Source organism: Canis lupus, chromosome 3, assembly GCF_011100685.1.
Source record: "Canis lupus familiaris isolate Mischka breed German Shepherd chromosome 3, alternate assembly UU_Cfam_GSD_1.0, whole genome shotgun sequence".
NCBI classification, from domain to species: Eukaryota; Metazoa; Chordata; class Mammalia; order Carnivora; family Canidae; genus Canis; species Canis lupus.
Window position 1 is genome coordinate 57,930,206 of NC_049224.1, and position 142,315 is coordinate 58,072,520.

The 142,315-nt window shown below is 48.3% G+C and overlaps 2 protein-coding genes and 2 long non-coding RNA genes across 12 annotated transcripts; 3 read left to right on the forward strand and 1 right to left on the reverse strand.

The window, feature by feature from the left end:
* The first annotated feature begins 7,763 nt into the window (after positions 1-7,763).
* BCL2A1 (BCL2 related protein A1) lies at positions 7,764-19,662 on the forward strand. Of its 2 annotated transcripts, XR_005357125.1 has the most exons (4): positions 7,764-7,879; positions 9,732-10,325; positions 18,369-18,450; positions 19,376-19,513. XR_005357125.1 is itself a non-coding variant. In XM_038533023.1 (3 exons), exons 1-3 carry the CDS (start codon positions 7,793-7,795, stop codon positions 19,481-19,483), a joined length of 789 nt encoding a protein of 262 aa, XP_038388951.1. In that variant the 5' UTR covers positions 7,765-7,792; the 3' UTR covers positions 19,484-19,662. The 2 variants fall into 2 exon arrangements, 1 of the variants encoding a protein (XP_038388951.1); XM_038533023.1 differs by lacking the exon at positions 18,369-18,450 and having other exon boundaries at positions 7,765-7,879; positions 19,376-19,662.
* A 4,019-nt stretch (positions 19,663-23,681) lies between these two features.
* On the forward strand, positions 23,682-36,609 carry LOC119871221. Its single transcript, XR_005357131.1, has 5 exons — positions 23,682-23,821; positions 25,925-26,216; positions 26,749-26,895; positions 28,607-28,791; positions 36,101-36,609. It is a non-coding gene; the product is annotated as an uncharacterized LOC119871221 (long non-coding RNA).
* Positions 28,788-37,157, reverse strand: LOC102156091. 4 transcript variants are annotated; one of them, XR_005357130.1, is made up of 4 exons: positions 36,960-37,157; positions 36,137-36,381; positions 30,539-30,825; positions 28,788-29,448 (listed from the first exon to the last, which is right to left on the reverse strand). It is a non-coding gene; the product is annotated as an uncharacterized LOC102156091 (long non-coding RNA). The 4 variants fall into 4 exon arrangements; XR_005357129.1 differs by having other exon boundaries at positions 36,876-37,157; XR_005357128.1 differs by lacking the exon at positions 36,960-37,157 and adding an exon at positions 36,756-36,815.
* Positions 36,868-73,043, forward strand: MTHFS (methenyltetrahydrofolate synthetase). 5 transcript variants are annotated; one of them, XR_005357126.1, is made up of 4 exons: positions 36,868-37,094; positions 41,238-41,499; positions 42,384-43,306; positions 70,360-70,487. XR_005357126.1 is itself a non-coding variant. In XM_038533024.1 (3 exons), the coding sequence occupies exons 1-3, from the start codon at positions 36,975-36,977 to the stop codon at positions 70,587-70,589; spliced, it is 612 nt and encodes a 203-aa protein (XP_038388952.1). In that variant the 5' UTR covers positions 36,888-36,974; the 3' UTR covers positions 70,590-73,043. The 5 variants fall into 5 exon arrangements, 4 of the variants coding, with proteins under 4 accessions (XP_038388952.1, XP_038388955.1, XP_038388953.1 ...); XM_038533024.1 differs by lacking the exon at positions 42,384-43,306 and having other exon boundaries at positions 36,888-37,094; positions 70,360-73,043; XM_038533027.1 differs by lacking the exons at positions 36,868-37,094; positions 42,384-43,306 and adding an exon at positions 37,388-37,408 and having other exon boundaries at positions 70,360-73,043.
* Positions 73,044-142,315: the final 69,272 nt, after the last annotated feature.

Consider the following 142,315-nt stretch of genomic DNA (forward strand, 5'->3'; position numbering starts at 1 on the left):
ATCTCTTCCCCGGTGTAGATGACAGAGGCAGAGCATTCCAGAAACCTGTGGGCAGGAAGGGCCTATAGGCTTGATGGGAATGAGTCTTGGCTGCCACTGCTGCCTAGGTTGCCTCTTGAGGGGCATGAGAGGTATCAAGTCGAGTGAGGACTCCTTCTGGGGCCTGAGCCAGCTGAGCCAGCCCTGCTCATGTATCCTGCAAAATACCGTATCTGCATGTGCTCCTGGTCCCAACTGTGTGGCTTTCCAAGGACCTTGGGATGCAAGCACAGCCAGCGGGGAAGACGCACGCTCCAGCCTCGGTGTGAATGGGGTATGTGCAGAGCCTGGCCTGGACAGGTGAGTATCTTCTGAGTCGGGCAAGGTCTGCCATGAGGTCATCAAGAACCTCATCCTCAGTGTGAGGGGCAAGCAGACCAGCTGGGGGTCTTCCCTCCTACAGCCAAGCGTACAGGAAAGTCACCAAAAGTCGGGGAGCTGCAAGAGCCCAACAGTGTCAACACTTCCATCCCCAGAGCTTCCTGACAGTTGGGCATTGGCCTGTGGGGCGGCCCTGTCCTAGAGGATCCAACTCCAGCAGCAGCATGAGATGGCTCGGGGCCATGTCAGGGGTGCCCATCAGGGGTGTCCTTCCTGTCACTGTGAGTGCGTGCTCCAGCTTCCAGCTGGTTTACCGTAGCTGTGGGTGAGTGAGGGTGTGTGAGTGAGTGTGAGTGAATGAGGGTGTGTGAGCAAGGGTGTGTGAGCGAGGGTGGATGAACACACTCTATGGGTGCCTATGTGTTTGAGAGCATATGAGTGTGTGTGCCAGGGAGTTATGAGTGTGCATGGGAGTGAGTGTGCATGTGGGTGCGGGTGGGGGAGTCAGCACAATGCAAGCTCGTCTTCAGTTATTTTAGGAGGTAGAATTATCACGGGGCTTGGCATCATTTTTATCCACTGTCATTCCTCTGCTCTCCAGAAAGTCATCCCTTGTAGCCACAACATGGAATAGGTGTGATCTAGCAGCTCCACTCATGGGTGCGGATCCAGAAGAATGAAAGCGGGGACTTGAACAGATATTTGCACACCCGTGTTCCTGGCAGTGCTATTCACAGCAGCCGGCATGAAAAGGAAATGGGGTCTGCGCTCATGATGATGTCTTGTTTACCCTGTGTTCGACTGGGGACCGAGGCTGTAGGCGGAGCTGCCAAGACAGTCCTGTTCACACTATGCGCGGTTCTGCCCCCAGAAGGTGCAGAAGAACAGGGGTCGGGAGATGACCACCCCATGCTGGGGAGAGAAACACCTGCTGCCGGCCGCGTGTCCTGCTCAGGCCAGCACCTCGCTCTACTGCAAACAGTGTTTCTTTCTCAGAGAACGTGACTTCTTTCAAGAACATTCTCAGTAAAGCCAATGCCTGCGTTCTCCTGATGGCATCTCGATGGAGAGACACCGCAATGGAGTTCCCGCTAGTCAGGAGTGACGAGTTGTAACTTTGACAAAGAGGAGAACGTATTGGAAAGCCTCTGTGATTTCTCAGGCACCTGCACACGGGACGGGGTGGGTGGGCCCAAGGACGTGGGGAGAGCGAGGACCCCCTCTCTCTGCATGCAGGTTTCCTTCGTTCCCACCAATGTCCCATCCAGAGCAACACAGCCCCTGTGGACCCGGGGCCCCATCTCCAGACCCCACGCTGGTGAGGCCGTGTTATCCTCACTGTGTCTTGAGGGAGGCCCTGGTTGGCTCTGTTAAGGTCAGATGCCAACCCCTAGCCCCGCCCACGGTTTTCAGGGCTCTGGAGGTTCACTGCAGACCAGGTGCCTCTAGTTGGAGCCATGTGACGGGGCTGCAGGTGGAAGATTCCTCAGAAAGGGGAAGTGCTGGCAGGTGGAAGCACACGTGTTCCTACAACACCGGGTCAGTAAAGATCCAACTTTTCTTTTTTCAGGGGCACTTCCTGGGTAGCGGGCAGGACAGTTTGGATTATTTGGCAAGTATGCACTCCCCTCCTGCTAGAGGACTGGCCGTGAGAGTCACGTTGTCCCGGGTGGGTGTTGACAGATGTGCCTCATGCAGGGGCTTGCAGCGCATTTCTGTGTTGGCCTCACACCCTTGTGCTTCAGCCTCCTCCAGGACGAGGGTCACCCAGGCTGCTGCCTCCCAAGAATGAGAGCCGTCCCCGCTGACTGCAGACCTGACGTGGAGGCAGGACTAGCTCAGCAGCCGCCCCATGTGCCCTAACCAGCTCTGATTATCAGAGCAGCACACTGGGTTTGGGGGAGTCTGTTACACAGCAAGAGTCTGCTGGGGCAGCTGGGACGGCTTCTTGTCCTGGCCTCACCTTCACAGGCTCTTGAATGGTGGCACCTGTGCCCTTCTACTCTCTCCCATCGCTGGTTCTGAGCCACCAATGGGGCCCTGACCTCTCCTGGATCCTGCAAGTCTGCCCTGCCAGTCGCTCTGTGACCCAGCTCAGACAGTATCACCTGCACCTGAAATTCCCTTAAATATGCTGCAGGGAGTACCCAGAACCCATAAAGAACTGTTAAACTTGGTAAAAAGGACAATTTGAGTTTTTAGGAAATGGGCACAAGCTTAGAATAGATGCTTCATGGAAAGAAGATACACGGATGGCCAAGGAACACACAAAAAGGTGTTAACAGTCATGAAAACACACGTGAGGGACACCTGGGTGGCTCAGCGGTTGAGCATCTGCCTTTGGCCCAGGGCATGATCCTGGAGTCCCAGGATTGATTCTGACGTCGGGCTCCCTGCATAGAGCCTGCTTCTTCCTCTGCCTGTGTCTCTGCCTCTCTCTCTCTCTCTCTCTCATAAATAAATAAAATCTTAAAAAAAAAAAAGAAGACACATGTGAAGCCACAACAAGATGCCAGAATGGAGACATTGACAAGATGGACCACGCCAAATGCTGGCAAGGAGGGAGAGCGCCCGGGCCTCCTGGACTGCAGCGCCATTGCTTCAGAAAACATGGTAGTGGTTTCTGATGAAACCGCTTATCCTCACAAAAAACCCAAACCAAAATGAACCACTTAGCACTCGACCCCTCAGTCCTAGCCCTAGAGGTGTTCCTGGGAGAAGTGAACACAGGTTCACTAAAGAAATCTGCACGTGAAAGTTTATGGCAGCTTTATTCATGGCAGCTGAAAACCGTCGGGAGGGATCAGATACACACGTTGAGGGACGTCCAAGCGTGGACGTGTTGCTCGGTAACAAAAGCGAATACCCCATCTACTCAGCAGCACGAGTGCATCTCGAAACCACTAAGCTAAGCAAACCAAGGGAGGCTCCGAAGAGCATGCACGGCTGATTTCACGTTCATGAGATTGGAGGAAAAACGAGTCCATTGTGACATCCAGCAGAGGGGTGGTGGCCTGTGGCCAGGAGGGCATGAGGGACCGAGTGGATGGGGGCACCAAGAGATGTTCTGCTCCAAACGCTTTGTAGGTTGATGGAACGTTCGGACACTTGTCTGAATGCACTGAGAGTGCACCTGATGCAGATGGATTTTAATTTTTGGAAATTATGTCTCCATAACGTCAGTACAGAGTCTCTGTTACCCCTGTGTCCTTGGTGTCAGGCCTGTGGGGGAGTCCTGTCCAGCCCACCTTCCCAGAGTGCGGTGCTGCCCTCATCACACCCCTACTTAAACCTCCCTAGGGTCCCTCCTGTTTTTCAGGCCGTCTCTGCTCTCCAGCTGCTGTGACCAGTCTTCCCTCCATGAGGCTTTGGGTCTGCATTCGGCTTCGTCAGAAAGCATCTCTGTACCCCTGTGTGGGTGTGTTCAGCAGCTGTGGGTGGGGCCGGCGGTGTTTCCCTTGTCCCCAGGAGCCAGCCTGAGTCTCCAGGCCGGCCTCCTCCGGCCTCCTCCCTGTCGTGCTGTGCAGAGGCCCTTAGCATCCGGCAGCAGAGTGTCCAGTGGTTCGTGAGATCCGTTCCACCACGAGGACGATGCTAACGGCACTGGGCACTGGACACAGCACGGGGCCCACCTGGGGCAGGTGTGCAGTGAGCCCTGCGGAGCCGCCAGCTGGTTGTGCTTTGCTCCTCGGGGTGTCCTGAGTCCTCACTCTCCACGGAGAACCACGCTCGGGGGTGGGGGAGGGGAGAGGGGGCCCGTTTCACGTGTCACCGAACACACTTCTGGTTCCTCCATTTCTGTTCTAGATCTGCCATTCCGTTTAGGGCAGGGGAAAGTCCGAGGCCTCCTGCTAAGATCACTGGAAGGGCCCATTCAAATGGGCTTGTGTCTTGTACTTCCCCTGACATTTGGGGAAGAAAGAAGTGAACGTCGTACTTTTGTTTTGCTGAGTAAAACTTTGCAGAATGAATGTAGCTTCAGCCACGATAGCCGCCTGATTGCGAGGTTGGCCGTTTGTCAGGCACTCGGCGGTGCTGGCAGAGGTAGGACTGGCACCCGGGCAGCATCTGTGGTGTGTCCACATGCACCAGGCACTACACGGGGTCTCTGGGGGAATCCAGGTGAGCGGGCCGCCCTTCTCCTGGGAGAGCCTGGCTCAGGTGCACAGGGCATGGGAGCTGCTGCAGGAGACGTGCCAGCAGACCTGTGCACGGCTTAGATGCCGGGTGGGGGCGGGGGGGGGGGGCTCACAAGCTCAGGGATGTTTCCTGGCTGGAGCATAGGGCCCTGAAGATGGGGATGTGGAGACACAGGCACGGAGTCGGGACCTCTCCCCAGGGTCAAGGCCAGGGCTGGAGTGCAGTGGAGTTGGGTTGACCAAGGAGGTCAAGCCAGAGCATGAGGTCCTTTTAGGAAGTTGGGCTCCTCATCTTAGGCCACAGGAAGCCCTTGGTGGACCCTGAGCTGGGGAGCAGAATGGGATCCAGGTAAGATATCCAGGGTATCTGGATAAGGTAAGATAGAGAGATGGTCGGGAGGGGCTGGTTGGAGTGCACACCTCCGCACACATGTATAAATGACAAACTAGCACAGTCTTCCAGGTTTGTCCTCAGGTCTCCTGTCTTCTGTGGGACCACTCATACTTCTGACCTCCCCTTGGCGCTCCCTGCTCTCATTCCTCCTCCACCCCGCACCTCCCCCAGGCCACCTTAGTTACAAATCCAACCCTACTCGCCACATGTGGCCACACCCCCTCCTACCCTTGCTTCTTCAGCACCCCCTTAGGCCTCACTGCCAAGTACAGCAGGAGACTTGGGGGAAATGCCACCTCCTTGTTTTGCTCATAGGATTTCCTGGAAATTAGCTTCCTCAGATGGAAACCAAACTCCCATCAGGAGCCTCATCACACTGGACGCCGGCTTCTCCTGACGAGGAGCAGACTTGCCTACATTCTCTCCTGATTGTTGAGGCAAGGCCCCTGTGGACCGAGGGGATGACAGTGGGACACGCAGGGTCTGTCCTCTTGTGCACATCCCACTCACCGTTGTGTCCTGCTGGAGTCACTGTTCAAGGCCACTCCCCTCCGCAGACAATCTGCCCTGGCCATGGCTGTGGGAAGGGGGAAGCCAAGGCTGGGGGTTCCCCTAAGCCTCCTCCTCTGAAGCAGCAAAAATTCCAGCAGCTTCCTTCCCAAGTTCTTTCTTTGGAGAAAACAGAAGTTGACCTCAGCAGCTTTTCCCTGAGGTCACACATCTGGGACCCTTGTCCCGGAGCTGGGATTCGCCGGGCCACTCACAGTTAGGTAGACTCAGGTTTCTTCTCTCCACTCCTTGTTGCACTCTGCCGGTGCAGGAGAGGGAGGAAGGACACACGGTGGTCCCCACAGTCAGGAGGGAGGAGAGAGGACATCCTCTCCAGGTGATCCTGTCTCGGGGTGGGGGGGCGGGGGGGTTCTGACCCAGGGCATTCTCAGCCCCGCCATCACCTACTGGGCACACAGGTGGGCAGATTGGCTCCCAGGCTCATCTCCGCCGTACCAGCCCGCAGGTGCTCTGAGGACCCCACCGACTACATCGTACGAGTGTGCGTGTGAGCTTGCACATGCGTGGTCCACTGTGGCAGCCTTACGATATGGCTACAGGTTCTTTGACACCCTTCTCATCAGTAAAAGTAGTCTGTGCTTCTTCTTCTTGAACTGCTATGGGCTTGTGGCTACCTCTACCAGTACGGGATGATAGAAATGGTGCCCTCAGAGCTCACAATGGTTAGGAAGGGCCATTCATATCCTGCCTTTGTCGCTGGGACACTTGCTCTTGGGACCTGGAGCCACCACGTGAGAAGTATGAACTGAGCTGGGGACCCCACAGAAAATGGTCCTGAGACTGCAGCCCAGGCATCATGGAGCAGAGACCGGTGCCCGCTCCCGAGCCCTGCCCACATTCCACATATATGGGCGAGTATGTCGTTCAGCCCACCAAGATCTGGGGGCTGCTTTGGTGCAAAGCAGTAGATAAGTGGAATGTATGTGGATACACGTGATGACTCATGTAAACACAAGGAGTAGGTGTGAGGTTGTCCACGCACAGTAAGTTGGACTTCATCAAAATTAAAGACATTAGTACATTAAAGGGCACCATCAAGAGAATGAAAAAACAAGCTATAGAATGGGAGGAATATTAACAAATCATGTCTTCATTAGATATTTATCTGGAATTGAATCCAGGATATATAAAAAACTCTTACAACTCAGCAATAAAAAAGGATAATTTGATTTTAAATCGGCAGAAGACTAAAATATAGACATGTCTCCACATAATGCAGCCTAATGCACTTTACAGGTGGAAGGGGCGGGTCATTATTCAGATGACTCACTCTCCCCTGGTCATTATTCTCAAACATGTGTTCTTCCCTCAGCCCTACCCAGACTCCACACTTCTTCAGTAGAAGCTTCTGGACAGATGTGTATAGAGAAAACCTGGGTCAGGCCCCGGGTGTTGGCTCAGTGTGGACAGATTTAAGGAATCATCTGTCATTTCCTACCATCCATCTGCCCCGAGGCCCACAGTAGATGAGCATGATACAGGTGCATTTCCAGAACCTTGGCATTGTGATGTGTCCACACACCTGCCTCTGTGGCCTCAGGACAGGCTCTAGGAGGGACCCCCCATACTGGGAGGGGTGCTGCAGAGACCACCTCTAATTATTCCCCCTCCAGCTCCTCGGCTGCCTCTAACATGGCTTGGCTTCTCCTGGATGGAATATTCTCCAGGGGCAGACATTTCTATCCCGAGCACCTGACAGTCCATGTATGGTTTCCAGACTCTATCCCCCACCCCCATTCTGGATGACACCCTCAGTGTGTGCTGGGAGTAGAGACCTAATTTCTTTCAGAATTCCCCCTGTGGACAGAGCTCAGGAGATAGGAAAATGTGCTGACACTGGCCTCTGGTGAATGTAGACCCGGGCTGTGGTGGCACAAGACAGGACACCTTCCTTTGTGTTCACAGCCAGGCCGTGGGTAGCTGCGTATTCCCGTCCCACATCCCCCTTCAGTCACTGCACTTTCCATAAAAAGGAAATCATTCTTTTTGGTAAAGACTTTATCTTTCTCTCTGCCAGCTATTCTTGAGAAATGATTCTTTGGATACTCTTAAATGAAGTAAATTAGCAGCTACACTATTTTAGAGTTTTTACGGCAACACCTTTGTGAATCCAGAAGGTCAGGACGATAGAGCCCTAAGTGGGGTTGGCCCAAGTTGTGAGAGAAGTGCATCTCCTTTACTCAACAGATCATTGAGCTGCCTTCCCAGCTGCAGGCTTGAGCAGAGCGAAAGAGAAAGTGTGAACCTGACCCCGGAAAGCCTGCAGCTCTGAGACCATGTGCTTATACTGCTTGTGCAGGAATGTGCATCACTGCTGGGGAGAAATAAAATGTCCCATCTCTTTGGTGGTTCTTATGATGCCCAACGATGTTCTGGGGAGAGAAGGCTGCCTGCTGTTGGCTTCATGTTCCTGTGGGTGAGTGGACATAGCACGGGTGGGCACGGGAGGACTGTCCCCAGGGACGTCATGGAGAAAAGGCTCTAGTGCATGTCTGCAGGCTTCTTGGTTCTGTTCAGACCCCATCAGTTCAGGACTCCAGGACCAGGGGGTTGGGTGTTCCAGAGACCCACTGGGGAAATGCCAGAGCCCCAGCCGGGTGAGGCAGGGGGCGAGGCTGAGAGCTCTGAGGACCCCAGTGAGCAGCGGAGGGGAGGCTGAGGGAAGCGCCTTAACCCATAGTCCAGCATCAGAAAGTGTCCCCAGTGCTGCTGGCAAGTCACTGAAACCAAGTTGTGCTCCAGAGGAGGCTGACCCATGGGCTGGTGTCTGTGCAGTCCCTGCCTTGCTCAGTCGTGGACAGGGGGTGGCTTGTGAGAGTGTGGCCTCGCTGGCGGTGGGGGGATTTGGGGTGCAGCCATGGGGCCTCTTTGACTGCATTCCTGAAGCAGGAGGCCTGACAAGTGTGCCTTCACGGCCACCTCAAGCCCTGGGACCCTCCCCTGCCTGTTAGTCCTGGCTTGTGGGTTTAGACACATACCTGGTACATGAGTGATTGTTCTGTGGTCGTTCTGGACACTGGATGTGACATCACCATCACTCCATATGTGGCTGGAGAGTGTCCAGCTCTCTCCTGCTGGCAAGGCTGGCTCTGCAGAGTGGCCGTGGCCATGGCTAGGGACCTGGGCCTCCCTGCACCCCTGTCATTTACCCACCCTTTCCCAATGCTCCTCTCTGCTGCCAGTCCTGCACTGTGTCCATGTCTGGCAGTGGCTCAGGCTTGAACAAAGACTTGTCCTTACATCACACTGTGCTCACCAAGTGACACCCTGACCAGGGAGGTGGCCACTCACGAGGCCTGGAGTAGAGGCAGCCCCAGACCTGTTCCAGGCACCCACTCACCCTCCCTCAGGCCCTGAGCTGTCTTCATGGTCTCCTCACACATGTGGGGCACTCAACAAGTGGGGGCTGAGGGGACCTGAGCGTGAGTCTAGGGCCCTTCCCAGGGCCACTGTGTCTGATTCAGTCGTGGGACAGACTCAAGACCATGAACAAGGGGCTTGTTTTCTGCATGTCAGATGTTCTGGAGTCTGTGGGATATGGAGGCTGGAGGCTGCACTGTTCCCGCCCCCCCCCCCCCCCCCCCCCCCCCCCCGCTCAAGGACACAGTGGCTAGATGCTTCCCTGCAGATGCTCAGGTTCAGATCTTCCCCAGGTGGCCGCCTCTGACACTTCTCTGCAGTGACCTTCCAGACTTAAAGGTGGCCATTTCGACATGCACAACTCAGTGGAGCCCTGTCAAACCATGTCCCCGGCACAGCCACAGGCTCTCCCAACCCCTCTCCCCGTCACCGGCTGCAATGGGCTCTGGGAGTGTGGGTTCACCTCCCCACCCAGGAGGAGCGGCAGCATGTGGGACCACTCTGGCCTCTACCCTGGCCTCCAGGCCTGGGGCCCCTGTCCGTAGAGGCCTGGGGCTGTGCCTCGTGCCCTCTGTGGCAGAGGGACCGTTTGTGACTTGGGCAGCCAGAGACCTGCTGCGAACGCTGATGTGTGAGGGTTTGAGAACCTGCTTCCAGGTCTTCAGGGCAGGACTGCAGGTTGGATGGCAATTCTCCACGCGGCATCTTGGGGACCTGCCAGTTTGCACAAAGGCTGCCTTGCTGCCTCCTCACCTCCCCGGGTGTGGACGGGGGCGAGGGGCCCTGGTTTCTCTCCGCCCTGGCTTCAGACCTTAAGTCCCTGAATGAATCACCAACACTTTAAGGAAGTAGCCTCTCATTGAACCGGTTTCCTCTTACACGTTTTCAACTTTCTCTTTCGCACACAGCCCACGCCCGAGAGTGACGAGGAGGAAGGAGCCGGCCCAGTGGTGCACACAGAAATTCCACCAGCTTCCACGTGCCGCCCTGAGTCACATCCCGAGCCCCGCCAGCCCCGGCCTCACAGGGCCTCAGGCAGCTCACGGGGGACCAGGCTCCCATCCCGGCGGGCGGGCGGGCCAAGGATGACGGACTGCGAGTTTGGCTACACGCTGGCGCTGGCCCAGGACTACGTGAGGCACGTCCTGCAGATCCCGCAGCCCGGCCCGGCCCCCAGCAGAGCGTCCAGGGTGCTCCAGGACGTGGCCTTCTCCGTCCAGGGGCAGGTGGAAAAGAACCTGAAGCCGTGCTTGGACAGTTTTGACGTGGTGTCCGTCGACACGGCCAGAACCATATTCAATCAGGTGATGGAGAAGGAATTTGAAGACGGCGTCATTAACTGGGGAAGGATCGTGACCGTTTTTGCCTTTGAAGGAATTCTCACCAAGAAACTCCTCGAGCAGCGAATTTCCTCGGATGTGGATGCCGAGAAGGTTTCCTACTTCGTGGCAGAGTTCATCACGAGAAACATGAGAGACTGGATAAGACAAAACGGAGGCTGGGTACGTACGATGGGCACCTTCTTCGCCATCCTTACCTGTGACGTGGGCATTGAAGGCTTCTCCCTAGTTTTTAAAAATCTACCATTTTCTTTGGGTGGCTTATTTTAAAAGTTTCACATTTTCAAAATGAGAAGGAACTTGGGACTCTATAATTGGAAGGTAACAGGAGCTTGCAGTTTTTATTCCTGGTGTGTGAGCTACGGGGGTAGGACCTGGGGAGCCCCACGTGAGCAGTCCGCATCTGCAGCGAGGTCTTCTGGGGGCGCAGTTCTGGCCAGGCTGTCAGGACCACGCAGCATTATGAGAGCTGCTGTGAGATGCTGTTGTACTGGGTAGCTGTTATGTTGCAAAACACAGGTATATTTTTGCAAGTTCATCATTTACAAATTGATTTTTTCCCGTAGCTTTCTAATAGAACAGATTCTGGCTGTTAAAGCCTACTGATAAAAAAAAAAATATATATCACATGCTGTACCTCTAGCAAGAATCTTTATTTGAGAGTTTTCAAACAACAATTCACTTTATTATCAAAGCCTCCAAAAGCCCAGACTGGGAGGCAGAGAGGGCAGTGTCAAAAGTCACTGATAAGAGGCTTTTCGTAGCTGGATAGTAGCACCTGTCTTTAAACCTGAAATACTTAACACTGACTTTTTCAGCACTCGTGTCTCATGGATCCTCTTTCCATCCCCCAAATCTAGCCCTCTCCTCCTCGTAGAGAGGGGTTCCCCACTGTTATAAGTTATGTTGCATGCAAATCTTGCCTCTTGGTTACATCCAGAGAAAATACACAAAGTTCTTTTTTGGGGCACCTGGGTGGCTCAGTGGGTGAAGCAGCTGACTCTTGATTTCGGCTCAGGCTGTGATCTCAGGGTTGTGGGATGGAGCCCCACGTCCGGATTCTCTCCCTCTTCCTCTGCCCCTCCCCCCCGTCTCTCTTTCTCTTTCTCTTTCCCTCTCTTATTTTTCTTTTAAAGATTTTATTTATTTATTCATGAGAGACACACACAGAGAGGGAGGCAGAGACACAGGCAGAGGGAGAAGCAGGCTCCTTGCAGGGACTCCAATGTGGGACTCGATCCCAGGACTCTGGAATCATGCTCTGGGCTGAAGGCAGATGCTCAACCGCTGAGCCACCCAGCTGTCCCTCTCTTAAAAAGAGAAGAAAAAAGAAAAAGAAAATAAACATAGTATTTTTTTTGTAGAATTTTTTTATGTATATAAATAGTACACGGTACTTATTCTGTTGCTTTTTTTTTTATCCGAGGGTCTTTAAAATATGATTTTATTTTTTATTTTTAAAATGTTATTTAGGGATCCCTGGGTGGCGCAGCGGTTTGGCGCCTGCCTTTGGCCCAGGGCGCGATCCGGGAGACCCTGGATCAAATCCCACGTCGGGCTCCCGGTGCATGGAGCCTGCTTCTCCCTCTGCCTGTGTCTCTGCCAATCTCTCTCTCTCTCTCTCTGTGACTATCATAAATAAAATAAAAAAAATTATTTAAAAAATATTATTTAAAAATAATTATTAAAGATAAAATAATTATTTTAAAGAGTCCTAGATAAAAAAAAGAGTCCTGTGTATGTGCTGTTGAGGGTCTGGCCATCTCTGGCAGGTGGAAAGCTCTATTATGTTCAGTTTGCCACCACAGACAGTACCTCACCAAGCACCCCCATTCATGCACCCCTTTCGTGGGTCATCGCCTTCCAGAGAGGCCTGAATGCCCGCTGACCTGCCCTGCGTTAGGAAAATACATCAAAGTTGTTCTCTCACTTCAGTGCCTGCTCCCTTGGTCGCCAGTGAGACTGAGATCCTTTCCAGACGCTCACTGACCACACCTAACTCTTACTCAGGGAGTTGTTTGCTACATTCTTTGCCCATTTTCCTACTTTTTGTCTTTTCCTCATCGATTTATAGCAATTCTTTCTTGTATGTTTTTATTTTCAAATCTTTTTATATATGAAAAAAATATTTTTATGTATTATTTTTATATATGTGGCAGACAATTCTAATATGTTGTCGTTTAAAACTATAGCTGTCTTCAGTTATTATAAATGTTTTATTTTTATTTTTTGAAGATTTTATTTTTAAAGATTTTACTTATTTATTCATGAGAGACATAGATAGAGAGGCAGAGACACAGAGGGAAAAGCAACCTCCATGCAGGGAGCCTGATATGGGACTGGATCCCAGGACCCGGGATCATGCCCTGAGCCAAAGGCAGATGCTCAACTACCAAGCCACCCAGGTGTCCCAAAGATTTTATTTTTAAGTAAACTCCATACCTAACTTGGGGCTTGAACTCATGACCCTGAACTGAGGTCAAGAGTCGCAGGCTCCTCCCACTGAGCCACCCCGGTGCCCCTGGTTATTGTAAATGTTCTAAAACTTGATGCAGTTGCATTTTATGTGACGTCCCTTGCATCACCCCTTCTTGTGTTCTCCTGACCTGATATACCTGGGGCTGGGTGAAGCCTGAGGGTGGTGGGTCCCGCTCCCATCTGGTTGGCTGTGGGAAGTTCTACTAGCGGTGGGTGGAGGTTCCACTGAAGAAGACACTCGTCTAGGGCAGGGGCCCCCATGTGAGCCTGCAGATTACTGTGCCCAGTGCCTCACGTGGCACCTGGAACACATACACAGTGATAAATGTGACTTAAAAATGTAACACCTCAATGATATATTCTGTGAGGTCATGGACCTCATCTTCAGTGGGGGTGTGGGATGATCTCTGAGAATTTCTAGAAGTGGACCTGCCTTTTGGGGGTAGCCCAGGTGTGAGTGTGAGTGTGGCAGGATGGAGCCGTCTTCAGTAGACACACACGTGTGCCCGTGTGCACGCTCAGTCTTCACAGGGTCCCCCAGTTTGGGTGGACTTGGAGCACCTTTCACACCTATGCTTAGATGTGGGATGTGGCGGAGGCAGTCTTGACCCGAAACGTAGTGATCTGAGTCAGCACACGCTATCACGGCCACATGAATCCATCTTCCCAGAGATGCTGACACATCTGCTCAGGTGCGTGAACTTAACACATGAAGGGTTCATCTCAGGGCACGGGCCACAATCACACACCTGCTCTCTTGGAGTCTAAACATACAGATCGGTGAAAACCGGTCAAAGATGACAGATCCAGAAGCACAGGGTCCACTGTCTTGTCTGCTGTCACCCAGATTTGTGGTCACTGGCTCCAAATTTTGAAATGCTTGTGTATAATGAAAGGTGAGAAGAGCATTTAGCACCGACTGAAGAATATCCACAGTTTAATTCAGTTTCAAGCATGAGAACTCTTGGGTCAAGAAGGCGGAGAATGAGGCAGCACAGATATCACAAGTACCGGCTGAGAATCAGAGGGATCTGAGCGGGATGCTGGCTGCCGGCTCCTGGTGCGGGGGTCCTGATGGGTTAGCCAACTTCTCTGAGCCTCAATGCCTCGTCTGTAAATTGGGGGGAATGGGGCCACCTGCACCCAGGACCTGTCTAAGGGTGAATCAGTCACCACTGTAGGTAAAGCACCTAGAACAGCTTCCCAGATGTATGCAACACAAATTTAGGATTACGGTTTTTCGTAGCAGTTGTACTGCTGACTTCCTGGTTCACCACACCTAGTCTTCCTAAGTTATACACCCAACAATTATGTGGTTGTCACCACCGAAACCAGAGGCCCTGCTGGGAAGAAAGACCAGTGCACCACTCATGCTCTTTCTCACGCTGATCAGTTTGAGTTCCTTTCTTTCCCTCCCTTCTGGGCCCCACCGTCAGGGCACACACAGCCCACCCCAAAAAAACGAAGAAAGCAGGCGAAGGCGAGATACGGACAGCAAGAGCAAGGATTCCCCTCCCTTACTCCCCTGTACCCCCTTCCTCCCTCCTTCTCTCTCTCTCTACCCCCCTCCCCCTTCCCTACACTCCATAACCCCACCCTCCCCCATACCCCCCTCTCTCTTCCCTTCCCTTTACCCCCTCCTCTCTCCCCCCTCCTCTGCCCCATACCCTCTCCCTCCGTCCTTACCTCCCTTCTCTCCTTCTGTTGGCTGTTTCTCATCTCCGCTTCCTCCTTCACATGCACTGTTCACTCCTCTGGCCCCTCTGCCCCTGGGAAGTGCTGAGAGTGGACGAGCTCCCTACCTGAGAGGAGCTCTTATCAGAGAGGAGCCTGTGGCCTCACCCCCACCTCCCTGTCCTGTGGAGCGGGGTGGCTCTTGCTCTTGTCTGCTCCCACAAAGCACTCTCCTGGGCCTGTGCTGGTGGAGCAGCACTTGGCACAGCCCAAGACCGGGATGAATCACGTCTGCTCAGTGCTCCATCGTCCTCCCCATGCTTGGCAGAGGCCTTTTACACAGAGGGCAGCCCACAAATACTGGCCAATGGAACGACTGCATGAAAACATCGAAATTGAGACTTAATTTTGGTTTTGCTAATCACCAGAGTTGTGATCCTGAGGGAGTCATGAAGCAACCCAAGACTCAGAACCTTCTATAATGAATATAATGTCGCATAGATTATATATGTAGCATATAAGGAAGACAAGAACGCCAGCCTTAGCAGGGAAGTTAAAAGATGAAAGATATTTCTGTCTTTGTCTTAGTAAAATGTCAAATATGATGCGACTATGAAGGTTATAAGGGAAATTTCAAGAGGTTTAAATGCGTAATTCTGAAAACTACCCAAATGCCAAAAGAAAGCCCCTTTGAAAGCAGGGATGTATGGGCAGCGCGGGTGCTTTCCAAATGAGAGTTAGGTCGTTTTGGCTGGTATTGGTGTTTGATGACCCCTGGTGTGTTGGAGCCACACAAAAAGATGCTGGAGACCCAGTGTCCTGTTGGCAGAGGCATTTTCTATGGGCGTAAAGAGATAGTCGTGAGGTGATGGAATTTCTAGGAGTCTCTCACAGCCTTGGATTAGATTTGGGGGCCAGATTCTTCCTATACTTCTCTTGAATTTTAGCTTGAGATTTATGATCATTTCATGCAAAGTGAGGTGAGACAGAGCTCAAGCCTCCCCGTGGGTCTTTCCAGAATACTCTCTGACCTTGGGTCACCCTAAACTCCTCGCTCCCACACCCGATGTCAGGTTCATCAGCAAGTCCTGTTGGTGGCACCTTTGAAACCATATCCCCAGGACATCTAGGCCCCGTCTCCCCCCATGGGTCTGTAGCCTGTCCCGTTTCTCTGCTTCCATCCTTACCCTGCCATGGGCTGCTCCCCACGCAGCAGCCAGTGAGCAGCGTGGATCCCACCATGTCCTGGTCTGGTCAGAACCCTGCTAAGCACCCCTTAACCCTGGGGGCAAGCATAAAATACAAAGTCCTGACTGCTGTACTCAAGTCCGTATTGGATCTCATTTTCTACGAGTCCCTCCTGTGCTCTCATAGTTGCATCCTCCCTGGATAAGCTAAGTACACTTCCCACCACCCCACCCCATCCCCTCGCCTTGCTCTTTCCAAAGCCAGAGGCTTGCATAGGCCCAGTGGAGCCTCTCAGGGTTGCGTGCCAAAGCTGCCCTCCTTGGGGGACTCTTCCTTAGCCATCCTGTCTCTGATGGCACCACCACCACTCTATCCCTGTGCCCTGCTTGATGTCTTGGCAACCGCTTCAGGACTACTTGTCTGTTCTGTCTTTCTCAGTGACAAGCCCAGTGAGGCCAGGAGTCCTGCATGTTTAGTTCACCAGTGTGTTTCCAGTCCTTACAACACTACCTGCATGTGGCCGATGCTCAATAAATATTTGTCAAATGAATAAATGAGTGAATAATCTCTAGAGAAGTGTGAGAATAGCACCACGGTATTTCCCTAGATCTAAACAATACTGAGGGTCTGATTTTCTTTGAGTTATTGATGCAGGATATTATTGTATGCTTCGGGCTTCCTTGAAGCCAAGGTAACCGTATTTAATAAAAGCTATTCACAGAAAGAACCAGATCTGGGCACTCCCTGCATATTACTGCATTTCTGACAGGATATTGAATCCTTAGTTCTGTATCTCTTCTCATATAATTTCTTTTCTTTGATAGAATGAGAGAGCATGAGCTGCGTGGGAAGGGGCAGAGGAAGTGCGAGAGAGACAATCTTGAGTAGGATCCACACTCAGTGTAGGGAGCCCGATGAGTGGCTTTATCTCATGACTCTGAGATCATGACCTGAGCCCAAACTAAGAGTCAGATGCTCAACCTACTGAGCCACTCAGGTGCCCCCATGTAATGGTTTTAAGATACAAATAGTTATCATTGAAAATATATGTTTGAAAGTAGAAAAATCACTCCCCTGCCTTAATGTGTCCCTGCGCACACATCATATGTAATTACGATGAAGGTGCACAAAGAGTTTCTCATGTGATATCACAAATGTTTTCAGCACTGCCTCATAGGCCCCATGTCAACATTCCTAATGTCTGCAGAATATCCCACCAACTTTATGCATCTTAATTACTTGACTGATTCCCAATCGTTAGACATTTGGGTTGCCTTTCTTCTTAGAAATAACACTTCCAGACTGGCCCCATGATCCATCTCTAACAAGAGATGGACTGGTTCATAGGTGTGAGGATTGTCGCGCTGCTCACGCATACTGGACTATCTACTGCTTCCTGAAAGGGCCTTAGCAATGGAATGATGTCCTAGCAGCTCCACCAGCATGGGGCAGGACCATTCAGGATACTCTGGGGGGCTCCATAGACTCAAAATAACAAGGTCAATGTAGTAGGTCTAAAAAAGCATTAAGATTGTGTTAAAACATGGATTTCTTTAACGGCTAGTAATGTTGAATTTTTCCTATACACTTGTTTGTGATTATATTTCTCTTTTCAACAGCCTTTGTCTGTTCCACTCTTTTTTTTTAAAGATTTTATTTATTTATTCACGAGAGACCCATAGAGAGAGGTAGAGACACAGGCAGAGGGAGAAGCAGGCTCCCTGTGGGAAGCCCGATGCGAGACTCAATCCCAGACCCTGGAATCACGCCCTGAGTCAAAGGCAGATGCTCAACCACTGAGTCACCCAGGCATCCCTGTCTGTTTAACTCTTAAGGGCTTGATGATGACTCTCTTACATCTGAATGAAGTATTTCATATAAATGTACATATTCTCCTAGTTGGTTCTTTTTATACTATTATTCTGTTAAAATGCACATAACATAAACCCTACAGCTCAGCCACATGAAAGTGCACACATGAGCAGTGTTCAATACAGTTGTGCCATTGTGCATTATCACCAGCATCCACCCCCAGGATTCTGTGCCCCCAAACACTTGCTCCTCATCCCCTGCACCCCAGATCACACAAACCACCATCCTACCTTGTCTTGATGATGCTGACTATTCTGAATATTTAATATAAATGGGATTATGCAGTATTTGTCTTCTTGTGATGGGCTTAGTTCAATGAGCGTCACATCCTCGAGGCTTGTCCACAATGTGGCAGGTGTCAGAGTGTCTTTCCTTTCAGGCTGACCAGTATTCCACTGTATGCAGATGCCATTTTTGGGTAATCTGTTCATCAATGGATGGATGCTTGCATTGCTTTCATGTTTTAGCTACTGTGAATTCTTGCCTTTTAATTTTAGCTTCATATAGTTAAAAAAAAAGCTCTAATCTTCATATAGCTGAATTTGTCAGTTTTTCCCTTTGTTGAGAAGCTGAATGTATGGAAGATGACATGTTAACTGCCCAATCGTAATAGACTGTGATCACTGTTGTAATAAAAGAAGTCATCTGACAGTGCCTCATTACTATGGGGTTCCTGAAATCCTGGAAAGGGAAGCAGCTAGGTACACACATACCTAGAATGAGAAACATGTGCATGTAAGTCTGGAGGGAGGAGGGAGGACAGAGAGGGAGCAGACTGTTCCCTCTGTTAGGCCATGACATCATGTGTCTCAGAGTATGACTACAACCTGACTCGTACGTGGGCAGAAGCTGGCATTCCTGGGCAACCCTTCACATGGACGATCCCCCTGACTCGTGTCAGTGTGCCCTGGCCATGCTCAGGCAGGTGCTGGCAGGGCGCTGGGCCACAAGTCTCTTCTAGCTATCCAGAGATGTGCTTGGTTTACTTTTTAGAGCCACCTGCACTAGGACCTGCTTGAAGGCATTGTCACCTCAGAATCTGGAGCCTGCTGGAGGCAGATCAAACATTTACTAGGTGAACATTTACAAAAATTATTCTAACAATGTCCTAATCCTTTGGGTGGTTGTTTGGAAGCTCATGGAATGGAAAGAACAGTGTTTGCATCCCCTTCCAGGCCCAGGTGCTAAAAAGCTAGGTAAGAGGCCACTGGCTCTCTCCGGGGCCTTGGCATAATGGGCCTATATCACCATTAGGCTGGGGGATCTCAGAGGTACTCTGCAGTAAGGATGCTCTATGATTATAGTCATAAATTACAGTGTACAGTTCACACTCTATTGTTTTAAAACAATGACCAAAAAGAGAATGAATCATAGTAGAAACAACCACCTCCTCATAGGCTCAGAGGCACTGTTTAATTTAGCTTTATCATGAGCCTCACGACCCTGCATGATTCTGTTTACAAACATCAATGAGTATTTCAATGCCAGACAATTGAAAAAGAGCCAGAAAAGGAGGTTTCTGTCCTCTAGAGCTGTGATGTCCAGCACAGTAGTTGGTGGGCACCGGCACCTGCTCAGCACTTGAAATGTGGCGAGTCTGATTTCAGTTGGGCCAGTCAGTGCAGCACATACCTTGGATTGCAAGGATTGGGTACAGAAGAGGTAAAATATCGCAATAATTTTCATGTTGATTATATATTGAAATCATAATATTTTAGATAAATATATTTTTAAAATTAATTTTACCTATTTCCCCTTACTTTTCAAGAATGTGGCTACTGGAAACCTAATGGTCCATCTGTGGCTTACACTGTGTTTCTGTGGGACGGTGCTGCCCCGCAGCCATGGTGTGGATGGACGGACGGACAGTCGGATGGGCGGAGACCAGTGCAGGCACAGATGGGACCAACTGCCAGCAGCAGTGGGGTGGGACTGTTTGCTTTTTGTCCCACAAAACTGTCTCCCCTGATTTTTAAAATGTGAAATTTGTTCTCTAACAGGAAAACGGCTTTGTGAAGAAGTTCGAACCCAAGTCTGGATGGCTGACTTTTCTGGAAGTTCTGGGAACAGTGTGTGAAATGTGGTCACACCTAAAGCAATACTACTGACTGGCCCAGAGGGACTCTCCTGATTGTGAAACCTGCCAACTTCTCTTGACTGTTTTGCAAAAAGTGTTGCCAGCACTTATTTCTATTTCCAAACAAGTGACCGTGCTGCTGTAACTCCATAGTCAGTGTCATGGGATTTTTTTCCCTGTTTAAACAAATAAATCATATTTGTCTCTGTATGTAATTTGTGTGCTTCCTGGGAGCTGAGCGAAAGGGTGCAGCTCAGACGGGGGACAGGTGTGGAAGTGGAAGGACGCCTTCTCTGCCCTGTGGCTGAGCTTCCTGAGGGTGCGCCCATCCCCCAGAAGTCCGTTTCCATGTCACTCAAGGACACGGCATGGGAGTGAGGTCCTGACTCCCGTGGCCCCCATGACCCTGGAAGGTTAGGGGTTTCTACTGATGCCCGCCCCACGAACCCCGCTCCCCGGCCCACTGTGGGGAGTTGACAAAAGGACAGCGACAGACACCCAGGGATACTATGGGGTAGTCAGAACAAAGACACATATGCCAGTGACTCAGCATTGAGCCATAGTTAAACTTTCCCCTTTAAAAAGTTCATAAATTAGGGGGCTCCTGGGTGGCTCCCTTGGTTGTGTATCTCGCTTTTGGTTTCAGCTCATGATATCGGGGTGATGGGATTGAGACCTGGGTCGGGCTCTGTGCTCAGTGAGGAGTCAGCTTGAGGATTCTCTTGCCCTCTCTCCCTCCCCCTGATCTCAAATAAATACATTTTTAAAAGAGATTTTATTTACTTATTCATGAGAGACACACAGAGAGAAGTAGAGACACAGGCAGAGGGAGAAGCAGGCTCCATGTGGGGAGCCGGATGCAGGACTGGATCCCAGGACCCCAGGATCACGCCCTGAGCCAAAGGTAGACACTCAACCACTGAGCCACCCAGGCACCCCTAAATAAATTTTTTTAATAGTTCATAAATAGAAAATTGTGTCTTCTGTTACATCCTGAGTTCCAATTTCAGATCAGTAGAATTAACTGCAAGACAGGAGTTAACACCATACATACTCTTTTCCAGACCTTCCCATACTTCCCCACCCTGGAGACAGGGTCTCTGCCCCCTGAGGCTTGTGTCACCTTCCTGAGGAAGTAGTTGATCTAAAGAAACTGAGCCCCTTGCTCTCAGACTCTGCATTCTCACAGGGGATTTCAGCTGATTCAAGCTTCACTTCCTCTGTGATTCTTTTTTTAAAAAGTTGCTCTGAAGAAACCTCTTCAGGAATCAGTCTTCCTGAGGCAGTGTCTACGCAGCACAGATCTCCCATGCATGCGCCCTGTGGCCTTCTAGTGCTCCCCACAGAGCAGACCTCGGACAACCAGACAACCAACGGGTTCTGTATCTTATTGTATTTTATTCCATCAGGACAAGTGTGCTCCTAATGCCCACCTCCCTTCGGTGACCACGTGTGGCCTCCGTAGTTAAATGTCCCCCGTGATTCTTGACAGTGTGGATTAGGACTCGGGGGCAAGTCGGTAGGGAAACGTCTTTTGCAGAAGTAACTTTGGCTGATTTATCAAATCATGTCTGAGAGCCGACCACCTGGGGCACCGGGGGCTTGAGTCTGAAACAGGGGGCACTCCTACCCCATTGTTCTAGCTCAGTGCTTCCCTGCTAAAGTGTGATGTCCTGCTTCCTGTTCCCACGGATCAGAACTAAGTGTCCAGCACAAAGAGTCATGAATGGACAGAACAGGAAGTGCATGTATGGGTGCTGCTACCTGGAATACGTTTGCACAAGAAACCACAAACCTTGGCTTTTTTTTTTTTTTTTTTTTTTTTAAGAGAGAGCTAGAGAGTATGAGTGAGGCGGGGGCAGAGAGATGGGGAGGGAGAGAGAGTCTACAGCAGCTCCCAGCTGAGCACGGAGCCCTACTTCGGGCTCGACCTCTCTCACAACCCTGGGATCATGACCTGAGCTGACATCAAGAGTCAGACTCAGACACTGAACCTACTGAACTATCCAGGCCCCCCCAACCCCCCCCCCCCCAAACCCTGGCTTCTATGCCACAATGATCTTGTTAACAGAGTAACTCCCAGGAAACCAGTGACACTTCTGGCTTGGTTTGTGACCTGGTCTTTCAAACTGCAGCTCCCATGTGTTTTATTACAGAAAAAGAGGAGGGTTTATGATCCCCAATGCTTAGCTCAAGCCACACACAGAGATGAAGTGAAACAGATCATAGACCTACATGTAAGTTAAAACTATAAAAATCCCACAAGAAACATAGGAGAAAATCTTCACAACTTTGGAGTAGAGATTCTTAGCTATAGCATAAAAACCTGTACCAGAAAAGAAAAAAAAAACCCTAAAAATTATACTCTTATAAAAACAATTTAGAATTATATCTCAATAAAGTTGTTAAACTCAAAAAAGCCAGTCATGGAATGGCAGGTAACATATGCCACAGTGATATCTGACAAAGGACTTGCATCCAGAATGTATGTAACACTCACAATCCAGTAGCACCACAACCCTCAGCCAAATTGAAAAATGGGCAGAAGTTTGGAACATATGCTTCATGAGAGCAGATGGGAAATTTTCACAGAAGAGATGCTGGAAGCCACCAATCACCAGGAAAATGCACATGTGCACCAGCATGAGACCAGCGTATGGCCCCCTTGAAAGGTCTGACGGCACCGAGCTTTGGGGACGACGTGGAGAGCCTAGAACTCTCTCGTGCATGACTGGTGACCGTGTAAAATGGTATGTCTGTGGAAAAGTGTGACAGTTTCTTGTAAAGTGACACACACACTGACCCTAGGGCTCCTAGGTATCCACTCAAAAGAAATAAAACACATCCATGCTCTTCACAGAAGCTTTATTCATAATGGCAGGAAGGCCCAGAAACAACCCAAATGTTTAACAAATTGTAGCCCAACCACAAGACGACTATTACTCAGCAATAATCAGGGGATGGCTTACGAAATCGGATGGACAAACCTCACGCACGCTGAGTGAAGGAGCTGGTGAGCAATGAGTACAGAGTGTGCTGGGTCTTTCCCAGCCAGGGAAGACAAATCTACTGGTTGGTGCAGAAAACCAATGAGTGGTGCCTGGGGTGGGGGCTGGGGCACTGTGGGACAGATCTTTCTGGGCTGTTGACAGTGTTCTGCATCTGCACTGTGGTGGATAAAATCGTTGGAATTCATAGTGGTGCTCACTTGAAACAGGTGCATTTTATTATAGATAACATCTCCACGTAGTGGATTTTTAGAAAGCTCTTGTTTTTGAAGAAAAAAATGATAGATACTCATTATAAACCATGCAAATTAAGGAAAAGTATAAAAGGAAAGAAATAACATCACCCCAAATACTAAGTTATTTTTATTTATTTATTTTTAAAGATTTTATTTATTTATTCATGAGAGAGACACAGAGAGGAGCAGAGACACAGGCAGAGGGAGAAGCAGGCTCCTCACGGGGAACCTGATACAAGACTCGATCCCAGGACTCTGGAATCATGCCCTGAGCCGAAGGCAGATGCTCAACCATTGAGCCACCCAGGTGTCCTCCAAATATTAATTTAAAGTAGAATGTTATTGGGGAGCTTGGGTGGCTCAGTTGGTGAGGTGTGGGGATTCTTGGTTTGGTCTCAGGTCCTGGACAGCTGGGCTCTGTGCTCAGCACAGAGTCAGCTTGTCCCTCTACCTCTACCCCTCCCACCCAGCTCACACACACACATACTCTCTCTCTTTCTAAAATAAATAAATAACTCTTAAAAAAAAATAAAGTGGAGGGGTGTCTGGATGACTCAGTGGTTGAGCATCCACCTTGGGCTCAGGTCATGATTCCAGGGTCCCAGCATCAAGCACCACGTTGGGCTCCCTGATGATCAGGGAGCCAGCTTCTCCCTCTCCCTCCCCACGGCTCATGGGTGCGTGATCTTTCTCTCAGATAAATAAATAAAATTATTTTTAAAAAAAGGATGTGTCGCCCATGAGGCTGGAATGAGGCTGAACATCATATTGGCTGAAACTGCATGGCAGGGTAATGGCTGCTTACTGGTTATTCCCCACACACTAGAAACCCCAGCTAAGTCATCACCTTTAATTTTCATGTACTCCTCTGAAGTAGGTATTATCCCCATCTTAGAAACAGGCTTAGAAGCAGGAAGAAACTTGCCCATGCTCATGGGGTTGGGTAGGTGGGTCACGTTGGCCATGAAGCCACTGGGCACTCACTGCCCTGAGCCTCCTCTCCTTACCACTTCCTCCTGATCCCATGGGCCTCCCAGATTGCCATCCCATTCACACTGGGACTGTGTGTGGGCCAGCTGGCTGGAACTGGTTTCCCCACCAAGGGCATGCATCCTCAACAGCCAGGTGGGTGTCCTCATCTCCCTCGTCTCCACCCTTCACCCATTTATGTGTGTCCTTCTTATAGAACTGCCCTAACTTAAACTGATCATCACTGTCATGGATTTGGGAACTTTCTGCAGAGGGTGCAAAGCTGCTGACAGGGAGATATTGCTTTGAGTACCTCCATGGAGCATGAACATAAACCCTGTCTTTACAGTTAGTTGGTGGCCGTGTGTGGCTATTTGTGCTGGAAGATGCTATTTGGGACACAGCATCAGGGTGGACATGGCTGGATCATTTTTCCATGGTGTTGGTGGGTTTTCTCTGGTTCGTCTGTTTTCGAAATGAAGGCAGGACTTTCGAGACAGCTGACTGAGCCTAGGGCTATGTTTTGCTGCTTTAACGGAGTAGACCTAACTGGCTCCCCGAGAACCAAACCCACACCCAGTGTTTGCTGAAACTGTTCTGAAGCTCCAGGCTGATGACTCTGCTGTTTGAGCAATCGAAAAATGTATATACAGAAAGTGTGTATTACAGACACTTGCAACACAAGTACTCTGACACAATCTAATTCCCACTGACTTAGCTCCTAGTGCCCCGAGAACTCCCACATCCCTACCCACCACAGTCAGCTGCCTACTTGCACTTGTATTGGTATATTTTCTCCCCTCCTATTACGATTGCAGGGCCAGGTGTTAGGAGGCCAAGCCCTATACTTGTGGGTGACACCTTGCTCCTGACTCTGCAGGAACCTCTCTTCAGCCTCCCTTATCATAAAACCAAATAGAACCAGACACACAATCTCTCGGTGACTACCCCACTCCTCTGCTCTCATTCTCAGAAAACCTCCTCATAAGAGAGTCCGTATTTGGTCTCCAGACTCTCTCCTCTTTCATTATCTCTTGGACCCTAATGCCCCCTCTACCGATGTCAAGGATGGATTCCCAGTCTTCAGGTTTCCTGGCATGATGATGTTGGACATAGCAGACGACTCTCTCTATGTGCTGTTAGCTGACTTCAGGGACGCCGGTCTCTCCATTCTCCCATCTCATAGGCCACTCTTCTCATTTCCTGTGCTGGGTTTTCCTCATCTCCTCAAGCCAGCTGCCCAGTCCTGAATCCGGGGCACCGCTGGCTGGTCCTTGGCTTCCCTCACTCCCACACCTACACTGAACTTCAGGTGTCTCCTTCAGCGAGGTGGCTTTACAGGGCCACCACATGCTGGCCCCACACCACAGCCCAGACTTCTCCCTTGAACTCCAGACTCAGATCAGGTGTTCAACTACTCATTTGACATCTTTCTACTTGGATGTTTAACAAGTGTATCAAATGCCATCATGTAAAATCTGAGCACCTGACTGTCTCCACTCCCTGAACCTGCCTCCTTCGCCATCTTGGTTAACGGCACCTCCCCCTCTCCATCTGCTAGGGGAAAACCTTTAGATTCGTTGACTCCTTTACTCTCAAACCCCAAGTGCAATCCATCAGGAAATACTATTTGTTTCCATCATCAACACACACCCAGTAGTCAGCAACCTGTTATTATCCTCATCACCACTACCTGGTGCAAGCCATCTCAAATCTCTTGATGGATTTTGCAGTGGCTGCTAACTGGTCGTCTTGCTTCTGTCCTTGCCTGTCCACAGCATATGCCTGACATGCAGCTAGAGGGATCCTTTAAAATGTAAGAGGACTTGAATGAGTATGTCACAGGGATGAAAGCTATGGCTTGGAAAATATAGTCTGTAGTATTGTGACAGCACTGTGTGGCGACGGGTGGGAGCTACACCTGTGGGGAGCACAGCAGAACATATAGGGAAGTTCAATCACTATGTCATGCATCTGAAACTATGTAACACTGTGTGGCAGCTATACTTCAATAAAAAGGGAAAAAAGTAAGATAACATATGGTACCTCTCTACTCAAAACTCTCCAGTACTTTTCACCTCCCTCCAAATAAAAGCCAAAAGCTTCTAACATCCTTACAAGGATTCTCATTCTGCTGTTTCTATAATGAGACTTTCCCTGCCCTGTGAAGAGCCCGAGCTCATCCCTGCTGTGTCAGGCACATGGTGAGCCCTTGGGTGAGTCTTATGTGTTCCTTCCAGCCTCCCCATTTCTTTCCAGCTGGGGATACTGTATGGCTTCTGAGGATAACAGTCCTGGGGAGACTCGGATGGTGATGACTCTATCGTGAGGCCCACCCCCAAGCCCACAGAGCTGTCTGGGGACTCGGACATCAGAGCAACATCACCTCTGGTGTCACGTGGGCATGCCAGGATAGGGCTACTGCTTCCAGAAGCATAGTCCTTGGTGGAGGTGCGGTGTACAGCTGCTGCATTGTTGCCATGTTCTCAAAGACTTGGAGTAAACAAGGAAGACTGTCGTCCCCAAGAGAGGCAAAGCATTACTTAACCAGGTAAGTCTCTTGTTACAGGGTTCTACTCAGCTTACAGAGCCATCCAGAGTAGCCATGGACACCCAGGGAAACAATGCCTCCAAAGTTCAGCAGAGACATTTGACCATTAGCAGGACCCCTGAGCTCTGGGAGTCCCCGGACGGCTCCGCTTACCTACTTATCTGTGTCCTTGCCTTCAATCTTATTGATGGTCAACCAGATGCTCAAACCATGAACTAGGTTTCTGGGAGTCATCCTCAAACCTTCCTGTCCTCTATTCCTGTTCTTCAACCATAAATTAACCCAATCCTGGCAACTTTACTTCTTAAATATCTCTTATTCCATCCATATCTCTTCTTCTAGCTCCTTAACCCCTACACTAAACCAAGGTACTGTTACTTCCACCCAGACTACTTCTGGAAGGGATGTGTACCCTGACCCATTGCCAGCCCCCATGGTGTATATTCAGTACAGCTAGCATCCTTGTCTGAAAATGTAAATCCAGTGTCACCCCTTTGCTTAAATTCATTCAATGTTTTTTTATTCTTCTTAGGAACTCAAATTCTCCCACAAAACTCTGTGTCATTCTCCCTCCCTACTTGAGTGTGGGTTGGACCTAGAGACTTGCTTCCAAAGAAGAGTGTGGAAAGGGGAAACAAAGCTGTGATGGAGAAGCCTGGCGGATACTACTTTTACCCAGGTGATCACAGTTAACAGATGTTGATAGCATGTGTGTGATGAAAAGGCATTTAATCTCTGTGTTATTCTTCTGCAAACCCATAATGCCCAAATCGAGGGACATTTCACAAAATACCTGACTAATAATCCTCAAAACCATCAAGGTCATCAAATAAATAAGGAAACTCTGAGAAACGAGCAGTCTAGATGAGTCTGTGAAGACACAGCAACTAAAAACAACAGGACGTCCAGGATGGGACCCTGGCACAGGACAAGTGTGTCAGTGGGAGAACTAGAAAAATCCCTGTAAAGTCTGAAGTTGAGTTAGCAGCAATGTACCAACTCCTAACTCTGGGAAACGAACTAGGGGTGGTGGAAGGGGAGGAGGGCAGGGGGTGGGAGTGAGTGGGTGACGGGCACTGAGGGGGACACTTGACAGGATGAGCACTGGGTGTTATTCTGTATGTTGGTAAATTGAACACCAATAAAAAATTAATTTATTAAAAAAAAAGAAAAAAAATTGTACCAACGCTGGCTTCTTAGCTTGGACGTGTGCACCACAGTAACACCAGGTGCCAATGCTGTGGGCTGGGGGAGGAGCATACAGAAAATGCATATTTCCTATGGAAACTTTATGTAAATTTAGGGTTTAAAAACGTTAATTAAGACGCAAAGAGATGAATCAAATCCACCCCACGTTGTCTGGACCCAGCCCTTCAGCCTTATCTCCTGCCTTTCTGCTGATGAGCATTCCCAGCTATTTTTGATTCCTCCGGAGCATCACACTGTTGTTCCCTTTAGGCCCTTTGCACATACAGCTGTTTTTTCATAGAAGACTCTCTCACCTCCCTTCTCTGTTCTCACCCACCCTAACGCCTGGTTAGTGCTTACTCAACCGTGGGGTTTCAGCTGAGATGCCACTTCCTCGTGATGGGGGTGCTGAGGCGGAGGTGTAGTCATCAGACACCTCCAGGCCTGTGTAGACGGTAGGAATGCTCTGTGCAGGCTGACTATATTGAGGGTTTACATGATAGCTCTATTTCCTCCTGCAAGCTGGCACTTGCTTTATTTTTTATTTTATTTTTAAAGATTGTATTTATTTATTTATTCATGAGAGACACACACCCACAGAGGCAGAGACAGAGGCAGAGAGAGAAGCAGGCTCCTTGCGGGGACCCTGATGTGGGACTCGATCCCGGGACTCCAGGATCACAACCTGGGCTGAAGGCAGTCGCTCAACCGCTGAGCCACCCAGGCGTCCCTGGCACTTGGTTTATTAACACCAATCTGTGGTAGTGCTGCCTGAACTTTAATATGAATACAAATCCCTTGGGGGACCTATTAAGATAAAAATACAGATTCTGGGGAGGGCCTGAGACCCTGGCTACCTTACAAGGTGCCAGATGGTGCTGATGGGTCACGGACCAAGGTCAAAGTCAAAGATATTGGTAAGTGGATCACATTTTGGCATGCTAATGAAAATTAAGGCTTGGGCGGAAACATGTAAGAAAGACACCCTGCATATAAATGAATTCAGTGCTTGTTTCACTTTTGAGGATGGAAACTCTGCTCATTTCTGCTGCTCCCTCTTCAAACCTGCGCGTCCCCACCCACATGCTCAATTTCCACACCATTTGTTGAACGGAAGGTGTGCTATCAGCACAGTGTCATGGACGGACGTGAGTCAGTGGGATTCCCTGGTGACATTATTACTTTTCTTTTTACATTTCTAGAATGGGTGCTTACCACTTAGAGTGGAGGGAGCCACCCTTTCCTGAGTGTTACCTCGCTTGTCAAATTATGCTTCCACGTGGTTCAGTACTCCAGCTACCGTTTGACCAGTGAAGAACGATGAAGTTTTGGAATATAAGTGAGGTTTGAAGCCAACAACCAAGAAAGAATCCTTGAGACCTCTTTGGTACAAAATGGTTGTTTTATTAAAACACAGGGACAGGACCCATGGGCAGGAAGAGCAGCTGCCCTGGGCTCATGAGGGCTGGCTGATTCTATACCTGCAGAGTTGGGGGAGGTAAGGAAAAGAGAGATTTTGAAAGAATTTTCATATGCTAAGAAGGACATGTGAGATACCGGAGGCCTTGCCATTGTCAAGGTAAAGATTGCTTTTCCCTGGACTAAGGTATTAAGACTTTTGGAAGTGTCCTGAGGAATGACACACATATCCCGTCCTGGGTGTGGGTTGTTTGCGGGTTATCAGCTGGGTTTTGTCCTCAGCTAGCCCTACTCCTCTGTTAAAGAATATGAGGGGTCTCCTGACCTGGACTTCCTCCGCATCTTGGGATTTTATTAGCTTCAGCCAACTGCTCTCCCACTGAGTTTGCTCATGACCCAGCCTTTACTCGCTGACTTAACAGATATCCACCCAGCACCCACGCCATATGCGGTCCAGTGCTGAGCACGAGGATACAGGCATCTGTCCCACATGGTCCCAGGCTGAGAGCACACGGCTGGTCACAAGAGCAGGCGGTTGAGATTTGGTTTTGGAGATCCTGATTTCTTTCACGTACTAGCCTTCCACATTCGTGAGCTTGGGCAATCTCCAGGCCTGTTTCCTGTTCTGTGAAGATAACACAGTAATAATATCTATGTCACAATTTCTGTGTTGAGAACTTAGCATGGCATGTGGCAGAGCAAGCTCAAGAAATGCTAGTCCTTGTCAATGGCATTGCTCCAGCTCAGAGGGCAACGCTCCCCTCACACTCCCCTTGCCCATCCCATCGTAAGCAGTCCTATGTTAACAGAGCCCTGCAATAAGGACCACGGGATAGTCTGTCAGGGAGACAGGTGGGAGGGTTTACGTCAGCCATCCAAGAGCATACAACCAAGAAAACCCTTCCTGGACATTTCCCAAAATTCCTCTTCCTGGCTGTTGCTTCCAGGGACCTTTTCCCCCTTTTCTTCCCTCAAACACAACGGAACTGATTGTGTTAGCTCCGCCACCGCCTTCCTATGTGACTCATCCGCCTCCATCCCCCCTCCTCCCCCTTTGGGAAGTAACTGAAACTCCTCTGACCATTTTAGGCACAACAGGTCAGGGACCAGCTTTCTATCATTTTGGCTTTTGGTCTATCACCCAAGTGCCTTATCAAAGGATTTTTTCAATCAATCAATCAATCAATCAATCAATCAATCAAGTCAGTCATATAGATGGTGCCTTCCTAGGAAGCACTTTAGGATGGCTCTGCAATCAGCCTGCCCAGGGGTCCGGGGAAGCATAGCGCACTGGGCTAGGGAGTGGCGAGCAACCAGGCAGCCCAGGTAGTTGAGAGGAGCGGCGCCAACGACAGGTTTTCACTAGAGGAATTTTGGGGAGACAGTGATAGAGGGAGGATGCTGAGTCTGGCAGTGCTGGGACCAGGCTGTAGGAGAGCTTGATTGCTGGGAGATGAGTTAGGGGCCTGATGTAACAGGTGGTCGGTCTATGTTTATTCATGTACACTTGGGTCAACTTAAACTCCTGTTTTCTCACAGGATCATCTCTCCCATTTCATGTTTCTACAGACTTTATTTACTTAACAGTTTTTTACCTTTTCTTCTGAACTAATTCTAATCTTACAGAAAAGGTTGCAAAAATAGACTTTCCGTACATGCTTCATCTAACTTCCAATAACGTCAGCATCTCACATAATCATAGTGCAGACAGATACCTGAAGAAACTGAGGTCGATACTCCGCCGTGAACTAATGTCCAAGCCTTCTCTAAATCCACCAGTTTTCCCTCTAATGTCCTTCCTCTGGCCATCAAGGATAGTGAAGTGTATTTAACTGTCCTGTTGTGTCTCCTTAGTCTCCAATTCCTGAGTTTCTTGGTCTCTCATTGTCTTTCATGACCTTGAGAATTCTGAAGAATGCTGGTCAGGTGTTTGTAGATGGTCTCTCAATTTGGGTTTGATGTATTGTTCACGATTGAGGTTTTCATGCTATCCTTGATTTCTCTGGCAGGAAGGAATACCACACAAACGAATTTGTGTCCGTTTCCATGCATCATATTAGGGGGCATGTGTGTCTTATCACATGTGAAGACCTATTGTCTTGTGGGGAGACACTTTGAGACCATAAAAACATTCTTTTTGTTCCTTATTCTTTTGCCCGCTGATTTTAGCGCCCATCCACGGTCCCTGCCTGCACTGATTATAAGTGCAATATTTGCTTAATGGTGATTCTCGATTTCCATCATTCCTTCCACATTTACTAACTAGAATTATAGGATAAGGAGTTATACCTACTTGTTTTTGTCATTTATTTATTATTACTCATTTATCAATCACTATGGACTTACTGATATTTATTTCATGGGTTATAGAGTAAAATTATTATTTTGCTGCTCAATTTGTCCTAGCTTCAGCCACTAGGAACTCATCTGGGTCCTGGCGCCCCTTTTGCCATGCTCCCTCCCACTGTGATCACCTCCTTAACTTGTTGCACCACAGGATTTCCCAGGCCCATCTTGCTCCTGCCTCAACTCTGGAAACCTATTTTTTTTTTTTTTTTGTGGGAGAATGACATTTGGAAACCAACATCTGGATGCCAGATATCACTGCTATGGAGGGTCCTTGTTTCTAGATCCTCTGATGAACAGAACTAGGAAACCTAAGTGTATGTAATCTAACACACATACCTCTACTTATTTCTGTATGTATCCATTTGTATATGTATTTAAAATCACAAATTCATATCAATACTTCCAATTCCAAGCCAACACAGTGAGGTCATTCCCACCTGTACTCCTTCCTTATCTGTAACTAATTTTTCCTGACAAGGAGAGGCTGGGATTCTCAGTGTATTCACTTATTTGCTCAATTCTAGAACACAGATAAAAGTAGTTTCACAATTACTAATTTATAACCCTACTAAAAAATATCTTCACTAGAGCATCATATTAGTGTAATGCTACTTCAGCCTTTAATATTACCGTAGTACACAGTCAAAATGCTGGTTTCCAAAGTAACTTAAGTTTTTTTTCTCCACCATTCATGGTGATTGTCAATCATGTAGTTGTGTCCCTGCTTGCTGTGTTATGGTTTCCCTCCACACCCTGGCTATATGTACTTGTGCACCTGTGTATGCAGTTGTCTGCATGGTTCTGAGGGTTAGAGCTACCCAGACAGGTGTCATCAAAGAAACATCATTTTCCTCTCGTCATATGGCTACCCCCTTCCCACTCTCTTACCCTGTCCTCACAGATTCCCTACAGGGACTCAAGGATCATTTCGTTTATTGCATTTTTTTTTAAAGAAATGAGCAAATACATGTATATTTTATTTTTTACTCTTCTTAATTTTATAGAGATGTGGTGGACAATAAATTCACCTTTTAAAAATGTATTAATTTGTAGTTTTTAGTACATTTACAGTGTTTTGCAGCTATCACTTCTAACTTTAGAATGTTTTCATTACCCCAAAAAGAAACCCTGTACTCTATGCCCCTTCCTTCCAGCCCCAGGCAACCACTCATCTACTTGCTGTCTCTATGAATTTGTCTGTTCTGGATATTTCAAATAATGGGATCTTACAATATGTGGCCTTCATGTCTGGCCGGTCACTGAGACCTATCCGCGCTGTATCATCTCATATTCCCACAAGTATGAGAATTCATTTCTTCACACCCTCACCAACTCATCTTCTGTATTTTATTTTTTTAAAGATTTTATTTCTTAATTTGAGAGAGAGAGAGAGAGAGAGAGGGAGAGGGGGGGAGAGAGAGAGAGAGAGAGAGAATGAGCAGTGGGGAGGGACAGAGGGAGAGAGGGAGAAGCAGGATCTCTGCTGAGTAGGGAGCCTGATGTGAGCCTCGATCCCAGGATCCTGGGATCATGACCTGAGCTGAAGGCAGATGCTTTGACTGAGCCCCGCAGGTACCCCTGTATTTTTAAAAATATTTTATTAATGAGAGGCACAGAGGGAGAGGCAGAGACATAGGCAGAGGGAGAAGCAGGCTCCCTGTGGGGAGCATGATTTGGGACTCCATCCTGGGACCCCAGGATCACGCCCTGAGTCAAAGGCAGATGCTCAACTGCTGAGCCACCCAGGCGTCCCTGTATTTTTTATTATAGCCACGTTAGTGTGTGTGAAGTGGTATTCCTTCATGGTTTTGGTTTGCATTTCTCTAATGACTAATGATGCTGAAATCTCTTCATGTGGTTATTAGCCATTTGTGTATCTTATGTGGAGACATGTCTATATTTAAGTCTTCTGCCATTTAAAATTAGATTATCCTTTTTTATTGCTGAGTTGTTAGAGTTCTTTATATATTCTGGATTCCAAATTCAGATAAATAAATATCTGATGAAGACATATGATTTGTTGATATTCCTCCCATTCTATAGCTTGTCTTTTCATTTTCTTGATGGTGCCCTTTAATGTACTAATGTTTTTAATTCTTTTATTTTTTTAAGATTTTATTTATTTATTCATGAGAGACAGAGAGAGAGAGGCAGAGACACAGGTGGAGGGAGAAGCATAATGTTTTAAATTCTGATAAAATCCAACTCACTTTTGTTACTTGTGTGTTTGGTGTACAGCTAAGAAATCATTGCCTGATCCAAGGTAATAAGGATTTATGCCTGTTTTCTTCTTAGAGTTTTGTTTCAGCACTTGTGTTTAGCCCTTTGATCTATTTTGAGTTACATTTTGAATATGGTGTTAGTTAAGGGTTCAACTTCCTTGTTTGCATATCCCAGGACTGTTTGTTAGAAAAGACTGTTCTTTCCCTATAGAATCATGTTGGCACTTTTTTTTTCAGGAAAATCAATTGACCATGAATGTGAAGGCTTATTTCTGAGCTCTCAATTCTATGCCAAGTACCCATATTTTTATCCTTATGCCAGGACCACACTGTCTTATTGCAGCTCTGTAGTAACTTGTTAGGTTTGGTAGTGTGAGTTTTCCAACTTTGTTCTCTTTTATCAAGACTGTTTTGGTTATTCTGCATTCCTTGCATTTCCATGAGAATTTTAGGATCAGTTTATTGATTTTTGCAAAAAAGCCAAATTTGATAGGTATTATGTTGATTCTACAGAATCAGTTCAGTTCAGGGAGTAGTGCTATCTTAACAATATCAAGTCCTCCAATCCATGAACATGGGACATCCTTTACCTTATACAGATCTTCTTTCTTTCAACAATGCCGTGTAGTTTTTGGAACTCTAACACTTGTTAAATTTATTAAGTACTTTTTTGGATGCTATTGCAAATGAAATTATTTTTTAAATTTGAGACTATTTACTTTATTATAAAAATCTGTGTTAGGGTTCTCTAGAGAAAGTGAATCAACAGGAGATCCATATGTACAGGCTTATTACATATACCTTATATATTATATGTACCTACTATCATATATACTCAATAATATACACATATCAGATATACATGTAAATCTCATTTATAATATATATTTCCTGATATATATCACAAATATATATATAAAATGAAATACCAGTCATGAACTGTGTGGGTCTGCTTACACAGGTCTTTTTTTTATTTTTTAAAAAGACTTTTTTTTTTAAAGATTTTATTTATTTATTCATGAGAGACACACAGAGAAAGAGGCAGAGACACAGGCAGAGGGAGAAGCAGGCTTCATGCAGGGAGCCTGACATGGGACTTGACCCTGGGTCTCCAGGATCAGGCCCTGGGCCAAAGGCGGCACTAAACTGCTGAGCCACCCAGGCTGCCCCAGATCTTTTTTTTTTTTTTTTTTTTTTTTTTAATAAGGAATCCAGTACTGTATTTGCTCTTATGAGTTTACTAAAATCCTTTTTTTTTCTCTAGCTTACTTTATTGGAAGAATTTAGTCTATACTAACACCTGGGTGGTTCAGTAGTTGAGCGTCTGCCTTCGGCTCAGGTCGTGATCCCAGGGTCCTGGGACTGAGTTCTGCATTGGGCTCCTGCAGGGATCCTGCCTCTCCCTCTGCCTATGTCTGTCTGTCTGTCTGTCTGTCTCTCTCTCATGAATAAAGTCTTAAAAAAAGTCTATAACACATATACAAAATAGCTGTTCATCAACTGTGTGTGTTATCTGTAAAGCTTCTGTTAATGGTAGGCTATTAGTAGCCAACTGTGTGTGTTATCTGTAAACCTTCTGTTAATGGTAGGCTATTAGTTAAATTTTTGGAGAGCTGTGTGGGGGTCAATGTCCCTACTCCCCATGTTGTCTGAGGGCCAGCTGTATATGTTGCACAACAGAGCCAATAGGAGGTGTCTGTTGATAACAAGACTTATGTAAAGAGCTGACTCATATGATTATGGAGGTCAGCAAAATCTTCAGAGCCATGGTCCCAATTTGAATCCAAAGGCCAAGAACTGCTGTAGAACCAGAACCAGAAATATGTTCCATATGTAGAGTGCTGGGCTGGAAGAGGTATATTTGTATACTGGTCTTGTATCCTGCAACTTTGTTGAGTCCCAGCTTATTAATTCTGGAATTTTTTTATTTTTTTAATTTTTTATGGATTTCCCCAGGATGTCCTACATGTAAGATCATGTCATCTGAAGAGATAGTTTTACTTCTTTCTTTCCAGTCTGGATGCCTGTAACCCCATTTTTTAATAGTTTCTTTATTAAAAGGAATTAGCCCTTTGTGGTTTATGTTGCAAGTATCTTGTCTCGGTTTGTCAGTTGTCATTACTTATGCATATGGCTTTTTATACTATGCAAAAATTACAAAAAGCTTTCACTACGTGAAAAAGACAGCTCTTTTAGTCTAATATATCAAGCTTTTTTCTTACCACCTTGCCTTATACTGCGGTTAAAGGGGAACTGCTGTCTCTCCCACTACTGCCTAGTCTCTGCTTTTACACTAGATCCTTAATCCATTTGGAGGTTTTTATGTATGGTGTTAGATATGCACATTTTATTTAAAAAAATGGCTGTCCAGCTCTCCTTGGACCATTTATTAAAAGATGATGCTGGCCCCAGTGATTTGAAATATCATCTCTGTCGTATACTAAATTTCCATAAGGCTTCTGGTCTATTTCTGTGCTTTCTGTGCTATTTAATGCTGTACTGTGTGTTCAAGTGGCAGTGCCAAGGTGTTCTAATACTAGAGGCTTGATAGTTTGTTTCAAGGTTTGGAAGGGCCAGTTCCCGGGGGGTGGGGGGCTCTCATTTTCAGTGTTTTTCTATTCTTGAATGCTTGCTTTCCAATAGGAACTTCGGTAAAATCGACGTTAAACTTACGAAATTTTCTCCAAACTTCTAATTGTTTTACAGCTCATTCTCTATCTGTGAAATAATGAGCCCTCTCACCTTTGTGTCACTGATGTAAACTGAGTTTAAGAGCCTTTCTCCACATGGAGTTACTCCTTGGAACTATGGTTTCCCCTCCTCCTGGTCCAGGTAAGCTCCGGCAAGCGCGGGAAGCCCGGTGTCCACCTCGGAGGCCCTGGAGGCACAGAGCTTGCACAGGAGGCGCACGCAGCCCGCCCTGCACGGCGAGCACACGGCGGGCCCCGAACTGGTCACAGGGCCGGGTGGCCTGCGTCCCGGGTTCTCTGCAGGTGAACAGGAAAGCTCTGTCGGTCCCTTGCTAATAAGCCAGCTCCGTCCTGCCCACGGAAGAGAAGAGTGGGGAAGCGTTTTTGCCAAAACCCCACATCATTTCCCCTTTGACCAGCAGGTCTGCGTCGGCCTGCCTCGGGCTCGCGCAGGCCCAGGCTACGGCCCCGGCCCCGGCCCCGGCCCCCCAGGCCCCGAGTCCGGACCGGCCACAGCCGCTCGGAGCGGGGCAGGCGGTCACTAGGTCCCTGCCCGGAAGGGGAGGGAACGCCCCTGGGCCCGCACCAGGCTGGAGCCTCCCTACCTCGCACCGCCCCGGGGCCTCCCCCGGACCCTCCCCCTGGAGCCCCGCCCCAGGGCCCTCCCCTACCTCGGACCCTTGCCCCTGCCCCTGGGGCGCCGCCTCCCCGGCCCTCCCCTTGCCCGAGGCCGCCCTCCCCCCACCCCGTCTCCCTCCGACTCTCCCCCAGTCCCCGCCCCGACCGCGGACCCTCCCCCGACGCCCGCATCGCGGTCCCGCAGGAGGCGAGCCGGGGGCGGGGCGGGGCGGCCGCGAGCCGGAGGCGGGACGGACACGGGCGCCCGAGAGATGGCGGCGGTGGCGGCAGTGAGCAGCGCCAAGCGGAGCCTGAGGGCAGAGCTGAAGCAGCGTCTGCGGGCGATGAGCGCCGAGGAGCGGCTGCGCCAGTCCCGCCTCTTGGCCCAGAAGGTGCGACACCGAGGGGACCCCGCGCTCGGGGACGGCTGGCGACTCTAGGCTGGCAGACTGCGCAGGCGCAGCTCCCGGGCGCGCACGGCGTCCACGGGCGCGCGCACGTCCTTCCGGGGGCGGCCCCGGGGGCGCGCACGTCCCCCCGTCGGGCTCCAGGGCGCGCGCACGTCCCTCCATCGGTGCCCCGGGGGCGCGCACGTCCCTCCGTCGGGGGCCCGCGGCTAAGGAGGGCGAGGGTGGCGGGGAAGGCCAGCCGGCGGGGGGCGAGCAGGGTGGGGGCAGGAAGCTCCGGCCGGCTGAGCCGAGGCCCCGTGAGTTCCCGGGAGCGTGTGGACGCGCTGCCAGAGTCCAGCGGCCTCGGGGACACGAGCCGAGAGCGCGGCCGGGAGGGTGGGACGCCCGAGGGCGGGGCGGGGCGGGGCGAGCCGTCCGGCGGCTTCCCCCGGGCGCCGGGGCCCTGGGTGCGGAGCCTGCGGAGTTCGCTGGAGGCGCTTCAGGGAGCTGAGCCCGCAGAACCCCTTCCTCGCTTTTCCCTGCTCCGTCGTCCCCCCACTTCCCAAGCGCACGGTCCCCAGGGGTCCCAGCGGCCCGGAGAGCCTCCGTCTCGCCCCACGCAGGGGTGCAGGGCTGCTGTGTGCATTTGCACCGAGTTCCTGGAGCAGCCGCCAGAGGCATGGCGGGGGGCCTCGGGGGTGTAGACGGTACCGGAGCCTGGCCCGGCCCGCAGGTGCTCGGATCCTGGCGGGTTCTCTCCCGCCCTGGGAGCGCCCGTCCCGGTCCACACTGGCTGTGTGCGGGTTGCAGGGACGAAGCAGATTTGGCGGTTGCTCTGAAGTAGAGTCTGCAGGAGGAAATGGGCTTGAGAATAAGGAATCGCAGTGCCCAGGTGTACGATGAACACCAAAGCTCCAGAAACCACCAGTGGAAGATGTTCGAGATGCAGTTTGTAGTCGAAGACGGGATTTGTCAGGTGGAGGCAGGATGGCGTGGGTGAGCCCCTGCAGCCGTGTCCTGGCGAGAGGTGGAAGGACACCGGTGAGCAGGCCCTTTGGAGCCACACAGATCTGCGTTTTAGCGGTGTATGGTGGTGGCCCGGGCTCCTAATCTTTCCCAGTGTCTGATTCCTTATCCATTAAAAGGATCACGTCATCCTTGTAGGCCTACTGTGAGGGTTTAAACACGTGTGTAGATGGATGCATTCAGTGCTTCACCTTGTTTTGTTTTTGTTTTTGTTTTTTTACAGATTAAAAAAAAATTTATTTACTCGTGAGAGAGAAAGAGAGAGGCTCCCTGCAGGGAGCCCTATGCAGGACTCAGGACCCCGGGGGGATCATGACCTGAGTCCAAGGTAGATGCTCAACCACTGAGCCACCCAGGTGCCCCTACAGATTTTTTTAAAAGTAATCTCTACACACAAGGTGCGGCTTGAATTCACAACCGCGAGATCAAGAGTTGCATGCTTCACTGACTGAGCCAGTCAGGCGCCCCTACACGTGTTTTTGATATATCTTTTAGGAAAAGCATTTTGGAAAGTAGGAGTCGGTGCAGTGAAAATCAGCAAGACCTGCCAACTGGTTGGATAAAGCTCAGAGAACACAGGAGGGGAGTCCTGTGTGATTTCAGAATTCAGAGCTGGCGATTTAATGTCAATAGGCAGGAGGCCCATAGAAGAGCAGAAAAAAAAAACAAACAGGGAAAAAAAAAAAAAAAAAGAGCAGATTTTGGAATTGCCCAGGGAAAACCAAGATGAAGTCAGTTTGTCCACCTATAGAAGATTAGATTTCATAAATTCCAGGTCGGAATTATAGACAGAACCAGTGACAACACGTTGGCAACTCAGAGCTGGCGGCACATGAGAGAGAAAAGTTGAGAAACAGACCCATGACCCTCAGTAATAAGTACAATTTACCTCCTGCAAATACATCGAAGAAATGTTTCACAACCCGGTGTTTCACAATTCATACTTTATACAGTGAACTTTGAATGTGATTTAATCTGTTCTTATTTCGAATTCTGCATTTGTCACCTACCTCTATATTTTTCAAGGAGTTTCTGATTGCCTTTATTTTTCCTTTTTGGCAGAACAAGACTTTATCTTCTCAGTAGATTCTTCTTCATTTTGTCTCTTAAACCCGTTTTCTTCTTGAGAGCACTCTAGCCCCCCTTTCCCTCTGCCCCAGCCCGGGGCACAACCACTGCCTGGGTTCCCTCCCACCCTGCTTCTAAGCTGGGGCTGCTGCTCAAACCCAGTGTCTTTTTTTTTTTTTTTTTAAAGATTTTATTTATTTATTCATGATAGTCACAGAGAGAGAGAGAGAGAGAGAGGCAGAGACATAGGCAGAGGGAGAAGCAGGCTCCTCGCAGGGAGCCCGATGCGGGATTCAATCCCGGGTCTCCAGGATCGCGCCCTGGGCCAAAGGCAGGTGCCAAACCGCTGCACCACCCAGGGATCCCAAACCCAGTGTCTTCTAGGTTAGATTTCTTTCTTTCCATCTTTAATTAGAGTATTTTCTCAAGTAATTATTTTTGTGGGTTTTTTAAAATTATTATTATTATTTTTTAGAAATGTCTATAGGGGAAAACTTTTTAAGACTATATACCTTAGAACATATCTTTACCCTCATATTTGATTGATAGTTTGAATTTTAAGTTTCAAAATATTTTTCCTTGTTCTGCTCAGCACCCATAACCACCATTCAGGTTGAAGACTGCTATTTTTATCTGTTTTATATTTGGTTATTTCTTTTTTCTTTGTCCCTTTCTGCTTTTCCTGGAAGTCAAATCCTGTAGGGAAAATCCTGTATTGCCTTTCTGTATTTCGTAAGATTTTTTTTTTTTTTTACTTCCTCCATTTCTTTGTTTATTTCTCCTATTTTAAGACTTTTTCCTGAATTTTTAAATTTTGGTATTCTTAATTTTAATTTTCAAGTGTTACTTCTTAGTTCTCTGATTGCTTTCTTTCCATAGCAGTCTGTTGTTATTTTATTGATGCAACTATCTTCTTGAACTTGTCTGAGAAAAATAATGAGAATTTCAAAATTCCCTGTTCTCTGAATTATCTCCATTACCTCCTGGATCATCTCTCTCACCCCTTTAGTCCTTCTCTTTTATGTTTTGGCTTTCTGAAATGTTTGCTGAAACTTTATTGTGGGGACTGTTTGTGAATGTAGGTGTGACAGCTCCTGGGGATCTCCTTGCCCTTTGCAGGCACATTGGGAGGAATGGGCTACAGCCACGTCTGCCGAGGGCTGCCTGTGCTGCAGTTTGTCTGGAAGTACAGCCCTGTCTTCTCTCCGTCTCGCAGAAATTCTTCAAGTCTCTCGTTCCCAGCGCTCTAATGGTTTTCCTTTTTTGTGCTTCATTACTGTCCCATAAATGAGATTTTAGGAAGCCAGAAAGATAAATGTGTGCGCACAGCCTTACGCTGAATTTTAACCGATGTCTGTTGCTGTTTGTTCAGCTCTGGTTGTTTTATATTCTCTTTAAAGAGAACACGGCAGATCCTTTACTTTCTCAGCAGATACTTGGGTGCCAGAAGCTCCTGGTCTGCCCAGGATTTGAGTGTCGCATTTTTCTTTGTTTTGCATTATGTCAGGCCTCCTACCAGTGTTCTGAGTTCCCAGGGAGATGGAGTTAACCTCCTTGGCACCTGTCCTGCATCCTCTATCCACTGAATTTCTATGCGCTCCTTCCTGTGAGGGATACCTTGACTTTCTGTACCTGTTTCTTTCTGCTAGTCCTGGTTATGAGCCAGTTGCAGCATCTTTGTCTTTTTAGCTCAGAAGAACAGAAAAGGAAGGGGAGACGACAGATGAGGGTGGCTGGGGTGGGCAGCAGCTGGGGGGCAGGCCTGGGGTTCTCATGGGTTTTCCCACCTGCTGGAGCAGGTATGTGAGACCAAGATGGCAGGGGGTCAAGGAGGTAGATGCCGGGTTTGGAACCAAGCCCTGGCTTCAGGATGCAGCCCTGCCTGGCCCCCTGGCACTCTGCTGTCTGTTGTTTTGTGTTTGAATCATTCAAGAAGCCCCAGCAGGCTGAGAGACCAGGGAGAAAGTGTGACAACAGTGAAGGGGGGGAGCCACTGGTGTTTAAGAGCATAACCTGGGGGCAGCCACGTGACTGCCGTCATTTCCCATGCAGGTGATTGCCCATAGTCAGTATCAAAAGTCCAAGAGGATCTCCATCTTTCTGAGCATGCACGATGAGATCGAGACAGAAGAGATCATAAGGGACATCTTCCAGCAAGGCAAGACCTGCTTTATCCCACGCTACCAGTTCAGGAGCAATCACATGGACATGGTGAAGCTGGCGTCACCCGAGGAAATCTCCTCACTTCCTAAAACGTCCTGGAACATCCACCAGCCTGGAGAGGATGAGGTTCGGGAGGAAGCTTTGTCCACAGGTGAGCGCTGATGGTGTTAGAACTGATCCCCTTGGGTGCCATCAGACAATGACCCAATGGTAACAGGTTGTCAGGCCCCTGACCCACCGGTTACATTCAGATTGTGGAGGTCACTTTCTTAAGGGGATGAACTGTATGGGGCTTCCATTCCAAGGTACCCCTATTACCCTGCTTAGGATGAGCAGCCCTTGGTAAGCTGTGAGAGTAAGGTATTGAGATGTGGTCACCTTTGTGCAGATTCAGGCCCTTACCTGTCGGTCTAATTAGACATTTTCCCTGAGTAATTTTATCATTTCCCTTGATTTCCCTTGTGCTCTGTATATTAATGAGTACATTATTATTGCTAATAAGCTTTCCTGCCTCCAGATCAGCTGATGCCTTCTGGACATCTCCTGGATGTCCCGTGGGTGTCACCTGCTCCAGGCTGAATTCTGTTGCCCTCAGTCCCTCCTGGTGTGGGTCCCTCCTGGCATGTGATACCGGCAGCCATGCAGCAGACGGTGCCAGGAATGTCAGGGTCCTCCTCGACTCCCTGCCCCCCCCCACACCCCTTGTGTGGCCCATTGCCAAGTCCTTCTGATTTTACAACTGAATGGGTACTGAGTGTGTCCACTGCTGGGACTGTAGCCTGAGCCACCAGGGTGGTCCTGATGGCCTCCTCGCTGCTCCTCCTCACTGCTCTTCTTCAGTACGTCTTGCATCCTCTCCTGCTTGTTGGTCCATTCTCCATGCAGTACATGAAATGAGATTTCCAAAACACCCATCTGATGGTTTCTTTCCCGTTTCAAGTGTCTCTGGGGCCTCCTGTTGCCCTGGGGGGGTGGGGAGATGTGAACACTCCTTACAAGGCTTTTCCTGACTTGGTTCTGTGTGTCTGTTTTCAGGTATTTCCACTCCCCCACTGTGTAACCTGAGTTCCAGCTGCTCTGAGTGTGTTTCCCAGCTCTGCTTTGCTTCCTTTACCACTGGACCTTTGCACACACTCTTCCCTGGACAGCAGCCACTGGGGAGTTTAATTGTTAACGAGCAGTCAAAGAGCTGAAAGCAAAACAAGCCAGGAGCACTATTTTGTCAAATGATGACTCAGACCTGCCTTAAAGATGTATGTTTGACTAAGACTTAAGTAGTGGCAAGGAACCGCAGAGCAGCTTTGTGCGATCGTCTCTCAATTTCTGCTTCCTTCCAAGCTAACTCTGTAGCCTACAAAATTGACATAATGGGGCAGGAGAGGATAAGGTCATGGGGCTCATAGTGAGGGGGGTTGTCATCTGCTTTGTGACCTTTGTTTCCCCTCTATGATCCAGTCCTGCACTCTGCTAGAAGTTAGGCAAAGGTATACACAGATCTACCTCCCTCCTGTCCCACATTTGGTAGATTGGAGGAACGCCAGTATTGGACTAGAGGAACGTCCAACATTGTTGGACCATGGCATGTCTTCAGGGGCAGAGATTGCAAGCGTTTGAAGACAGTGAGACAGGAAGGGGTGTGACACATCTTGGGGAGTCGCCCAGGCTTGTAAGATGAGACTGAGGCCTTGTTCAGACTTAATGTAGCTGCTTCTCCAGACTTGCAGGCCTAGGGCTGGGACCCAGGACCATCCAGTTCTGTCTGAGTCTGAGAGCTGCTCCTCCAGTGCTTGCATCACCTTGGAATGTCCTGCGGAAATTCCTGTCACCAGTTCTTCAGGGACACAGCCCGTGGTCTTTGTACCAGCTCGGCCCACTGTGGAGTGTATTCCTTAGGTTCAGCTAAAGCGTGTCCATTTATGCCTTTGTTCTACTTGTATTTGAGGACAGCAGTGGGAAGAGTAAGGAAGAGACACGATCTTTCCCCTTAATCTAGTTGTGCTTCCTAGTTACGATAAGCTCTGTCCAAGTAAATGAGGATGGTTTTAGCACATGATTTGTCTCTAGAAGCTATTTGGTAAATAGTAACTATTCTTTTTTGTGTGTGTGGGGGAGACAGTGCACAAGCAGAGGGGAGGGGCAGAGGGAGAGGAAGAGGGAGAAGCAGGCTCCCTGCTGAGCAGGGAGACCGACATGAGGCTTGATCCCACCACCCTGAGATCATGACCTGAGCCAAAAACCAGGAGTCAGACACTCAACCACCAGAGCCCCCAGGCACCCCTTTTCTGAAACTCCACAGAATATAGGAAACTATTTGCTCGGATCACTGTGTTAGGGCTGTTTTGTTTCTTCCTGGAGGCTCTCTGGGAACTCATACCTTTGTGTGGGCACCTGAGACATAACTTGAATGAATGATCCTAATGAAGGCTGTCTCGTCCTCAACCAGAACATTTTAAAGTAATTGAATGGGATGTTGTCCATAACAAGTGTCACGTCCTTCTCGGTTGCTTGTGATCGCTGCTTCTGGGAGGGTGAGGGTTGGTTCACTCAAAGTAATTCCCATTAAATTGACCTCATTTGTTTCTTTAATAGGATTGCATGGCCTCAGAAAGAAAATAATGAGGGTGGGTGTGAAATTCATCCAGGTATTTGACAGAGTCATGATATCCTTGAGGATAAGCTGAATACATTTAGATTGGGTCATAAGACTTCATCCAGAAAATATTTATGGAGCACCTGGTCGGCGTGGGGTGTGATGGGGGCAGGGCAGGAGGCAGGCCTGGTCCCCGTCGCCGCGAAGCTGATGACCCGTGCGTGGTCCCTGCTGACATGGATTTGTGATTTGAGAGGGCTCTCTCCTCTCTGCTGTCCCGTTCAGTGCTTTGCTGCCATTTCGATGTCCCACTGACCCCAGATTTCAGTATGTCTGGCTTCACCCTTCTTATTCTCTGTGTCTTTCCCCTTCCTATGGGTAGACAGTTTGCGAGACTGTGATTATCATATAATATCACATATCACATATTATATATCATGTGTTTCCACCACCCATCCAGTTTTCGGATATCGCCAGATTTTTCCTTGTAATGTTTTTATCACCTGCCTCTAATCCCAGTTATGGGGGGAATCTTTTGTCTACAGTTTTGATTCTTCAGATTAGTTCCATTGGAATAAACTCCAGATCGGTTTCTTGGACATAATAACTTTCCTGAAATTCATTTTGTGGCAGGTCCGCCACCCTGTTTGGGCCTCTCCCTGGGCAGACCCCAGCTCCCACTAGGTGATTTTTGCCAGCCGGAGGGACACTGAATACAGTTTACGTATGGAGGTCACTCTCTGGTCCTCCTGTCCTTCCCTGTAGACTCTCACTTCTCTCTGGTGCTGTCCTTCTTCTTCAGCCATAGGGGTCAGCTGGACTACCATGTCTGGAGCCCAGAACACAGATGGGAATCACATAGGCCTGGGCCTGAGTTCTAATTTTGCTCCTTTCTACTGTATGGCTAGAAAGGTCACATGTAGCCTTGAAACCTCAGACGTCTTGAGACCCTGGGGATGGATGTCACGGCTACCTTGTAGTGCAATGGGGAAGCTGGCAGGGGACCATGGTGGTGGCCTGCTCCGTGTGGGCACCTGTCTGGCTACTTTGTATTGTGTACTGCTGTTGACCTGTCTCCCGAGAGTGTGCTGTGTGCCCCACGGTGACCCTGTGCCCGCTGTCTCTCCGGGCTGGGGTGTCTCATGGAAGTGTCTGTTAGTCCAGTGCTTGAGAGTGTTGCCTTTGACTCAGGCCGACCTGAGTTTGAATCTAGGCTTTACTGTTTGGACAAGTTACGTAACATCTTAAAGTACGAATTTCTTTCATGTGAAAATTGCAGATAATGGCAGTGCCTGTGTTGAGAGGATGGAGTGGAATGTGTGTGAAGTGCCTAGCATGCTCCTTTGTGTAGTTGGGGCTCAATGTGTGGCAGTTGGCCATTTGTGAGCTCAGCTGCCTTTTCTTTTTCTTTCTTTTTTTTTTTTCCAGCTGCCTTTTCTAAACCTTCCTTGGCTGCACCCAAAACCTCACTCCCCTCCTGCTCTAATGCCCACTCACCTGGCATCTAACATATACCTTGTATTATTTCTCCTTGGGGATACATTTCTTTTATTGCTGTTAGACTTTTTTGTAAAGATTTATTTATTTATTTGAGAGAGAGAGAGAGTGTGCGCATGCGTACGCATGCAAACAGGGGGAGGTGCAGAGGGAGAAGGAGAAGCAGACTTCCTGCTGAGCATGGAGCCCAACATGGGTCTCGATCCCACAACCTCAAGATCAAGACCTGAGCCAAAATCAAGAGTCAGATGCTTAAAGTGACCAAGCCACCTAGGTGCCTCTTATTGCTGATAGATCCTATGATATTGTGACTTACAATAAGAAATATACCTATTTGGTCTTTGGCTCTGGTTTCTGGCACGGAGGCTTCTAAAACCCCTGTAATTTCCTTAGTGATAAGAGTGATAAACATGTCTCGATTTTAATAAAAACATCTTTCAATGCCACCCGGGTTTGTGTCAATGAGATGACAGTTGGAAGGCACTGAAGGGTGGGGGCTGTTAGTGGGAGGAGCGAGTTGTGTCAGCAAGGTCTGGGATTCCCAGTTTAGGGATGCCAGTGATCAGTTATGTAATCCATTCTGTCTATGCAGCGAAGCCTCAGCATGACCTGACAAGGACCGGTTAGCTCCCTGCTTGGGGAACACCTGGCCCTGGTCACAGAAGCTCCGCCCCCTCCCCACACCTGCCCTCTGTGCCCCTTCCATCTGGATATTCCCGAGTGACCACTTTCATGATCATCCAGTACTCTAGTGAGGGAAATGTCTCTCTAAGGTCGGTGAGCAACTCACAGGCCCAGGGAGGGGCCATGGGTCAGAGGCACAGATGACCACTAGGACTTGTGATTGGTGTCTGAGAGGGGACAGTCTTGGGGGACCGAGTCCTCCCCCTGTGGATTCTGATGCTGTCTCCAGGTGGGCAGTGTCAGAATCGATTTAACTGTAGGACGTTGGCCGGTGTCAGTGAGTTGCTTGGTGGAAAGAACACACACCAGAGACTGGGATTCTGGAAGACCAGCCCTCCTGATTCCTCGTGCTCTGAAGGCATCATGTGGTGCTCATTGTAGACTTGAGTCGAAGTTTGTAGAGGTGGGGCCAGTACTGAGATTATCATGAATCTCGAGAACACTTATGTAAATTGACAGATGAGCAGTGTTTTATATCCCTTCAAGGAAAGTCAGGTTTTAAAAATAATTAGAAGACATACACAGGGGCACTTAGACAAGTTTGTCAGAAATAGCTGTTGTATAAGACACTAGGAGTTTTTATTTGGTGTTTGTGACTGAGGGGTTCACATCAGTCTTGGGCTGCAGGGACCTTGGAACTGGTCTTGTCCTGGTGCTGGTTTGGGGATGCTGCAGAGCTAAGGTCGACGTGGAGTGTGACAGCCACCTGTCTGCTCTTGGTGCTGCACCTGGTCGGGCGCTGAGTCTGCACGCCGACCTCGGGTCTGTGGGTCTCGGCTTATGTAAAAGATGGTGGTACCTGGCAGGTGTACCAGGGAGTCTGCACGTACCAGGCTCTCAGTGCTCTCTGTGTCAGGGAGGGGGAGAGAGGAGCCGTGGATGGACTGCTGCTGGGCCAGGTGAGTGGGGTGTGTGGCTTGTGCTCTGGAAACCCGTGTCCACGTCATAATTCAGAACTGGATTGTGTCTCTCAGATCACAGGGCCGAGTGAACCCTGGAAAGGCATCTGGGATTATCCAGCAGCACCGTGAGGACTCCCAACACGAGTCTCTGGAGGCAACTGGCACAATGTGAATTTTTTTGTGTGTTTAATTTTCCTAAGCCAAGAAATAAGTAGTTCTAACATCTTTCGTGGTTTGATGTTCTGGTGGGATGTATGGCAACAGCTTGTGCTCTTACTGGAAGTGGTGTTTCTAGACCTTTAATGTGTCTCTTCTTCTTCACAGAAATCCCCTTCACTCATTTTACATGGACTTTCACAATAAGTTGTCAGGACTAAACATCAAGTAGCTGTAGTTGGGAGGGCATCCCCTGTGGTGGTGTGGGGGTTTGGGGTGACCTGTGTGTGGGCTAACAGCTGCCCCCAGAGGTCGGCTCCGCAGGATGGGGAGGAAGCCCCACAGTCTTCATGCATCTTCATGGTGTTCACATAGGTGGCCGGGACTGCCTGAGGGCACATGGGCAGTTGATGAGGTTGGTCATCTGTTCTCCTGCTTCCCCTCCAGTTCCTATGGGAGGGCCAGTTCTCTTCCCAGTGCCTCACTCTTGAAGATGCTGGACCAACAGGCGGGCTTTCTCTGCTTCGGCTACATTCTGCATGAGCGACCTTCATGGAGTGGGCACCCTGGGGACTGGGTTCCTGGGCACACTGTCCTGCTTTCCCATGGAGGAACCTGTGCTCAGTCACTGTATCTGAAAGCACACTGGTCTTCAAGTTCAGATACCTTTTTTTTTTTCCTTAAAGATTTTGTTTACTCATGAGAGAGACAGGCAGAGGGAGAAGGAGGCTCCCTGTGGAGAGCCCAATGTGGGACTTGATCCCAGGACCCCAGGATCACACCCTGAGTCAAAGGCAGACGCTCGGGATCCCTGGGTGGCTCAGCGGTTTAGCGCCTGCCTTTGGCCCAGGGCGCGATCCTGGAGACCCGGGTTCGAATCCCACGTCGGGCTCCTGGTGCATGGAGCCTGCTTCTCCCTCTGCCTGTGTCTCTGCCTCTCTCTCTCTCTCTCTCTCTCTCTCTCTCTCTCTCTCTGTGACTATCATAAATAAATAAAAATTAAAAAAAAAAAAAGGCAGACGCTCAACCACTGAGCCACCCAAGTGCCCCAGACACTTTTTTCCAGTCACTGTCAGGTAAACACACAGGAAGAACCTCCAAGGCATTTGTTTGAGTGACAGGTGTGTGCTCTGTAGGCTTCTGGGTTCTGTCCCAGGACTGTCTGCTTTATCTTTTGCAGGACAACTTCAGAGCATATTCTCGGTTCACAGCGTGGTGCTGTTCCCTTGTTAACTCCCAGCCCGTTCAGATTAAAAGATCATTTTATAGAGGTCATGGCCTGTTCTTGCCTTGACACACGATTGGGTTTAGCACTCTACGCTCTTGTGATGATGCATCTGGCATCCTGGCCCCCGCCTTGGCGTCACTTCCACGACTGGCCCAGGTCACTTGCAGCTCCTCATCCCATATCTTCAGGGGCTCAAACTCTTTCTCTTATTCAGTTTTTATTTTCTGGCCTTTAATAAAAACATTAGAGTGTTTATCAGGCTTATGGCTGTTTCTGTAGACGTTCAGCTCAGAGTAGATGCAGACTTTTTCATAGGGATTTGAATTAGGAAAAAGGAAATTGTTTTTAGTTTAGCCTTGCGATCCTTCAAGGGAAGCCTGCGTGCAAACAGGTGCCACTGTGGGTCCATGTGCCTGCAGACAGCGCCTTATCTTGCCCAGGTGCTTTCCTCGTCTGTCCGTCTGTCGCCCCCAGGGGTTAATGGACAGTCGCAGGCACACACCCAGGTACTCCGTCACCTCCCTCTGGGTCACCTGTCCTGCGGGCAGGAGCCAACACTGTCTGTTTCTGTGAGTGCCGTCAGCAGCGAATGCAGCCTGTCTATATTCTTCATGATAATGTCTCAGAAGGTAACAACATTGGATGTTCCTTTATGATACGTTATGATGTGTTCTTTCTTGAAAAAAGGCTTAGAGAATTTCTCCCTTGAGACACAAGGGTAAGAGGTACATGAAATGAAATCTCCCCTTTGCCTGTCATGACCATATGTGCCAGGCTGCCGTTCTGCAGACACAGGGACTCAAGCTCTCATCTCGACTGTATTCCTCTTGTGCCTGAAACAGAAGTCCACCTTCTGTAGTGGGATAGTAGAAAGAGGACAGAGGTGTGTCTGTCACTGTGCTTCCTCATTTTGAGGTCTCTTTGCTGTCATCCTGACGTGCCCCTGGTCTCTGTCAGCCCTTTGGGATCTTAATTGTCCATTTTTAAGGCTAAGCTGAAATGCTTCTCCTCCCAAATATAGTGACTTGGCTGCTGAATGGCTCCACATATGGTGCTGTCAATATCAGATAAATGGTACCTGTATGCACTTACTGTAAATACAACATAAGCGTGGCTTCAAAAACCATATGCTGTAAATCTGTCTGTCACCCCGAAAGTTTACTCCCACTCTCCTTATTATTAACTATTATCATTATGAGAATAATGCTGGCAACTGTCCCAGCTGACAGGCCATGCTGCTAGCTACAGGTGCACTGCCGTGTGGCCCGCCCCACCTCCAGAGTGTCGCCCACCTGGCTTTGCTGCATCTTTCCTCCTGCTCCCATTTAATTAACTTCTATTTTTTATCTTTTTTGATTATCACATCCCTACTCTCCTGTGGTTTCTTTTCTTTCTGACTCTTCTTCATTTATTTTCATTCTTTCCTGTTTGTTAATAAAAAACATTTAAACCTTCTAATTCTTTCTTCTGAGCGTAGCTTTAATGACATTCCATGGATTTTGACATGTCATGTACTTGGCCCCATTATCTTCTGTTTTATAACAATAGTACTGGATGCTTCACTGGCTCAGGAGGCAGCTAACGTAATTTTAAAAATTTCTAAACTGTTTTGACCACTTTGGAATTTCATTGCTCTGTATTAAGGGAGTATTGACACATAGAATTTATCATTTTCAAGTTGATTAGTGCTTTTTTTCTGGGTTACACGTTTTGCTTACTGCACTTGAGTTGAGAACTGCATTTGGCTCTAAGAAACAAACCCTGTGGGATGGGCTTTACACAAGGAAAGGAGTTACTTTTATTTTCATGCCATGAGGACTTTAGCAGCAGTGGTGGTTGGTATCGGCCCCCTCAGGATAAGGATGCCAAGTGTGCATTGGTCTTCCTGGCCTTCTTCCTGTGGTTACAGAACAGCTGCACAGATCCAGCCATCACGTCTGTATTGGGCTCGAAGATGGAGGAATGAAGCAAGGGGCATTGGTTGAGTCTGCTTTAAGGAGCTTCTCTGAAAACCCATACATCTCATGGACTTAAACTCTGATGACTCCTGTCCATAAAGGAGGAGTAGGAATATACTTAAAAAAAAAAAAAAAAGTCCTTTTTTAAGAAGTCATGGTTCTGGTAATAAGGAAGTACAGGCAGGGTGGGTACCAGGTCGGTAGCACTTGCCGCCCATGAGTGTTGCGTAGGCTTGGAAAGTCCTGTCTGGGTGTGGGGACGGGGCGGGGTCTGTAGCAATACGTGCACACACAGATTGCCACACTTGTGAAGTGTGTTTCTGTGTGAAGGTAGGAGCCCAAGAGGGTTACCGTTCTGTCCTAGTGCAGTGAAGGTTTTGTTCATTTCTTTAATCGTTAACATGCTCTGTGTCTGTGTTTCTTAGCACTAGAGAGTTATCATCTGTTATGGTCAATTGTGCATTTTTTAAATGGAGGGAAACCAACCCTCTTTTTCCATGAAAAGGCTAATGTCCTGAATTTTTCCTTATTACCGATTTTGCTCCGTGCGTTTGAGTGTGCGTTTGGTTCCCCCTTACCGTGATCTTCAGCGCCCTGGTCTGTGGGCTGTGTCCCCTGTGAACAGCACGTGGCTGGGTTTCTGGATTGCTCTTGACTGGGAGTCGTTTCTTCCTTCCAGAGGGGAGTCGGCCTGCCCTCTGTTTCATGCTAACTGGTGCACTTGGCCTTCCTTCTGGTTACTTCTGCCATCTTGGATTCTATTTTGGGGGGAAAATGTGTTTTTCCACTTGCGTTCCTTTGTGTCCTTCCCCTCTAGAGCTTGGAGCTGCCCCCTTATGCCTGTTGGTTACTGTGAAACACCTCTCGAACCTTAGATTCTCATGAGCTTTATCCAGAGGACGTCTGTTAACTTTACTGCTTGTAAGAGATAAGAAAGTGAATGTGTTTATTCTTCCCAGCATTTATCAAAACAAATTGCCTTAAAGTGTAATGTTTTTGACATTTGGTTATTTTCTTAGTACGTTAATAAAGGACAATCTTTTAAACTCAACTCTAAATTCTCCTGGGTCCATGGTTCGCTACTTCTGCTTTTAAAGCATCCCTTCCTCATTCTTGATTTCTATATTTTTATTGTTTTTCTGGTCAGATGGAGTATGCCTTTACATGAATTTTTCCAGTGTGGTATTTTCACAAGGCTTTTATTCTTGAAGCTGGCCCTCTGTGTACACTGGTGAATTCTTGCACCCAGATAGAATTCTTGGGTCGCCCTGGTTTTTCCACTCATCATTCTAGACCAGGGAGCTGCACACATTTTCTGTCCGGTGCCGTGTAGTAAATGTGAGAGGCTTGCAAAAGTCTTGCCATGGGGTTTGTGGACTCCTGAGTGAGGTTGTGGTTCCATGACTCAGGAGGAAGGGCAGAGTGGATGCAGGAGGGGAAGGGGTGTTTGGATGGACAGCCCCAGGCCGGCTGTGACCTGGCGGGTGGTTTCGGGCTGACTCCGTGTCGGGGACTCACAGGCCTGGTGAAGAATCATGCATGTGCTACATTTGGGGTTGAACCTCATTCCGGAAGTTTTGGGGAAATCCCGAAATACTTTAATTGGGGGAGTGATGTGGACAGTCTGTGTTTTACAAAGATCATTCTGCCAGCTGTAAGGGGGGTGGGCTGGGGAGACAAAGACCAAGGAGACTGGGAACCTGAGGGAGTAGGAGGGAAGAGAACTGACTGTCCCTGGAAGGATAGAGAGGACACACGAGTTCTGATGCACAGCGTAGTTGTAGGCCCTGGTGACTGAGCACTCCAGGCCGCGGGGGCACAGCCTGGCTCTGCCTTCAGGGTATGGTCCTATTAACTGAGCCAGGGGTCAGGAGGTCTGGGGGCAGGGGCTGAACCCTGTTGAAGTGGCTCTGGGGCCTCCAGGAGATGCTGTAGGTAGCTAGTGGGATGCATAGGTCAGGAGGTTAGGAAATAGTTACTGATGTAGGAGTCACTTCAGCATGTCTCCACTGCACCATGGTAAAACCCGAGGCTATAAAACGGGAGCCAACGGTAGATGAGGCTGTGACAAACATGGGCCAGACGTAGTCGTTTCCCTCTCTAGATGAGGTTTTCTCAGATTGCGTGTTTTTGATGTTATTTCTTAGGTTACTATAGTTTGTGAAAGTGGAGAGAAAAACATAGATATACATTTGGAAAGGGTTAGCTGCAAGGAGAAGAGAGAACCCTGAAGTCCATGGAAATGGGCGTTAGCAATGTGCTAGGCGTCAGAGGCCACAGATAGAGTCTTTTTTCACATGCCTGCTTTTGCCACCGAAAAGGCAAGAGGGAAGGGTTCTGGAGTAAGGAGCCGTGTCTCTGGGCGAGACAATCTTTCGTTAGGACTGATGCGATGGATGGACGCAGCTAGTGAGATGCACAAGAACCGCCCTGCCACTTACCCGGATGCTTGCGGTTCCTCTGTCCCCGAGTCATCGTTAGCTGTGCGTTAGCTGCACATTCAGTTGGCAAAAAAGTACAAGGAAAAGCCACCCCTGGGCAAGACTGGCATCTCTTGTGTACCCTGTAGGCTTGACAAGTAAAATTAAAAAATGCTGAAGGCAAGGATGATTTTATATATGTTACTTGTTTGTTTTTTGCTGGTGGGAAGGTGGCTTATCTGCGTGCATGCCACCAATCCTGACGTAAGGATATGGTCTTGGAGTGAAAGAAGACCTGGAATGTATGGAGACTGATTCTCAGCAGGTGTCCTGGTCTATCCATGCTAACCATACCCTGTTTCCGTGTGGTTTGTTGTGTACGAGACAGATGAGAAAGGACAACCCCAAGTGGTAGAGCAACGGTTCCTTCATACCTTCGTGAGTAATTACACGCTCAGGGTAAATCATCCCAGTGGTTTTGTAAGGGAGATGCAGAGGAGTCAAAGTCTACCCTCCGTCAACGCCCCCCCCCCAGACCCGAGCACCAGGAACATATTTGGGTACCCTTCTCTCTCCGTACGTGTGCATTCTTTTTAAAAACTGTATGCACATCGGATGATGCTCTATATTCTGTTTTATGTTTTGGTTTTTCACTTGTTAGTAAACCTTAGAATTACTTGCATACCTACACATGGTGATCTGCCTTAGTGTTTTAAATGGTTGTGTAGCATTGAGGTACTCTAATTCTTTTAACCAATCCTCCATTAGTGGACATTTAGATTGCTTCCATTTTTAAAAATATTACCAACAACAGCAGAAAGAGCACCCTGATATATTTTAGCATACCTACACAAATAACTCCAGATGGTCAGCTCTCAGCAGTGCCATGGGGACAGAGTCTAAATTTTTTTTTTTAATTTTTTATTTATTTATGATAGGCACACAGTGAGAGAGAGAGAGAGAGAGAGAGAGAGAGAGAGAGAGGCAGAGCACAGGCAGTGGGAGAAGCAGGCTCCATGCACCGGGAGCCCGACATGGGATTCGATCCCGGGTCTCCAGGATCGCGCCCTGGGCCAAAGGCAGGCGCTAAACTGCTGCGCCACCCAGGGATCCCCAGAGTCTAAATTTTTATAGATGTTTTGATATTGCTTTCAGAATAGGCTGTGCAACTTTGCACAGCCACCACCATCCTGGAAGAGGATTGTTTCCCTTCACTGGATGGATGGACAAGTGAAGGCAATAATGAATGTCCATGCACTCATGGTCAGTCCCCTGTGGTATGGCAGTCACAGGCGATGCCCTAAAAAGGCCGCACGGGAGGTGGGGACCTGTGGCCACTGGAGTTCAGTTTACTGAGGAAGAGAGGGTGAGCAGTGATTAAGTGGGGCGGGGCGGGGGGGTTGGCCTCCGAGGGAGCTGGGTTTAGTCTCTTGTTCTGTCGCAGACTGGTTGAGTGGACTTTGAGAGTCCTCTCATCCCTCTGAATCAAGGCTCCTCATTTGGAGATGCAGATAATGGTGCTTGCTCTACTGACATGATGTGAATAAGAAAATTTGGATAAGGTGTGTACAGTGCCCGTGATGTAGTAAGCACTTGGTGGCAGCAGTGATGCCCATCGCACGTGGGACGGTGGTTTCAGGCCTGGCGACAGTGACCTCCATGGGGAGCATTGTAGGGGCCCAGGGCGGAGGAGGGCACTCTTTGTCTGACATGTCTGGGGAGACGTAGCTGAGCCAGGTCTTCATGTGTGAGTCATGGGTCACCATGAGATGGTGTTGCAGGAAATACAGCAGTAAGATTCCCAGGACAGGTGCGTGACAGGTGCGTGACCAGCAGGAAATCCACTCTAGTAGAAATTGGTTAGCAGTCTCAGAAGAAACCCATTGGGGCATCTAATGACCCATGCTGCTTGAATTCTCAGCCTTCGAAAGGGACTTGGTGTTGTTGACTCATCATTGTTTCTGGTTTTGTGCTGAAGAATGAATGAAAAGAGGAATTCCCCAATCTTGTTTTATTTTATTTTTTTTAAGATTTCATTTATTCATAAGAGACACACACACACACAGAGGCAGAGGCACACAGGCAGAGGGAGCTCAACGTGGAACTTGATCCCAGGTCTCCAAGATCACGCTCTGGGCTGAAGGCAGATGCTTAACCGCTGAGCCACCCAGGCTGCCCCCAATCTTGTTTTAATCTCCTTCTTCCTTCTTTAAAGAATTGCAGTGATTAACATGCGTGCCTTATGGAAAATGTGAAAATACATAATGGCTATATGTTTTTTAATCTGCCTTTCATAAAGTACTGTTCGTTGCCCTATTTATTTTGGGGAATAAATATATATATATTTTTCATCATTTTCTTTCCAGTTGGTAACAGTTCTTTTTTTTTTTTTTTTTTTTTTATTGGTGTTCAATTTACTAACATACAGAATAACACCCAGTGCCCGTCACCCATTCACTCCCACCCCCCGCCCTCCTCCCCTTCTACCACCCCTAGTTCGTTTCCCAGAGTTAGCAGTCTTTACGTTCTGTCTCCCTTTCTGATATTTCCCACACATTTCTTCTCCCTTCCCTTATTTTCCCTTTCACTATTATTTATATTCCCCAAATGAATGAGAACATATAATGTTTGTCCTTCTCCGACTGACTTACTTCACTCAGCATAATACCCTCCAGTTCCATCCACGTTGAAGCAAATGGTGGGTATTTGTCATTTCTAATAGCTGAGTAATATTCCATTGTATACATAAACCACATCTTCTTTATCCATTCATCTTTCGTTGGACACCGAGGCTCCTTCCACAGTTTGGCTATCGTGGCCATTGCTGCTAGAAACATCGGGGTGCAGGTGTCCCGGCGTTTCATTGCATTTGTATCTTTGGGGTAAATCCCCAACAGTGCAATTGCTGGGTCGTAGGGCAGGTATATTTTTAACTGTTTGAGGAACCTCCACACAGTTTTCCAGAGTGGCTGCACCAGTTCACATTCCCACCAACAGTGTAAGAGGGTTCCCTTTTCTCCGCATCCTCTCCAACATTTGTGGTTTCCTGCCTTGTTAATTTTCCCCATTCTCACTGGTGTGAGGTGGTATCTCATTGTAGTTTTGATTTGTATTTCCCTGATGGCAAGTGATGCAGAACATTTTCTCATGTGCATGTTGGCCATGTCTATGTCTTCCTCTGTGAGATTTCTGTTCATGTCTTTTGCCCATTTCATGATTGGATTGTTTGTTTCTTTGGTGTTGAGTTTGATAAGTTCTTTATAGATATTGGAAACTAGCCCTTTATCTGATATGTCATTTGCAAATATCTTCTCCCATTCTGTAGGTTGTCTTTGAGTTTGGTTGACTGTATCCTTTGCTGTGCAAAAGCTTCTTATCTTGATGAAGTCCCAATAGTTCATTTTTGCTTTTGTTTCTTTTGCCTTCGTGGATGTATCTTGCAAGAAGTTACTATGGCCGAGTTCAAAAAGGGTGTTGCCTGTGTTCTTCTCTAGGATTTTGATGGAATCTTGTCTCACATTTAGATCTTTCATCCATTTTGAGTTTATCTTTGTGTATGGTGAAAGAGAGTGGTCTAGTTTCATTCTTCTGCATGTGGATGTCCAATTTTCCCAGCACCATTTATTGAAGAGACTGTCTTTCTTCCAATGGATAGTCTTTCCTCCTTTATCGAATATTAGTTGCCCATAAAGTTCAGGGTCCACTTCTGGATTCTCTATTCTGTTCCACTGATCTATGTGTCTGTTTTTGTGCCAGTACCACACTGTCTTGATGACCACAGCTTTGTAGTACAACCTGAAATCTGGCATTGTGATGCCCCCAGATATGGTTTTCTTTTTTAAAATTCCCCTGGCTATTCGGGGTCTTTTCTGATTCCACACAAATCTTAAAATAATTTGTTCTAACTCTCTGAAGAAAGTCCATGGTATTTTGATAGGGATTGCATTAAACGTGTATATTGCCCTGGGTAACATTGACATTTTCACAATATTAATTCTGCCAATCCATGAGCATGGAATATTTTTCCATCTCTTTGTGTCTTCCTCAATTTCTTTCAGAAGTGTTCTATAGTTTTGAGGGTATAGATCCTTTACATCTTTGGTGAGGTTTATTCCTAGGTATCTTATGCTTTTGGGTGCAATTGTAAATGGGATTGACTCCTTAATTTCTCTTTCTTCAGTCTCATTGTTAGTGTATAGAAATGCCACTGACTTCTGGGCATTGATTTTGTATCCTGCCACGCTACCGAATTGCTGTATGAGTTCTAGCAATCTTGGGGTGGAGACTTTTGGGTTTTCTATGTAGAGTATCATGTCATCGGCGAAGAGGGAGAGTTTGACTTCTTCTTTGCCAATTTGAATGCCTTTAATGTCTTTTTGTTGTCTGATTGCTGAGGCTAGGACTTCCAGTACTATGTTGAATAGCAGTGGTGAGAGTGGACATCCCTGTCTTGTTCCTGATCTTAGGGGAAAGGCTCCCAGTGCTTCCCCATTGAGAATGATATTTGCTGTGGGCTTTTCATAGATGGCTTTTAAGATGTCGAGGAATGTTCCCTCTATCCCTACACTCTGAAGAGTTTTGATCAGGAATGGATGCTGTATTTTGTCAAAAATAATGGTTAATGAACCTCTAGTAACAGTTCTTTATTAAATTTAGCCATTAGTCTACCATACATACTGTAAATATTCTTTTCATTTTCTTTTTAATTTTGTGTATATATCTGTTTTGAGGAATATAAATGTATTAAAATCTTATTAGTGAAATCAGTCTTTTCCTTTATGATTTTCTGCCTTTGGCTTCATTTTTAGGGAAATTTTCTTCATTCTGGAGAATATATAAATTTATGTTTTATCCTAGTACTTTATTTTTTTCAATGTTAAAATATGAATTCCTTTTGAATATGTCATATGTTGAGGTATAGGAAAGGAACCTAAGTTCTTATTTAAAAAAATAGCCATGTGTCACAACAGCATTTAATAAATAATCTACTCTCTTTCCTCTACTTTGAAGTGCCACTGTTTTCATGGCCTGCATTCTTGCCTATTTTTGGGTCTGTTCCTGGGCATGTTGGTCTTCTCCACGGTTCTCTGCCTTCCTGGCGCTGGCTCATGATGTGTGCAGCTGTGTGTGCTCCCCCGGTGCACTGTGATGCCTCGGAGAGGGGGTCTGGGTCTCTGCAGTACCTAGTTTAAAAAACTTAGCCGACTGTTCTGAACCATTGATTTTTGAGATTCACTTTAAAATTATCTTGGCAGTATCCCTTTAAAATTATCTTCTGTTACACGTTATGAGAAATCCAAATCTTGTAGGATTTTGGTTGGAATTGTGTTAGATTTTTTTATTAGTTTGTGGGAAATAAACTTCTTTATACATCGAGCTATCTGTAGGAGCATGGCCTCTTCCGTTGTCCCAGGCTCCTTCTCTGGTCCTCTGTTGATGTGTTTGCTCTGCATCATATTGTTTCTTCACATTGCCTGTTAAGTGCATTCCTAGGTGGTTAATAGTCATTGTTACCATGAACAGAACATTTTTCCATTGTATCATCACGTTCTTTTGTAGGAAAACAGGAACATGGTTTCAGATTTCCAGATGGAAACAGAAGTCCTTTTATCTTTTTTTTTTTTTTTTTTAGATTTTATTTATTTATTCATGAGAGACACAGAAGGCAGAGACACAGGCAGAGGGAGAAGCTGGCTCCTCGCAGGGGGCCTGATGCAGGACTTGATCCCAAAACCTCGGGATCATGCCCCAAGCCAAAGGCAGATGCTCAACCACTGAGCCACCTAGGTGTCTCCAGAAGTCCTTGAAATCATGCTAAAGTTATTTTCTTCAACATTTTCTTAAGTCCTAGGAAATCAAGTCAATTTCATAAGAAGCCTGCATCGCTGATGACATGTTTTCAAAGTGAAGTGTGCAATGCTGGGTTTCTAAAGGCTGCTAGATTTCAGGGCGCTGAGCGGTTCCCCAGTTTATAGGAGATATCAGCGAGGGTCTGTGGTGGTGGCTTTATCTGTAGAATCCCGCGTTTCACCTCCTCATTTGGTGAACTGGCACAATGGGGGCACAACAGGGGACTTTGGAGACCCTCTGAGTCGGTCTGTCTGTCCTGCAGCCAAGGGAGCAGAAACAGGCTGGAAAGGACCAGTCCAAGGTCACACAGGCACGTTGGGGGGAGGCCAAAACCCAGATTCTTCTTGTCCCCAATTGACGGTAAAAATCAGCCACCAAAGTCACAGAGGAGAGGAGAGGTTCAAGCCCAACAGAGAAGTTATGCAACAGAGAAGCATGCAGTTCAATTTGGGGAGATATATATTTAGAGATTCTTAACAAATAGGATGTTAGGTTCTTGAGTTATAATAGTTGGGTGAAACAAACTGAAACCAGCTAACTTTTGTTACCCTAATGTAGAATTACTGGATGTGATCTATTATCGTCCCATCCTTCCTCCTGACTGGGTAACACTTGTGTGTGGCCACTAGAATAACTCCGCACAGCCTCACTTGCCACGTCAGCAGGAGTGCCTGTGAACCATTCTGTTGCACCTGTGTCAGAACCTACCATCAAGGAGTCTGTGATCTTTTCCAGGAAAGACAATGAGCAATAGAAAAGTGTTTTGTGTTACACGTTATGAGAAATCAGGGCAAGGAAGCTAGATATACATTTACGGGCAGCATTAGACCACGTTAGGAAGTGGGCAAGATACGCGTTTCAGAGAAATCCCCTTCCTGTAGCCCGCCGCTCCACCTTCTCTAGGTCTGCTTGCAGAGAGTGTAGGGGGTGTTTAATCTGTAGGGCGGAGGCGGTACTGCTTCCTTGACACCAATGCCCCCTGGGCTTGGTGGGGTGTGGGCGAGAGCTCCTTGTGTTGGTCGGAAGGTGAAGGAGGTCAGAGAAGCTTGAGTCTTAGAGGAATGGTAGGAATCACCAGGGCGCAGACACTTGGCAGGCAGGACGTGTGGGGAAGTCTGGAAAGCATGTTTGTCAAGGCAGGCAGTGAATAGGTTATATAGATCCCCCTCTACTGAGGGAGTGTGTCCCACGTCCCTTGGGGACCCCTGCCTACACCCCCTCTCAGCACCCCAAATATATGATGTTCATTCATATACGTACATACATAGGATGAAGTCTAGTTAATACATCAGGCATAGAGATGAACAACAGGAACCCACAATGAAATACACAATTATAACAATATACTGTAATAAAAGTTACATGGATGTGTGGTGTCTCTCGCTCTCAGGATACCTGTGATTCTGTACTCAGCCCTCCGGCGACGGGAGAGTATGCAGAGCCTATGTGAGGAGCGGTGAGGGGAGGGCGCAGTTGCTGTGAGCGCTAGGCTGCTGCCACCATCTGGTACTGCATCTTGGGGGAAAATCACCTGCTCATGGCCTATGGTTGACCATGCAAGTGAAGGGGCAATCACTCTGTTATCTTTAGAACTTAAGGTCAATCAGAGGAAGGCAAGATTGAGAGTAGATTGGGGCTGATTTGGTTTTAGATTTTTTGAGTTGGAGGTCCCAGCAGGAGATAATTTTTTCTAAACATTTTTGAAACTTTTAATTTTGAAATAATTTATAAAAATAGTAGCGAGAGGTCCTGTGTTCTCTTCACCCAGCCTCCCTCCATGGTAACATCTCACAAAACTGCAGTAGAGTAGCAGCACCAGGGCATGGAGTCTTGCAGTAGCCTTCCAGCCTGACTCAGTGTCAGCCGTCTACATGTGTACTTCCCGATGTGCAGGATGCGTATGCGCATCTCAGTGCGCTTGTGCAATTGGACAGATTTATGTAACTACCACACAAATGCAGGACTTTCACTGCTATAAAGTCCTTTGTGCCACCCCTTCTAAAGATTTAAGAAGCTTTAGAGGAAATCCAGTTTTCTTGCTGGTTAAGTGGGGATATGTCGCTGATGTCCAGGGTCAGGGATAGGTTTGTGGCCTAGAGACCTGGCTGCCCAGGGCGCTCCCAGAAGACCTTCTTAGGTGTTGTTGATAGCACATGGGAAAGGCTGGCTGGGTTTTTATTTTGTGTGTGTTTGTTTTTGTTTTTAATGAGAGAAAATGAGCAGGTGAAGCAGCAAAGGGAGAGGGAGAAGCAGGCTTCCACTGAACAGGGAGCCCGATGTGGGACTTGATCCCAGAACCCCAGGATCATGACCTGAGCCAAAGGCAGATGCTCAGCTACTGAGCCACCCAGGTGCCCTAAATAAAGCCCTATTAAAAGAAAGAGAGACTTGGTGCAAAAGCAGGTGACAGGCCAGATTTGACCCTAGGCCAACCCCTGTACTTGGGTGGGGGGAACCCCCGCTTCTTCCTCTTTGGTCCTTAGCACCTTGCTTGCTGTCCTTCACACAGGAGGCAGTTTTGTTGTTGTTTAGGGTGATGGTAATGATGATTTAAAAAATGCAAATCCAATTATCACTTCCTCCCGACTTTTAATAATTTAGTAAGACTTGGGCTTATTTTCTATATACCATGCTAACTAGCTTTGTGATATAATAAAAGATAGATCTAAGAAAAGAGCTAACATGTTGGCAGTACATCTTTGAACGGAGACTCAACATTTTTCTGAGTGTTCATAAAAATATTTTTCTAAAGGAAAATAGCTTTGCTCTGATTATAAGGATAGGATATACTTGAGCAGAGCAGAGAAATATAAAGAAATAACAAGCAAGCTGAATTCCCCAAACCTGGAGGTAAGCACAATTGCAGGCATGTGTAAAGCTTTGCTGAACCGTCAGCGTGGCCCCTTCCCGACCCCTCCAGTGTCCGTCACCTGCATGGTGCTGGGGAGGGTCCCCCTGCATGCACCCCATAACAGGTGCCCTGGCTCCTGGCTCTTCAGCCAGCAGGAGGCACCCATGGAGACCAAAGGGTGCGGGAGGGTGAGGTGGATGTTTGCTCCCTCCTGCTCCCCTCTCACCCCAGTGCATCTTCTACTAAGAGCCTCTGCCCTGACAGCAGCCCCTCCCCCTGCAGCTCCCAGGGCCCAGGCTCCTGTACTCTTGCTCCCACCCCTCAGCCTTCAGGCCTGGAGCTGCCCTAGCTTCCCTTGCAGCACTGCCTGTGTGTTTGAGGGCGCAGGGGGTATACGCTGCCTACCCCCCTCTCAGCCCTCCCTGCCCTCTCCCTTACTCTGCTCTCACTTTCCTAGTTGGACTGTGCTGTGTGTCCCTCCCTGTGGCCCTAACCTGATGATACAGGGTGGTGTCCATGGACCCCCCCACCCCCACCCCCCGACACCCAGCTGAGGCCACTAAGGAGCACGTTCCTTGTCTGTTTTACCTCCCCAGGTGAGGAACAAAGGGCTTCCACCCACTGCAGGTGCTGGGAAATCAGAGCTCACATGCCAGCCCTGGCATCTACTGGCTGTGTGGCTTTGGGCAGGTCACATGCTCTCTTGAGCCTTGGTTTTCCCATCCGAGAAACAGGGAGAGTAACACCCCCCTCTTTGGGGCTGTTGGGGAGACTCCATGAGATTCTGCCCATTGAGGGCGCAGCACAGCGTCTGGCACATGGGAGATTTTTAAATGATGAAAGGGGTGCTTACAGAGTGACCCCACCTTCCCTGGTGTGCAGCAGATTCCCCTCCAGGTGGCTTTGGTGACAGGAAAGGCCCTGTGGAACAGGGAAAATGTCCCCGCAAAGCCGGGTTCAGGGACAGCGTGTGTCACAGTCCCCCTGGCTTCCTGCTTGGTACCGCCAGTACATTTCTAGCTGTGACAGCAGGTGGCTGTAGAGAGTCATAGCTGTCCTTGCAGGGGCCTTGTGCCACTAGGAGATCTGTGCAATCACCCCATCGTAGTCTTACTGTACAAGTTTTTGCATTAATTTGAGAAGAAATGACTTTCAGAGTCATTGTAAAGAGAACAGGTGTTATTTGTACCCAGAGTTTAGGAATGGCCGTGCTTACTGAGCACATGCTAGAGTCTTCACATGCTGTTTGTAGGTGGTAGTATTGTTTCCATCTCACAGAGAAGACACTGAGTTGTAGGAGGAGGTAAGTAATTTGATGAACATTTTTCTTCACCAGTAAGTGATAGTTAAGGGGCTCATGCACTGGCATCCTCTCTAGAAGTACGCTCACCTGCAGCATCATACCACTGCCAAGGCCCTTGTCCTACAAATGCTAGAAGGTCGATACTTCAAAAGGGTTTTAAAGAAATTTAGGGGGGGCGCCTGGGTGATTCAGTTGGTTAAGTGTCTGACTTTTGATTTTGGCCCAGGTTGTGATCTCAGGATTGTGAGCTCAAGCCCCATGTGTTGGGCTCCATGGTCAGCTGAGAGTCTGCTCGAGATTCTCTCTTCCTCTCCCTCTCTCTCTGCTCTTCCTTCTGCTCACAAGCTCTCTATAAGTAAATAAATACCTTAAAATAAAAAAGATGATTATTACTACAGTGTATTTGATTGTACATGGAGATCCCCAAATGGCCCAGCTGCATTGTGACCAAACACAGCAGAATGAATGAAGGTACATTTACAATGTAATAAAAAACCCAAACAGCTCTCTGCCTTAGGTGGTTTAGTTGCTTACTCCTTAAGAGCGGTATGCAACTGCAGGGAAATAAATGTTCGAAAATCCCGGTGGTTATATACAATGAGAAGCAGAGAATATTTGATGCTGTGAGCGCATAAACACTTTATCCCCTTGCATGCTCTGTACAGTGAAACCATGAAGAGGGAGTCAGGTGTGGGGGGGGTGGTTCCTGCTTCCATCTGTCCTTTCAGAGGCAACTATGGTGAGCTTCAAGCATCAGGTATTGATCTCTGGGAGTTCTGCTGCAAGAGCTGTCATGGATTATTGGTTTTGTATTTTATTTTAGGATTTCAGCTCGTTTGTGTTCCGGAGGCATGTTTCTAATCAGCTGTGGGGCTTGAGGAGTATCATGCAGCAGTTGGTTGACACTTGGTATTCAAGAGTGTAGGGACTCTCCACTTCCTAATATGCTTGTCCATCATAGGTTTCAGGTCAAGGCAATTTTGACTGATGTCTCCTAGCTACTAAGTGCCGGCACTGAGGTGCAGGCCCCACAGTGTGTTGAGAATCCTGTACACTCGGCCTCTCCGCTCTGCTACCTGTAAGGTACAGGTGCTTCTGGTGCTTTCTCCGTCCCTTTGCCTGGTTCCATGTGCATCTCTTAGCATCAGGAGCCGTGTGTGTTGAATCTTCATCAGTCCGGGCGGCAAGGCCTCAGCTTTCTCTCCGAGAAGCTGATTGCCCTTCTGGAGGGATTTGACATGCTGCTCTCTTCTTCCTGAAACTCTTTCCTTATCTTCCAGGACAGGGTCAGTGCCCTGCAGCCCGCGGACCACACCTGGCCTGCCACCTGTGTCTGTGATAAAACTTCCTCAGAGCACAGCCATGCCTGTTTGTGGGCAGAGTACATGGTTGTGACACAGACCCCGTGGCCTGCAAAGCCTGAATTCCGTGTTCTCTGGCCCGTTACAGGAAGTTTCCTCGCCCTGTTCTACCACCTTGTCTTCCCCTGCCCTCCTTCCACACCCAGAGCTGAGAGGACGAGTGATAGCCTGTTCTAAGGGGAGGCTGGAAAAGCTCTGGCTGAAAAATCACTGAGTACTGAGGCATCTCCAGCCCTTTCCCTGCTGCCTGACTCAAGAAAGAGTGTGACATTTCTTAGTTAAAAGAGGGAAGCTCTTAGAGGGAAGCTCTTATCCTCAGCATAGCCTGGGTCTGGGCTGAGGCAGTCACAGGCACAACCTCGTCTAATTGTTGTGCCCAGCCTGCAGCGGTGGACACAGGTTCCAGCTGCATCGCCAGCTCAGGAGACGGAAGCCTGAAGCGTAGGAGCACAACCAGCCAAGAGCTGTGGGACCAGGGCCCAGGCCTCCACGGTGGGCTGCCTCCAGAGGGCACTGGTGCTTCAGAGCCAGCACGAACCCTAAGGCAGCCCATGTCTGAGCAGATGTACCATGGAGCTGGGCGACCGTCCTGAATCTTGGCCTGTAGTTCTGGAGTGCAGAATCACATTTGAAATCTAGCAAAACCGGGAGAGAGACACCCTCCAAGCCGTGACCCTGCAGAGGAGTCCTGTGACTCCCAGAGAGTACTTACTGAGCAGTGGGGTGCAGTCCAGGGGCCATGGGGGTGCTCTGAGGACTGCACAGGAGTGAACACATCAGGTGGGGTCTCCCCGTGTGTTGTACTGTGTCCCTGTCCTTTCTCACCGAGCATCTGGTGAAAGTAGAGCCATGCCAGCGGCTCATAGAGAATCTGGGCACAGACTGAGCGTTTTTACCTGTTCTCCTTGGTGAGTTTTGACTTTGCAGTGCGTGAGGGTAGGTCTGGGGTCCACCCTGTTAGCAGGTCGGCCCAGGGTAGGAGCAGCGCATGCCAGGGGCACTTGTAAGCCTGTGTGTGACCATCAAGCCCAATCAGTGCCGTGCCTCTGGGGGACGGAAAGCCTCCAGTACTGTGTTGTGAAAGTGTGAGGAGACCAGGGAGTGCGTGGGGGAGGGGGAGGCATGCGTGTGACCGGTGGGGAGGACACAGCAGGACCTTCTAGTGACAGCAAGTAGATTTCCTTCCATAGCAAGGAAACTGTGTTTCAGGAAAACACTTGGATTCATCAGGTGGATACAGGCCAGATGGGGATTCCAAGGACCTGAGCTGGGACTGCAGGTGACCCTGTGGTTGAAGGGTGTGGCGATGCCCATCCTGTGGGCTGGGGGGTCCAGCAGCAACACCCCACACAGGATGTCTGGACCTGCTCTTAACACATCCTGTCACCCGAGAACACCAGAGCCATTCTCCTTGCTCACTCATAGAGCTCACGTTGAACAACCGGGCGAGGTAACACTTACACCATCTCATCCCATGATGTTGCCTCCTTGATCCAAACCCAGACTTTGGAGTTGCTACATCAGGGGTTGCCATGCTCAGGTTGGCCCGTTCTGTAGAGGATAGACGTGTCTCTCAGGCCTCCTTTGGCCTAGAAGTCTTATTCAGACTTCATGCATGAAGGGTACCTTGGACAGCGTTGTGGCGGTCTCGGAGATTCTGGGGCGGGGTGGGGTCGCGTGGGCGGGCAGAGACATGTCCTGTGAGGGACTAGAAATGGATATTTTCTTGTCTGTCTCCTTCCTTCCTTCTCTTCCTCTGGCGGCCTGGAGGTGTGTCCTCTGAAATTCTACCATCTATTTTTTGTGTATTGACTGGTAGAAATCCCAGTTTCCTCCTGGCTTTCCTTTAGTATCTTTGCCTTTTTTTATGGAAAAAAATGTGGTAGATATAACATGAGATCCACCCTGTTAACAAAATGTAGGTGTGCGGTGCATGCTGCCCGTGGGTGTGGTGTTGGACAGCAGACCTTTGCTGTATCTCCTCATCCTGCCCTGCTGACGCTGGTGCCCACAGCAGCCCCCATCTCTCCTCCCAGCCTCCCGCAGCCACTGCAGTACGTTCTGCTCCTGGGGGTTTGGCTGCTTCAGGTGCCTCCTGTGAGTGACTCATGCAGCATTTGTTCTCCTGCACCTGATTTTTTTCCCTTCACCTGATGTACTCAGAGCTCCTCTAGGCTGTTGCAGGTGACTGACCGGAGTCCCTTCTTTCTCATGGCCGAGTCGTATTCCAGTGGATGTGCCACATTGTGTTTATCCATTCATCCATCAGTGGACATCGAGGTGTTTCTTCCTCTGAACTACTGTGAGTAGGGCTGCTCTGAACATGGGTGTACAAATACCTCTTCAAGATGGCAGATTTCAGGGGTGTTTTGGCTAAATACCCCGGAAATGGGACTACTAGTTGTTCTACTTTTAATTTTTTTAAGGAACTTTATACTGTCTTTCATAGTGGCTGTACCTTTTTATATTCCCAGCATCAACATACAAGGGTTCCAGTCTCTCCGTAGGCCTCACCAACATTTATTACTTATTTATTACTTACTTATTTATTACTTACGTATTTATTATTATTGTTTTTTTAATGGACATCCTAACAGGTGTGAGGTGGTATCTCATTGAGGTGTTGATTTGCATTTCCTGGATGATGAGTGATGCTGAACATCCTTTTATGTGCCTCTTGGCTCCTACACTGAATCGGGGAGACAGGAAATCTGAACAGGCCAATTACTAGTAACAAAGTTGGATTGGTAATCAGGAAACTCCCAACAGGGGGGCCTGCCTGGTGGCTTAATCAGTTGAGCGTCTGACTCATGATCTCAGCTCAGGTCTTGAGCTCAAGGTTGGGCTCCACTCTAGGCATGGAACCTACTTCAAAAACAAAACAACAACAACAAAAAACAACCAAAAACCAAAGCCAAAAAACTCCCAAAGCAGTCCAGGGCCAGATGGCTTACAAGGGAACGCTACCAAACATTTAAAGAAGAGTTAATCCTTAGTCTCCTCAAACTATTCCAAAAAAAAAGGTTTCCAAATTCATTCCATGAGGGCAACATTTACCCTCACAACAAAACCAGATAAGGACACTACAAGCAGAAAATTACAGGCCAGTGCCCCTGATGAACACAGAGCAAAAATCCTCAGCAAAGTGCTAGCAAACCACATTTAACAACATGTTTAAAGGGTCACTCACCACAGTCAAGTGGGATATATCCCAGGGAGGCAAGGATGGCTCAATATTCACACATCTGTCACCACGGCACACACGTTCACAAAATGCAGAATAAAAGTCATGATCATTATAATAGTTGCAGAAAAAGCATTTGACAAAATTCAACATCTGTTTATGATGAAAGCTCTCAATGAAGTGGGTCCAGAGGGAACATAAGTCTGCATAGTAAAGGCATATAGGAGAGACCCACAGCCAACATCACAGTTGAAGGGGAAGACCAGAGCTTGCCCCAAAGTCAGGAACAAGACAGGATGTCCATGTTCACCACTTTTATTCAGCATAGTCCTGAGTTTTTTAGCCACTACAGTTAGAGAAGAAAAAGAAAAAGCATCCAGATTGGTATGGAAGAAGTAAAACTTCCTCTATTTGCAGACGACCTGATACTGTATATAGATAGTCCTACAGACTCCCACCAGAAAGCTGCTAGAATCGATAATGGATTTCAGTAAGGTCACAGGATACAAGGAATCCGCAGGAATCCTATGCCTGTTGGCCGTTGCTGGTCTTCTCTGGAGAATTGTCAGTTCAGGTTGTTGAATCTGGTGTTGTCATTTTGCTATTGAGCAGTGGGGATCACTTGGCCTGTACCTTCCATATCTTCATGCCCTGCCTGACCTGGCTGCCTTGCATGTTCTCTGATCCTCAGCGGGGTCCTTACACCCTGACTGTTCCCTCCTTGTCACTCTGCTCCTGCCACCTTTTCCTTACTCTCTGAAACGTACTCAAACCCAGTTTTGGCACCTCCATGCAAGCCTTGGTCCCACCAGGTTCCAACAAGCCCTTCCCTGACCAGCCAGCCAGGCGGGCTCTCCCTCTGTTGAAGCCTTCTAGAGCTTTCTGTCCTGTTGCTTTGGGGGCAGTTGGCAGAGCATGCCGTGCATTGGAATAGGTGTTACACATGTGCTTGCTTTATTTTAGCTGAGCCCCATTCCCTAGAGGGGGAGGAAGCATGCCCCCGGAGGACTTTACAGAAAGTGCCCTGATGGACTCTAAAGAGGCAGGAGCCTCAGAAAAAAACGTGTGTGCGTATGCTGTACAGATGACAGAGCTGAGCTTCCAGCCCACGTCTGCTCGGCAACAAAAAGGACCCGGAGCCAGCAAAGTCTCTATGCACAAGCCGCTGTTAATCCCATGAGAGAAAAAGGAGCAGGACAGGGTCAGGGAGGGGAAAGGTCAGTGACCAGGGTTTGGGTTGGAAGAGACCAGCAGGTTTCACAGAAGGTCAGGACTGTGGTCTGAGGCGGGCTCTGCTGGGTTCTGGCAGGCACGGGTCAGCAGGTGTGTCCCGGGTTCAGCTTGCACTTCTGCAGGGACTCAGAGCAGCTATTGATGGCGGGGGGCCGGCCTAGCTGGCAGTATGAACACCGCTACCCTGAACACCCCGTTCCCAGCCCTGGTATGTCCTTGGCAGCAGTGCTGTGTGAGAGCTTCATCCATGCTAAGCTTCGGGTCCCCCAGAAGCCCCCAGGTGGCTTTCCAGAGGCCAAGGACCGGCAGAGGAAGGCTGCTGGGCACAGCCCTGAGTTGGACATGTGGTGTGGCTCATGATTAGTGCTGGTCTGTCATGCTCCCTGCTAGAGCCTAGAAGGGCTGTTCTGTGGGCCTCACAAAATCCATGCAGGTTCTCCACCTTGTGATCTTTGCCGCCTTCTTCATGAGGCTCCCCACACCTTCCACTGCCGTCAGATCTCTGCAGCCTCCAAGACCCTGCCTCATGCCCTGAGCCTTAGCAACCTGCTCTGTCTTGATGATGCCACAGAGCATCATCTGATGGTCCCTGTGTCCCTGGGAGGGTTCCAGCCAGAGGACAGCTAGGGGGCCCCGTGTGTACCTCTGGAATATCCCTGGCTGGCTCAGCCTGCTCTCATGTGAATCCAGGGAAGCTGGCAACCTGGCAGGCCTTGGCTCTCCAGTGGGAGGGGAAATGAAGTGGGTACCTTGGTGCTGGTAGCAGCTAACCTGCTTTGCTCACTGCCTCTCAGAACAGCTCTGTCCTTCCTGGCTTCTTTCTGACCCTTTCTCCCTCCTCCGTTTGTCATTATGCTGGGACATTGGCTCTCTAACCCGGCAGATAGGTAGGATCTCCTGGATTCTTTTTTTTTTTTTAAGATTTTATTTATTTATTTATTTATTCATTCATTCATTCATTCATTCATTCATTCATTCATTCATTCATGAGAGACACACATAGAGAGAGAGAGGCAGAGACAGAGGTAGAGGGAGAAGCAAGCTCCCTGCAGGGAGCCCGATGTAGGACTCGATCCCGGATCGCGGGATCACGCCCTGAGCCAAAGGCAGACGCGCAACCACTGAGCCACCTGGGTGCCCCAGATCACCTGGATTCTTGAAAGAAAGATTAAAAGTTCCTAGTCTCTGTCCTTGGAGATTCTGTTTAGGTGTGGACGGGCTCTGGGAACCTGATGATTTTATACATATAGATGACCCTTGAACTACCTGGGGGATAGAGGTGCCAACCCTATATGCAGTCGAAAATCCATGTGCAACCTTTGATTCCTGCAGACCTAACCTGCTGATGGGCTCCTGGTGACCAGAAGCCTTGCCAATGATGTGAACAGTTGATGCTCACGTATTCTGTATGCTATTTGTGTCACGTACTGTGTTCTTAGAATAAAATAAGCTCTAGGAAGAGAAACATTAGGAAAGTCTCAGGAAGAGGGGGGTACGTGTATGGCACTGTTCTGTAGTGAAAACATTTCTGTATAATGACTTCCACAGGACAGACCCATGTTGTTCAAGGTACACACAGAACATCGGGAGGGTTGGATGATGGGCATGCGGGGTGCTGGGTGTTACGTCCTTCTCTGTTTGGCTCTGTACGTGTTGGATTTTCTAGAGTGCTCACACATTTCTTTAGCAATCAGAGAGGGGATCGATGTCATTCCAGAGTGGAACCCAGACTCCCGAGGGGTCGTCTCTTTCAGGGACCATTCACCCTCTTCACTGTGTCCTTGTCTCCCACAGGCGGATTGGATCTCATCTTCATGCCGGGTCTCGGCTTTGACAAGCACGGCAACCGCTTGGGCCGGGGCAGAGGCTACTACGATGCATACCTGAGGCGCTGTTTGCAGCAGCAGGACGTGCCGCCCTACACCATGGCCTTGGCCTTCCGAGAGCAGATCTGCCCCCAGGTCCCTGTGGACGAGAATGACATGAAGGTTGATGAAGTCCTATACGAAGAGTCCTCGACATAAAGCCTGATGCCTGCAGCTGACATCAGGGTTTTGCCCCAGAGAAAAGCTAGTCTGTCCCTTCTCCCTGGTCGGGACATCAGCGTGAATATGGACTGCTGGCTGCTTGCGTACCTGCAAAACACCTGATGTTAAATCACCCTCCAAAATCAGCGGTAGATTGTGAATGAACATGGGGGTGGGGACCACATGACCTGCAGCCATCTCTCTGGTCACCGTGACAGGCGTGTTCCTCCAGCACATGCCCCTTGTTTGTGAGGGGCTGTGGTCTGCCCTGAGTGTGAGAGCAAGGTGAACCCGGCTGCTTGGACATGGTCTCGGCAAGTCCCGTCGTGGGCCTGGTCAGCTTTTGGCAGACGGCTGAGGATCTGTCCATGTGTTTGTGTACAGGGTTCCCCCAGAATATTCTAGGGCTTCATCATGACTTTATCTGCTCACCCTGAGATTCTGTGTCCGATGCTTTGTAGGTTTGGATGGTTAGTGGACTGGACCCTCAGATGATTTAAATGCTCTGCTTCTGTCTCTGCTGTGCCGTGTGTCAGTCAATTATGAGTTGACGATCTGATATTCTGTCTGTTAGCGATTCTTTGTTTGCTTGTGGTGTCTGCTTTGGAAATGAAATGTGCCGTGGGCTGCACGCTGGCAGATGGCATCACAGCGAGGGAGTGGTGATTTTGTGCGGCAGGTTTGCTCGTGACCAGAAGCCCATGAGATTTCCTGAACACTGTGCTCCCCCCCACCCCCCGCCCCGCACTGCCTGCACCCGGTCCTGTGGCATTTGCCATCCGAGTGCTGCTGACATCCATCCCTTACCAGGTCCCATCCCATCCTGTCCGTCTGTCCTTGTGTCCAGGCTCTGGCGTCTCTGGGCCAAGTGAGCAGGCGACTCTCATCTGGCCTCTGCTGCCTGCAGTCTGGAGCTTTGCACTCTGTTCCCCAAATGATCTAAGTGACCTTCTGGAGCGTGAATCCGACGGGGCAGCAGCCCTGCTTGGAGGCTTTCAGGGGGCATTGGGGGCCTCCCGGGGAGTGGGGAGTGGCTGGATGCTTCTCCTGTAGGAGGTCCTTCCCCCTCGCTGATGGAGATCTCCCCCCTGAGCAGCATGGGTGTCTCTTGCCCCTTGCGCCTTGTGGGCATGCCTATGCCGCCAGCCATGGTGCCCTTTTTCCTCTCTAGCTGAAGCTCCCATCTCTCCTTTAAGACTCAGCTTAGGGTTACCTCTTCCGTGAGGTTCTCCTAGAGGCTCCTGGGCAGAGTTAGTGTCATTGCACTTATACAAACAGCCCTGGTCCACATCCTCCTGTCCTCCTGCCGTATGCATCCACTGTGAGCTCCAAAGAGGAGGGATGATGCTAGCATTTCTCATTCTTAACAAACACCTGCACATATGGCCGGTGTCTGAGGATCTGTGTGAATGAGTTCATTGAACATGCAGAAGTGTTCCATTTAAGGCATGGATCCATGTTCTCTGGATAATAGCATATGATTTGGTGTTCTGTGTGTAAAAGTAAAAAATATTTTAAAATGTGTGATTCTGAGATTCAGGAAGGCCAGAGGGGTACAGGCCTCCCACCTGGCAACAGTGAACACGGTGATTAGGAATGAGCAGTGACCCATTGTGCAGAGGGTATCGGGAAGGAAAAAATCCCTGACGATGCAGGTAATGTCCATCAGGGCATCGGCAGAGGCTGAATACAAGGCCTCCAGGCCCAGAAGCGAGCCAGCATGGTCTGGGGCCTGGACAAGGGGACAGTCCAGGTAGTAGGTCTGAACAGAGACGGTTCTTTGAACTGGGGAGTTGGGAGATAGAGCAGAGCCCCAAAGTCTCTCTTCGATTCCTGCCCTGCCCTAGCACTGAGTGTAATTTGACAAGGTAAACCGTGGAGTCTAGTCCACCCAGCAGATGGTAACCAAGAATGTTTAGTCACCATTCCCACTAACATGGGAGCAATGTGTGTTTCCAGGTGTGGACGGCTCCATGCAGAAGCCGAGGTCCTGGTCACGGTTCTCCGTTTTTTTCTTCCAGAGATCATTGAAATTCAGTTTGTCACACTGCATTTTAATCATGTGCTTGCACGCTCATCTCCTCCTCACGGGCACATGCGCTGCCAGGTGTGGGGCTCACTGAAAGCCCCCAGCACAAAATAAATAGTAAATTCTCGTGTGCAGGCTGCCCTGGCTGTGTTGTGCCCTCACTGCTGTTTTTGCTGGCCGCTATCTGCTGCCCTTTCAGCTTTGTCTCTGGACTGGGTCATTCTAGAGCACAGTGTCACTGTGGCTGCGTGGCCCTCCCCCTCGGTCCATGCTCGGCCTTGTGCACACCCCGCTTCACGCATCTCACAGTCATTGTCCCTCCTGGCCTCCTGCCCTCAGAGGGGTGAGCTCTCATGCCTGGGAGCCCCTTCCCCAAATGTAGGTTTCTATGCCTAAAAATAAACAACAAATTCTTTTCCGGATAACATTTTATGCACAAGTGAAAGAAGAGGAGACGGTTAAGACGGTCTGTTACCTGTAGTCTGGATGTACTTAATTTCTAAAAGGGAAAGCAGTGATGGAAAGTTTTTGGAAATGTACTGTTTTTGAAAACCTTATTTTAATTCCCTTGGAATGATTGAAACGTCTGGTTCTAATTTCACTTTATTCCAGTGTTGGTTTTTAAGGGCTTTTATAGCTGAAAATGATACCTTCCAGAGATAAGCAGATCCAAAGGGAAGCACGACTGCACTTGTTAAAATTTCTGATGCTGTTTAGTAATTTTGCAGAGGTCTTTTTTTTTTTTAATTGAAATCAGTCTAGTAAATACCCATGTTCTTCTCCTTTTTTTTTTTTTAAATAAATTTACTTTTTTATTGGTGTTCAATTTGCCAACATATAGAATAACACCCAGTGCTCATCCCGTCAAGTGCCCACCTCAGTGCCCATCACCCAGGCACCCCCACCCCCCGCCCACCTCCCCTTCCACCACCCCTAGTTTGTTTCCCAGAGTTAGGAGTCTTTCATGTTCTGTCTCCCTTTCTGATATTTCCCACTCATTTTTCCTCCTTTCCCCTTTATTCCCTTTCACCATTTTTTATATTCCCCAAATGAATGAGACCATATAATGTTTGTCCTTCTCCGATTGACTTATTTCACTCAGCATAATACCCTCCAGTTCCATCCACGTCGAAGCAAATGGTGGATACCCATGTTCTTGATGTGGATCATTCCTGCCTATTAATCAGAAGACGCTGCACATTTATTTTGTTAGTAGATGGGTTCAAAACCTATTGGAAGTCTTGAAAGGTTTTAAACCAAGCTAGAAAAATTTTGCTTCCAGGTTTTTCGGTTGCACAGATGTGGAAGTGTTTATAGGTGCCATGCATCGTCTGTGACAGCAGGGTGATCACATAATGATGAGAATTTTCCAAATCACCATTTCTACTGTGCGCTGTGTGTATCACAAGACATTCCGTCCTGTCTCATCGATGGAGCATGCCTTCTACCCACAAGATTCAGATAAGGTGTATTTATTCCGTGGCGGCACATGCCTGGGGAGTGGGCCACAGAAAGGTCAGAAAATGTGGAACAGTCACCTTTGTATAAGAAATACACGCAAACTCATCTTGAAGCTTCCTGGCTCTTTTAGAGAAGTATTTTACCCTGAAATAGAAAAATGTAGGTAAACCAAAATACTTTTCATGAGTCTCTCCTACCATACAGTATTGTAAATACTCTGTTCATTTCAAGAGCTCAATGTGATGGAATCATGATACCGTCCATCACATGGTGCATTTTTTATCTGTGAACTACGGGGTGATGCTGTGGCTGAGCCTTTCATGGTGGTCCACCCTGCCCTCTGTCACAAACAGGTGCCAGCCAGAGGAATCCCATCCCAGCTAGGCATACGTCATTTGTCCTAAAACACTGTTAATGTGTTGACAGATTTTGAGGCACCTGTCCTCATGACTTTAATGCCTTTAATATCTCAACTTTTCATTCATGCTTCTTGTGACGATTCTCTAAGCTGGGATGTGCCAGAAACTTCTGTCCCCTAACCCAACTGTCCACCTTGAGAAATGTATCCCTGAACTTACTTCTTTGGGTTGTGTTTTTTCCCCTGTTACCCAGTAAAAGATGTTTTTTTTCAGGGTTTTATCCCGTCAACTGTTTGATGAGTATGTCACCCATAGTCCTGCGGCAGGAAGAACAAGTATTTTGTAGATGGTGTGTACCTGTTTGTGTTTTGCTCTTAAAAGACTTATAAACATTTATGATTATGTTTAGTGAACATTGTTGAAAATGTGTTGGAGTTAGTATTTTATAATGGTAACTTACTGGAAACATTGTGGAGGCTTGCCATCTTCTGGGTCTGTAGCCTCTGCTAACCATGGTGGCTTCACAGTTTTCATTAAATAGGAAGAGGCTCATTGTTAACTGTGATGAGCACATATTCCTACTACGGAGTATCTTCATGAAAGTTTCTGATTTGGAAGCTCGCTTCTTGGCAGATGTTACTGTTTTTCCTTGTTGTAAGGCTGGTGAGTAGCTTTTATTGGGAGTAGAAGTATCAGCTCCTGTTGCTCATTCCCGCTTGCCTCCTATGAATCATCTTCAGTCTGCTGTTTCTTTGCAAGAGTCTTTTAAAGCCACTTAGGCCATTGAAGAGGGTTGGCTCAATGAGAGCTATGTAGTAGGTAAATCCACATGCCCGGGAATAGAGGAGTTGCAGTACACTCGCTACACTGAAAAAGCAGCATGGGACTTCTGATGGTAGGTGCAGCGAGGGTCGATCTGTATTTGAACTTTCAGCTAAAGTTAACTTATTGTCTTGTCAAGATAAAAAAGTAAATACAAATAGAGATTCTAGTTTCTTCTTCCTAAACCCCAGCAGTCCCCTGGCCTGCTCCTGGGGTGTGTTCTTCGTGTGGAGACCACTGCTGTAAGGCCTGGGCACCTGGCCAGGTGGGCTAGAGGGCTGGCTTTGCTGGTCCTGCACAGGGAGGTCCTGCCTAAGCTCCTCCTGACCCTGGGCTTGCGTCTTGTCTTCAGCTCACGTTAGTCTGTGACCCCTTCATCCTGTCTTCGTCTGGGTGCTCTGCTTGGGCTGTTCTCTTGCAATATTTGTGTTGAAGCACTAACTTGAGTTGGGCCTTTAAAAACAGCCACCTGGGTGGCTCAGTGGTTCAGCATCTGCCTTTGGCTCAGGTCGTGATCCTGGGGTCCTGGGATCAAGTCCTGTATCACTGCCCCCCCCTTCCCTGTGGGGAGCCTGCTTCTCCCTCTGCCCATGTCTCTGCCTCTCTCTGTATCTTTCATGAATAAATAAATACAATCTTTAAAAATAAAAATAAAAAAATACACAGCATGTTACGGAACACTGTCACCTAGGAAACAATAGACCCCTCCTGGCTCTTCCCCTTCAGTCTTCCCCACCCACCTACTGGGATCTGCCCTGTGGGTGTAGTGAGGGATTTCTGGGACTGGATAAAAGACCAGAAACATTTTCTCAATCTCACACTTCTCTTTGCATTTTCTCCCTCTTCCCACCACCAGTGGTAGCTCTTCCGTCTTCATATTTGTGGTTTGTTGTGACAATAGATCACGTGAACACCAATGGACAAGATACCTGCAGGAGAATCCACTGTTTCATGGTTTTGATTATTATGTGTCCTGCGAATATCTTCTTTATACTTTGAATCTTAAACATGGTACATTTACAGACTGTGCTTTCATAGCAGACAGTTGTCTCAATCAATGGTGAGTCAGATCCCAAAGAGTTCACTCTGCTATAAATGGCCAACATTTATTTGGTTTATCACTGAAAATAATCTCTTCAGGACTGAAATGGAAGGAGTGTTTATTTCCTCCTCAGTTTAGAGATAAAGGATACTGTGTTATTCTGGAGATCTGGGTTGGGATACTTGTGGACGTTGATAGCATGGAAGAGACACCTTGTTGTAAGTCCTAAATTTTTCCTGTGTCTCAACTCTAGGGATGTGATAAGATAGCAGGTGTTACTCCCTGAAATGATGCTGAATACAAGAAGCAGTGGACAGTGGAGATTAGTGTGGTCACCTCCTCCAGCCTGTCCACCACACTGCCCCACATTGTTGTCATGAACCATTACTTGTGTCACTTGCCTTCTTAGCAGCATTGGTGGTTTTGCTGTTGCTCAGCAAGTAAAGTGCAAATCCTTGACATGCACGCAGGACCCTATCCATCTCGGCCCCGACTTCCCTTCATCTCTGTCATCACAGTCACACACACACACACACACACACACACACACACACACGCCTCTTGCCCCTCAGATCAGTAATGCTCGTTATGTCAGGACCTGGTATTTCGGGTAAGAGCTAGATTATACAACTGGATGTTAGAGTTAGTCTGTCACAAGGGAAGTGTGTTAGCAGTGGATGGTTCAGTGATGGGAGATTTCAGGCACCAGGATGTCCCAGAAAGTATCAGCCTATGGACAGATTGCTTGAGAATTTGGTTAAAATGCAGGTTTCTGATTCGGTAGGTCCTGAGCACACCTGAAATTCTGCATTTCTTACCACCTTCCCGGTGATGCCACTGCGGCTGCAGGTGAGCTGGGCGCTTTGAGAAGCAAGGGTCTGAGCTGTGCTATCCACCGTGGTAGCCCACGGTCACATATGCTTCTAAAATTTAAATCGATTCAAAGTAAATGAAATTTAAATTCACTTCCATAATCATATTAGCCACATTTCATGTGCCTACCGTACTGAGTAGTGCAGAGGTTAAACATGTCCACCATCACGGTTCCATTGGAGAGCACGGCTCACCTGCTTAATCACCTGCTAGATTAGGCCATCAGAATCCCTAGGGGCAGGAAACTGGAAGTTTGCATTTAAAACGAGCACTGTGTGTGTGTGTGTGTGGCGGGAGGGGGGGGTCTTATGCATGCTAGAGCTATAGGAACAGATTCTACAGAAATCTGGACTCTGAAATCCAGAGAGAACTAGAACGTGGGAATAGGCAGATCTATCACAGGCAGATAGGAAGGAGGCAGCTCAGCTTAATTGGGAATGTCCTGGCCAGCCACCAAAACCCTATGCAGCTGTCTGCAGGGACCGAAGGTTCACCTGGTGGAGCTGACCTGCGACATCAGAGCTGCATTGGGTTGCTCAACCCAGCGATATTGTCACGTGTGCAGCTGGGCCCAGGTTAGGACAGTCTCTGGTCCCCTCTGCCTTCTGGTCTACCAGGTGCTAGCATCTGCTGAGGACCTGGGGCTGCATTGTTTCAGGGATGACTCCAGCTGGCGAGCACAATCAGGACTTCATCGCTGTCTCCTCCTCTCCTTCTTCCTCTTCCTCCCCTTCCTCTCCCTTCTTCCCCTCCTGCCTCCTCCTCTTCCCCCTACTACTCCCCCTTTCCCTCCTTCTCCTCCACCCATCCTCTTTGTTCCTGGCCTCCTCCTCCTCCTCCTCTTTCTCACAGAACCCTGGAAGGATGGGGGCATCCACACCTCAAGGGGCAGCTGTGAGCAGCACAGGGTGAGGGGCAGTGGATAATTTCTCTCTCAATCTTGGGGCAGATGGCTCCACGGTGGGTTCTGCGTGGCTCCCCAGGGGTATCCAGGCTGGCAGCACCGAACCTCTGCCCGTGGTGTGATGGGCTGCTGTGACCGTGGGTGAGTGACTGAGCTTCCTCATGTCTCTGTAAGGCCATTGCCTCTCAGGTGTGTGGTGTGAGGTTGAAGGAGACCGTGGATAAATGGGTGAGCGCTCACCAGAGCACCTGGCACCCACAAAGCCGGACAGACCCACTTGGAATCGGAGGAAGTCTGTGAAAGCCTCATATGCATGATCAGGAATTCTCAGTCCCTTCCTGCCATCCTTCCTCTAGTCATGAGTCTCTGCAGGCCCTTGAGGTGCCCGTCCACTCTCCAGCACACTGGGGTCCCGTGGCTGCTGGGTCCTAAGAGCTGCTTCCCAAACTTCCCCCGCTGCAGAATGCACAGCTGTGAGCTCACTGTGAGCTCAGCTATGTGCCCTGAAGCTGTCATCTGAGGGGCGGGGACAGGCTGGTTTGTGAACCTCTATAGGATCACCTCTGTGGCTGGTTGGAAATGCTGATTCACAGGCCTTGTCCAAGTTGACCAAATCAGTCTCCAGTGGAGAGGCCCTAGGACCTGCATTTGCAAAAAGCACACATCCCTGCCCCCTGGACTCATGTTCTGGCCCAATTCTCAGAGATTCTGATGTCATTGGTCATTAACAAATAATACAAGTAAATAATAAATAAAATTTAATGTTTAACTTTATTTTAAAAAGATTTTAATGTTTGTTTTTGGTTCTTAGCAGTTTTGCTACATGTTCTTAGATCTGGTATTCTCTGTATGTTTCTTGTTGGGGATGCACTTCTTGCATTTTTGGTTTGATGTCTTCTGTCAGTTTTGGAAAATTGTGATGTAATACAAATCAATTGTGTCCTGCTTGCCCTTTCTCCTCCATGGCCCAGCATACCCTGTCCTGTCCTGTGCACTCCCCTGCCTCCAGGATTTCCCATTTGTTGTTTCTTCTTCTCTCTGGTCTTCCAGCCTGGGTGTTCCCTACTGACCTATCTTCACAGTCACCGATCCTTCCTTCAGCTGCACCTGATTTGCAACCAAACCTACCCACAGAGTTCTTGGTTCTAGTTATTAGATACTTCAGTTCTAGAGTTTGTATTTGATCTTTTAAAATACATTCTCTTTGCTAAAATTCTCCATCTAGCTTTTCATTGTCTCAGACATCTCAGTCAGTTTTTCTGAAGGCATCTGATAATTCGAAAAGGGGGGTGTCCCTGGGTCAATTTCTATGTCTGTTTTTTTCTCTTGGTTCTGAGCCTTCCGCATCTCCTGTTGTGTGGTTTGCTTATTGAATGTCAGGTACAATATGTGAAAACCCAGAGGTGACTCGAGGGTTTGGATGATGCCATCTTTTTCCTGAAAGGATGCACTTTTGCTTTTGGAAATGAGGGAGGGGAAGAACATCATAACGAGTCTGGGATTGAGCAGATTGGAAGCCAGGCTTTGGTCTTTGTGCAAACTGGTATGTTTCTGCTAGGCTTTGGATCCTGTCTAAAAGCTTGGGTTGCACGCCAGGCTCCCCCTGCCCACCCTGAGCCCGGCTTTGCTCTCTCAGGGGTCAGACTATAATGGCTGTGCTTGGCCTCACCACCTCTTGGCTGCTGGCTCTGTTTTTGTCCCTCTTTCCCTTGGCTCCTTCGCTGACCAGCTCCGACAAAGTACAGCTTCTCAGCTTTTAGGCATTTTCTCAGAATCAGCAGATGCTTCAAGGTGAATAGCTGTGCCGAATTATCAGGTTCACCTTTGTGATTTCCTTCTGAGATCTCTCTCTCAGCTGCCTTAAGAACTCCCACATTTTATTGCTCTAGGATATTTTTAAACAGATTTTTTTTGAAACAACATTTTTTCATAGTTTCTGTTTGTTCTTCAGAGAAGAGCTGATCTGTGTACATTATTGGCCATAGGCAGAAGTGGAACTCCTTGGTATTTTTTTTTTATCTCGTTTTAATTTTAAATTAACAAAATTTTAATGTGAGAAATGCTAGACAAAAGTCAGGTCTTTTTAAAAAATATTTTATTTATTTATTCATTCATGAGAGACAGAGAGAGGCTGAGACACAGGCAGAGGGAGAAGCAGGCTCCCTGTGCGGAGCCTGATGTACGACTCGACCCGAGAATCATGCCCTGAGCTGAAGGCACATGCTCAACCACTGAGCCACCCAAGCATCCCCCAAAATCAGGTCTTTGCCCAGTCGTAAGAAGCACCTGAGGCCCTTGTTTAAAAATGCTGATTTCCTGGTCCTACCCTAGGCATATTGAGTTTGAATCCAGGAGAAACACCTGATGATTTGTAGTTCTAACAAGTGCATCCAACAAAGGTGTCCTTGAGAAAAGTTGAACAGGTGGCTTGTGAGTTTCCTAAGCAGGAATGTTGTACTCTGGTGGCCTAAGCATTCCTGTTCCCCTGGGAGCCCACCTACCCGGTGAACCTTCACAATTGGTGGGAGGGAGCCCGGTTGTGCTGATAGGCTTCCTGCATCCAAAATTACTGTGTATCCTGCACCTCCAAGAGCTGGAGCTTCCTTTGCTGAATTATTTCCAATTTCTTCCTGAGACAGTTTAATCAGAGATGAAAAATGATTGGCCTTTGGCCAGCATTTCAGTCTGAGAGGAAGTGATGTGCCTCTGAGAGGTACAGTGATTGCAGTGGCTTTGGTGCAGAAGGCAGAGTGATGTAGCCACAAGGGACCCAGATTCCAGGCATTGGGGTGTGTCTCGGGCACATGGGTCCAGGAGTTGTAGAGGTCCCTCCCCACCTCCCGCCCTCCCTCCGTGAGTGTAAGCTCTGTTTGCCTCTGTGACATCCTCCAAATGACTGGCCACAGGCCTGCAGTGTGGCTCTGAACCTCTCTGCAGACACCCTCTCTAGCCCTTGCTGGCACCTCCGCTGTCCCATGTATTCCCCACCGTCATGCTGAGTCCCCTGAATCTTTCCTGCATGAACCTCATTCCCTCCCTCCCTCCCTCCCTCCCTCCCTCCCTCCCTCCCTCCCTCCCTCCCTCCCTCCCTTCCTTCCTTCCTTCCTTCCTTCCTTCCTTCCTTCCTTCCTTCCTTCCTTCCTTCCTTCCTTCTCCCTGTTCTGAAATTGGAGCAGGGGCTGTGGTACCCTCTCCCTTCCCTCCCTGCGACTGGCTCACACAGATTAACTTGCTCAGGGCCACATGTTGCTCAGCCAGGAGGGCCGAGTTGTCACACGCCCTCTCTGGCCCACGTGTTGGGACCTCAGGTCTCTCTGGCTGTGGAGGGCGAGTCCAATGGGAGGTCTCTCATCGTCCCGCTCCACCTGCTCCCCAGGTCGGGAAGAAAACAGTGAGGCGTGCCCAGGAGAAACGGAAAAGACACACAAAGGTAATTCATAAATGAAGAGACACAAATAGTGCCAACTAGACGAGAAATGTTCAGTCATGCATATCATTGAAGAAACGCAGATTGGAGTGTGCGAGGGGTGAAAGCTAATGGGAGCAGTAATGTTGGGTTTGGCTGCGATGCAGGGAGATCGCACTCTCACATGCTGCTGTGCGAGTATGAACTTTTCAGTCTTTCTGGAAAGTATTTTGGCAAAACGTAGCAAAAATCTTCTAGTTTAACATGACTTTTGACGCTGCATTTTCACTTTCCGTGAAATAGCATAAGCTGTTTGTAGAGTGTTGTGCTCAAGGACCTTCAGCCTGGGGCTGTTTGCACAGTGGTGACTGTGGTGTGAGTGTGGAATGCAGCCACATGGCAATGGTGGGCTGGTCATTTATACCACTGGACGCTAGGAGGTTGTTAAAAGTACTGTTGACAAATGTTTAAGGAGGAGGAATGTTCAAGTTCTAGAATTAAAAAAAAAAAAGCAGGTTACAAAGTGGTATGTCACAGTGTAATTCCATTTTGTGAGGAAAAAACCTTATCAATTGCATTTTGTAGAAAAAAAATCAATGGAAAAAGACATAGGATCCTGTTAGTGTGACTGTGTCTCCGTTTGCTTCATCGTACACAGAGATCTGGGAAACATGACTTATTAAAACAAGACAGAGAGAAAGCAGGCCGTCTGCTTACCGGCGTGTAGAAGGAGGGTCTGCATCCTGGGCCCGGGGTGTCCCTGGCGTCGCGTGAGGACTGGCTTCCTCGCCTGCAGAGCCAGTGGCCCTGGTCCCGTGCAGGTGCAGTCGCATGTGCTCGAGGACTTCCCGATCACAGACCCTCTTCTGTCTTCACAACCGCATTGCAGCCCTGGGCAGAGGACATCAGCCTTTAGGAGGCCGCTGGCGATTCTGTTGTCAGCTCATGATCGACAAACCCATTGTGTATTTCTATGCTCCGCTGCAATGAAAAGCTCCCCGTGGGTCACAGAGGCAGGGGTTTGAGGGAGCCAGAATGGCCAGGTGAGTTGAAGCTGGCTGGGACCTGGGCGCAGAGGGTCCATGCGGTGCATCTGGGTCATCACCAGGTGAGGGCGCAGAGGTTGCTAGCAGCCCGGGCAAGATTAAGGAGGCCGGGCAAGAGCTGGAAAGCCAACAGGTGGCCCTGAATTCAGGGGCCATCCCAGGAGTGGTGGCCTTGCCACAGGAACTGCATAGGGTCCTGGTGGCCAGACGCCGGGGGGTGGAGGCTGTGTTAGAGAGTGGAGGCTGGCTGGGCCGGGGAGAGACTTGGGTTCTGTTTCTCAGGCCGGGAGCAGGCGCGGGAGGAGTGACCGGGGAGCCCAGAAACAGAGACTGGGCACGGGACTCGTGTGCCGGATGCAGGGCCACACTCGTGCGGATAGGAGGCGGTGGAGGAGGGGTAGCAGATGGGCGTAGAAGGGTGAACTCGCCCAAGTGAAAAGCAGGCACTCAACTCCTGCCCATTACTAGCTCCAAGCGTGACCTTTAATGCTAATGTACACCACGAGGCCATCACTGGCGTGGGGTCTCTTGTTTGCACAAACACTTACATCTAACAAACGAACGACCGCACAGCCTTTCTGCCGTGGGGCCTCTTCTGGTTCCAAGTGTGCCCTGAACTGAACCCCTCGGTTCTGGCGGAGGTGCCACGTGAACCTGCATGCTGACTCTTTCATCACTGTCCTTTTAATTACTGCACGTACCCGATTTTATTATCCAATTATGGGCAAGATTAAAGTTCGTCAGACTACTTGTTTTATGTGAAATTCCTTCATTTCCGAAAGATCAGAGGAACATTACAGAACAAATGAAACCGTCGGTTGCAAATTATACAGCTTGATTTATCACCTATCCTCCATAAACAGCAGCACCGGCTCCGAGCGTCTCCCCAGCATAATGGGCCCGTGTATACAGTGTACTGTATATCTTTTCATTTCAGCCCTGGAAAAAAACACGATATATCCCCGGAGGGAGTCATAATTTCACGGAATGTATAGGCTGCAGGCTCCAGGGCGCCCAGCCAGTTTGTTACAGCAGATGGATGAGAGCCCACTGTTTCATGAAATTGCTTTTGAATATTTGCAGAATGACCTTTCCCCACTCCATCTCACCAAAAATGCATTAACTCCTGCTACACACGATGGAAAAACGCGACGTGGAACGCCTCTCCCGTGAGGCCCGCCTGGAACACCACATCCTCTTCTGCAGCAGCTTTCTGGACATGGTCCCCACCATCAGAGATGCCGTCCCCTGGCATTCCGTCCCAGAAAGGAGAGGGGAGGGCACACAGGCACCCGCGGGGTGACACACCCTGCAGCATGCAGCCAGCAGGTGCATTTCCATGTCCCTGGAGCTCGTGGTGTATGTCCTGTTATGGTCTGTGTACCCTTTCCCTTGGATTTGAGCAATCTGATCCCTATTTCCTGCTGTTCATTTGGGATCTCCTGATGGAGCTCCATGCCCACTCCTCTTCCGCGTCTTCAAGGGCATCTTGCCCTTGGTAGGGGGCCCATGTGTCGGGGGAGGGGGCAGTCAGGAAGGCAGAACTGCTAGGAGGCTGTCCACATATGTATTTGGTTCTGTTATAGGGTCAGGACTTTGGTTTCTCCTCTGGTGTGGGAGCGTGAAGTTCGGAGGCTGGCCCTAGGGGAGGTGACCAAGAATGGGCTGGGGACTGCAAGGATGAGCTGGAGCCAGCTCCATTCTTTGCCTCTGACTGTGGTGCCATTGCTCTGCAGAAGTCAGGACCCTGGTCTACAGTGAACTAACCATGCCTGGCCCAGGAGCTGGGGAAGTTCAAGAGGGATTTGGGGAGGATGGGTGGCGGCCAGCCTGCTGCCACATTGCACCAACAAGCTGGGTCTGCAGGTCAGTGAGGTGCATGTGGGCAGAATGCCTGCTGTTTCCACCGGCTGCATAGACCTGGCACCGTGCGCTCGCCTGGCCTGGCCCAGTGCAGCCTAAAACATGGTTCCGCTCTAGAAAGTCACCTTGCCCACCCTGTCTACTTGGTGCCTCACATGTCTCGTGGTACCACTTACTCTCCAGATACCAACAATGTATCTGTGTTATGTGAGACAGCCAAGCCCAGATGCAACCAAACTGTCACTAATGCATCCCAAGTCCCTCTTTTTGTCTTGGGATAATGTTTAGTTTTCTCTTAGCTGATTAAAACTCTCCCTCTGGTGTTTGAAGGACATGTGAGGTTAGGTGGTATTAACACATCTTATATAGATGATAGAGGGTTGATGGAGGGAGAAAAATATATTTGGTTTGTCTACCCACACGTTTGTATCAAAATAGGAAGGAAGCATCTATATGCATTGTAGTTTCACTTCTACAAGTCGCTAGTGGTTGTAGCTGGCCTTGGTCATTATTTTCCACTAGATCTGCTACTCACTCCATGTTCCCTTTGCCTTCCGTGGGCACCCCAGGTGGTGGGCCGAGGCTGGGATTTGGTGAACCTATTTTGTAAAGGCTCAGGGAGTAAACATTTGGGCTTCAAGGGCCATATAGTCACTGTCCTGGCTGCTCAGCTCTGCCGTGCAAAAGCAGCTATAGACAACGTACACACCAATGGCTGTTGCTGTGTTACAATAAAGCTTTATTGACACAAGTAGGTGCAGGGCCAGATTTGGCCTGTGGGCTGTTGTTTGTTGACAGCTGCCCATGGCCATTAGAATTGTATTGGTATCATTTTCCAAATAACTGATCGCACGACATAGGAGACCCGGGAGGCAGTCCAGAGAACATCCTGCGTTGCACACGCTTGTCCTTCGTGGCACAGAACCAACCCATTGTACCCTTGATAGTTGGTACCAGTCATCTCAGTTGGGACAGGAAGCCCCTGGGCTGTCGATTCAGTGGGAAGAGGAGCCCAGGGTGCTGATTGACAGTGTTACCTTCTAGGTCAGCAGAGTCACTGTCATGTACCCTGGTGGAAGCATTCTTCCCTTGGGAATGAACGCCTCTAAGCCTGGTTCCTAGTGGATTTACCACAGATTACAGGGAGAAGCCCCTTTCCTCCTGGAGAATAGAGCTCCCCAGAGGGAGCTGCTCAGCCCTGACCAGATTGGGAGAGCTTAGCATGCCTGCATCTTCATTCGGTACACAAGCATTTACTGAATACCTACTGTGTGCCAGGCAGGCATTTTCTCATCATGCCCTCCCTGGAGCTCCCGTTCTGGCCGTGGATGCACATCAAACAACTCAATAGATGCATAATTGCAAATGGATGTTATGTCAGAGACAGCCGAGAGGCTCCCGTGCTTGGGGGCCAGGGGATGCCTCTCTGAGGAGGTGACTTTCAGGGAGTTGCCTGAAGGATGAGAAAGATGCACTTGTGCTGCAAGCAGCCCAGGAAAGGGCTTTGACAAAGGCCCTGGTGTGTTTGGTACAGTCTGGCTGGAGTCCGTGCCCCATGGGGAATGCGGCACAGAAGCTGAAGAGCGAGTTGGGAACGGGATTATGCAGGACTGGGTGCCAGGAGGCATGGATGCGGCTGCAGGTGCGTTGGGCAGCTGTGGAGAGGTGGTAGGCAGGGAGGCGGCCTGCCCTGGCAAGGAGATCAGGGAGGTCAGGCAGGGCCCTCCCGTCTGCACAGGGAGACATGAGGGTGCTCTGGATCACTGTGGTGGCCACGAGAAGACCTGGGTTGAAACATGGGGCCATATTAGAAGGTGGCGTGGACAGCACTTGCAGATGGTTTGTTGGGGGGATGCTGGGAGGTGGCGTGAAGGATGCCTCCCTGGGTTTTGGGAAGGTGGTGCTTCTGTGACAAGTGCACATACAGGGAAGGTTGGCAGACGAGAGGGAGGGTAAAACATTTAACAAATTGTGGTAAAATAAACACAACACAAAATGCATTCTCTTCACAGTGTGGAAGTGTGCAGTCCAGGAGCAGGACGCACGCGGACACTGCTGTGCAGTCGTCCCCACCTTCCATCTCCAGAACTTTCTCATTTTCCCACACGGAGCTTGGTCTCCATCCAGCACCAATCCCCCATTTCTGCGCCCCCGGCTCCTGCCATCTGCTCAGTCTCTGTGAGTGTGACTGTGGCAGGGACCCTCCCTCCCGTAAGTGGAATCATGCCACCTTCATTCTCTCGAGATTGCCGTGTTTCCCTCAGCGTGATGTCCTCAGGGCTCTCCTGTGTGGTGGCAGGTGCCAGGCTGTCCGCTTTCTTCGGGGCTGAATAACATTCCACGGGGTGGGGGCCATCGTTGCTTCTCTGTTCATCCACCAGTGGACACTTGGTTGCTTCCGTGAACGTGGGTGCACAGGGATCTGCTTGAGACCCTGCCTTCCCTTCTTTGGGTGCCCCGGAGGAGACTGCTGGATCATATGCTAATTCTTTATTTCATTTTTGGAAGAGTCTCTAGACTGTTTTCACAGCGGCTGCACCATTTTACATTCCCACCAGCAATTTCTTCACACCCTTGTCAACATTTGTTATTTCCATTTTTTTTTTTTTAAATAACAGCCATTCTCATGACGTGCTTCTCGCAGTGGTTTCGATTTACATGAGATGAACCTCTAAGTGTGGACATTGAGGCTTGAGATCCTTCTGAGCCGTCCCCGTGGCGGTATCAGGCACACGGCATGTATCTGGGGCCACGTTGCAGAGGAGAGAAGGGTTAGCATCCTTGGCACGCAGGTGATCGTGCGGCCCAGCCTGGAGGAGGGCCCAGGGAGGAAGGACACCAGATCGGGTCTCAGTGGAAATCCACCAAACACAAGTGGGCGAAGTGGGGGAGAGACAGTAGCCCCTGGGGAGGAAGAGCCAGTGCTGCCAAGGAAAGGCAGGAGGAGAGGGTGCTGTAGGCCAGAGATGGAGGCGACCCCCTGTGAAAGATTTGCTGTGAGGCCAGTGACCGTGGGCAGCAGGGGCACCAGACAGCGTGCCACCACAGAGGGGTCTGTGGGGCCTGGGCTCCAGCCGGGGCGCTCCAGCCCCCAGAGGTAGTGGTCCTGAGAGATCACATTACTCATTTCTGCATTCCCAGCCTGCAGGCAGAAGAGCCTGTTTCAGGTGCATGGAGGATGGCCTTCGGTGGTGCCCACGTCTCCTCTGAGCATGGAGAGTGGGTGAGATGCCGGGTCCAGCAGAGTAGAGCTCCTGCAGACGTGTTGGTTTAGCTGGCTCTGCAAATCCTGTTATCTAGAAATGTATGTCATTTGGGGCTTGCATTGGCTGATCTAACAGTGACTAAAACACATAGGAATTAGTTTTTCACAGATCACAAGACTCCTAAAGAAGCTGATTCAGGACCCGTGCAGCTGAGCCTAGGGTTTTGTTTGTTTTTTTGGCTCTCTGCTCTGGCGTTCTTAACGTGAGGCTTTATCCTCATGGTTGCAGAATGACTGCTCCTCCTCCAGCCATCACTCTCACATTCCAGGCAGGAGGAAGACAGAAAGGCAAGGGTACGGGCATATGTTAGCTGAGTCAGCTTCATTTTCCCTGAGGCCACACACGGTAGATTTCTGTTTGCCTCTCTCTGACCGGACATGTTCACCCGAGAAGTATTTTAAATTGGACACCTTGCCATGTTGCACAAAATCAATGTTCTGTTACTAAAATAGAGCATTGAGGGAAGGAGAGAATGGGTTTTGGTGGGGCCACTAGCATTGGCTCCTGCAGCCAGGAAGACAGAGTTGGCGGGTGGGGCCAGCAGAGAAGGGACACCCAGAGGTGCTCATTACAGAACCAAAATGTCACATCAGGAATCTTTAAACGGGGCTTGAACTATTTTCACCTGTTTTGACTCAGCAACTACTCCAAATGTCTCTTTCTTTACAAATTCCCAACTCATGAGACCATAGCATTTCCCTTTATTCATAAACAATTCTTTCTGGCTGCTAAGGAAAAAAAATAAGATAATTTGAAAATACATAATTATCCGAAGACGATGTTAATTCTACTTCCATGTCCCAGCAGGGAACTCCATCCTGGAGAATTCATGAATGCCTGACCCATAGAATTGTAATGAAAAAAAAAAAGTCACAGGAGACCAACATTTTGAATTATTAATTAGATGAGGGTTTCCTGGGCTCTTTGGGTTTAATTACCCAGAAGACGAAGAGCAGACAGAGAGAGAGAGAGAAGACACAGATTTAAAGGAGCTGCGGTCTTGGGCACTGCTACACGGAACCCCCTTTCTGGAAGGCGGTAGCTGTGGGCTCCGGGGCAGAGACTCCCAAGAAGGGGTCTTGGGAGCAGGAGTGAAGGAGTGAGTGAGAAGGACCCCGCTGTGACAAGGAGAGCGCCAGCTACGAGCACTGCGCTCCATCCCGGTGCGTGAGTGACCTGGGCGCCCGGCAGGTGGCAGGTGCGGGGCTTCCCTCCGCGCACATAGGTCGCCCGGGATCTCAGCCCGGCTCCCGGAGCCCCGCTGTCCTGAGGATTTGCTGGGCTTCCCGAGAGAGAAATCACGGAGGAGCCTCTTGGAACTAAGGTCCTATTTGGATGTAAGGGGATGGAGATTTTGCAGCGAAGCCACCCTATTCCATGGGGGGGATGTCTACTAAATGAGGACCCACCCCAGGAGGGTGCCCTGCACCCCGCGATGGTGCGCTGCTGTGTGGTGTGGGGCCGCCGATCTGACCGAGGCACATAGGCCCTGGGAGCCTGCCGCGGCCTCCTGTGGGGATGGGCAGTGCCCTCTGACCCCTGCGCTGGCCAGCTGCTTTCTGCCTCGCCCTCTGTGACCTCCTCTCATGCCCCGCAAGCGCCAGCTCCTTCCCACCAGTGTGCTGCCCCGCCCGTCTCTCTCCCTTCTGGAATGTGCTTCTTCTGGGCCGACCCCGTGGCCCCTTGAGCACTGTGGACAGTCCCTGCTCAGCTGGGAGGGCTCCAGGAGGACCTGTACCTCCTCCAGGTCAAGGCCTCCTGTTACCCTGTCTCCAGCCTCTCATACTGCTTTTGCAGTTTTTAAAATTTCATGTGATGAGGCTCCAAGCAGACCTCGTTCAATGCCCAGGCAGTGGCCTGGAGGATGAGTGTCCCAGGCCTGGAGCAGAGTGCGAGGTCCTGATGCCAGAGAGAGAATGTCTGGGAAAGTCAGGGCGGCAGATGCAGCGGCTTCCATTGACTTCTGAGATAAATGCAGGGTGGGCAGGGGCCCAGGGGCTTGTTCTGCTGTGGGCCAGGGGATGCCTGTCTTCAGGCCCAGACGGTGGCGGTGGCCGTAGTCCCGGTGCTCGTGGTGTGCTGGCCGGGCTCCATGGGCTCTGAGCGCTATTCCCAGGAAAGAAGGGGCCGGGGCCCCAGTGTGGACTCCTAGCAGGTGGCTGGGTCCGTTTGGAGTTGGCACGGAGGGGAGACCCACAGCGTGACATGCACCAGATCCCCATGTGCATTAACACCATCATGTTCCCATCAGTTTGGACCATCCGAGGCTGGACGCGAAGCTCAAGTGAGTTGGTGGATTGGAAACCACATAACGTGGATGCTTTGCCTTCTACCTGCAGTGTTTTTTCTTCTTGTGCCAGAAACCTAAAAACATTTGTTATGAGCAAATTAAATTTTACTTGTTTGTTTTGTAAAGAGCTGGCGAGTCAGAGGGTGGCCGCAGAGCACATGCTGTCAGAGATGAGACTTTGTCACACGTGTCCTGAGTGCAGAGAAGCCACAACCCCGACCTGTGAGCGCTGGACCCTACCAGGCCATGTCCTTTGTCCAGGCAGGACCGCAGGCATTTCCCTGGTAAACTGTCAGAATTCTGAGACCACGTGAAAATGGCATACTTACATTTCAGAGCCAACTTGTGTGGAGTGTTTTGAAAGGCTTTTGATAAAGAAGCATATGTTGTCTGGGACGCCCAACCCTGACGCCAGATGAGAATTTCATTCCTTCCAGGATCCGAAGGGTGACCTGGACTCTAGGAGCCAGCGAACCTTCTGCGCACGGAGAGGTGTCTGCTCACGTTTTTCCTACCTTCCTGGGTCTGCGAGGTGGGGATGGTGAGGTTACACCCAGGGCCGGGGAATTTCTGTGGGGGTTAAATCAGGTGCTTCCTGCAGGAGCACAGAGCACATGCTTGGGGTGCTTGGGGAGCTCGGGCTGTTCATTCCTTGCACACCGACAGGGAGGTGTGTTCGTGGATGCTTGCAGAGATGTATTCACACTGACACATGTGCACACACACACACATGCAGGTCTCCTGAAATGCCCAAGAGAAAACTGGTTTTAAGTGGTTATTCGTGTGTGTTAGGTTTGAACGGAGCCAGGGCGAGTTTGACTAGAGGGTGGGAAGCCCACCCAACAGCCCAGCCAGCAGGTGCTCGTGGGTGGCTTCCTGTTGCCTCCCAGGTGAATTTGCCCTCCAGCCCAGGCTGTGCCATCATTGCCCCCCGATGGGATCAGGACCGCCACTCCCGATGTGTGAGCCACCACCACGACCTGCGCTGGCAGCTGGGATGCAGAGAGTGGTAGCCCGATGAGCAGAGGAGCTGGGCCCCCACCAGGCCACCTCCCACACAGACACCGAGGCCGGCTACCTGGTCTGGCCCCTCGGCCACGGACACCCTCTCCATGCCAACCACAGCTCACTGTCACCCACGCTGTGGGGCCTGGCTCCAGGGCAATCCCCCCAGGAAGGCCTTTGGACCCTCCTGCACCTCCTTTGAACCTTTTCATTTGGACCGCACTTGTAGGACTTGGCGTTTCTGTTGTGCGCTGGCCCCAGCAGAGCTCCTCGGAGAACGGCCACCCCAGGCTGGGCCCAGGGGTCTTTAATGGCTGGAGCCTCCCCAGCTGCCCATCCCCACATGGCCACTCTCCCAAATCCCAGTCTGATCAGGACACTCCCAGGCGGCAAAGCCATCATCGGCCTCCCGTTGCTCCCAGGCTAAGGTCTGGAACCTTCCTCATCCCTGTCTCCAGCCTCATTTCGGGTCACACTCCCTTTCCCCGGCCACAAACACGTTTGCCAGCACACAGTGGCAGGCTCTTCCCTGCCTTGGGGCCCTTGCACACGCTCTGCCATCTGCTCGGACTTTCCCTCCCCTACTTGGCCTTCAGGTCTGAGCTTGGATGTCACTGACTCAGAGAAGTCTCCCCTGGGGTGTCCTTGCCCCCCTCCGTTCGCCCCAGATGGCGCGTGCCCGCTCACCACCGCAGGTAACTGCACACCTGTCCTTGCCCTGGGTTGAGTCGGATGTCCCCACCGGGCGTCCTGGAAGGCAGAGCCCCGTCTGTCGTCTTCGCCACCGTGTCTGCAGCTGTCAGCACAGGGTCTGCACGGGGCATCTGCTCAAAAGTAGTTGTGTTTGTGACTCCGTGGAAGGCCTGCACGAGCTCCCTCTCTGGCTCACCCATCCCCGAAATGGCCTCTCCTACACTTCGGGTTGTGGAATCCAGGCCTGCCCGAATGAGGTGTTTGCAATGAGACCTGGCTTTGTGGGGTTGCTGCTCTATCCTGGAACCAGACACTAGCTGCTCTCTGCTCGCGGCCCTCGGGCCCTGTGCTTGGGGTGAGCGGCCACACTTCCAGGGCAGGGTGTGCAGATGGCAGGCGGCCCACCCCCAGCACCCCTCCTGCGAGCATCAGAGCTGGCATGGGACCCGTAGCCCCCCGCCTGGCAGGGTGGGCTCACATCTGGGGAGGTGTTTGCACAGTTCTCCAGGGTGGCCCTGTTGAGGGAAGCCATCCCCACAGTAGTGGTGGGTTTGGTGATGTGCCCTTTCCTGCCGGATCCTGCTGGATCCCCTCCCAGGGACCTGGGAACTAGGGAGTTTTTCTTTGTTTTGCAGATGAGGAATGGAAATGCAGAGAGGAAAGAGGTTTGCCTCATGCTGAACAGCTGGCCAGTTGCAGCCCCAGCCTGTGGCTCAGGGCACTTTTCTTTCTGTCCCTGGGCCCCTGAGGCTGTGTGTGACTGGTGGGTCCATGCCACGTGGGCGACCTGGCGGGGACCGGCCCAGGCTGTGAAGGGTGAACTGACATCCAAGACCACCGGCACTCGGAAAGACGTATTCAGATAATGGGGTGTAGATGTTCACACACAAGTCCCCTGAGACTCGTGCAGACCTCCCAATGCCAGCATGTGCACACCCAGACTGACACAGGCAGAAATGTGTGCACCTGTTAGTGGCAACTGCAGTTTCCTGGTTCAGAACGTTCAAGTCGGACACATTCTGTCTAGGTCTCAGACCCCAGGTGAGAGGATCTCGGGGCGTCCTTGGGCCCAGCCTCCTACTTCTAAAGTGTTCAGACACCCAAAGCAGCACGGAATAAGGCCCTGTCTGCAAAAAGGGCACTTCCCCAGCCACCCAGTGAGCATTGGGGTCCCTGCAAAAATGACAGGCTTCTTTTTGGCAGTTTGAGGTTTAAAATTGCACAGTAGAACCAATAGGTCCATCTGTCTCATTATGATGTTTGTCATGATACAAATACTGAAATGTTTGGTTGTGGGTGCCCCTGGATGAAACTTAGGGTGTCCAGTGGAATTGTAATGCCGTGGCGAGCCGTCCCACCGTGGCAGGGGACAGCTCCCGTGCAGTGCTCGCCGTCCAGCAGTGCTGTGGTTCTGAGCCACTGCGTGGGAGCCAGTGCCCAGGAGGAGCACCGTGATTTCCATGGGGTGTCCCAGGGGCCCCAGGACCAGGAGGCGGGAGCCCCTGCCCTGGAGTCCCAGGGCTCAGATGGGCCTTAGCGCTCCAAGTTCCCCATCTGGAAGCACAGAGCTGCCCGGATGCCACGGTCCCGACCAGGGCAGCGCTGGAGAGACGGCATGTTCGTGTGTTGGTGCCATTGCTGCGACCGAGTCATCGCAGAGAATTGAACTTTAAATTGTGTGATATGCAGGAAGAATGAACACGGAAACCGTTCTGCCCGGAACATCTTAATTTCTGGAATCATTATAGTCTGATGAGTTTAGTTCTCAAATGGACTCGGTGGCAGTTGGATGGTGAATCGCTCTGATTACGCGCAGAGTGATATGAGGAGGACGGCAAGCTGAAATTAGCACTCCAGAAGGGAGAAAGCCGTCTGAATACAATATTAGAAGATTCTATGAGATTCTATTTCTAGGTAATTTGGACTTCCTGAGTTACTGGAGAAACTTAATTTTTTTCCCATCAAGCAATATCTTAGTCTGAACTCTTCTGGTTACAAAAGTGATAAATCAGTGTAAGGCAAAGGGAGATGTTTTATAAGTGAGGATTACCTGCCAGGGAAGTGAGGTGTGTTCTCCATCCTTCTCTCAAGGGGCAGCTCTGCAGGATGCTTGGGTGGCTCAACAGTTGAGCATCTGCCTTTGGCTCAAGCCATGACCCCAGCGTCCTGAGATCGAGTTTCGCATCGGGCTCCCCCCGGGGAGCCTGCTTCTCCCTCTGCCTGTGTCTCTGCCTCTCTCTCTCTCTGTATCTCTCATGAATAAATAAATAAAATATTTTAAAAAACAAAACAAAAACCCAAAAGGGTAGCTCTGCTGTGCTGGAGGCCTGCTGGGTCCTCTCCTCTAGGAGAGGAGAGGATTTTTTAAGTTAGTTTTTTTTTTTTAAGTTTAAAAAAATCAGTTTCATTGAAATCATTTACATATAGTGCAATACATCAGTGTAAAAATACAATTTTTGTACTTGATGACTGTTGAGGAAGATACACAATAATGTAACCGCTGCCATAGCAGTGACGGAGAATACCTCCATGCCCCAGAAAGTTCCCCTGTGCCTCTGGGGGCCAGTCCCAGCCGCACGTGGGTCCCGGCATCTTTGCTTCTGATCATGGTTTCTCTTTGCGCCCAGTGTCTCACACACGGATTTGCAGCATGTGTGCTTGCATCTGACGTCTCTTACTTAGCGTAACACGCTTTTGCTGCCCGTCCACAGTCTCGCTGAGTGCTGGGCTGCTGCACGGCTCTGTGGTGGTTTGCTTGCCTTTCACCAGTCAGTAGATATTTAGGTTGTTTCTAGCTTGGAGTACAGGACACGCCTTGTGTGGACTTAGGTTTTCTTATTGCGTCGTAAACACCCAGGAGTGAGATCACTGGGTCACAGAACAGGTGTGTGTCTGATTTTGTAAGAAACTGCCAGGCTCCCCCAAAGAGGGTGTGTCCTGGCCCAGCAACATGTGGGCCTCTGGGTTTCTCTGCATCCTCGCCCACCTTGGTACCATCGGTCTACTTTCAGCCGTTCCGGTGAGCGTGGTTTTAGTTTCCACTTCCCTGACGATTAACAATGTTGACCAACTTTTCTTTTATTTCCACTTGTTCCTCTTCTTTGGTGAACTAACTGTTCAAATGGCTCAACCTTTTAAGAAAATTGAGTTGTCTTCTCATTATTTAGATGACAGAGTTCTTTGTAAATTTGGGTATAAGTCAGTCCTTTGTGAAATAAATGTTTTGAAAAATTTATCTTCTAGTCTACCCTGTCCTGTCATTTTCTTAACAATGTCTTTTATTTAAGATTTTACTTATTTGTTCATGAGAGAATTGTTTTTTTTTTTTTTTACTTTAGCTCACTTTACAATTTATTCAATGGTGGGTTATGAAAATTATCAACAGCCCAATTTGTAGGTGAAGAAATACTTGGTGGGGGGGGCAAAGTCCTGCAGAAGCTGATGAGTGGCCAAGGCAAGTTTCAGATGCAGCAGTGCTCTCGGCCCCATACTTTCCTGCCCCATGGTGGAGGCGTGGCCTATAGGGTAGGCAGAGAGAGAGGCAGAGGGAGAAGCAGGCTCCCTGCGGGGAGCCCTATGAGGGACTTGATTCCAGGACTCTGAGATCACATCCTGAGCCAAAGGCAGAGGCTTCACTGACTGAGCCCCCCAACCCCCCTCACCAACATTTGGATTTCTAACCTGCAGAACTGTAAGAGAGTAAATTTATGTGTTCCTGAGCCAGCCAGCTTGTTGGAATGTGTCATAACAGCTGAAAGGAATGAACACACAATCCAAAGGGAAGGAGGCCATTTGTTCCCACATCAATTCACTAAACCACACAGAGGATGTCTGGTTCCATGTGTCCACCTCTTGGACCAAACACAGGGCACAGGAGGGTGAGGCTGCCCAAGTGGCTGGGGGTCAGGACACAGGGGCAGGCCATCCCTCCACAGACAGAGGGCTGCTGGCCAGCTCGAGAACCCCAGTGCCCTGTGTCCTGCCCCCCCGCCCCCCTGCCCACCTGGCCTTTGCTCCAAATGACCTGGGAAAGCCTGCTCCATCCTTCAGTGATGGAGCCTGACTGCAGGCTGGGTTGGGCTCCCAAATCTGTGTCTCTGGAGGGCTGTGCTGTCGTCCCTCCAGGCATCCCTGGGCATAGGGAAGGGCTGGTGCTTCCGTTGTCAGCACCTCCGTGGTCACAAGAGGGATCCCAGCCTGTGCTCAGAGTCTCCATCTGCCTGCCAGCTGCCCTGTGTTCCCGTCTGTGACATGGATGTACTTATGCTGCCTGAGTCTTGTGGAAAGGATGAAAAAGATGCTCGTGTAAAACCGAGCACTGTCTCGAGAGTGGATTCAAAGCTCAGTGTGCCAGTCCACAGGAAGGTGGCCATGCAGGCCATATCACGGGTGTCCTGGCGGGTGACGGCGTGGTGTTTTGGCAGATGCATTGCCAAAACCAGCCAACAGGCTGCTCACAGCGACCCGTACACACATGTACACATGGGCTGACTGCTTTAAAAGCTAAAAATTGGGCAGCCCGGGTGGCTCAGCAGTTTAGCGCCGCCTTCAGTCCAGGGCATGATCCTGGAGACCTAGGATCAAGTCCCACGTCAGGCTCCCTACATGGAGCCTGCTTCTGCCTTTAAAAAAGAAAAAAAAAATCCTAACATTCTTCTTCTTCTTTCTTCTTTCTTCTTTCTTCCTCTTCTTTTTTCTTCTTCTTTCTCTCGCTCTTCTGGTTTCTTCTGCTGGCTGCGTTCCTTGCTGACTTTGAGTTTTCAGTGTTTAGCCTGTTCCACAGGATAGGAGGGATGACTGGGTGGGATTCCTGTGGGAAGCCGGAAGGGAGGAAGAAGAGCTCCCAGTTGCCCAGCAGTGGCCCCATGAGGTGAGGGAGGGAGCCCGAGTGCCCCCGAAGACCCCCGGTCCCCCAGCAGCCTCCTGGGGGACATCTTCTCCGCATGTATCCCCAGGTCCAGGCCTCTGCCCCAGCTCTGACACCCTGCTATCCTACTGGTGTCTGGGCCCCTTGCCCTCAGATCTATGTGTTGGGCAGTGTACCTGACTTGTCCTGCGGTTCTTCTGCTGCAGGGGATGTGGATGCTGGTAGCAGACCTCTAGGGATGCACATCCGCGGGGCTGGCTGTGTCTTGGAATAGGCTCCATGGAGCCCGGAATCCAAGAGGTGGAAACCAGCCGTGTTTTGTGTATGGGCCAGAGAGGCACTTGATTTTATGGGAAGGAAGCCTTAGAGCAAGAGAGGGAGGAGGACATAGCGGAGGGCCAGGGCTGGGGAGAGCCATGTTCTGCTCAGGACCTGGCCATGTGGATCTGCAGTAGAGCTATCCGTGTCTTGCTCGGATACCCCTTGTGGGGCTGGGGCACCCCTGCTCCAGCCATGGGGCATACTCTTGGCTACTGGCTCTGCCTCTGGTCAGTGGGGCTGCTTCCTTGGCAGGCAGGCCGCATGGCCCCATCCCCCCGTGCAGTCTGCAGCTACATCTAGCTCCCGCTGCCCTTCTCAAGGGGACCTGAGCCTGGTATGACTCCTGTCCTTGCCCTACTCCCCATCCTGCTTCCTTTAGGACACTGACAGACCCCCTCACTAAATCACACGCCCCCAGATCCCCGCTGTAGGCTCTGGGAAACATGATGGAGGACACCCTTCAGCCCGGCCCATCACATTTCCTCCGGCCAAATGGCCTTCCACGAGCTCTTCCCTCTGCCTTGCATGGTCTTCCTGCGCCTGCTTATCTTGTGAGCCCTGCTCTGCCCTCCAGCGCTTCGCAGGCCTCACTTCCTCTGGGAAGGCTTTCTTGGCTTCCCTAACTGGATCCAAGTCCCTGATAGGAGACCTCTGCTCCCCCCACTCCCCTGTGCCGGGTCCCTCTCCCATGAATCGGTTGTTACAGTTACTATCTGACATTTATTTGTACACTTGTTTGCTGAATGTATGACTTTCCTATTAGAGTGTAGCTTCCATAAGGATAGGAATCGATCACTGCCATATTCCCAGTCCCCCGGCCTGGGGGACACTGGTAGAAGGAATATTTGTAGGAGGGATTGTAAACACAGCTGGAGAAAAAGCCAAGGAGGAGAGGTTGCAGTGGCCAACACTGGCAGTTGCTCCGGAAGGGCATGTGTGACAAGGCCTGGGAACTGGCCCCTGGATTGGGCAAGCTGGAGGTCCCAGTGGGCTTGAGGACAGCAAGGTCATGCAGTGACAGAAGTCACAGTGGGCCAGTCAGTGTGGTGGGGACCTGGGGGAGGGGTGGCGGTGATGCCTCCTAGGATGGCAGGGTGCCAGGAAAGAGCCACCCAGGGTGAGCCTGACTCTTCTTCTGTGAGACTGATTTTCACTCTAGGCATGGATCCCCTCCTATATGTCCACCATTTCCCCTGCAGCGCATCCCTGGGGAGCTAGTGGAACTGCCAAATTCCTGGGGGAGGCAGAGAGGCCAGCCTTTTGTGGCCTCCCCAGGGCTGTATGTGCCTGGAGCCTCCACACTGAAGCCTGAGCACCTAGTGCTCCTGCCAGTGCTCCCATCAGGGTGGCTGGTGTCCAGTCCATAGCCAGCAGGAGTGCCCATGTCTCCAGCGGTGGTGAGACTGGAGTCCAGCTGGTCACTGGGGCTTCCTTCAAGGTCTAGAACAGGAGGAAGCCATGTAAGAGTTGATGGACAGTGGTCATTTCCATGGAGAACTAAATTGGGCGTTCGGGGTGGGGGGGACTCTCTATTGTCCCAGTGCTAAGATATTGGAAGTGGACAGACTCACCTTTGTGTTTACCTCACTGGCCGTCAGGTTCAGCACCCCACTCCCCACCCCCATGTCATGTACCCAAATCCCTGCAAAGTAGCCAAAGTCCTGTGACCACACACCTCCAGTGACAGGGGCTGCCCTGCTTCCAAGCCAATGCTACCTTGGGGCAGCTCCTAAGGTATGGTTTTATAAAGCTCTACTATTTTTTCCTAAAAATAGGTCTCCCTTCACATGAAAAAAAAAAAGCCTGTCTCCTCCTCTGCTAACCCTTTCTTTCCTGTTGCCTCTCCCTGGCCCATCCCTCCATATGGGCAAGTGCAAACAGAGCTACAGAGTATATTGGCTGTTTCCTTTGGGGCTGACCCCATCCTCTCTGAGCTGGTGTCTTTGCACATGCCGTGTCTGCCCTGTGCGATGGACACAGGGAGGTAGAGGTGGATGGAAGCTCCTAGGCTGCCATGCTGTCTAAGGAAGGTCTGGCAAAGCCACCGGAGTTCCCTGAGCCAACATCAGCCATGGGAGGAGTCCTCTGTCCCCCCAACAGACCTGGCGTTGTAGCCCTACTGCTCTCTGTCACTGGAGGAGGCCACATCGGGGAAGTTTCTCCTTCGTACAGATATGAGGGTGGATTTCAGAGGCAGCTGGATTAGTAGGTCCGTGACAACGTACCTCTTGGCCAGGACACCAGCCTGGAATAGGATGAAAAGATGGCCCGTGATTCCTGAAAAGGGCTGTTGGTGACCACGGATATGCCCACGTTTGGATCTACGGTTCCCCTTTACCTGTCCCTGGGCTCACCTCCCAGAGAGGTCTGCATGCCCCACGTTGGCCCTGCTGCAGGGAAAACCGCTATGTGCAGTGATTTTGTCTGTGGGCTAACACTGATGTGCTCACTAGCTCGCCACAGTGGTGGGGGCCTCAGGAGACTCTCCATGGACTCAGCATAGTTTGGTTCAAAGGGTTTCCCCAGCCATTATCTCATTGGACCCTCACCAAAACCTTGTCAGGTTGGTAGCTCACGGATCTCCCTCTTACAGATGAAGAGACCAAGACTTAAAAAAGTTAAACAAGAGTGGCCAGGGTCCCATGGCTGATTGGGGGAGGGGAGAGCTGGGACCCAAATCTGTGATGTCTCACTCCAGATCCTGGATCACTTCCAGTACAACACGCCATGGAAGTAGAGTCCTAGGGACCAAGGAGCCAGGATGAGACTCCTGTTTTTCTGCCTCTGGTGGGATTTGTCAGAGGTCCCTTAACCCCTTAGTCTTCCATGCTCCTACTGAGTCCAGCTGATGACACTTATGACAGCTTCAGGGTGGCCGGAGAAGGAGCACACCTGTTTCACCATCTTTGCAGCAACCACACAGAGACAGCAGTGTCTAGCTGCCTGGGGAACAGGATGTGGTGGTCCGTCTGTATACCTGGGTCCATATGGCATTCTTCCTCAACTCCAAACCAGGGCCATTTAGCAATGTTTGCTCATCATCTTACCACATGTCTTGGGTCACCATTTCTAGCTTGCTGAGTAGGATAGGAGAGATGGTGCCTCCTCGAATCCTGTGGGTTTGCACACATCTGTCACCGAGGAGCTGTATTTTCAAGGCTCAGCTTTCCTGGTAGTGATGGCAGGTGGTAGGTGGAGGCAGAAGGATTGGGAGGAGAAAGAGTAGGAAAAATGGAGAGTCCAGGAGCTTGGAATCAGGCTCTATGGGTTAACCTGAAAGCCAGAGGTCTATTGCCTTCAACTCAGGAAAGAAGACAGCCTCTCTCTTCCCTTCCCTGTGGCATGGAAATCCTGCTCTGCCCATTGGGTACCATGATGGGAAAGGTCAGTGTCTGTTGTAATGGGTCAAGGATGCCCCAGAGCATCAGAAAGCAAAAAAAAAAAAAAAAAAAAGAAAGTATATGTAGCCAGGGAATAGAATCAAAATCAAAGCCTCCTGGTTCCTGCTCTGATAATAATTATCATGATAGTAATATAGTTATAAACAACTAACATTTTAAAAATCATTCGATTTTTAAAGCACCATTTGTATAAATTAACTTACTTCATTTACTTTCTTTCCTACATGTGGGTTGTCCACACTCCAGAAATACAAGTGACCCTGTAGATATGATGAGAGCCAGAGGGTCGGGTGTTACTAAATTCACCTGATTCCTACAAACAGAGTGTACAAAGTGTAGGTCTGGTCCCTGAAGAGTAAATCCACGAAGAATGCATTTAGTACATGGTCAAACCTGAATTTCAACTATGTATACTTATTCATAGAGTCAGCCTCCACTCCACATTCATTATGAGTTAAAAATAAATTTACTTAAAGCAAAGTTAGTTCATTTTTAGGGCACAGATGTGAGAATGATTTTCTATCTGAAGCAATTTGATATCCTGGCTATTAACTTACCAAAAGATGGCTGAGGTCTAGGTGATTATTTAAATTTTGTCAGACTAAGGCATCCCCTACCATATTTTTGCTAGGGAAGAGAAGTTAGGGATACTGGCCTAATTTGCATATGCAAATCTGACCAACAAACTATGCGTTCCTTGCTTGTTATCACGTATGTGCTGTCAGAAGCCTCACGGCTGAGCATCAGCTTTTGCCAGGACCATCTTGAAACTACAATTGAATAAAGGGAAAAGCACTTCTCTGTTCATAATCAAGCTTCTCTAGAAGTTAAGTCTTTGTAGGGTGAATGGGGGCTGAGTGTGCATGCACACGTGCGTGTGTGTGTGTGTGTGTGTGTGTGTTGGGTATGGATTCACATTGATGCAAGCTAGTGGAAGGTCTGATTTATATTCCCTCCTGGCTTAAGAACATTAATTACAGTAACTGGATAGGGTTTCTAGTTTGGAAGAGTGTTTGTTAGGAGGTCAGGGAAGACTTTCTGTCTCCTCTATCAGGCCTCCTGCCTGACCTCTTGCTGTGGTCCATGGACTCATGGTGACACAGGGGAGGATAGACTGGTTTGGCTCAGTGGCTTTCAGGGGCACATTGTAGATATTAGTACATCTGCCGGCGTCACAGGGGCAAACTATACCATGTCTCCTGCTTCATGGAGTACACTTCAATCAATGTCCATGAACCAAAATTCCATCATTCAGACCAAATGAAGCAAAATAAGGAAGGGTAAGAAGTACAATGGGACAATTCTTACCAAAATTCCAGCTGCCATTTAGGATCAGGACAAGCTGATCCTAAAATTCATATGAAATGCAAAGGCCCTGAGGTGTGTGGGTGGCTATCTTGGTTGAGTGTCTGACTCTTGGTTTTGGGTTAGGTCCCCGTCTCAGGGTCCTGGGATTGAGCCCCATGTGGGACTTCACGTCAGCAGGAAGTCTGCTCAGGATTCTTTCTCCTTCTGTCCCTCCCCCACAGAATAAAGAAATAAATCTTAAAAAAATAAAAAGAAATGCAAAGAATCCAAAATGGCCAAGAAAAATTCACACTTCCCAGGCTCAAACTTGCTACAAAGCTACAGTAATCCAGAGTGTGACACTAACATTGGGATAAATATGTAAGTTAATGGGATATAGTAGACAGGAATAAACCTTCACCTCTATGGTCAGTTGAGATTTGACAGAGATGCTAATACAATTCAGTGGGGAAAGAACAGTGTTTTCAAGGCATGCTGCTGGGACCTCAGGATAGCCACTTACAAAAGGGTGAGGTTGGACCCTTGCTTCAAAGCATGGGCAAAAATTAACTCGAAAGGAATAAGAAGATTTAAATTATCAAACTCTTAAAAGAACATATAGGAATAAATATTTGTGGCATTGGATTAGGAATTGGTATTTTTAGACATGATGCCAAAAGCAAATGTGACAAAAGAAAATATAGGTATATTAGACTGTATTCAAACTAGACATGTTTGTGTCCCAGAGATGCTATCAAGAAAGCAAAGAGACGAACCAGGGGATGGAAGAAATACTTGCAAGTCATGTGCAAAGGTCCTGGTTGTCAGAACTCTTAGAAACTAATAACAAAAAGTTAGCGATGGGCAAAGAGTCCGAGGAGACAGTCCTCCAAGGAAGTTATGCGAATGACCGATAGACATAAGAGAAAATGTTCACCTCGCTTATTATTAGGGAAATGAGAGTCAAAACCACAATGAAATACTGTTTCACAGCCTCTAGTCCATGTAAAATGAAACACGCAGGTGATCGCAAGTGTTGGTGAGCATGCACAGAAATTGGCACCAGGGCCTGCTCTGCTTCATTCTTCTCTGCCTTCCTGTCTGGCCTTAGTAGGATCCTTTCACTTACTCATCCATTAGTGATCAGTGATGACGTGGTATGTGATTGTCTCTAGCATTCTGACAAGACTACATGGTGGTTTCATCCTTAGAAACATCAAGGAGCCCAGTGACAACACGATTTGGTGATTGTGCATCAGCCAGAAAGGATTAAGGATCTCTTGCTTTCTCAAAATCATCTCATCAGCTTGATGCTCAGTGGTTTTTGTTTTTGAACCAATTGGCTTTTGCTTCGCTCGCTCCAGAGATCTTAGCAAAGATCTCAGAGTGTCAGATGGGGGGAAGGCGGGGAGGCAGAGGGTAAGGTAAGCTGTAAGTAGGGGCAGGTGGACTCTGGCTGTGGCTTCTCATTGGTCAGGAGACGCACAGGAATTTGGGGCCAACCAAGGTGACTCGGAGGGGCCTCCTCACATGGCCTGCTTTGGAGGAACAAATACTGGTCCATGAACCAAAATTCCATCATTCAGACCAAATGAAGCAAAATAAGGAAGGGTAAGAAGTACAATGGGACAATTCTTACCAAAATTCCAGCTGCCATTTAGGATCAGGACAAGCTGATCCTAAAATTCATATGAAATGCAAAGGCCCTGAGGTATGTGGGTGGCTCTCTTGGTTGAGTGTCTGACTCTTGGTTTTGGGTTAGGTCCCCGTCTCAGGGTCATATTACATACATAATATGTAATATGTCAATCCTGGGGGCTGTTCTCTACAGGCCCAACCGATTAGATTGCTGTCTGGAGCAGGACCACATCCAGGGAGTTGGATGTTCGGATCGTGCATCCTGCTGGGGGGGACCAGAGCAGCCTGGAGTCAGAAGAATAGCTTGGCCTCCAGCCGAGGAGAGCCCCAGCACCTTTCCACTGTTGCAGTAGAAGTCTACCTCAGTTCTTCACCTCGCCCCCAAGGAGTGACGTGGCAGGTGGTTGGAACGAAGCCTGAGCGCCGTGGCCCTCTGTGCAGCCCGGGAGTGTGGCGGGAGCCGGCTGCCTGGTCTCACGGTGCTGGGCGCTGCCGGCAGGCTCATTCTGGAAATCGAAGCGTCCGGCTGTGAATACAAATGTAAGGAAGCGCTTCAGACCCTGAGACAAAGGAAATGATAAATGGGTCCACTTCGTTCATCTGATTTCTTTTTTTCTTTTTCATCGAATTTCAAATTACCGCATGGAGGCACATTTTATTAATAAATCACTACTTTGGAAGTAACAGAAGATGAATTCGATAACGGGATTGTGCCCCGTGGAAAGTAGTGGCAGATAGCCAGGGGTCCCTCCTCGCCTGTGAGTGCTTTCAGGGGGCGCCTGCGTCTCACCCACCTCTGCAGCGCCCTTTCCTCCTAGTCCTGTCCAGGCGCTCTGTGTGGCGCCTTCCACAGTGAATGTCAGAAGGAGGAAGGCTGAGAGCGCTGGGATCCCTGTGCCGTCAGCTGCTTGTCGTGGCTGACCCCGTATGGTCTGCCCCCCACCGAGAGCTGCTCTGAGCATTCCGGTGTGTGGAGGCAACTTACAGGATACAGTAGATCTTTCTTCCCATCATGTGTTACCAGGCTGGGACAGGGTGAGACGAGTGACCCTGAGAGTGAGCTCCTCCTTGAATTTTGGCCCTAGGTTCCTTATTGTTTCACCCTGATCCTGGCCATGGGTATTACACAAATGTAGTGCATGCAGGAAACCTCCCTCCAGGAGCTCATGGAGGAGCGGGCCAGACGACTCAATACCAAAGTGGGCAACGACAGAGTCCATAAGAGTGATTCACGTCCCATGCTGTTCAGAGGAAGGGGGCATCCTGGAAGACTTCACAGAGTAGGTGAGGTCTGCTTGGCAGTCCTGAAGGATGGATAGGACGATGCAGCTCAATGATACACATAGTGACACAGCCATGGGACTGAGAACATGTTCAAAATTTAACTTTCATGTTAATTAGATATGTGGCCTTAAGCAAGTCACATAGCCGATGAGAGATCCAGTTTCTTGATGATTTTTAGGGTGCCCTAGTGAGCTGCTCCTGTAGATAGTGGTATAGGAGCACCAGGGCCCTCTAGTGCTTCTGAAAATCATGCAAAAATAGACAGTGAGCCTCCTGCGGCTCTGCAGCAGCCTGGAGAAGATGCTGGAGGGGGTGTTGGGAGGAGTTGAGGCAAGCCGAGCCAGGAGGGGACTAATTTAGAGGAGGTAAGTTCCTTAACATTTTCCTACCAAAGATTTCTGATTTATTTTTTTTAAGATTTTATTTATTTATTCATGAGAGACAGAGAGAGAGAGAGAGAGAGAGAGAGAGGCAGAGACACAGGCAGAGGGAGAAGCAGGCTCCCTGCAGGGAGCCTGACGTGGGACTCAATCCCGGGTCTCCAGGATCACGCCCTGGGCTGAAGGCGGCGCTAAACCGCTGAGCCACCTGGGCTGCCTGATTTCTGATTTCTTTACAAGCTTGCAGCTAATATGTAATGTCATAATATGTAATATGTAATAGGTAAGGTAATGCATTCCTATATGCATACACAACTTTTAAAAAGATGTGGGGTTATATTATTCGTATGGCTCTAAAACATGTTTTTCCACCTCATAATATATCCCAGACAGCTCTCCAAGTCCACATGTGCAGATCTACCCGATTTCTTCTCATGCCTGGTGCAGGGTCATATTGCCTGGTGGTAATACAGTTTCCTAGCCAGTCCCTCATCGATGGGCATTTTGATCATTTTCTCCAGGGATAAGTCCGCAGTGAGCATCCATGGGCAGGTACGACCGAGTGCACGGGCTCATACATTTGTAGGTTAAATTCCAAGAAGGGGGAATTTGAAGAAGTGGCATCTTTATTTTGTTTTGAAGATGACTTTGTCTTACTAATCTCTTGTAATTTATACTGACACCGAGTGTGGAAGATGAAGGAGATCACACAGGCGGGAAGGGGAGGAGGCCGCCTTGGGGGACAGCATCGCTGGGATGAGCCTGCAAAGCCCGCTCTCAGAGCATCCCCTTGTGGGGCCAGGCCTGCACATTCCCTGAGTGCTGGGAAACATGGATACACACCAGTCACACACGGGAGGTGGACACTCAGTACTTTTATCAGAGGAGAACTGCAGGAATAATCTTCCACGGTGACACAGTTTTGCTCCATGTGATTAAGATAAACCGTTTCCTGGATGACACTTTCATATCCATGTTTTCCCTTGTTCCCTAATTCCCATGTGCAGCCTTGGTGACCTTGCTTCCTCCTTCCTTGAGAAGCGGAGGCAGTTGGAAGACACAGTCCAGGTTTCTGCCGTGACTGCCGTGACCTTGCACTGCTGGAGGTGATGATGTAATTTGTCTCCTCGTTTCTCTCATTCCGGGGAGGTATGTTGACAGACTTCTTATCAAACTGCCCTTGCATTTCTGGAATGCATCTCTCAATCATATGTATTTTATTTTTGGTGTTGAATTCTATTTGCTGATTTTTCAAAAATTTTTATTTATTTATTTGCACATGCGAGAGAACGCAAATGATGGGAAGGGGTGCGGGGAGAGAGAGAGAGAGAAAAGCAGGCTCCCCAACTGAGCAGAGAGCTGAATGTGGGACTCGATCCCAGGACCCCAAGATCATGACCCAAGCTGAAGGCAGATGCCCAACTGACTGAGACACGTAGGCGCCCCTATTTGCTGATATTTTATCAGGAGTTTTTGTAGTGATATTGTTAAGTGAGATGGGGCTGTACTGTGTGTGTTTATGAAACCTTGTCAGCATTTGATTTAAGGGATTTTACATCTTTGTCCTTTATCTGTGTTCCAGAACATGAACGTTGCAAATTATCAAATCTTTAAAACTTTGGATTAGACCTTTCCAGTGAAATCCAGTGACTATCTTTTGAGGCTGGGGGAGGTGCACTTTGGTAACCCTTCTTTATGTCTTCAGTGAAAAATATTCTGTTGGCATTTTCTATCTTTACGGAGTCAATTTTGGTACATTATATCTTCTGAGGAAGTTATTCATTTTACCCTTAAAATTTTTCTTGATTTGTACTTTCTGAGGACCCTCCACACTGTTTTCCAGAGGGGCTGCACCAGCTTGCATTCCCACCAACAGTGCACAAAGGTTCCCCTTTCTCCACACCCTCGCCAACACCTGTTGTTTCCTGTGGTGTTTATTTTAGCCACTCTGGTATGTACAGAGTGGAATATTGCTCAGCTGTAAAGAAGGATGTGATCTCACCATTTGTGACCATGCAGATGGAGTTAGCAGGTAATATACTATGTGAAATAAGTCTGACAGAGAAAGCCAAGTACCATGTGATTTCACTCATAAATAGAATCTTAAAAAAAAAAGAAAAACAAAAAGCAGAATCGGAACTAAAATACAGAGAACATGGTGCTGGTTGCCAGAGGGGAGGGCGGTAGAGGTTTGGGCAGAATGGTGAAGAGGAGATGGACAGAGAGGCCTCCAGTTATGGGATGAGTAAGTCAGGGGAATAGAAAGCAGGGCAGGAGGAATCAGTCAGTGTGACGTTGTAGAAACAGGGGTGGGGCAGGTGGTGAGCGCAGCATCACCTGCAGACCTGTCAAATCACTACTGTAACCCGAAACTAATGTCGCATTGTGTTCTCCATGTTATTGCATTCAAATAAAATAAAATTCTTCATTTATACATATTTATAGAAAGTAATCTCTTAGTATTTAAAATTTTCATCTGTCACAAAGGCTGTTTTCTTCCTTTAAATTTCTATGTTGCAATTCATGGGCACCCTTTCCCCTTTTTAAATTGCTGAATTAAAAAAATATGTGTAAGTTCTGCAGTTTTCTGTTTAAAAATTATTTCTGTTTTGTCCTTTTATTTATTTTTAAAATTAACTTATTTACTGAGAGTAGGCTGCACACTCACTGTGGGGCTTGAACTCATGATGCTGAAATCAAGAGCCATGCACTCTATCGACTGAGCCGGCCAGGCTGCCCCTCCGCTTTTATTGTTTTAAATTTCTTTCTTATGCCTTCTTTTGGCTTGTTTTGTTTTTGTTCTTCCTAGTTTGTTGAGGTGAATATTTAATTAATTTATTTTCATTTTTATCCCTATGGTTCTGATTATTCAAGGATATGTGGATTGTTCTTATGAGTGCTACTTTGGTTGTATTTCTAGATGTGCTTTCATTTTCATGTTTTCTAGAAATTTTGTGGTTTCATTTTTCATTTCTCCCTTGACCCAAGAGCATATTTTAAAATTTTTGTTAGTAATTTGTCATTTTATTTATTCTGGTTGGCATGCTCTTAATAATGTTTCTGTCTTAGTATTTATTTATCTTATTTATGAGTCAGAATATGATGTATTTCCACAATTGATCTAAATGCACTTGACAGGAAGAAATATGCTATATCATCAGGGTGCTGGATTGGACACAGCACTCTAAGACTGATGATTTATTTAGGTTCTCTCTATCATTGCTAGATCTTTCCTCCTTAATTTGTCTAGATCAGAACGTGGGGTTTTACATTCTCATATTATTAGCATGGGTTTGTCCAGGCTTTTCTTTATCTTCTGTCGTTTCTGCTTTGAAAAGTTGATGCTGTGCTATTTTGTACATAGACATCACTAACACTGGGAAATTCATTATGTGCTGGCCTTTAGTGTATAAAATCATCTCCTTTATCTTGTTTCACACTTTCAGACTCCAATTACAGGTTGGCACCAAGATCAGGATGCCTGCTTCCAATATTTTTGGGTAAATAGCCAGAAGTGGAGTTGCTGGATCCTATGGTAATTCTGTGTCTCATATTCTGAGGAACCAATATACTTGTGTGCACATGTAGGTTGTTGGCTCGACTGGCCTTCCCAGGACCCAGACCTTCCACAGGTACCATGTATATTGATACCGACCATGACACCTCTCTCAGCCTCCAGACCCAATACTTCACCATTGGTTTCACCTCCCAGCTAGTTCTCTCCCCAACGGATCTGCTTCCTCTGGTCTCCACCCTCCGCATGGTGGTGTGACTGGTCTTCCTCGCTCCCCAGCTTCAGCTCATCACTCCTATCTCTCCATGATCTCTTGTGTATGCAGCAGCCTGGTGAGAAACAGTATCTGCCATGGGGTCCCAGACTCAAGGCTTCTGAGAGTAGTGTCTGTACTGCGGTGTCAGAGCTGTGGTAGTTGAGGGTGAGGGAAGTAGTTGACAGGGGGCTGGGGGAGCCCTGGGGAGGTCGACTGTCTTGTCTACATCCCCGTCAGCAGGCCTCCACCACACTGCTGAGTCTCCAGTCCTCTCCCTGTAACGCCACCCATGACTGCCTCATGTGGGAAGCTTCCTTGCCACCTGTAGTTGTGCTACATCTGGCTTCCTATCAGACACTGTTAGCTGGGCTGCACTTCCCTCTTAATACTTGAGTCACAACAGAATAAATGGTGGGCTTTGAGGCTGGTTGGGGGTCTCCTTGTACCACTCGTATAGGCTGAGAGGGGTCCTTGCCATCACCCGTCTCAGAGCACAGAATGGATGTGTGCAAGTCCCTCTCTCCTGTCAGGCCCTTGAGCTCACATTTACCCTGGGAAAGAGACAGGGCTCCACACACACTTTTTATTTATTTATTTATTTATTTATTTATTTATTTATTTATTTATTTATTTTTTTAATTTGTTTGTTTTTATTTTTTATTTATTTATTTATTTATTTATTTATTTATTTATTTATTTTCTACACACACTTTGATTGTCTACACTGAAGGTGTCACCTTGGGGCATCAGATGCTCTACACTGGAGCTGTCACCTCAGGGCATCAGACAGTCTACACTGGAGGTGTCACCTTGGGGCACTGATACCCCTAGAGAACATCTGATGATGTTTGCAGGTATTTGGGGTTGCCAAAACTTGAGAATGGTGACCCTGGCAGCAGGTGGGAGAGGCCAAGGATGCTGGTAGACATCCTACAGGGCACAGGACTGTGCCCTTCATAATTTATACAGCCCCAAATAGGAAATATGCCACTGTTGAGAAACCCTGCTCTGAGCCTTGGTGTGTGTGTGTGTGTGTGTATGTGTGTGTGTGTGGACGTGGATGTGTGTATATGGATATATATGTGTGTGTATGGGTGTGTATGGATGTGTGTGTTTGTGTGTAGATGTGTGTGTATGGGTGTATAGATGTGTGTTTTGTGTGTATATGTATAGATGTGTATATAGGTGTGTATGGGTGTGTCTGTGTGTTATGTGTGTGTGCTCACAAGTGACCAAGACCAGCAGTCCTGGCTAGTCTAGTTTTTAGGACTTTGATGTGAGTGAGCACATAGTACCTGTAAATACCGACTTTGCAATAAGACAGATGAAGATACGAAAGAGGGAATATGAACCTCTCAGGTCAATGTGAAGGAACTTTCTATTCTTAGTGGAAAACAAAACACCGAAGCTGCAAACCACTGCTGTGGGCTTCAAGGCAAGTCCATACAGAGTACCAGCACCGACACGATGGTCTTCCCAGCCCCACCCTCACCTCGCCTTTAAAGAAGAATTCTTTTGTTTAAAAGGATGTCTAGACAACTATGTGTGCAGTTATTTTTCCCACTACGTGGGACATTTTGGTTCTAAAGTAATGATGTTTAATTACTCTCAAGACACTATGCTAATTTCTAAGTGGGGCGTATTGGAAATCCGGCTGTTTACTCCCAGCAAACATGATTTGCAAGCATTCTCGGTGATGTTATTTCAGACAGGGCTCATTAAATTCTGGCTGAATAACAGAAGCGTCAGTTCTACAGAACTACCTTTCCAATGCTTGATGTACTCGGGTACCAGGTTTAATTAAAAATAAATTCATTCAGCTTCAAAAGTTTATACCTGACTTTCCCTTCAAGACTCTAGCCAGGACCCTAGATTTGGCGATCCCCGCGTGGCGAGGATAGTTACCGGCACCTGATCGAGAATGCCCGTGCAGGCACGGGGCAGGCCCTCATGTTGACTCATGCATCTGGATGGGTGGGTGGCAAGGGCACGGGCAGAGAACCCGCAGTGCCAGGCCCACCCTCTCCCATACAACCCTGCTGAGATTTGCCACTGCCTCGATGCCAGGAAGGCAGCCTCTCTCAACGTAGCCACAGCCCTCCAATCACACTCAATGGCTTGACTTTGGTGAGCTCATTTTGTTATGGGGCTCCAACTCCTGGCTTGCCCAGGATGGCAGCGTGTCCTTAATTGATACAGTCTGGTGGCATCTCATGCCAGCTGGGGGCTCTGCCTTTTTCAGAATTAATCCTAGCAAAGCTCTTTGATGCACACTCCTTCCCGTAGGCACCGTGGTCTCTAGGCAGCTCCCTTGGACCATGGGCTGAGTCCATCAGCCTGCCTGCTCTCCTTCCCAGGTGAGGACGTGCATCTCTTCCCCTCCTTGTCCCCTGGTCCAGCCCTCTTGGGATGCATCCACGGACCACAATAATACTCTCGGTCTGGCTTCAAACTATATTTTCAGCAAGACCCATCCTCTGTATCTTCTACCTCCACCAAGCGTTCTACAGAATGCATGATTTTATGTCAACATGTAGCCCACATAAGAGCTGGAGCTTCAAGCAGCTCAAGGTAAGTAAAAATGGTGCTAAGTAAAATACATCTAGCATCCAAGAGCAATTAAAAAAATTGTTGGGGTGCCTGGGGGTCAGTTGAGTATCTGACTTTTGGTTTTGGCTCAGGTCATGGTCTCGGGGTCATGAGATGGAGCCTCACATCAGGCTCCCTGCTCGGTGCAGAGTCTGCTTGGGATTTTTTCTCCCTCTGCTTCTCCCCACCATGCTTGTTCTTTCTCTCTCTTGATAAATAAATAAAATCTTAAAAAAAAGAAAAATAAAGAAAAATTGCCATTGTGCTTCTCTCCATGGATATTAACAGGTATCCAGTGAGCAGTCCCACAGAAATGGTTCTTAACAATTCACCTTTGGGTGCCTGGGTGGCTCAGTGGTTGAGCATCTGCCTTTGGCTCAGGTTGTGATCCTGGGGTCCTGGGGTCGAATCCTGCATGAGCTCCCCACAGGAAGCCTACTTCTCCCTCTGCCTATGTCTCTGTCTCTCTCTCTGTGTGTCTCTCATGGATAAATAAATAAAATCTTTAAAAAAATTTACTTTCTCTGGAGGTGCCACGTATGTGCTGGACTCTGGAAAGGAGAGACGTGTCTAGAGGCTGCCCAACTGGACTGAGGTCAGGAGGATGATGGCTCTGAGTCAGTCCCGGGCCTCACAGCTAATCTCCGCCTTCCCCTCTGTGCACAGTCCCTTTCTCCATCTCTCTTCAAATGTCCCCATCTGCACGTGTCCCATGTGTCCTGCCAGGACTCTACTGATCTAGGTTTACAGACTGACTTCATGGTTTTACTAGTTGTGTGATCTCAGGTAAGGCTGTGACGTTTCTGTGAGCAGTTCTCTATAATATGGTCACAATGTGGTTCCCACCCCATAGGATTCGTGTATAGATCAATGTGATGCCCTGTGCTTGGCCTATGGCGAGTGCTCAGGAGGGGTGAGCTTAAAAATACCATAAATAAGCATACGAGATCCCTGGGTAAAGCATGCCCCGGGGCATGGAGAAGCTTGGGGTTTCAGGTTGCTTGTGTTGTGGGATCTTGAATGAGTCACTTTAGCTTTCCGGGTCTAAGAGCCCTTCTGGGGCCAACTGGCTTTTACCTGCTGGCTGGATACTGGCATCTGAGCTAGTTGTTCGGTATTTTTCCAGGTGGATTTCCTCACCCCACTAGACTGCCTGAACCCCGGGAGCGCTGGGAGTGGCTGTGCCCATGGGGTCGGTGTGGCCTGTCCCTCTGCATCGCCACCTCTGTTTTGGACTCTGGCGACCACCTGCTTTCTCTTCTCTGCCCCCCACATGTGATGAGCAACATGGAGCAGGCATGGCCCCTGGGGGGCAGGGTGGAGCTGGGCCTGGGGGCCTCAGGCAGCCTCCACTTATTCAGAGGTTCTGCTTGGGGCTGGGTGGGAAAAAAACCCTCTTTGCCTTTGGGCCCACGTGGGATTTTCTGATCTCATCCAACCTCACCAGCAGTAAAGCAGATACTCTGATACCTGTGAGAGTCCCATGTCCATTTCTTACACACAGAATGAGGAGAAGTGCCATTAGGCAACTTACTGAATCTTCCGCGTGTGCTGGGCAGCCTGGGATACCCTATAAATGGTCACAGGAATGGAGGCCAAAATCCTGCATGGTGAGGTCCCCCTGGCATAGCTGGGTGGGGGTTAGTTAGACTGTCTCTTGTTTGTGGTCTGCAGCAGCTTGGATCCTGGCTGACATCCCTAGGTGTGCAGCAGGTTCAAGTAGATGCTCACTGGACAGGTTTCTTTAGTACGAGGACACCTTGTGGTCAGTTACCCCAGCAAGGCTCTGCCTTGTGCTCACCTTGGAGCCCGATTGGCTAGCCTGGAGCCTGATGGGCCACCTTGGGGTCCGATGGGCTAGCCTGGGGCCTGACAGACTAGCCTGGGGCCTGATGGGCTAGCCTGGAGCCTGATGGGCTACCTTGGGGCCCGATGGGCTAGCCTGGGGCCCGACCTCAGCCTGCAGGTGTGTATTCTTGGCTTCAGGAGGGTGTCCCTCACTAGGTGTCAGGGAGAGTTCCCTCTAAGGAAGCCGCTACTGTCTCTGGGGTTCCCTGGGGTCCCTGCCCTGGAGTCTGAGTGAGGAGGCACCTGCAAACCCAGCATTCCCTGGGTCCCCACCCTGGGTCTGAGCATGCTGGTTGTTGAGGGCTGCTGCTACAGGAGGGCAGTCCCTTTCTTCTTCCTGGATGACAGAGGAGGGCAAGAAGGTCTCCGGGGCACAGGGCTGGGGCCCACACACCAAACCCCGGGGTTTACTGTGTCTGTGCTGCTGGTGCAGAGGCACAAGGTCAGTGCATTTCTTGGTCATTTTCTACCATCATCCTCTTTCTTAGTTCTGGTTAAGGGACTGGCGTCCAGAGAAATCCAACTGCAGTGAAACAAGAACCAGATTGGTGGGTTTTCTCACTCCCATTGGAGCTTAAGCAAGGCAGGGGACATTCCAAGCTGAAAGGCAGGCATGTGGCAGAAGGCCTGGCCTCTCCTCAGGGAGCCTGGGGCTGAGAGGCCACCGGCTTCCTGCCTGGTTGGGGAGGAGGAGGACTTGGGAGCACACTGCACGCTGGATGCCGGCTTTCCTCCACTTGGGCGCGTGCTCACTGGCCGGGACCTCGAGACAAGCAGCACAAACCAGCCCACATCCACAGGACAGAACAGGGTTTCTCTTCCAGCTTGAGGACGGAAGGCCACAGGGTCTCTCCTAGATCGTCTGCTGACACAGCAGTGTCTCTGGAGAATTCAAAACTAGAAATAGAGCAGTGTGTGCCTTTTGGCCTAAAGTTCAGAATGGCCTTTAGCTAATATATGTTGGGTGGGTCCACTTCTAGGTATTTTTAGGGCAAAAGCTCAGCAGCCTGCCACTGGTCCCAAAGCAGAGGCTGGTGTCTGCAGAGTGGGGTCTGCCCAGGGAGAGGGAGCAGGCCGTCCCATTTCACGGGGGACCTCACGCTCCTGCCTCGCCACGTGCTTCAGGGCCACGGCCTGAGAAGTAGACGCGGTGGGGTGCAAGAGGAGCCAGCACGCCGTCTGCCGGGGCTCCTGGCCAGCCCGTGACCTGGGAACCTGGGACCCTGGACTTGCAGAGGGGTCGGGGAGGTAGAACAGGTGCTGCCTCTGCAGAGCCAAGTCCCCGTCCCTGGCCCCGGGCTAGCTTCCCCTGGCAGGCTGTAAGAGTACTTGCACGGGGCCTGCTCCATGTCACACGCCCACAGGGAGGTGTCCAGCCGTGGAGGCCATGACCAGGAGGACACCTAAGTCCTGGGGAAGGAGCAGACAACCTGTTTCGTCCTTGGGCCTAGCTAGCAACCGTCAGACTGACACAGCGATGCCCATCAGATTTCCGTGTGTCTCCCAATTGGGTCAGACACTGGAGGAGGAAGGATGACCCTGTTCCCTTTCATGCGGCCACCGGCTTCCCGGAGCAGTGTGACAGCCACAGGGCCGCATGTGGTGCCCTCCACGCCCAGCCTTGGCTGTGCGTCCCACACAGTCCACTCCTCTGTCGAGGGGTGGGAGCTGCGAGGCCGGGTCGAGCCTGTCTCCCCAGAGGCCAGTTGGGTACCCGGCTCGTGGTTGGCACTCCCAGGCCGTTTGTGGAGTCGGGTTGTTCCTTAAAATCCCAGAGAGAGGGATGCACTCCTCTTTGCTGGAAACCTTTCCACATGCCTAAGCTAAAGATTTGATTTCTAAATATTTGATTGATTTTTCCCACTGTGCCAACTCTTAAAGATGTTTTGAGAACTGATTGGCTAATCAGAGGAGGAACTTTCCAGATGGAACAGTAAAACAGCTGCAACACCGCCTTGCATGGTCGCCACTAGCGCGTGCAGCCGCTCCTGCCTGAGATGTGCTGTAAACCAAAGCCCCAGGCCGGAGTGTGAAGGAAGAGTTGTGCACCCTCTTACACATGGACGTGGTAATATTCTGGACATATTGAGTTAGACAAAATATATATTAGTACTAGGTTCACCTGTTCTTTTACTTTTTTAAAAAAACATGTGGCTACTGGAAAATTAAATTATATCTATGGCTTGTGTTCTGTTTGCATTGGATGGAGCGGTCCTGGGGCCTGCTCATCCTAATAGGTCAGATGCCTCCTCCTCTCGGGCCAGCAGAGGAGGCAGGAAGGCCTGGCTTTGCCATGTGTCCTTACGTCTCTCTGGCCTCGTTTCTCTCCCGTGAGATGGGAATGGGCCCTACACTCCACGAGGACACTTCCAAGTTCTGTGTGAGCCTCATGACTCCGCTGAAGAAGGGCCAGCTGCCCCAGCGTCTCCACCGGAGGAATCAAATCCTGAGGGTCCATAGGGCTGAGCTTCCTGCCAGTCCTTGTAGATGCCGCCACATGCGGGGGGACGGCCGTGACTGTGCGTGGCCGGTGTGAACGTCTCATAAATGATTCATGCCGATGGCTCCTAACGGGAGGGACTGCTAGGGAAGAAACACAAATGCTTATTTCTCTGCTGATTTAAATGTTTTGTTGTGTTACCTACACGACTGAACTGCGCCTTGACAGTAATTATGGGATGAATCAGGGCTGTGTTTTGAGGCAAACAGCCAGAGGAGGTATTTCCTACCCACAGGAGAGGGACGCTGTGTTCCAGACGGTGACCCCCTGCGCCCTCGCCGCTGTCCTACGCGGCTCAATAGGACGCATGGCTCTGCTCACGGAAACAGCGATGTAAATGGCTCGTTTTTCTCCATCAGACTTTACTGAACACGGACTCATTGAAGTGGAAACCGAGTTTGTACAGAATTATTTACAGTTTGTTGGTTTTTTAAAAAAGGATCTGTTTATGAGAAGACACATAATGGGCTCAACCGAGCTGGCCTCTGAAACCAGAGTCTTTTATGTGAGTCTCATCTCCGCAACATGCTGCTAATGTGCGCTGGCGTCTGTACCCCGTTCCTCTTGCCTGCCCTGCCACTGGCCTGGTTTCTGGTTTCTGTCCTCATGCTGGACACCCTTTTACTGTTCCCGCTGGGCATCTTGTGTGGTGTCCGAGGGGGACAGGGCACTTACTTCCTACTACAGATGACCAAATGGCCAGATGCTTGCTGTCCTGTGTCCTGGGTGCTGGGGTGCGGTGGGTCATGTGACCCAGGCTTATCTAAGCACCTACTCCTGCCAGAGATTATGAGGCTGGAGCTATGCAGGCAGAGAAGGAGGAAACATAGATTCATTCCCCTGACCTCGACCTCCAGCATCTCTGGGTGGCAGTGACCTGAGTGGCCCTGTGGGCAGTGACCTGGGTGGGATGGTCAGGGCTTGGCTGGACTCTTAGTTTTGGAGGCCCGGCTGGCAAACTCACTCCCAGCACCTCTTGCCCCTGTAACTTGCTCTGCATTTTCAAAAGGCTATGTTTACCATCGTTTAACATACTGTGTTATTTGCTTATCTTTTTATATTTACTGCTTATTCGCACCTAGAGTGCGGGCATGAGTACTTCTGACTGTTTTGTTTGCTGAGGTGTCCCGAGTACCCGGCATGCACCAGGCACTCAGTCCGGAGCTGTTGAGTTAAATATTTGTGGAAGGAATGAATGAAGTTTTCCCATGATGCGATTTTGGCAGCCTGGCCTCCCCGGTCCATCTCCTTTTTTCTGAACCTCGATTCAGAATCCCTGCGACTCTGTGCTGTCCAGGATCCTTCCCACATGCCCCTCTTTCTCTCCCATAAGCTAACCAGACTCAGCTGTAGTTGTTTGCAAGGAACAGCTGTGACTGGGAAGGGTCCCATCCTCAGACTTGCAAATACCTGGGGTGATTGTGTCCCCAGGGATGAGTGGGCCATTTCTAGAGTCACGTTCTTGCCACATATCGAGGAGGTGCCACTGGTGTCTAGCAGATGGAGGCCAGTGATGCTGCTGAGCATCCTCCAGTGGCCCAGGACAGTGTCTGGCCACTGGGGTCGGTGGTGCGGAGTTGAGAAGCCCCCATCGGACTCCTAGGGTGTGCCCTCGGTGACATCAGGTAGCACCAGGTGATGGGGACCTGGTCTTGGACCCTTGCTCTGTCTCTGATTAGCTGTGTGATGTGGGACAAGTCCTGTGTTCCCCCTGCTTCTGGTTCTTCATTTGTGAAATAAGGACAGTAATGTTATATTCAAGAGTGGCTGAGAAGCTCGAAGGAGGGTGTGAGCCTGGCCCACAGGTAGGGGGTGTCAGCCCCACTCTCCACTCTTGAGGGTCTCTGGGCCCCAGTCCAGGTCAGAGTACATCCGGGGATTGTGAGCCTCACAATCAGATGTTTCCCAGACTGGAGTGGATGGGTGGCAGGAGCCCAGGGAATAGGCCAGCAGGCCAGCATGGGAGGGCCTGGCTGGGACCTCAGACATGGGACCAGGATGGCTGCAGCCTGCCAGTTGGCCACTGGGCTGGCCTTCAAGCCAGCCCCCGAGCTCACCCTTGAGCTGGCCCCTGAGCTGGTCCCCAAGCTAGCCACTGAGCTGGCCCCCTAGCCGGCCCCCGAGCTGGCTCCTAAGCTGACTGCTGAGCTGATCCCCAAGTCCCCAAGCTGACCGCTGAGCTTGCCACTGAACTGGTCCCCGAGCTGGCCTCTGTGCTGGCCCCCGAGCTGCATCTGAGCTGGCCGCTGAGCTGACCCTCAAGCTGGCCCCCGAGCTGGCCCCCAAGCTGACCCCTGAGCTGGCTGCTGAGCTGGTCCCCAAGCTGACTGCTGAGCTGGCCCCTGAGCTGGCCCTCGAGCCGGCCTCTGATCTGGACCCCTGAGCCAGCCTCTGAGCTGGCCCCCGAGCTGATCCCTGAGCTGGCCCCCAAGCTGGCCCCTGAGATGGCCCCTGAGCTGGCTGCTGAGCTGGCCACCTAGCCAGCCCCCAAGTTGCTTCCCGAGCTGGCCCCTGAGCTGGCTGCTGAGCTGGCCCCCGGGCTGGTCCCCAAGCTGGCTCCCAAACTGGTTCCTGAGCTGGTCCCTGAGCTGGCCCTCAAGCTGGCCCCCGAGCTGGCTCCTAAGCTGACTGCTGAGCTGGTCCCCAAGCTGGCCGCTGTGCTGGCCCCTGAGCTGGTCCTCAAGCTGGCCCTTGAGCCAACCCCTGAGCCAGCCCCTGAGCTGGCCCCTGAGCCGCCCCTGAGCTGGCCCCCGAGCTGGCCCCTGAGCTGGCTGCTGAGCTGGCCCCTGAGCTGGCTGCTGAGCTGGCTCCTGAGCTGGCTGCTGAGCTGGCCCCTGAGCCGGCCCCTGAGCTGGCTGCTGAGCTGGCCCCTGAGCTGGTTGCTGAGCTGGCCCCTGAGCTGGCCACTGAGCTGGCCCCTGAGTTGGCTGCTGAGCTGGCCCCTGAGCCGGCCCCTGAGCTGGCACCTGAGCTGGCCCCTGAGCTGGCTGCTGAGCTGGCCCTGAGCTGGCCCCTGAGCTGGCCCCTGAGCTGGCCGCTGAGCTGGCCCCTGAGCTGGCCCCTGAGCTGGCCTCTGAGTTGGCCCCTGAGCCGGCCCCTGAATTGGCCCCTGAGCTGGCCCCTGAGCTGGCCCCTGAGCCGGCCCCTGAGCTGGCCCCTGAGCTGGCCCCTGAGCTGGCCCTTGGAGGGGGTGAGTCTGCAAGGCTAGCCTTCTCCTGCAGCTACTTTGCTGTTCTCTGTATGTCAGGACCAAACTCTGGATGGCAGTCACCTGGTCAGTGAAGGAACCCGGATGTGACCCATGCAGTTTTGAGCTCAAGCTGACATGTGCGCAAATGGCCGAATCAGAGAACAAGTAGGCAAGCTTCCTTGCCCAGTGGTAGCTTTTATTCATATGACAGCAGAACATATGAATTTAACAACTACACCCGAGGTCCTGCTACCTCTCATGGATGGCATCCTGCGATGGAGAATACGGAGGAGAAGGCCCACCTGTGTCCTCACGGGGCTCAGATTCTCAAAGGAAAGGTATAACAATGACCATACAGGTAGCTCCAGGTAATGACAGCGGCAGATTTGTGCACAACGGGTCTGAGAGGTGAAGCAGCCCAAATGGTGCCAAAGGCTCTTGGGAAAGACCACAGAAGAGGTGACCCCGGGCTGAGTCATATGGGAGGGGCAGACAGAGAAGTCACTAATCAGCAAGTGCAAAGGCCCTGTGGTGTGAGCAGACACACTCTGTGTGGAAGAGCTACCCACGTTTCAGTGGGGTTAGAGTAGAGTGGGGGGTGAGGAGGCAGAGAGAGGTGGCAGATGGGCTCTAGAGCAGCGGTTCTCAGTCTCAGCTGCACATTCACCTGAAAGCAATGGCCATCGCTGGTCCCCTCTCCCCTGCATCTGTGCAGAGCTTCCCGGGTGACTCCAGGGTGCAGCCCTGCTGGGGAGCTCCAGCTCACAGCAGAGGAAGGCTCGCCCCAGGAGCAGGTTCCAAGCGTCGTGGGACCAGCTAGGCCTTGGGATCCGATGCAGACCTAGGATCCACCCTTGGATCTAGAATCACGTTTGGATCCCAGAGCTGCACGTCCGGCTATGTGCTGCTGGGTCTTTATCGTGCTCTGTGCACCTGCCTTTCCACAGTTGAAAAAATGGGATAATAATACTTGCCTCTCAAGGAAGTCATGCGGTTTAAGTAAAAGAACTCATGCAGAGTGGCTGGCACGGGAACTTTCCCGTGGGTGTGAGCTCCTGTCCCCCGTCCCCATTGCGCCCCCTCTAAGGAATGTGGGCACTGTCCTGGTGGTGGGGAGCTGCTGGGGCGTCAGGGGATGGTGCCGGCTATGGTTTCCATCTCTGAAGTTACTCCAGAGACGGGGAAGTGACGGGAGTGGATGGACAAGCTAAGCTGCGTGTTGCTCTAGAACTCCTGCTCGTGGCTGTCGGTGTCCCCGTGTCGCCCCATGTGCCAGCCCTGAGCAGCAGGACCCACCCCGGCCCCGCGCCGCGGCCACCGTGGGCCGTCACCTGAAGTGTCTGCTTTTTGCTGTCCTCACGCACTGTGCATTGGGAAGTATCCGCGACCAAAGCGTCCTGCTCAGATCCGTTGTCTCCGTCGGAACGGGGCAGGGACTGAGTCTATCCGTGTGTGTGCACTTGGGCTGACCTGCCTTCTCCCGACACACTGTTCCACCTGGAAGCGGCCGAGCCCTCACCCAGCTCAGCACACGCGTTCTTCTGGACGGTGAGTTCCAACAGATCTGGGTCGTCGGAGCCCGTTTCGGGGACAGCTGGTGTCTGTACCCCTGCTCTCTGCAGATCTGTGCTTGCACGGCGACTCGAAAGACAGATCCACGACAGCACGGCGACATCCACTCCCGGGTTCCCGAGGGCCAGGACAGGGGGCCAGACCCCTGGTGCAGCCCCAGGGCCAGTGCGTCACCACAGAGCGTGCAGTCATTCTGAGTGGCAGACGGCGTCGCATCAGTGTTGGTCACTCTGAGCCATTGTCTTGGGTCAGGCAGCAGCGGCAGAACTGCGGTGTTTACCAAACACAACAGACCTTTACATGGAGATTTTTGGTGAAGCTATTTTCATGAAAAATCTTCTAATGAAGTTCTCAATTTGAGCACCTCTAGAGTTGGTCCCGAAGAAACAAAAATATGGACATGATTTTGATTTTTGGAACTTACTGGGTTTTTAAAAATGAATTTGGCACATGTAGACTTAAGATTTTCTACTCACATATCTGTTGCTTCATGTGAAACAGACTTTTTGAAATTAGAATTTATAAAAAGTTCTTTTATCACCTACTAGCAAAATTATATGAAAAATCTGGCTGCACTGTTTGTTAAATGTGAACATGCAAAGAAGGTTAATCTTTAGAAGTCATTGACAAATTTGCAGAAATTAAGCCTTAAAAGTAGGAACTGTGATGTTACTATTCATGGCTGAGAGAGTCCAATATATAGGTATTAAGTTTCCTTTTTAAAAATGGACTAATTGGGGATCCCTGAGTGGCTCAATAGTTTGGCTCCTGCCTTTGGCCCAGGGCGTGATCCTGGAGTTCCGGGATGGAGTCCCATGTTGAGCTTCCAGCAGGGAGCCTGCTTCTCCCTCCTCCTGTGTCTCTGCCTCTCTCTCTCTCTCTCTCTCTCTCTCTCTCTCTCTCTCTCATGAATAAATAAATAAATAAAAATTAAAAAAAAAGAAAATTCTACTGTTTCTTTAAAAAAATGGACTACTTTCATTAAAAAGTATTAACCAAGTGCTTTTGAACTTTTTTATGCTTTAATATTTATTTTATTTTTTTATGGCATGATTATAAATATGAACTCAGTGAACATTTTTCTTGCCAGCATTTATTTTCTGGCTATTGTTATTTGTTTTATTGCATGTTTATTCACTTACTTATTTTTATAAATTTATTTACTTGCTTATTATTAATTAATTGTTTATTACTGTGAAAGTGATTTTGTCATGTAGAAGATGGGAGAGCTAACAAAAGGATGCCTCCCCTTGTCAGACACACCACGGAGCAGAAACCTGGGAATGCAAGGATGCGTCGGCCTCGTGCCTTTATGCCAAGGGAGGAGGCTCGACACAAGTGTCTTCAGAAATAGGCGTCCCCCGGGAGTAGGAGGCACTAGGATGTCATCCCTGGGTGGACAGCCGCTATACTGGAGGCTGGCTGACTTCCCCTCCACGCACTTCAGAGCAGGGAGGAGGGGGTCATGGCTCCATCCAGGATGACTCTGTTCCTTGTGGGCAGGACACTGGGGAAGCAGTTGGACTTGGACTTGTTACCGGTTCCTTGCTCAAGAGGGCTACTTGCTGGGTAAAGGGACCCAGCAGGAAGAAGCATTGGGGGGCTAGCATATGGGAGAAGCTGAGTATGGATCAGAAGACGGCAGGCTGGAGTTCATCTCCCATATCAGGCGATGGTGCAGTGGGGAGCACCCTTCTGCAGAATTCACGGTGGGTTCCCCTGAGATCTAGCACTGAGCGCCTGCACATGGGAGGTCCGTCAGCACAGCCAACAGGAAGACGGGATAGAATACCAAGAACTTGAAGTTTCAAATAAGACTGAACTTTTCTTTTTTAATTACCTAAAAAGTGACCAAAATCTATGGATTTCGCCCTGGATGTCACGTCGATGATGTCAACAAGGCAAAAGTGAAGACCACTGTGGTCCGAGAGAAAGAATTCGCATTTGTATCCCACTGAGAGTGGTCACCTATCTCCAGTACTTGATAATAACAGCAAAATGTTTCTTATGATTTTAAGTTGAAAATAAGATTTAAAGAAATACATACTTTCCAGTGAGATTTTGAAATGTATTGTTGTGGAATTGAATACAGTATATTATCATTTTAAAATAATTCAGACTTGGGACTTTTGGCTTCTGTCTGTGATGTAGAAAGCTGGAAAGAGAATAATTTCCACCCTTATAATCGACACAGTATTTAAAAACCTACAAATACACACCTTTCTCTGAATCCGTCAGGGAACAGGTGCAGGTCAAGTGACTAACTTGGAATCTAAGGAAAGATAGACATCACTGAGGAGACATCAGCTTATCCTTACTTACAGCAAGTGCTTCTGGATGTCTGTAAGGATTCAGCTAAAATTTTCAACAAGATGTGAAAATAGAGTACAAGTTAGTGAGAGAATATGGAACTCCTGGGAGCCAAAGACACAGAGGAATTCACACCCACTCAAAGCTCTTCTCCAAGGACTTTAGCAGGTGCTCTCAAAAAGGATGGGGGCAGAGGGAGAGTCCTGAGAAAGTGTCCTTTGTGGTGCAGTCCCAGAGGAGGGAGAAACATATTTCCTCTGTGGGGTAAAAGCCTCAAAGCTTGCAGGACAAGCAAAGGGCACTGGATGCAATGGGTAAAGACCCACTACAGCTCTGGAAAGGGACAGAAAGAGCCTATTGCATCCAAGGGAGAAATAGGAAGATATGCTGAGTCTACAGCTCAGTTCAAAGTTGGGTGATATCACTGTCCTACCTTTGAGACCCAGGGATGCTGATACTGTGCCTGCCACCAGTGAAGCTTACTTGGGACACTGACAACCCTGCCCTCCCCTATCAGGCTAAGAGGGGTCGAGTAGCATGGTGATTGCTGGGAGAGGTCATGCAAAGAGAATGTCTCTCAGATTCAGTGCAAAGGGAAGACTTCAAGGATGAAGTATACATTAAGAAAAACCCTCTGGCATGCCAGCCCTTACTCTAAACAAAAAAAAGCCACATTGAAGAATTCTGAAGGCTGTAGTGTACTGAGAATAACCACAGCCATAAATTCCAAAAGCTATTTCACCCCTGGCCATATTGATCCAAACCCCACGTTAAACGCCTAGCAGAAAGAAAGGAGTTTCCAGGCACAGCAATTATTCTTTTTATTTTCTACTGTCCTACACAAGATGACCAGCTTTCAATGGAAATCTGAGGCATTCAAAGAAACAAGAAAAAAATGCTGTCAAGAGACAAGTCAAACAAACCAGACTTGTATGACAGAGAAGCTGGTACTGTCACACAGGAGACTTACGATAACAACAATTAATGTGTTAAAGGTTTAATGGAAAAGATGGGCAACATGCATGAGCTGATGAGTGATTTAATCTGAGAAATTCATCAGTAGGAGATATGTAGTGAAAATGGGAGAAATGAAAAACATCGTAACAAGGATGAAGAATGCCTTGGGCTCATACATAGACCCAACCTAGCCAAGAAAATAATCACTGAACCTGAAGATAGGCTAAAAGAAATTACCCAAATGAATAAAAAAGGAAAGAATACTATGAAGGGCAAAACAGAGCATCCAAGACCTGTGCAACAGCATCAGTGGTGTACTACAGCTGCCTTGCATTAGCTAATGAAAGCCAATTATACACATCTCTTTCCTACTCTTTGTTCAGTGACCAAGAACTGGGTTGAGATTCACGTGAATGCAGTTATTTATACCAATGAATTCAGCAAATGCCACAAATTAGGACTTTTTCTCCCATAGAGAGCGCATTGTTACACATTGACCAGCATACCACTGGACAATATTAGTCCAACATACATGCAATTTGATTCCCAGACTGGGAGGAAAAACACAATGGGGTAGAAAAAATGATGACAAGAAATTTTCAAATTTAACAATAGATACGTCATTTGCAAATATTTCTCCCATTCTGTAGGTTGTCTTTTAGTTTTGTTGACTGTATCCTTTGCTGTGCAAAAGCTTCTTATCTTGATGAAGTCCCAATAGTTCATTTTTGCTTTTGTTTCTTTTGCCTTCGTGGATGTATCTTGCAAGAAGTTACTGTGGCCGAGTTCAAAAAGGGTGTTGCCTGTGTTCTCCTCTAGGATTTTGATGGAATCTTGTCTCACATTTAGATATTTTATCCATTTTGAGTTTATCTTTGTGTCTGGTGAAAGAGAGTGGTCTAGTTTCATTCTTCTGCATGTGGATGTCCAACTTTCCCAGCACCATTTATTGAAGAGACTGTCTTTCTTCCAGTGGATAGTCTTTTCTCCTTTATCGAATATTAGTTGACCATAAAGTTGAGGGTCCACTTCTGGATTCTCTATTCTGTTCCATTGATCTATGTGTCTGTTTTTGTGCCAGTACCACACCGTCTTGATGACCACAGCTTTGTAGTACAACCTGAAATCTGGCATTGTGATGCCCCCAGCTATGGTTTTCTTTTTTAAAATTCCCCTGGCTATTCGGGGTCTTTTCTGATTCCACACAAATCTTAAAATAATTTGTTCTAACTCTCTGAAGAAAATCCATGGTATTTTGATAGGGATTGCATTAAACGTGTAAATTGCCCTGGGTAACATTGACATTTTCACAATATTAATTCTGACAAATACCCACCATTTGCTTTGACGTGGATGGAACTGGAGGGTATTATGTTGAGTGAAATAAGTCAATCGAAGAAGGACAAACATTATATGGTCTCATTCATTTGGGGAATATAAATAATAGTGAAAGGGAATAGAGGGGAAGGGAGAAGAAATGGGTAGGAAATATCAGAAGGGGAGACAGAACATGGAAGACTCCTAACTCTGGGAAACGAACTAGGGGTGGTGGAAGGGGAGGAGGGCAAGGGGTGGGGGTGAATGGGTGGCAGGCACTGAGGGGGGCACCTGATGGGATGAGCACTGGGTGTTATTCTGTATGTTGGCAAATTGAACACCAATAAAAAATAAATTTATTATTAAAAAAAAACAATAGATAAAAATACCAGATCTGGAAAGTTCAGAGACCACCAAGTAAAAGAAAACAAAACCATTTGGTATATTATGTTCAAACTCTGAAACTGAAGGCCAGGACAAAATCTTCAAGGCAGTCAGAGGGAAAAGACACATTACATAAAGAAGATATTTGTACAAAGATAATCATTAAAGCTAATTTCTTATCAGAAAATATGTAAGTCAGAGAACAGTGGAGTGGTGTCTTTTAGTGCTGAAAGGAAAAAAAATATTGTCAATGCAGAATGCTATACCTAGCAAAATATCTTTTAAAAATGAAAGGAAAATAAAGATTTTCTCATAGAAGAAAACCAAGAAGATTCATTTTCAGGATACTTGAACTACAAGAAATACCAAGAAATTTCTTCACCGAGGAATATGATATCAGTATCGGACAGAAACTTAAATCTATCCAAAGAAATGAAGAGCATTAGAAATGGATTAAATGAGAGAAAATATATAATTCATTTTCTCTAAGAGATAATTGATATCTAAAGCAAAAAATAAAATATAAATAAAAAGGAGATTAAGTATACAATTCAATTTACAACAGCATAAAAAGAATAAACTTAGAAATAAATTCATAATTTAGGATTATATAATTTATAATTTATAATTATATATCTATTAAGTAATATGTATATAGTATAACATATCATTATATGTGATATAATAGGAATATAATAAAAGAAGTGCAAGATTTGTATACTAAAATGACAAAATACAGCTGAGAAAGAAATAAAATCTACATCAGTGAAAAGACATTCCATGTCTATGAATTGAAACACTTAATACGTTAGATGACACTTATCTCCCTCAGTATAATCCACATCAAAATTCCAGTAAATGAGTGTTTTTTTCAGAAGTTCATAAGAAGATCCTAAAATTGATATGGAAATGCAAAAACACTTAGAATAACCAAAACAATTTTGAAAAAGAACAAAGTTGGAGAGTTTTTTATTTCCTGATTTCAAAACTTCCTGTAAAGTGATTGTTACGAAGATAGTGTGATACTAGAATCAGGATAGACATATAGGTCAACTGAACAGGACTAAGGGTCCAGAAGTTAATCTTTATATATGTAGTATATTTATTTTTTTTTTTACAAAGGTGCAAAAGCATTTGTTGTGGGAAGGGATAGTCTATTGGACACCTGGTGCTGGGGCAATTAGATATTCTTAAGCTAATCACCCACAATCTGTAGTTTATCTTAGGGTTTACTCTTGGTGTTGTACATTCTATGGGTTTAGACAAATGTATAATGACATATATCTGTCATTATATAGTACAGAGTATTGTCATCACCCTAAAAATCCTCTATGTTCTGCCTTCACCTCCACCTCTGGCAATCACTGATCTGTTCATTGTCTACATAGTTTTGCTTTTTCCAGAATGTCAATTTTATTGGAATCACAGAATATTGGTCTTTTCTGTATGATTTCTTTTACTTAGTAATATGCATGTAAGGATCCTCCATGTCTTTTCATCCTGCTAGCTCATCTGTTTTTAGTGCTGAATGATATCCCATTGTCCAGACGTAGACAGTTTATTAATCCATTCACTTACTGAAGGACATCTTTGTTGCTTTCAAGTTTTGGCGATTATGAACAAAGCTTCTGTAGACATCCATGTGCAGAAGCCTGGGTGGCTCAGCAGTTTAGCGCCGCCTTCAGCCCAGGGTGTGATCCTGGGGAGCCGGGATCAAGTCCCGTGTCAGGCCCCCTGCATGGAGCCTGCTTCTCCCTCTGCCTGTGTCTCTGTGTCCCTCATGAGTAAATAAATAAAATCTAAAAAAAAAAAAAAGACTAGACATCCACATGCAGGTTTTTGTATGGATATAAGGGTCTTAACTCCTTTGTGTAAATGCCAAGGAGTATGACTGTCTGGGATTGTATGTAAGAGCATGTTCACTTTCGTTTTTTTTTTTTTTTAAGCATGTTCACTTTTGTAAGAAGCTTCCAAACTGTCTCAAAGTGGCCACACTGTGCAACATTCCCACCATCAGTGAATGAGAGTGCCTGCTGACCCACATCCTCCCAGCATTTGGTGGTGTTGGGGTTCCAGATTTTGGCCATTCTAGATGTGTGGTGGTAGCTCACTGATGTTTTAATTTGCATTTCCCTGATGATGTATGACATGGAGCATCTTTTGGTATGCTTAGTTGACATTGTATATCTTCTTTGGTGGGGTGTCTATTAAAGTCTTTGGGCCACTTTTTAACTGGTTTGTTTTCTTGTTTTTGAGTTTTGAGAGTTTTTTGTATATTTTGGATAGCAGTCCTCTATCAGATGTGTCTTCTTCTAATATTTTCTCCCAGTCTGTGGCTTGTCTTCTAATTCTCTTGATATTGTCTTTCCAGAGCAGAAGTTTTTACTTGAAAGCAAGTCCAGTTAATCATTATTTCTTCCATGAATCGTGTCTTTGGTGTTGTATCTAAAAAGGCATCAGGACATCCAAGGTCATCTAGATTTTCTCCTATGTTATCTTCTGAGAGTTTTAGATGTTTCGCATATTACATTTTGATGTATGCCTCATTTTGAATTGATTGTTATGAACAGTGTAAGGCCTGTGTCTAGATTCATCATTTTGCATGTGGATGTCCAGTTGCTGCAGCACCTTTTGTTAAAGAGACTGTCTTTGCTCTGTTGTACTGCCTTTGCTCCTTTGTCAGAGATCAGGGGCCTGTGTTGATAGGGTTTTCTTCTGGACTCTTGATTCTGTTCTGTTGATCTATGTGTCTATTCTTTTGCCAATACCACAGTGTTTTTGTTACTGTCACTTTGTAGTGAGTCTTGAAGTCAGGCAGCATCAAGTTCTCCAACTTTGTTCTACTCATTCAGTGTTGTGTTGGCTATTTTGAGTCTTTTGCCTCTTCATATAAATTTGAGAATCAGCTTGTTTATATCCATAAAATAACTTGCTAGAATTTTCATTGGGATTGCATTGAATCTATAGATTAATTTTGGAAGAACTGACGTCTGGACAATATTGAGTCTTCCTATCCATGAACGTGGAATATCTTTCCATTTGTTTAGTTCTTTCATTTCACTCATCAGAGTTTTATAGTTTTCCTTATATAGATCTTTTATGTATTTTGTTAGATTTATACTTAATTATTTCATTTTGTCATTATTAATGTAAATAGCATTGTGTTTTTATTATTTATTTATTTATTTTGAGCAGAGAACATGCTTTATTGAGGAGTAGATATAGAACAGCACATTCTACCACATGTGGGGAAGGGTTAGCTTCGGTAAAAGACCTTTACCCCTTAAGAAAACCCTCAGTTGCTTTTGGATAAACTTTAACAGTGACACTGAAACTGGCAGGGAGCTGCCACTGAACATGCTTAAAATTAGCTCCCCCCAACCCACAGTGAGTATAAGTAGTGTACAGGGATGACAAGAGAAAGGCACAAATGACCAGAGTCGGGATTGTGGGAAGGGCTCCACACAAAGACAGTGGTGTTGGAGAAGACCAAGTTAGGAAGGGTGGCATGTCATACATCAAAAGCTGCCCCAAGATAGCAGGTTATAGTGGGCTGGAGAGAAATTAGAGGGAGCATTTCTTCCTTTGCTTGAAACCAAAAATAGGAGAGCAGAGAACAGGGGGAATTGTGGCAAATCTCAAAAAGGAAATGGAGGAGGAATTCTTGGAAGGGCAGGAGCACTTCAGTTCAAGAGGGAGGGCGAGGCACTGTCAGAGAAGCAAACACTGGGAGGGGGCGGGGACAGGACCTGGGGCTCATAAGCTATCGCAGTTACTGGAAAGAAATGCTTCTCCGTTACCTAATTTCCAAGGCAAAGAGATTTCTATCAAAGAAATTAGCCAGGAGACAGCTGTGAATCCTGTTTTTATTATTTTTTAAAGAATTATTTATTATCAGACATAGACATGGCCAACACGCACATGAGAAAATGTTCTGCATCACTTGCCATCAGGGAAATACAAATCAAAACCACAATGAGATACCACCTCACACCAGTGAGAATGGGGAAAATTAACAAGGCAGGAAACCACAAATGTTGGAGAGGATGCGGAGAAAAGGGAACCCTCCTGCACTGTTGGTGGGAATGTGAACTGGTGCAGCCACTCTGGAAAACTGTGTGAAGGTTCCTCAAAGAGTTAAAAATAAACCTGCCCTACGACCCAGCAATTGCACTGTTTGTTGGGGATTTACCCCAAAGATACAGATGCAATGAAACGCCGGGACACCTGCACCCCGATGTTTCTAGCAGCAATGTCCACAATAGCCAAACTGTGGAAGGAGCCTCGGTGTCCAACGAAAGACGAATGGATAAAGAAGATGTGGTTTATGTATACAATGGAATATTTCTCAGCCATTAGAAATGACAAATACCCACCATTTGCTTCAACGTGGTTGGAACTGGAGGGTATTATGCTGAGTGAAATAAGTCAATTGGAAAAAAAAATAAGTCAATTGGAGAAGGACAAACATTATATGGTCTCATTCATTTGGGGAATATAAATAATAGTGAAAGGGAATAGAAGGGAAGGGAGAAGAAATGGGTAGGAAATATCAGAAAGGGAGACAGAACATGAGAGACTCCTGACTCTGGGAAATGAACTAGGGGTGGTGGAAGGGGAGGAGGGCGGGGGGTGGAGGTGAATGGGTGACGAGCACTGAGGGGGGCACTTGACGGGATGAGCACTGGGTTTTATTCTGGATGTTGGCAAATTGAACACCAATAAAAAATAAATTTATTATTAAAAAAAGAATTATTTATTATTTTAGAAAAATAAAGTGAACGGGAGGGGGCATAGGGAGAGAATCTCCAGCAAACTCCTCATTGAGCTTGAAGCCCAATGCAAGGCTCAGTCTCATGACTCCAAGATTACGACCTGAGCCAAAATTGAGAGTCAGATGCTCAACCAACTGATCCACCCAGGTGCCCCCCATCCATTTACTTTTAACTGATATGTGTCTTTATACTTATTTTTTTGTATATTTTTTATTGGAGTACGATTTGCCAACATATAGGATAATACCCAGTGCTCATCCCGTTAAGTGTCCCCGCTCAGTGCCCGTCACTTAAAGTGGGTTTTTTTGTAGAGATCAAATAGCTGGGTCTTGTCTTTTGATTCACTTGTGACAGTCTTTTTAATTAGTGCACTTAGACCATTGACATTCAAAGTGATAAGTATTGATATATTCCTTTCTCTTAATACCTTAATCTTTTCATATGTTCAGGGACAGGTATGTTTTCTCATTTGGGCAGAGAGAGGTAACTTGGTTTGCATTATTGAGTTTTAAGCTGTTGAAAATTGTGTAGATCCTTTTCAGATATTTTACCTTCAGAAAATGGGGACAAAAAATTGTTTTATAGTATTTTGTGTTGTTAGACTAGATGTCCATTTACCTGTGAAGAATTGGGGGAGTGGGCAGGAAGTTACAGCCACAGGCAGATTTTCAGTAAGATTTACCCTGGTGTGCTGAACAATTGCTTTTCCTTACCTCTGGTAGGGTCTCAGTGCTAACTGGGGCACCCCCAGCCACATATGGACAGCACCACTGCCATTGTTGGGTGTTAGCTGGTAACAAATGCCCTTGCTTTACTCACCACCTCCTCACCCACTGAGCACAGGCTGTGAAAGAATGCAAAGGCCTTTCTTTCTGAGCTCTGAGACCTTGGACTTTTCTGAGAGTGCACAGATTTCTCCCTTCTAACTGTTCGTGGTGGTTCTATTTCAGTTCTTGCTGCTACAAGTTGAGAGATGCTGTTTTTCTTTTCTTTTAAAAGATTTTATTTATTTATCTATAAGACACACACACACACACACACACACACACACATGCACACACACAGAGGGAGGGAGGGACAGAGAGAGAGAGAGAGGCAGAGACACAGGCAGAGGGAGAAGCAAGTTCCATGCAAGGAACTTGATGTGGGACTTGATCTGGTACCCCAGGATCATGCCCTGAGCCAAAGGAAGGTACTCAACTGTTGAGCCACCCAGGCATCCCAAGGGATGCTGTTTTTCAAGCTAGGGCCTACTTGGAAGAAGAGAGGCAACCAGAGTCATGCTGTGGGGAACACTGGGGCAAAATGGTTTCTGTGCTGGCTGAGGCAACTAATTGATTGGCAGACTACCATCCCTTGATGCAGGCATTAATGTCTACAGAAGCTATACCTCAGCTTTCCTTAATAGCCAATTAGCTCCAGGGAAAGGCTAGAGATGAGACATATAGACAACCACTTTGTGCCCAACACAGGGGCATGTCCATAAACGATTCATGGGGACAAGTGTGCATCTCTTCCAACCCCACTTGTCTTTAAACCCTACCACTACAGGTTAGGTGTTTGTAGTTCTATTAGGGACACTTCTCACTTGCTTCTTGAGTGAACCTTCTCTTCAGATGCTATCTGCCAATTAGGGGTGATTAGAACCTTCCCCTAAACCATTTGCATTCTACATAACTCACATACATTTCCTAGCATTTGATGGCACCTTCCTCATGTCTTTACACAGTATATTAGAAAATCAAGAGAATGGGAAGATGCATGCGTGAACTTTAGTTTCCATCTGGAACCAGGCTAACAGTTCTTGAATAGGAGAGTGACATTATTCAAATGGCATATTTGGAGCTGCCTTTCTGTGCCCTGCCTCCATATACAGACAGACTTTCTACTACTACTTCAGCAAACCTAGGACTAACTGTGCTTGCAACTGGTTTGTATCCCCCACAGTTCCCAGGCTAAAGCAAAGCACCATCTCCTTTTCAGAATCTTCTTGTGGTGCACAGTCAGATCACCTTTAAACTCTGATCTTTATGGCCCGGATCCATTATTTGTGTCTCCTTTGTCAAAATTTCTTCTTTGTTGGACTTTTTATGGTATCAGAGACCACTCATGCACAGTACCTTTTGGCCAGTACTTGCTTACTTTGACTGTGTTCCGGATATCCCAATTAAGGATCCCGATTGCCTTTGTTTCAATGGGAAGTCAGCCCTGAATGTTACAGAGTGATGAAGCAGAAAATGCTGTGTTTCTATGCAATGGCCATTCTCTCTTTCTTATTAATGAAACCCCAGTGTTGTTGAGCATGGCATTGTGCTTGGATCAAAGCATTACCTTGAAGCCAGTTGTTGTAAAAGCAAAAAGTTTCTAGGATTTTATTTTCCTGGTATAGATACCACACCCTCCTCCTTCTGGCCCTCCCTAATTCTTGGAACTCAGGTATGATGGCTGGAGTTGAAAGTGTTCATCTTGTAAATATGAGGGAAAAGCCAAGATAATTTCAGAGCTCCTGGCCCTGACATCCTTGAGCCACCAAACCAGTGTCAGAGATCCTCTACCTCAGACTTACTGTTATAGAAGAGAAATGGTTTCCTATCTTCTTCAAGCTTCTCTTAATTTAGTTTTCTGTTACATTCAACCAGACTTAGTTCCTAACCAACACTGGCAGTGGCTTGTTTTGAATGTGCTTGGATGCAAGTAAATATAACATCCACCCAAGAAGGCTTAATGTGTTACTAGGTTGCTTGGTTCTTGTCCCAGATGCACCAAAGAATTGGAGACCCTGAGACCAGAATGGAGAGATAGAATTTATTGAGTAGATAAGTATAGTACATGTTCAAGAGAGAAAGTGGGCCATTACCAGGGCAAGAGTGGCAATGGTCCCAAGAAGCTCTAGCTGCATCTTTTTAAGCCTGCTCTCTGTGTATGTAAATTTGGCTTTGACTGACATTTTTGATTGACACCTGGTGGTTATATAACATTTTGACTTCTGTGTATGTGCCTGGCTGTGTTGCATTCTGTGATAATTATATTTATTTATGTATTTTATATTTATGAGTTTGTGCTATGACCTTAATGGTAAATTGCACCTTTTGTGTTCATGTTCAGCTCTTGGAAGTCCCCTTGTGACTTTTGAGCCATTTCTGTAACAAGGCCTTTCCAGTCCTGTTAGTGCAGGGAGGTGGCTCTGAAGATTTGGCTGTTAACACTCCAGGGTGGTTCTGAGAGTGTGGCAACATCTGCTTTCTCCCTTCTTGCTCATGCTTGACTAATAGCCTGATATTCCCCCCTCAAGTGACTGGACCCTGAATCATTGAGAATTGAGGTGATGACTGCCCTGACTTCTTCAAGCTGTTAGGGGGTGTTGTGAAAAATTTCGGAGTCCATCAGTTGCTGACTATTGAGGAGAGATGGTGGTGGTGGCTGGTGGTGTCTGTTCAAAGACTTCTGAAAGAGGAAAGAGTTGTAGGCATCTAAAAGTTGATATCCTTGGTTGAGAACCAGTTGGAAATTGATGGCCTGTAGCCTGAAGGAGACAAAGAATACCAACATATTGATTAGTTGTGGTCCAAAGAGTAACATCAAGAGAGCTCCTAGAATGAGGGGAATAAAGGGAGTAAGGGTGTAATTCTAACAAACGGACCAGAGGATTTTTATCTTACACAACAGGAAGCCCATCAATAGGACAGACTTGAGGGGTGGCACTTGGGGGCTCCAGCTGTCCTCCTCTGTGTGTCTTTGGCTCTGCTCTTCTCTGCCCAGCACCTTCATTTTTAAGTCAGATTCAGCTGTTCTAGTGTCACAGCCAAAGCTGGCCACATTCTCTGGAAAAAAAGAAGGGCCACGCTCTCCTGTGTCTCATTTTCTCTCTTATAGAACATTCCCAACAGATGCCCCCTCACATCTCACTGGGCAGCACTAAATCATGTGCCCAGTCCTAAAACAGGAGCACATGGCTGTGCGGGGAGGTATAAGAGGTGAATGCCCATGGAATAGGCAGACAATAACCTGTTACAGTGATGGTGCCAGTGTAGGGCTGCTGCTCCTTGGGATTTAGTATTGCATTTTAATTTTCTGGACTTAAATTCTCTCATTGATTCCAGAGCAAGTGCTGCTGCACTACACCCAGCAGACAGGAAACCAGGCAGTAGCTCTCGTGCTATTCTGTCTACAATTTACACAATTTCTCAGGTTTCTGAGATAGCATTTGCTCAGGCTGGGCTGAAGCAGGCCTGAGGATGACAGAACCAACATCCCTCTCACGCCCCATCAGGCAGTGAAATCTCTTAATAATTTCTCAAAGAACAAAAAGCAGAAAACATTGCTACATTAGAAGGCAAGTCATTAACTAGGGCGCTTTGACCACATACACCTAAGTGGGAATCAGTTAGAGATTATTGTTCCTGACCACCAGACCATGTGGGCCTTGGTGTCTGTACTCAGTCAGGCCACCCTGACAATTTAGATTCTCAGAACCTCAAAGGTTTTTGTTTTTGTTTTGTCTTTTGGTGAAAGCAGGATAATAAGAATTGCATTACCATAGTCTCTCCACTCAGAGGGCAAAATAATTTTGTGCAAATATATGTTGAATAAATAGGGATATAACCAGAAATTAAATAAGGGGAAAGCACTTGGCAAACTGGTAAACATGATAGAATTTAACCTACTAATCTAAAAGTTAATTCTGCAAACACTAATGATGAGCCACTCTGTTCCAGTGGCTGGAGATGCAGAATCAGGAAATACCCTGTACCTTCCCCTGACGAGGTATAAGCTGGTAGGAAAGATGGACATGAGTAACTGTGCCATATTACAATGTGACAAGAGCAGCCATGGAATCTCGTTGTAGTGCAGCTTCTTAATAAAGCTAGCAACGCTGAAAGAAAAGAATGTTAAACAACACTGAAGGGATTTGAAGGCTATATATTAGTTATGATGTCAGCTGTAACAGCAGCAATGACAACAACAAAATCCAAGCTTTCAGTGTCTTGGCATTATAATAGATAGTCCTTGCTCATGTAATAGCTGATTGCAGGTGCTCTTGGTTGGTAGGAAGTGGAGTTGGAGGTGAGGCAGCGAGGAGATGGAGAAATTCTTCACGTTTGGAGGCTGGGTCCAATAGAAGCCCTGTGTCTTCAACACACTGTGGCTGCTAGGGCCTCTATGAGTGTTATCTCTAGCCACCTGATGGAAGAATAGGGAGATGTGGGAAGATGCACTCAGTACTTGGCCTGGAAGTGGCACTCATCCCTATCCCTTATATTTCACTGGTTAGGACCAGTCCCATGGCCCCATCTAGACTTTAGAGAATTGGAAATGCAGTCACTGGCCAGGCAGACTTTCCCCAAAACCAGCTGAAACCTATCAAAAGGAAGCATGAGTTTTGATGGGAAGCAAGCCAGTTCTACTCCAGAGGGCTTCCTGGAGGAGGCAGACTTAGTGCAGGGTTTTGAAGGATGAATTGCAGTTAGAGAGAAACTCCAGATACTAACATGCATTCATGCCAACTGAAGGGAAAATATTTGCAACAATAATCATGAGAAGATTCGTGAAAGATTTAGAATCATCTTTGTCCATTAAAAAGCTTTCAGAAGTTTCATATTTGACAGAGTGTTACGATCCATCTGTGTGGGACAAAGATCTATAAGCCAATTTCTGGGTTAAGAGTGATGATTTCAATTTTCTTGCCGGAAAGTTGTTTGGGTGTGGGATTTGATTGTGAGTTCATCTCAGGTCAGGACAGAGCCGGCTGGATACCAGGCATGCGCTCTATTCAGGGGCCATAAACCCAGCAAGTTGACCATGACCTTGGGGCCAGGAATGAACTGGCCAAGTTGCAGGGACAGCAGATGGGGAGGGTCTAACCAAAAGGACAACATGACAGTTGGTCTTTCTGAATCTTGGTTTCTTCATCTGTAGACTATGTAACTTGTCACTGCCCAGTCCTGCCCCTGCATAATTTACATAGTTGTTGGGAGACAATAAATAGCATATGAGGGAAGATCCAAACAAATAAATAATGTAGATGGAGGCATTTGTAAATGATTAAATGTTATGCATATTAATAAATTAATTAACTTCCATTTCTATTCCATGACATTGGACAAGTGGTTGCTGTGGAGAAGATTTAGAGCTAGAAGCTAATGCAGAGCTGTGAACACCAGGTAGTGAACTGTAGGATGTTTTCTACAGGCAGTTAGAAACCACTGAAGATTGTGCTCAGCCATACGGCCCAGTAGAAATGTTCTTTTAAGAAGACAAGCTGGTGGCCATGTGAGGATTGTGACCCTATCAATTCTGTTTTCTGAATTGCTTTGAATTTGTTTCCTTTTCCACAGTCCTATAGCCACTGTCATAGTTTATAGCTGGACATGTCTCTCGTGGAATAGATATGGCAGTAACTTCCTAAATGGTCTTTTTGCCTCTGACTTTGTCTATTCTGATTCATTCTCCATAGGTACCTAGAGAACTCTATCCAATTAGTTCTCACTTTATTCATTCATTCATCCAACATTTATTGAGCTCTAGCATGCGTGAGGCCTTGGGAGCATGGCAGCGATTTTAGCTGAAGTGCAGGTCTTCACTGCTGCCCTCTGTTACCAACAAAATAGAGTCAGAACCCCTAGCATGGCACACATGGCACACATGGCACACATCACCATCCACAACCTGGTCTGAACACCTCTCATCTGCCTCATGGCATGGCATCCCTTTCTCTGTCACAATATCCTTTTATTCTGTACACTATTTGTTCTGGAAATGATGAAGTGGGCTCCAGGGTAAAGGTTGGGTATGAATTCTGGTTTGGAGATTTAACAGTGAGATGATCATGTGTAAGGCAGCAGGCTCACTAACTTGTCTGTAAGTGGGAAATACAAAACATACCTTAAACCTCTATGGTAAAAACCCAATGACATAGGAATAGAAATTGACTAGTACAGCATCCTAGATAAGTTGGTGTGTGTTTGGTTACAAGTAATAGGAAATGTGACCACAGAGGTTTTTGTTGCTGTTGTTGTTTTTTAAGATTTTATTTATTCATCCATGAGAGGCATAGAGAGAGAGGCAGAGACATACACAGAGGGAGAAGGAGGCCCCTTGCAGAGAGCTCGATGTGGGACTCAATTCTCAGACCAGGATCATGCCCTGAGCCAAAGGCAGACACTCAACTGCTGAGCCACCCAGCAGCAATCCCGTGAACACAGATTTTTAAACAAATCAAAGTACTTTTTGAAGTTGGTTCAAGTGGCTCAAAAAGACAGGGCTGAATTTCTTGACCCTTCCCTCATGCTCACAATATAGCTGCAGTAGTCCTGCACTTCACATTTACATCTAAGGTGGAAAGAAAGGGGAAGGGGAAGTGCCTGCCGAATTACTACTCCAATTTTTATCAGGAAAGCAAGGCTTGTCTGGATTCCACATAGCAGACTTCCCGTGAGATCATTTTCCCCCCCAAAAGTATCACATGAACTTCTCTGGCTGCAAGGGAGGTTAGTAACTTGGAGAAAAGGATTTCCAGATTAGTTGACAAATGATGATGGGGGCAGGGTGTGGGCATATTGCACATATTCCACCGAATGACTTTGACGGTCTGCTAACAAAAAAGAAGAGTGGCTAGTGCTGCTTAGCATTACTCACTAGTGTTTTCAGACCTTGAGAACATTGATTGGCTTCAAATCAGGTCACCCCTTGGCTCCCACCACGGATGAGTGTCTCTGTGTCTCTGAGTCAGACTGTCCTTCCTCATTACAGAGCCAGGAGTGGAGCTTCTTAGCTCCCACCTTCTTAGTCCTACCAGTCGTGACTTATAGAGAAGGCTGTAGGCAGAAAGGTATGTGACCAAAGTTGGTTCAGTATTAATGTATGAGAAAATGTAATCTATGCTGAAAAGGGATTTTAACCATTTGGGTGCATGGGAAAGATAACTTAGGCACACAGCCTTTAAGAGTGTGCTGGCCCCTGGTAATTGCTCTAATTACCTGTGAGCTAATTAGGGACAATTATGTATTCAGAAGTGAGATTTTCATCCTTCAAAATTTGCATTTCCAGCGAGAAGCTCATTCTCTATGCATCATAAGGTGAGTGTTCCCTGCTGATTTCCTCTCCTCACGTAGAAGCTGGGCTCACTCTGGGACTGTTATAATCAGGAGTCCATTAGGCAGAGCCCAAGGAAACCAGGAAGAGGGAGCAAGCTTCCGGAGCACACAGATGGGTCTGGAATCTACCTCGCCCCAGAAATGAGTCTTTGACAGAATTTGGACAGTCTTTGCAGGAGCTGCTTTTCAGTTTGTTCAATCACAACCACAGGCTTTCCAGAAGAAACCAAACAGCAGACACCTCCCTGAGTAGGAAACAGCTATTGTCTGGACTGTGATAAGACCTGCCCAGGTGGAGCCCACCAACACTGAGTATAACAATAAACATGGTGGCTCGAGGAGATCCCCAGGGTCCGCAGGCTGCTTGCTCCCTCTCTGCTTCTCTGCTGACTTTCACCTTGTGTCTCTAAGGCTTCTCTGCTGTCCCCAATGGACAGAAGTCTTCATTCTCAGCCTTGCCACTTCATTCCAGGGCTGCAGCTTGTTTCTACCGTCCTGAGATAAGTGAGGGAGAAGAGAAGAAGAGATGTCTTTATTCCCCTGGCCGGCTCTGGCCACAGACACTGCGTTGATGCAGTGTGGTAGGTGCCTGGGGATGGGTTCTGGCCCTAGATGGACATGAGTGCTCACAGTGTGAGCCATTGGTTGCTTCCAGTCTGGGGAGTTGTGACATGTGAATTAGAATCACATCGATATTGTAGCTCAGCAGAGGTAAGTAAGCTGTGTAACGTTAAGAAAATTAGATTTGGGTGCTAGGAGTCTTGAGATCCTAGTTCTACTGTTACTGCCTGTGTGATCTTGTCCTTTCCCTGGATCTTCAGTCCCCAAATTGGAAGGTTAAGATTAGAGTAGGAATAGGAGCTATTTGTCACTACCATGTTTGTGGCTCCAGGCAGGCATGCCTACTTAACTTCAGATTTATTTTACCCTGAACCCAGGCTTGGCCTCATACCAGGGCACACCTAGTAGCCATGCCAGGTGAGACTGGAATTGGCTTGAGATACATCCTATTTCTTCAGATGACCCCTTCCTGAGTCTCTTCTACTAACTGCCTGGAAACCGGTTGTATCTAAGTAGGTTGACATCATGATTGAAATCTGGTTTCCTCTAATCATGTGCTTAGCAACACTCCTCCCTGCTTACCTCCCCACACCAAATGACCCTCTGTATTAGTCTTCCATTGCTGTGTAACAAATGAGCACAAACATGAACATGGGGGTACAGATATCTTTTTGAGTTAGTATTTTTCTTTCTTCAGGTAAATACACAACAATGGAATTACTGGATCACAGCACAGCTCTATTTTTCATTTTTGGAGGAACCCCTGTACTATTCTCCACAGTGGCTGCACCAGTTTGCATTCCCACCAACAGGGCACAAGGGTCCCTTTCTCTCCACATCCCTGCCAACACTTCCTATTTCTTGTCTTTTTGATAATAGCCATTCTGACAGGTGTGAGGTGGTATCTCATTGTAGTTTTGATTTGCATTTCCCTGAGGTTGAGTGGTGTTGAGCATCTTCTCATGTACCTATTGTGCATCCATGTGTCTTCTTTGGAATGTGTCTATTCAGACACTGTGCCCATTTTCTAGTTGGGTTGTTAGGATTGTTTTTGTGATTTAGCTCTATGAGCTCTTTATATATTTTGGATATTAAATATCCTTATCAAATCTATGGTTTGCAAATACTTTCTCCCCTACCATAGGTTGCCTTTTCGTTTTATTGATGGTTTCCTTTGCTGTTCAGAAGCTTTTTTAGATTGGTGTAGTCTACTTGTTTAATTTTTGTTGCCTTTGCTTTTGGTGTCAAATAAAAAAAATCATCACCAAGATTAGTATCAAGGAGCTTCTCACTCATGTTTTCTTTTATGAGTTTTATGGCTTCAGGTCTTACATTGAAGTCTTTGATCCATTTTTAGCTTATTTTTGCATATGGTGTATGCATGGTGTTTTCTCTTCCTGTGGTCTCCTGGCCTGGTTTTGGGACAGACAAAAGATGCTGGCTTGGGAAATTAGTTTGGAAGAATTCCCTCCTCTTCTATTTTTTTGGAAAAGATTGAGAAGGACTGGCATGGATTCTTCTTGGAATGTTTGGTAGAATTCACCAGTGAAGCCGTCTGGTCCTGGATTTCTGTTTGTTGGGTAACACTGTATACTTTCTGAAGGGCAGAGATTACTGTTTCCCGGCATCTGGTACTAGAAGATGCTTCGCCGTTGAACAGGACAAGATCTTCTCCAGGAGAGCCTCATCATATCAAACCCATTAAGTCCAACTTTGTTCCCATGGGATCTTTGATATTTCTGAATGGGGCTACGGTAGCAGAATCTCTAAAATGACCTCCAAAGGATGTGTCACCCTAATCCTTCAGAGCCTGTCAATATAAGAAAATGTCACTCCTGTGATTATAGTATATCAGAGGGTACATTTGGCCTTTAAAAGGAGAGATTAACCAGAGGGACCTAAGATGGTTACAGGAGCCACTAAAAGTAAGGAACTTTCTCAGTCTGGGTGCAGGGGAGGAAGGAAGAAGAAACGAGATTTGAAGCATGAGAAAGATTTAAGGCATCCCTGCAGCCTTTCTAGACAAAGAGGGCCACACATCAGGGAACACAGGCAGCCTCTAGAAGCTGAGAATCCCCTGCTTGCAGTCAGCAAGCAAATGGGGACCTCAGTCCTACAACCACTCAGGACTGGATTCTGCCAATAACCTGAAGAGCCTGCAAGTGGACTTATTTCCAGAACCTCCAGATAAGAGTGCAGGACACAGACACCATTATCTCAGCCTGACAATACTCCATACAGGGAAGCCGCTGAGCCTGCCTGGGCTTCCAGACTATGAAGTTGTAAGATAATGAATGGAGAGGAAATGCTGCTTTAAGCTAAAGATGTTTAATATCCAAAATATATAAAGAGCTCATAGAGCTAAATCACAAAAACAATCCTAACAACCCAACTAGAAAATGGGCACAGTATCTGAATAGACACATTCCAAAGAAGACACACAGATTCACAACAGGTACGTGAGAAGATGCTCAACACCACTCAACCTCAGGGAAATGCAAATCAAAACTACAATGAGATACCACCTCACACCTGTCAGAATGGCTATTATCAAAAAGACAAGAAATAGGAAGTGTTGGTGAGGATGTGGAGAGAAAGGGACCCTTGTGCCCTGTTGGTGGGAATGCAAACTGGTGCAGCCACTGTGGAGAATAGTACAGGGGTTCCTCCAAAAATGAAAAATAGAGCTGTGCTGTGATCCAGTAATTCCATTGTTGTGTATTTACCTGAAGAAAGAAAAATACTAACTCAAAAAGATATCTGCACCCCCATATTCACTGAAACACTTACAATACACAAGACATGGAAAAACCTGACTATCCCTGGACAGATGAGTGGATGAGGTGTGGTATACATACATAGTATGGGATACTATTCCACCAGCAATCCTGCTGGCTCCACTTTGCTCCAGCTGACACAGACCTCACGTGTGGGTGCGGCAACATTCGAAGAGAAACACCCCAGCAGCCCCTCCCCTCGGGACATGGGGCACTTTGCTTGGGAAGCAGCAGTGAATCCAGCTGTGCCGGGCCCTGGTGATGGGGCTGTCAATGTTACTTGGCCCCTGCAGGTACCAGCATGGTCCAGCCAAAGGGCCGGTGGAGAGGCGCAGTCTGCCCTGGGGCAGCGATGATGGTAACACTTGGGGCAGGGAGGCAGTAGGTCAGCATCTCACAAAGCTACGCAGCAGTGAGCACATGCGCTAAGGAAGCCCAGAGGCCATTGGAGCCATCCTTTTAAACAGAACATGTTCTTAGAATGAAACATAGGTAAATGACCCTCAGATAAAAATACCTTTTCTCTTTAAATCAGGCTTTCCTTTTATTCAGGCAAGAAAAAAAAAAAAAAAAAAAGAAAAAGAAAAAAAAAAAGAAACCCCGAGTATAGAGGCTCTGCTTCTCCATGCTGTTGGCTCTGCACCACTGGCTCAGGCTCATTTCAGAGATGCAGGAATTTATAATTGGTTTTCCAGTTGTCACCAAGGCACCTTAATGGCATTTTACAAATTATTTGTCGTGTGAACAACATTGACGGAAACCAAACTGAAAAAAAAATTAACCCCTGCTTCGACTGCTACAATAGATCAGCTGCTCATATTTATTCATGTTTTGCTCCTGCTT

Excerpts from the sequence above, each read along its gene's own strand:
- BCL2A1 (XM_038533023.1), top strand. The coding sequence starts at position 7,793 with ATGTCCCATCTCTTTGGTGGTTCTTATGATGCCCAACGATGTTCTGGG. Across the intron at positions 7,880-9,731 it reads TTGGCTTCATGTTCCTGTGG|CCCACGCCCGAGAGTGACGA; the intron begins GTGAGTGGACAT and ends TTTCGCACACAG. Across the intron at positions 10,326-19,375 it reads TAAGACAAAACGGAGGCTGG|GAAAACGGCTTTGTGAAGAA; the intron begins GTACGTACGATG and ends GTTCTCTAACAG.
- MTHFS (XM_038533024.1), top strand. The coding sequence starts at position 36,975 with ATGGCGGCGGTGGCGGCAGTGAGCAGCGCCAAGCGGAGCCTGAGGGCA. Across the intron at positions 37,095-41,237 it reads CCCGCCTCTTGGCCCAGAAG|GTGATTGCCCATAGTCAGTA; the intron begins GTGCGACACCGA and ends TTTCCCATGCAG. Across the intron at positions 41,500-70,359 it reads GGAGGAAGCTTTGTCCACAG|GCGGATTGGATCTCATCTTC; the intron begins GTGAGCGCTGAT and ends TGTCTCCCACAG.